The sequence below is a fragment of the Magnolia sinica genome, chromosome 3 (genome assembly GCF_029962835.1).
Source record: "Magnolia sinica isolate HGM2019 chromosome 3, MsV1, whole genome shotgun sequence".
In the NCBI taxonomy this organism is placed as follows: Eukaryota; Viridiplantae; Streptophyta; class Magnoliopsida; order Magnoliales; family Magnoliaceae; genus Magnolia; species Magnolia sinica.
The window spans coordinates 102,047,727-102,191,905 of record NC_080575.1 but is presented as its reverse complement, the minus strand read 5'-3'; the positions used below and the strand labels follow the sequence as shown (position 1 = coordinate 102,191,905).

The 144,179-nt window shown below is 39.2% G+C and overlaps 3 protein-coding genes across 8 annotated transcripts; 1 reads left to right on the top strand and 2 right to left on the bottom strand.

The window, feature by feature from the left end:
- Window positions 1-3,768: 3,768 nt before the first annotated feature.
- LOC131240460 (beta-glucosidase 18-like) lies at window positions 3,769-8,555 on the bottom strand. Its single transcript, XM_058238707.1, has 4 exons — window positions 8,511-8,555; window positions 7,662-7,764; window positions 4,793-4,901; window positions 3,769-4,139 (listed from the first exon to the last, which is right to left on the bottom strand). The coding sequence occupies exons 1-4, from the start codon at window positions 8,514-8,516 to the stop codon at window positions 3,965-3,967; spliced, it is 393 nt and encodes a 130-aa protein (XP_058094690.1). The 5' UTR covers window positions 8,517-8,555; the 3' UTR covers window positions 3,769-3,964.
- A 43,309-nt stretch (window positions 8,556-51,864) lies between these two features.
- On the top strand, window positions 51,865-52,675 carry LOC131239007 (uncharacterized). The gene is made up of 2 exons (XM_058236571.1): window positions 51,865-52,314; window positions 52,388-52,675. Exons 1-2 carry the CDS (start codon window positions 52,165-52,167, stop codon window positions 52,673-52,675), a joined length of 438 nt encoding a protein of 145 aa, XP_058092554.1. The 5' UTR covers window positions 51,865-52,164.
- Window positions 52,676-58,963: 6,288 nt separating this feature from the next.
- Window positions 58,964-118,192, bottom strand: LOC131240456 (beta-glucosidase 18-like). Of its 6 annotated transcripts, none has more exons than XM_058238700.1 (12): window positions 117,990-118,192; window positions 116,016-116,082; window positions 115,837-115,895; window positions 114,443-114,518; window positions 114,015-114,089; window positions 113,541-113,628; window positions 112,739-112,991; window positions 111,005-111,120; window positions 109,964-110,213; window positions 109,014-109,116; window positions 60,205-60,313; window positions 58,964-59,484 (listed from the first exon to the last, which is right to left on the bottom strand). In XM_058238700.1, exons 1-12 carry the CDS (start codon window positions 118,131-118,133, stop codon window positions 59,262-59,264), a joined length of 1,563 nt encoding a protein of 520 aa, XP_058094683.1. In that variant the 5' UTR covers window positions 118,134-118,192; the 3' UTR covers window positions 58,964-59,261. The 6 variants fall into 6 exon arrangements, 5 of the variants coding, with proteins under 5 accessions (XP_058094683.1, XP_058094686.1, XP_058094685.1 ...); XM_058238703.1 differs by lacking the exons at window positions 109,014-109,116; window positions 109,964-110,213; window positions 111,005-111,120; ... (5 more) ...; window positions 116,016-116,082; window positions 117,990-118,192 and adding exons at window positions 61,556-61,658; window positions 61,870-62,116; window positions 62,866-62,981; ... (5 more) ...; window positions 67,847-67,913; window positions 71,979-72,178; XM_058238699.1 differs by lacking the exons at window positions 58,964-59,484; window positions 60,205-60,313 and adding exons at window positions 106,540-106,911; window positions 107,645-107,753 and having other exon boundaries at window positions 117,990-118,186.
- Window positions 118,193-144,179: the final 25,987 nt, after the last annotated feature.

Sequence of the window (144,179 nt, the reverse complement as noted above, 5' to 3'; positions counted from 1 at the left end):
CGGGATTTTACCATCCAATCCCTTCTAATTCGCCTGACCAAACAGGCCCTTAAAGATGTAATTACTAAGGGCCTGTTTGGCCGGGCGGATTGGATGGTAAAATCCTGAGATATATCGGCGTGCCAAACAAACCTGGTGAACTTGTCCTAGGATATAGCAATCCCATGGATTTACAGACCTGGTGAACTTGTCCTGGGATATAGCAATCCCATGGATCTTAAACCAATCCACTGACATCACCATCATTACCTTAAAATCAATCTCATCCCTCCTAATCCCATTCAATCGTGCCTGGGGCGTGTTTTGTTGGACGGATTGGAAAAAAATTGAAAGGTAAAATCCCGGGATATGCCGGGCGTGCCAAACAGACATAGTGAACTTGTCCCGGGATATAGCAATCCCATGGATCTTAAACCAATCCACTGACACCACCATCATTACCTTAAAATCCATCCCATCCCTTCCAATCCGCCCGGCCAAACAGGCCCTAAAGCTTGAACTAAGGATCCGCCCGCTGGATAAGGCCTTGAACTTGTCTGAGCCCATTGTGGGGAGTGATGGCTTGTCCATGACTTCCAGTTATGGATCGACCTTTGAATACATGAATCTAATTAAGAGATTCAACTCCGAATCGACCTTCGGAGTAGAGGATGAAAACAATGGTAGTGAATGGAGATCTGGCCCAACAAGACAATGATCTGACCACAAACTAAAAGGGTAAAATCTATCAAGGGGAAAAGGGGGAATGCCATTAATGAAAGGGTGAAATCTGAAAAACAACCAAACAAAAACGAAAACCTGAGAGAGAATTTTCATACCTATTGAAGATAGAAATCAGGAGATTTGACCACCTAAAGAAAACCAAACGTTTGCTATTATTAATTGTCATTGCTGTGTGCAGAGATAGAAGAGTGGTTGCTGAGAGAGAGAGAGAGAGAGAGAGAGAGAGAGAGAGAGAGAGAGAGAGAGAGAGAGAGAGAAGGAAGTTTGCAGGGGGGTTGCACAGTAGGGGGTGCAGGGCGGAGGTGGGTTGCAGTAGGTAGGAGTTGTGGAGTTTGAGAGAGAGAGAGAGAGAGAGAGAGAGAGGTCAAATGAGCTTAGGGGTTAGGGTTTTTGTTATTTTGGGATATGTTGTCGGCACCCAATTTAGTCGCTTTTTCAAATGACAAAAATCTTTACAGGGGCACTTGTTTAAATCGATCATCGGTAAGCACTAGTGATTCTTATATATGCCGGTGCTAGGCCGCCGGAAAAAATGCGTCGGTAATGCCACATTTTCTTATGGTGTTTATATTTTAAAGATATCGGTTTCACGGTACCATTTCCTAATATTATTGAATGTAATTTGACAATGTGGTACGAATTACTTGTTATGAGTGCGATTTCGAGGGATCCTGGATTGTGGGGCCCACCTAATGTATGTTCCTTGCATCTACGCCATCTGTCTTTTTTGAGAGATCATTTTAGGACATTATCCCAAAAATGAAGCACGCACGAAAGTCAAATGGACCACGCCACAGGAAATAGTGGTGATTGAATACCCACCGTTGAAAATTACTTGGGGGCCGCAAAAGTTTTGTATCAAACTGAGATTTTTGTAGTCCATTCATCCAGGTCTTTGTCACCCGCTTTGGTCAATATTGACCATATTTGGTCGAAATTACCCTCCTTGGTCGAGATCGGCCATATTTGCTTAAAATCACCCGCTTTGGTCGAGATTGACCATCTTTAGTCAAAATTACCCGCATTGGTCCACATTTGCCATATCTGGTCGAAATCACCCACTTGGGTTGAGATTAGCCATATCTGGTCGAAATCACCAACCTTGGTCGAAATTGACCATTTGTAACTGAGAATTTTTGCATTCGACTAAACTTGTGTAAGATTATTGTCTTTCGGCTTGTGCTTCCTCATTTTCATTTAGACTGTAGAATTGACCACAAGAGCAATATGGTTACGGGATGGTGTCTCTGAATGGTCAGTTAGCATAAAAGAGATGTCCTTCCGATCACATCTGTAAAATACTAAGACATCATTCTCATCCGACTATTATTAAGTAACAAGTTAATGCCAAATTACATCTATGGACTCATGAATCGACAAGGTCAATGTGAAATTAAATCTATGAATTCATGAATCGACAAAGTCTTTGCTTATATTCAACAGTCCCTGCTCTGTGATCCAATCATATTTAGATATGATGTATTCTACATTAAGGTAGAGAGAGAAGGAGAGGTTTAGACCATGGTCGTTGCTATATATGCTCTTTTTTTTTTTTTGTCTCTCTTCGTTTCCCTTTATCTCTCCCTCTCAACCAGTATTTGTTTTCCTTTCTCTCAATTTGCTCGTAATCTGGCAATCAACCATTATCTTGACCGTAATTAGCAGCCATTACTTCTCTTCTCTTCTTCCCCTCTTTGTTTTCTTTCTTCTCTCTTTTCGTTATTTTATGTATTCTTTCATTTTCTTTCCTTCTCTTTTTTTCTCTCTTTCTTCTTTCTTTTCTCCTCTCTTTTTGCTGAAATTCTCCAACAATTAACCTAATACCAACCTAGGTAGAGAGCTAACTAGGGCTTAGGTTAAGGGAGTTAACTAGAGTGAGGTTAGTGTAAGGCATGCATTGGCTGAAATGGGAAGTGTGGGGTGAAGTGGCTAACTAGGGGTGAGTAACCATGAGGAGAAGATGCATGGGGTAGTGAGGTGTCATCCACGTAGCATGCATATGAGTGATGTGTCATAAGGAGAGCATAGAGAGTGAGTGGAAGGAGAGAGAGTGAGCGGAGGATACTGTAAGGGTGAGAGTGTAGTGAAGTAAGAGAGAGAATGGGTGGTGGATGTTGTAATGGCCCTTGGGCCCTCGGGTTGGGTGGTGAGAGGAGGCCTGTACCTCCTTTCATTTGGGTTTCTCTTCGTGCACATAAAGTTTCATGATTCTTCGTGCAATTTCACACATGAGCAGGTGTATGCAGGTACGAGCACTTTTGCATGAGGTTAGGACACACATGTGCAAAGGCATGGACACATGTTCGAGGATCTCCGGGACAACAGGGCATACACATACCCCCTTGGAAGGGTCTATAGGAAGGATCGAGGTACGACCACATATGAAGCGTACGCACAGGAAACACATTAGGCACCCGCACGAAGAGTGCGGTCACACATGCACGAATGCTACGACATGCTTGAGAAGGTTTTGGAAAATCAGGGGTATCAGACCAAACTACTTATTATAGTTGTTTTTCAAAATTTATTGATTATTTTCACCTAACCCAACATTGCAGAGTGGCTAACATGGAGTGTGTGTACTGACATGGGTGTGTACTAACAAGCTAACTCAAAAAAAAAAAAAAAAACTCAACATTGCAGAGGGGCCCATATATAATGCGGTCAATCAACTATAATTTTTGGCACTTTTCTTATATGTGGCAATTTAACCCATTTGTGCTGGACCTAAACTGCTCCTCAGGTGGGCTACAGGTGTACCAAATAAATAGAATGCATATAAGACATCTCCCAACGTCCACACTCAACATACATTATGCAGATGTTAGTCTCCTGTCCATATCTGGGTATGATTTCCAAGATATATAGGCATCTCACCCACATGATAAGCAACTCGGATCACGGATAAGTGTCCCAATTGTATTTAACATTCCTCAACACTCATGCAAAATGAGGGATGTATATCACTACTTTGAAAATAATTACATGATCAAAGTGATTCTATTGCATCTTTTAGGCATGTCATGTGACACGCCTACGTGGGGATGAATTAAATATAGAGCGTACATTTATCCATTGAATGCAACATAATACAATGGATTATCATGCACTAATTAATTGAAACACTACCAAACTATTATTTTACACAACATAAATAAAATATCATTTATACGTCACAAACATTTGCGTAGAGACTAGGACGATATACGCCATGATCTTGAATCACCACCATCCATCTGTTTTAGCATCTCGGGTTGTTGAGGAATTGTTTGTACCAATCGGCGGATAGTTTAGGAGTCCTCTCCAATGTATCATAATCCACATGATAAAGTCCGAACCGTAGTGTATACCCATACAACCATTCAAAATTGTCGATTAGAGACCAAACGAAGTAGCCTCTTACATCAGCTCCTTTCCTGTAAACATGATAATAGCATTGTTCCATGTGTTTAAAATGTATAGTTTGTGACACATGCACATATATCTTGTGTTCCAATTATTTATGCATACATGTATTCTTTATAAAATTACATGTATATTTAGAATGACACATCATGTATTTACCAATAGATGTATGGATGTATCCATTATATTAACTCCACCCATATATATGTATGATAATTATTAATCTATATAATTTTAAACCAAAAGTCACCTAAAGCCTGTATATACCTAAACACTAGCCCATCTAAATGAATTAAGTTTCTCGTGTTTCATGAGTAAGTTTAAAAGATGATGGTTTAGTTATTGCAAGCCTACAATTAACACTAATTAGGTAGTCAAATCAAATACAAGCTTTGTTTGGGTGTGGGTTCAACTGAATCGAGGGACAATGCACAAAAGCTCTATTGCAGGGTTGGAAGACAAACTATTTTTGAGAAGTGGCATTGCAATGTGCCTTTAAATCAAAATTCTTCAAATAGGCAATCCATTGATTGGTGTATCTAGAAATGCGCATACCCATACATGCATACATGTAACATTTAGATGTATGTAAGCAAGTACATAACTAGATGCACATGGTGAGAGGAATGCGGTGGTATATTCCTATCTATTTTTAATAAAATACCTCATGGATATGGCTAGGGAAGTCACATAGCTGCGCATGTATTCTACTCTCTCCATGTCATTGAGCAACTCTTTCTTCGAAACACCATTTTTATCATCTTGTGCATACCCTGCAATGATAATACCATTCATGATAAATAAACACCCTCTACTACTCATATCATTTTCTAATATAAGTAAATGTCAAGAAAGCTCCTTCCTAAGAAAAGAAAATTTGATGGAATAATTAATAGACACCCTATATTCATCATTTTCAAAAAAAAAAAAAAAAAAAAAAAAAAAACATGAAAAGTACTCTTCTAAAAAAATCACCATATAATTTATATAACTCCTCATTACTATTATTTTCTATGATAAATACAAAGAAAAAAAAATTCCTCCTAAAAATATTACATAGAGAGAAAGGATGCAATAGCATAATTAGAAATAGCTAAAGGTCCTATTTGGTATTTTTTTAAGGAGCCAAAGAGGTCATGATGATTTAGCATTTTTATTACTAGGAAGTAAGGCTAGACTCATATTACATTTCACCTTTCAGGGGCCTGGCTAGGGCTAAGGCTAGGCAGACTTTTGGCCCTAACTTAGTACCAGTACCCTAAGCCCTGGCTAGGCTAGGGGTGAGCGAGGCCAGGGCCATCCTTATAAGTCAAAGATAAGGTATATATGTGGATGATATGTGAATAATTTATGTATAATTAGTGGGTGGGTGTTTATAAATCGTCATTTTTTATTAAAGAATCAAAGTTTTTTTGTGGCAGACCACTGTCTAGTAAGTTCAATCATTAAGGAAGTGTATGCCCCTCCCAATTATTTACCATATGATTGAAAAAGTGCATCAATATATTGTTCACCATCTAAAATTAGAGCTGGGCATTAGTCCGGATCAGATCGGATTACGTCCAACTCGATCTGATCCGAAATTCCAATGGTTTGATCGGAACTCGATCTGATCCGAGACTGAATTTGGGTCACCAGACTTAAACCGATCCGATGCATGGTCGGCCTGACCCGAACCGAGTCCGACTCGGTTAGGGAAACCGAGTCGGATCAGGTTGGGTATGATTCGGATCGTATGAATTTAATCCAATTGTTTCATGCGTCGTGGTCTACTTCAACCTTTAATATACCGCCTTTTTGTGTTCAAGGCCTAAAATATTATGTCAAAATAGATGAACGGCTTAGATAAAATATATACATTAAGGTGGGCCCCACATGGCTCTGAAAGACTTTCAATCTACCGTATACATGTTTTTACTGGACTTAGACTTTTGACGTGCACTGCACGAAATGGCAGTGGCTTGCTTTTCACGTAAGCACAGCTTCCACATAATGACTTGTACATCGACATTAGCAAGTTCTGTGGGTCTGGTCATGGGGTATGTGTTATATCCAAACCGTCCATCCATTTGACGAGCTTGTCTTAAGGCTATAGACGAAAAATAAGACAGATCTAACTATCAAGAGGACCACACAAATTGTTTAACGGTGAAAATTATTCTCTGCTGCTATTTGTGGTGTAGTCCAGATGATCTTTGGATATTATTATTTTTTTGCATAATTCTCTATAATGATCTATAAAAATATATGAACAACATAGATATAATAAATACATCACTATGGGGCCCATATACCTTTAATCTCCTTTAAACCGTTCATACAACTCGGAGCTTGAGGAATGCCCGGACGCAGTACCTGTACTGGAAACAGACTGGCTACTCCCCTTGTCATCGGCCAATGGTAGGTGGTTGGTGCTCTGTGGGCCCCACCATGATGTATGTGTTTCATCCATGCCCTTCATCTATTTTTATAGATCATTTCATGTTATGAGAAAAAAAAGAGGTATATCGAAATCTCAAGTGGACCACATTATAGGAAACCGTGTTGAATGAACGTTGACCATTAAAAACGTTTCGGAGGCCATAAAAGTTTTTGATCAAGCTGATATTTATTGTTTCCCTTCATCTGGGTCCTTATGACCTAATCAACAGATTAGATGTCAAATAAATAGTACAGTGGGCCTTAGGAGGATTATAATGGTGGATATCCAGTCATTATTGTTTTCTAGTGGTGTGGTCCACCTGAGATTTATATCCCTATCATTTTTTAGTATAAAGCCCTAAAATGATCTGTGAAATGGATGAACGGAATGGATGAAATACATATATCTCTGGATCGGGTGGAATCGGATCGAATCGGATTAGATTACGGATCGGATCAGTCTGGGTAGGTATGGATCCGGACTCGACCCGAGACGCTTTCGGAACTGGACTACCTTACTCGATCCGCACGGTTTGGATCGGGTCAGGATTGCTCAGCTCTATCTAAAATGGGTTCACAATTTAGATAAGTGCCTATATATCATCCATTGCACTGTACTAAGGTGTAAAATTTCTTAAGGCCTGACCCATTGCCACCCGTAATCACCACCATTTTAAAAATGGTGGTATCTCTTCAACCACCCCATGGGACATTTGTATAGAAATTAGAACAAATCCACCAAGCAAATATTGGATTGATTATAACCCAAGATGATACTGAGCAGATGATAAGAACCATTTGATTTTTATGGTCGAATTTTGGTCTACTCACTATTCTTCTCTAACCATTCATTTGATAGCCACCAATTGGATAATTAGGATTGGTCAATCAGTGTGTTTTTTAATGCATCCTCCCTCCAAAACTACCCCACAATAACAGTGGTATCCGGATTGCAGAAATCTGTACCATGTGCGAGATATGAGTCCCTGAACATTTTAGAAAATTTACTTAACTAAAGGAGAATCATATCATGAAAAAAAACAAAATGAAAAATGAAAAACAAAAAACCAAAAACAATAAAAATGAAAAAAATGAAATAAAGAATAGCTTACCATTTTCTGTGATGTACATGGGCATATTGTTGTATCTTTCCTTGAAGTACATTACAATCTTTTCCATGCCCCATGGTGCCACGTAATAATTTGGCACTGCAGTCTACTTAAAATAATCAAAAGACTTAGATATAGTCCTTTTTTCTTACTTTCAAATCAACGACGAGAGAAGCTTAAAGTTCGCCTTCACCAAAATGACTACTTTTTGCCCTTATAACTTAGCCCTGTCCTTGTTGTGACATGGGCAAAATTGTCACTTTAATGAAATGAATAATCTCTTTCTGTCCCTCTAAAATTGTGTGTGTGTGTGTGTGTGTGTGGGGGGGAAATGGTACTATAAGGTCGACCCCATGGAAACTACCCATGAGGTCGAGCTCCATGGGCCCCACTGTGATGTGTGTCAAACATTAACACTGCATTTGATGGGTCCCCTTTTGGTTATGGGATATGCCAAAAATCATCCTATATGGAACTCAGGTGGGCGATACCATCTAAAACCATGCAAAGACATGCTTAAAGTATATAAAAGTAGTTGGTGGGGCCCACTTGAATATTGGATGCCGCTGGAACTTGGTCTGATCCCTCATTCAAGTGGGACACACACAATGGTGGTCTGGATTTGTGAACCACATCTCGGTGAGCCTAATAAATGATTATGAATTTTTTAATGGGAGTGTAATCCCTCTTAACTATTGTATGTGGTGTGGCCCACACAAGTCATAGATTGACTTGATTTTTAAGCCTGTGGCCCACCATAGAATGGTGCATCTAACTGATGAGGTTGATGTTCGACACACATCATGGTGGGGCCCATATATATATGTGTGTGTGTGTGTGTGAGTTCCTCACCGGCATTCCAATCGGTTGACCATCCTTTTCTCCGGTGACTAATATGTCTGTCTTCCGAGCTGCATGTGGAAAACATGCAGTCTTGTACATAGAGAGCTGAATATTGGTTAATTCCAACAAAATGCAATTTATGTTGTAATTTTCTTTGATCATTCGATGAAAATGTCGGTAGTCTTGATCCCAATATCTGGTGCATTAGAGAAGGATAATCTCCATAAATGATAGGATCCAGAAACCTGCAATTTGGGTGCATTAATGGTTTGAAATGAATTAGAAATGTTGGCAAGAATATAACTTTTAATAAAAAATCATGCTATTGAAAGAAATTGCAAGCACAAAAAGAAAATATTACAAACTTCATAGAATATTAAAGGGTGTGTTTGATTGCACCAAATATTATAATATTTTATGATTAATCAGTCTAATTTAGTGAAAATTTTTATGATTTTTGATGAAATTTACTGTAACCAAACAAAATGAGAATTACCAACCATTCACAAAAGCAACAATGCTGGATCATCCGCTGCCAGTGGTCAGCAATCCCGGTGTGCAATAAAATTTAAATCCTGTTTTGAAATGCTTATGGGAGATTGGTGTCCACCAACTTTTGGTATACTCAACATACACAGAAACTAGGATTATCCTAACCCTTTGAATGGAGCCAATTTGTGACAATCCTTCATTGTTTACAGGTCATAAATCACATAGTTAGAATTATTAAATCAAAGCGTTACTCTCAAATTATAAGAAATATAAAGTGAGATTTTTTAACTAGATGTTTCAAAGTGATTATTTAATCTATTTTGTTTTTGGAGTCAATCTACCCATTTTCATGGGTGATTTTCACACCATGACTCGCTCCTAGTTGTATAGATGAATGTATGGTTCAAATTCATAATAGGTCATCCAAGTGCCACTCAAAAGGTTTGAGAACCATATATTAAAAACCTACTATAGTTTTATAATAATAATAATAATAATAATAATAATAATAATATTAAGACTTCAAAATTTACATTTTTTTTTCTCTGAAGCTGTAGATTTTGCTTACCAGGCAAGGTCGAAAGCGAGGGCCCGGTGAACTGCCGAACGATCTTCCGAAATATCTCTAAGTGGTTCATACCAGCCGGCACTTATCACAATCCCGATAGAACCTCCTTGCGTAGCCTTAAATCCACAAAATAAAGTGATAATTATAAAACAATATAAGTTGAAATTAATTTTTAAATCATTATTATTCCTTATTTTACATGAATGCTGTATTTTTTAGACAAAAAACTACTACTCTCCGTGTTGTGTCGGATGCGGATGGGCTAGTGACACTGCCAATAGCATGTGGCTACTGGTCGGTGCTCTATAGGCCCCACCATCATGTATGTGTTTCAAAGACAGCGGCCATCCATTTTTTTCAGATAACTTTAGGAAATGAGTCCAAAAATGAGGTAGATCTAAATCTAAGGTGACCGTATCATAGGAAACAATGTTGATTAAACGGCTACCATTGAAGATCAAGCTGATTTTATTTATTTATTTATTTAATGTCAAATAATCATTACAGTGGACCCTTGGAGGTTTTTAATGATGGACATTTAATCTCTACTGTTTTCCTGTGGTGTTGTCCACCTTAGATTTAGGTCTGCCTCATTTTCGGGATCAAGCCTTAAAATGATCTGTTGGATGGACGGCGTGGATAAATTACATACATCATGATGGGCCCACAGCTCACTAGCCAAATCGCCTCCTGATGTGTCTGTAACCAATGGAAAATGCTAGTGCACCTAGTGCAGAGGAACCTTCCCGTGCACCCATTTGGATATGGACACGTGGGATTCCCGTGTCATTGATCAAGAATGTTTATCGGATCTTACTAACTTTTAATAGGGCATCTCACAAAAAGCACACAAAATGAATCATCCTAACCATCCAACCATAAGATGTGAAAGTGGACGGCTCTGATTATTCATGTAGTAAAGTAAGATGTCCAGGTCAGTGGATCCCACGTTGGACTGCTTGTTCTTCGAAAGCACTACTTTGGTCAAACGAGGATAACGACTAGCCATCCAATCCATGACCTAGAAAATGTATGGCTATGGGAAAAGATTTAACATACGAATGGCTAGAAGCATCGGATGGTCCTGGTTCTTTACCTCTGTACGGGGAAAAGTGGATTGAAATGAACTGATGGTTTGTTTCGATGTATGAACACCTAAGTGTCCACATGCAGCTACATGCATGGGAAGGTCCCTTTGCAGTTAGTATAGTGCAACAACACTCAGCAATTCTGCTTTTATATTTTATATTTTTAATTTTATGACAACGTGGTGTTCTGCTTTTATTTAAGGCGAGAATAATTCTTACGGATACATTCAATCACTTGCAAACCACGTTCATCCAGCAAACTATAAAGAGGGTTTAGTGTGAAGTCATAAGATTTGACTCAAAACCCATTTTTTCTGGGTTGACTGGAGATCTTGGACGGAAGTTTCTTGAAAACTCATCCAATTTTTCGTGAGTTTTGTCAGTATTATTTAGTATTTAAAATATTTAAAAAAGTATAAACATTGTATAAATAATGTCAAGTTGTGCCGACTTGAGTCAAATTCAAGTTTTCTGGAGTTTTGACTGAGTTATGACAAGATAAAAAGTTTCCAAAGTCCAGGTGAAATATGGTTGAGTTGAGCTGACCCCAACAAGTTTAAGTCAAGTGTCTTTAAAATATATATATATATATAATAACCATGAAAAATTGAGTAACAGAGAAAGATTAAGTGGCCAATTTTTTTTTTTTTTTTAAAAAAAAACAAACGAAAGAACTATTGGTTACCTGATATTTTCTCTCATATATCCATCGCAACCTACCAACTGAAGAAGATCATTACAAAGTTGGCTCTTCATTATGTGAAGATTTATTTTTGTCCAAATGACTGGATCTTGTATTAGTGAGAGCATGAGACGAAAATCAATTGTCCAAATTGGAAAACTTCTAAGTACAAGACATAAATGTATTATGAGATAAAACAATTTCAAGTACATGCCAATGTGTTAAGCTATTTTCTATTAGCACCAATGTTCTAAAGAATGTTCAATGTGACATGGTTGGTGAAAGAAATGACTTGGCACTCAATTAAGAAATTGCAACATGAAAAGATAGAGCATCTGGCTGATTCTATTGCATGGAGGAATATCGATGAGAAGTATATGGATTTTTTAATTAAGCTTTGCAATGTTCAATTGGGTTTGACCACATATAGATTTAACCTCTTCAGTGCTTTCAGTATGTCGTATAGTTCATGGCCCATTATGTGTGTGACGTACACCTTAGGTGAGACAAGACATGGGCTTTTGTGGAGGAGTGGTATTATTGGCTACAATTGATACGTGACATGGATAAAGCAGTGTGGCGCTGTTATGTTTGTCAGATTCAAAGGGGCAGTCTCAGAATACGGGCCTCTATACCCCGTTACCTATGCCCGATGGCCTTTAGGAGGACTTACCTATGGACTTCATCCTTGGTCTCCCATGAACATAGTACGCCATGGATTCGGTGTTCGTGGTGGTAGATCGTTTCTCAAATATGGTGCACTTTATCCTACGTAAGAAGACTCTTGATGCAACACATTTGCTGAATCTATTCTTCAAAGAGGTTGTGCGACTATGCGTGGTTTCCAAGACGATTACTTCTGACCGTGACATGAAATTCATTGGCCATTTCTGGCGGACTTTGTGGAATTAGTTTGGTACACAATTTCAGTTCGGCAGTGCCTACCACTCATAGACTGATGGGTAGACTAAAATTGTGAATCACATGTTAGGAAATCTTCTTTGATGTATTTCAGGTAACAAACCAAAGTAGTAAGATTTGGCTTTGTCCAAGTAGAATTTGTATTTAACAACATGGTGAACCGCTCGACAGGGAAGTCCCTATTCTAGATTGTTTATGATTAAGTGCTCCGCCACACACTTGACTTGGTCCTTTTATCTAAACTCTCGTGCATGAGCATTGCAGTAGAACATATGAGACCGAATCATGAGCATTCATGCGAATGTGCAAGCTAAGTTACATGTCTCAAACAATAAGTATAAGGAGAAAACCGACAAGCATCGTCGACAAAAACAGTTTGAGGTAGGCAACTATGTTATGGTCCATCTATGCAGGGAGAGATTGCTAACCATGACTTGTAACATGTTGAAGAACAAGAAAATTGGACCGGTACAGATCCTCCTAAAGATCAACGACAACGCTTACATTGTTGATCTCCTGGATGACATTGAAATCTCACTTACTTTCAACTTTGCGGACCTGACCAAGTATCATGAATTAAAGCGGGACGAGAACTTGAAGTTGAGTTCTTTTAAAGTAGAGAGGACTGATGTAAAGCACATCGCGGACACTTTCATGGCCAAGATGGACGAGATAATGCCTGATTGGAGGCAAAAATTATAAAGACTGTCATAACCCTAAAATAGGCGTATCTCACAAATCGGAATGATTTATTCCACATATCGTATACGATTTTGGGGTAGGAGAAGCTACTTTAGCCAATCAACCTGCTATGCCGGGTTGCCTACGCCGGATTTGTTAGATTCCATCAAATTGACGGTCGAATGTCCTTTTTAATTTTGTAGTTTTAATTTGATCATAACTTTGATCCTTTGAGCTTTAGGAGTTGTGACCAACATGAAAAGGGCTTAGAAAAATTAGGGGAACAACTTTGTCACGCCCCAGACTCGGTGACCGGACTCACATGGAACTCGATAGCCGGTTCCGGCTGCAACAGCCTCCATAGTACCCCATTCTCAATTCCTGGCTCAAGTTCCGATCTTGGGATCCCACAAGGAGGATTTCTATATCATAATTTCGATTTAATCAAGCATACCCAAGATCATAGCAAATAAATCTCAGAAAATAAACAAGGAACACACTATAAAATCCACTAAGAATTTAAACTTTACAGGTACAAGGCTCAAAAGGAAATACATAATACAAAAAGAAGGGAAGGAAAGGTCTGCAACAGTTCCTCATCTCGCGCCAATCCAATCCACAACTCCTCCGCTACTACACTGACCTAGGATCTCCTGCACGCATCAATGGGCATAAGCTTATAGAAATCTTAGAGGGCGATGAATGTGTGTAACAATGGTACTCAGAAGAAGATAGGAGAGAATGCAGAAGGAAACATGAATGATACCAATGCTATAAGCCGTACCAATGTTAAGCTATGAATGCAGTAAGCCATACCAAGACTATGCAATGTAATACATGAGTACTGGACGTCATACCGAGGCGATGCAACATAAGGCTTATACAGTCGATGCCAATGCAATGCGAAGTAATGCCAGTCCTTATATTCAATCCACACATCAAGTACAATTCCATCATAAGGAATCCACCGAGGTCAAGTACACAGCTGGATAACTGCCGCTCTGCAAGACCCGCACAGTCAAACGAGCGTAGGAGACCTTACTACCTGCCTGTGGACAGCCAATCACCAGCGAGGCTCGACGGTAGCAGACCCATTTCACGAGCTTGTTTAAACTCAACCTATCTATGCCCCCTCACTCAGGCGGATAAGGTCAAACCCCATCTCAACAGACCTCACAATAGTAAGAGTCGTGGCTTAATGGTATAAGGCCCTCATGCGCTTATGTTTTCCACTCGGTCTCGGCGTTGAGGCGTCTCCTCAATACCGTGGAAGTTTAGAGGCTTTCACCCAAGGACATCCTATGCGCCCCAAATGCTCAAGGATCATTTCCGATGTCCACACATGACCATCCACAATATCTCTGTGGAGGCTACGACCCTGATGAAGAAAGGACGAAGATCCACATGTTATGCAATGCCAGATGCATGAATCACACAATCAACCATGCATCAATCCCAAGCATCTACCATGCTTAAGAGGGTGAATTCCATCCATCGGGGAGATACCAACATGTCCTATACAATGGAATAACCATGGCCAATCATACCTCAACCAAGCATGCATATGATGCATATGGGAGTGAGCCATGAAGATGAATAAGGATGTCAATGAGGTGAATGAGAAGATGTACTCTCTACCTAACCATGAAGGGTTTAGGACTTAACCAATTTCTCATAAGGAATTCAACCTCTAGTGGGGGCCCATTTTCCTAAGGTAGCCCACAAGACTAAGCATACAAAGCTAGGGCCTAGTAAGGGACTAAGGTGGGCATTTAACCACCCTTAGACACTAATGGGCCTAAAGGGGTCCAAATGGGGACTTTCAACTACCATTTCCCCAAGGCATCTAATCCACAAACCACATAAACATAAGGCCCAAGGCCCATATCCAAACCATATGTACATAGGTTCCACAAAAGGCATAAGGAAGTAGGCCCAATATACCTCTAACAATCAAGGCCCAAGGAGGGGAACCAATGCCCAAAGCCCAAGTCATAAGGGCCATAGAGTCCAAGCATTTAGATGGACTTAGTGGGGCAGCCCATGTATACAAATACATGGCCCAAAATAAGTTTTTTTTTTTTGGTGGAATGAGCCCCATTACATCAGCCCAATAACTAGTCATTTAAGTGGGCATTCAAGGGCCCAAATCCACCTTTTTCTCAGCCCATAAGTCTAGCAAATGGTGGAAAGTCGGCCCATCATTTGGCTAGCCAAGGTGAGACATTCCAGCCCGACCTGTGCCCACTAGGAACCCCGAAAATCTGGTATGCATTGGGTCCCACAAATGGTTATCAAAGGTGGCCGAAAACATGCATTAATTAAGCCCAAATAATTATACTAACGTATAGGTGAGGAACAAGTACCTAATTTAGCAATGTGGTGGGCCCCCAATTCCAATAAAAATTCAGCCATACATTGTGTATTTAAATGGCCATGGCTGAACTTTTAGTCTACCAAATCTTTTGGGCCTATTGAGGCCCAAAAACATGTCAAAATACTTGGGAGTTACCCCCATAGTGTCCATCAATACATCATAGGGCCCCCACCAATTTGGAGATAGGGATTTGTCACTCAGAAAGGTGGGCCTACTACTGGACTGTAAGCCCAGCAGCAACCCCAAAAGGGCAGGGGCGTCTCAGGCCTAGGCGGTCCAAGGTGTGGATGGTCTGGGCCCCATACACATGCAAGAAGGTGGGCTCCCACGTCCCAAGTGGGCCCCACATGGGACATCCACCTAAGGTGGACCCAACCCACATGGGCCCCAAAAATACGGAGGGATGGCGTGGATGAAAGACATGCATCATGGTGGGCCTGGCCAAGGACGCCCAACCCATGGTGGACGTCCACCAGCTGGTCGTCCATCATGGATCGCTGGTCCAGTTAGTTGGTCCCACAAAAATGGCCCCTTGTGGCCTCTGGATCATCACAAGCTGGGCCCCAGAGATATACACAAAAGGCCAAATGGGCTGGGCCCAAGTATCTCCTCAAACACAAAAATACAACAATGTAGAAAAATTTCAGCAATGTTCATGTTGTTGTACCAATTTGGGCTCCCCAATGGAGTGGGTCCAGGGTCTCTAAAAATTTTGAAATTGGGGGCGAAGGTCCCTTATCAAGTCTAGAACAAGGTGGGACCCAGAAAGGTGTCCCGCCATTAGAGAAAATATTTTTTTATTATGGGTTACAACAGCCTGTATTGCTGGAAATTACAGCAGAAATCTGGTTGAACACCGATGTTGGCCCACTCTTTTGGATGCTCAAATGGGGTCAGTTGGGGCTAAAATTTGGTAAGCTTATAGGTGGGACATAAAACTTCAAGAATCACATATTGCATGGTATCAATATTCCCACCAAATAACCAAAAATCAGGCCCCAATATGGCTTAAAATCTGTCCAGACAGCCTGGACAACAACATATGTCTGATAAAAATAAATTACAAACATTATTTAAATGGGGATTTAACCCCAAAAAATTATGGTGTGGTCCACCCAAGTGGGCCCCACAAATATCCAAACCATCCCATCATCCAAATCATCCTTGCATGCATCCCATTTTGGTGATTTTAGGGGCCACATGTCCAAGGGATGGACTATGAAAAATGTCCTTCCTCTATGGATGGTTTAGATCTTTTCGGTCCACAAGGTGGGCCACACACTCATAATCACAAACTTCTAACAAAAAATGAGAAGAAAACGACCACAAGAGAAGGGTCTTCGCCTCAATGAAGCCATTCCCTTCACCACACACATACATAGACATTTCATTACCATAAGATGTATAATCTACATGATCAAGGCTATTTTATTGAGATTTATGGTGGAGATCCAATCTCCACAAAGGATTAAGAGTCTAGATGACCCAAAGATCCCTTATTTAAAGAAGAAAGGAGTATGAAGGGATCCATGAAGAATGGTCCCTTGCATGCATATGCATGTAATGTAGGATAGGCTTCGAGCCATATTCATGGAGTCTCGGGGCCACCATCATCACTCGATGGGTCCCATAAGCTCCATCAATGGAAGGAGAATGAAGAATCAAGAGGAAGAAAAAGAAATCTAAAATTTAAACAATGCAACACACCCACCTATCAAAACAACTCAAAGCTACACCACTAGCATCAAGAAGCTTCAAGGATCATGGTTCAATAGTTGAGATTGGTTGATGATGGGTGGATTAGGAGGTGTTGGGAGGTGAGAGGGCTGAAATTTTTTGAGGGAGGTGGGACGTCCTAGTAAAGGGAGAGGAGAGGGAGAAGTAGAGAGAATGAGAAGAAAGAGAGGGAGGGAGGGAGTTGTAGGGAGGCAATCATTACCTCTCTCTCCTTGGTTAGAGAAACCATGATGGCCTATAGTGACAATAACAAAGTGCTAGGCTTTAGTAGGTCTTAGGGTAGTAAGCTAGTAGGCTTTCTAGCAAACCTACTATAGGATGACATCATCCTTATACAAGCACCTGGGAGAACGTGTGGGGTGGGGTCCACCATCACACATCAAAGGCCTAAATCTAACGTTGCCCATAACTCATGATGTACATGTCGGATTCACGCATGGGATACAGCGTTGGAACTACGGCGCCGATACGGACAAGATGGCAGGTTTCGGGTCGATCTGAGTTGGGCTAATATGACTGAACTCAAGGATGACAGTAAACACTACCTGAAGATTGTGGGCCACCAGGATTTTACTGGTAGGATTGCGTGACTTAAAGAAACGGCGTGCACACTTGGGTTAGGGTCTTACAACTTGGTTACGGTAAATTGAAAACTTACTATTTTTGGCTAAAAACCATGAAATCTAGTAGAATGTGGCCATTTATAAATAGTAAGTTTACTACTTAAAATAAGTCACGTTTTTAGGGAGTTTGAGTTCAGTTTGATTATGAAACTTCTTTCTAGATTTGATATCACTATTTAAAGTATTATAATTTTATTTTATGTATTTATTTATTTTTTATTATTTTTTATCATCAATCAATTTATTTTTTATTTTACTAGAATTTATTCCCTTTATTTCTTCGTGGATTCGAGGAATCTCTATAAGGAGTCTAAAGAACTCCATGGATTTGGAGTAATTATTCCATGAGGAAGATAGTGATCAACCTCATCCTTCCCTATGTCAGATTGTTTTTGCCCAAAACTCAACTTTTCAAGAATTTTCAGATTCTCGGGAATCAAATCTAATCAGGTTCGTGAAGAGGTCTAGGTGTTCGAGTTTGGTCCAATTGGTGAAGAAACAAAGAGCTAGTTCACTGGTTATTTCATTGCTGGTAATGTCGAGCACATATATTCAAGTTTGGTAAGCCAATGAAAGTGGCAAGTTGCATGAAAGTAGATTTGTAGACAGATTAGTGAAGGAGAGTTTGGAAAGATTTTGGGATGATGCAGTTCCGTGGAGTGTGTTGTTGCTTAGGTTGAGACAGATGAGGTTTGGAAGGATGTGAATTTAAAGTGATGGAGATTACATTGAAAGCCTGCATTTGGGAAGTTTATTTCTATTACGCTTCCAGTATCATCGCAACTTATTGTTTAAAGCAAAACAATAAAATGATCAAAGATTGAAGTATCCCATGGGATTCTACTTTTTGGCTATCCACAATCCAATATGAGGCCCATCTTACAAAAGTTTTGGGTAATTGATAGATGACCATAGATCTAAACATTAAAGTCCGGATGTATCCTGTAGCAATATGTGGGATGCATTCTAGCAAACCTCATTGATTAATACAGCTGTGAGTGTTGATGTAGAAATTTGATTAGCCTTCTTTGGACCTTCATGTACCTACACAAGGAATGGACAAAAGGAGACCTTGGTTCATACAGGTGACCCTCCTATGGCTAAGTCAGGTAGGGAATCTAGGTCTGGTCATAAACGGAGTTTTGGACTAAAGATTGTGTGTACCTTTTACTATTAGAGGATCTCCCCTTTATAGGTGAGGGAGGCGATGACGTTACAGTTTCACTAGCTCGTGTCAGGATGAGAACCCAAAAATGAGGCAGATCCAAGACACAAGAGACCCCATGGAAAAGCCTACCATTGAAACTTGATGTTTATATGCCATCTAACCATTCATAAGGAGATTCCCACCAAATGAAGGAAAAACACAAATATCAAGCTGATATAAAACTTACGTGGGCCCAAGAAGGTTCCAATGGTGCGTGTTGAATACCTACTATTTCTCATAGTACAGCACATGTAGGTATTGGATCTGTCTCACTTTTGGGTTCTCATCCTAACATGAGCTACCAAAACTGATTGACAGAGTAGACTGCACAGGGACATTACAGTGGCTCAATCGAGCTTTGGTTATAGGAACTCCTTTTAACAAGTGTTACGAGAAACCCACAACCATTAATACATATATTAAGGTTTTCTAATCTTACATGACGTGTAGAGCCATGTGTGAAAGTGTGAATTATGAAATACATGTGTGGGACATGAGCTTTCCAAACGGTTGGAACTACTACTTAGATCTTCTACGTAAAAAGTTGGACAATTAATTTCACTCAACAGGTGGGGGCCACAAGATATAAAGTAAATTGATGCTTAGTTTTTTCTAACCCTTCATTTGTGTTTATATGTTATGACCCACCCGAGGTGAAAACTTATAAAATATGGATTACATGCATCATCACCATAAACTCTAGACCAGATTTTCCTGACCTAACTTGATTCTGGATCCCATTTCATTCTCGAGTTTGAGTTAGGCTTAGGGTCATCAATTGGCACAACTCGATATTGATGGGTCCTTGTCCCATTTCTTGTATCGGCTTGAAAATTGGATTGGGATTTGCCATTTTGGATCCTATTTAAAAAATAAGTTGGATTTGTTAGAGTTTGTGCAGCTCATCAGATTGTTATTGACATGTGTACATATTTATTCATTGGATTATATTGAAATTTTCTGATGTTTGAGTTTATATTCATGAATGAGATTGTTTTGTGATAATGTATGCACATAGATATTAAGATTAATAATCATGATGAGATTTAGCCAATATTCATCGATTGAAGGCTTGGTCCACTTCTCGCTTGGCGTAGACTATTTTGCAGGTATACACAACAAGAGAGATGCATATTGAAATGCATGTGTATAAGCTCTCATTTATAACATAAGCATGACGAGTTCTCATAGAGATCAACATGATCGGAACTGTACCTAGTCAAATCATGTAAGCCTATATACTGCATATGAGATATATTATTAGTTGATCAGATGAATCCTACATGATGATTTCGTAGGCAATAAATGCTTGATCATTCATGATGTGTGAATTGATCCATATATGCCAGGAGACCACTTAGTACAAGCGACGAATCGATTCCAATCTAGTTGACATGTGAGTATGCTGGTCCAGTAGGTGATTCACGTATCCTTGTTACTATGCTCTACATGGCAAGGTTGGATGTGCATTCTTAAGGCCTTCTGCAAAGATTTGGCTAGGTTAAAAGTATTGTTGAGAAAGCGACCAAGTTAGATCATAGAGCTTGAATAGAGGAATATTGTAGATGATCACATAATGCATATGAGACTACACTACAACAGAAGACGAATTCCCATCTGATAGTCTGTATAAGGGTGCGAAGGAAAGGAAGACTACAACATTGGTATTCTGATATTCATATATGGTATTCATGGCGTCTCAGTTAGGTAAGCCATCCGAACCCTTGATCCCTATGTCTTATGCATAGATAGATCCATGGGCCTATTCCGCATATATGTTAAGTCTAACAGTTGGTAGCAGAGACACTGTGCAAAGGCATGGATGATCAGATTCATCTATTACAGATTCATATAAGCATTAGGGTGTTTTCGAATTTAAATCCCCAAATCCAGTTTATTAGGGATTTTCAAACCCCTGAATTCAGAAATCACATTAGGGATTTCGAATCCCAAATCCAGTATTGCGGATTTCAGCTCTATAACCCCAAATCAGTTAATTAATTAGGGATTCTCGAATCCCTTAATCTAACAATAGAAATTAGGGATCTTGGAGTCGAACCCCAAATCCAGATTTAGCCATTAAGGATTTTCAAATCCTTAATTTCGCACTTCAGATTATTGGGATTCTCGAAACCCTAAATATCATATTGGGGATTGCAGGATTAAACCCCAAATTCAGATTGGTAATTAGGGATTTCGAAATCCAGATCCCCAAATCCAAATCAATTAGGGATTTCGATTCCCAAATCAATAGTTAGAGTTTTCAATCTCTAAATCCAGAAATTGGGATTATAATACCCAAATCAGCATTAAGAATGAAATCCCTTAACTGTGTACCCACCAGAGAAGTTGTCAACATCCCATGCATCACCCATGAGGAAGAAGTCGACAGCTCTCATCTCTGCTCTAGTAGCCTTGTTCCATCATTCATGGAGATTGTGGTTGCCATTAATGGTTACCATTCTTGATCGAACAGAGATGGGTTTACACAAACCCCTACATATCACTGTTACGGTAGCCATTAATGGCGCCTTGGGATGGAGCGATGTTTGTCACCCTCCCTTTGTCAGTTGTGGGCAGTTGCTTTCGTCTTCCATCTCTGAACTTTGGGCAGAGGCCGATCGTGGCTTCAGGTCACCGGTTTCGCGTGAAGGAAGCCACGAGGCTAGGGCGAGCAGCAGCAGCAGCTGATTTTTTAAACAGCTGTAAGAGGCAGGGATTATACCTACCCAATTGATGTTAATGGGTTATTGGACCCGTTTGTTGATTAGTCGAGTCTGCAATACAGGACCTGAACCGGATCATTTTGGATCCAGATTGGTGGGCCCTAATATCATTCTAGGCCCATTTATCCCAGAATTTGGTACACTCGATTGTGTTCTGTCTTATTTTGATCTGGGCCATCTATTAGTTAAATCATGAGCATATAAACTAACTCATTCAAGAGGATACGGACCATCTATTTTGACCTGGGCTGTCTATTAATTTGATCATGAACTTTCATCTATAATGAGACTTTGAGCTTATCTATTCAACCTATGAATAGCCATACATGGATTTACCTGTCAAATTATACAGTCCATGCTATCTACGTATTGTGAGAAAGTCAGAAGCTCGATTTAGTTATGCTCATTTGAACTAGTACAGATCAAATAAGAGTACTGATTCGGCCCTATTATTGGCCTATCACCCATCCTTAAGAGTTGATATGGACCATTGGAATATATGATGTGAAACCTATTCGTATGTTTCACTTTAAGATTCCTTTATTTTCCAAAAGGTCCGTACCAACTAACTTATGAGCGCATCAGATTGATTTTAGATGTAATCCATTGAGAGGCAGGATTATAATTGTAATCTTAAGTCTATATTTGTAGTGTTGAATTCGGTTGTATTAGCCACCATAGTGACCTCAATTGATAAAATTTTTACAAGTATAGACTTGTAACATTGAGATAAGGCGGATTGCATACAGTTGCGTTCACATTTTCATGCATATGGTAACGAAAATATAGATGATTACCGTTTGGCAGTCACGTGAACGGGTGAAGTAATTGGTGCTGGTAATGTAAAGTTGAAAGACTCATCTCACACATAGGTGTTGAGTGTCTCAGATTTATATGATTAACATCACTTAGCTTCATGTTCAAGAGGATCACTAACTTATTATCATTACCTCCCACAGGAGAAATGATGATGATGGAACAGATTCTCACTAGGATGTGATGGTTGAGCCCATCTTCATCTTGGATAATTCAGTTGATGCATCCCTTAGCAATTGAATTGATTAACTTTGCCTGATATTTTTTACATTCATGAATTGCTTTGTGAAATAATGAACTAATGTGAGGATATATGTATCTCTTCTATTTCAATTTCAATTTCAACTAATACACATCAAGTCCTTGCCCTAAATGGGTCTAATTATGCTCAATTGAAGAATGCCATTGAAGTTGTACTGGGTTGTCTTCAATTAGATCTTGCCCTAATAACACCAGAACCGCCAGAACCATCTAATAATGCCACTGAAGCTGAATACAATCAATGGGTCGCATAGTTTAGATCAAATGATACATGCCTAAAAATCATTAAGTATTCGATTTCTGAATTAATGAAGGGCACCATGCCTGATACAAATGAGGCCAAAGTTTTCCTAACCGAAATAGGAAAATAATTCAAGAAATCTGATAAGTCTGAAGTGGGCATTCTTTTGAATAAATTGATTCCCTCATCCTACGACGAAAAAGGCAATATCCATGAATACATTGTAGAACAGATTGAGGTTATTTCTAAGATCTGTTCTCTAGGGCTTGTACTCATTGATGATCAACTTGTTCATTTAATCATGAACAACTTACCTCCTCAATTCAGCATGTTCCTGATAAACTATAACACTCTGAAGGACATGTGGACATTGGATGAACTTATCACTCAGTGAATCCAAGAAAAAGACAGGATCAGGTAGATGGTGAAAGTTCAAAATGTTAATATGGTGATTTCAGGTCAAGGGCATGGGCAAGGGAATAAAGGTAAAAGGAAAAGAAAATAAGGTTTTAATAATATATTCTTTGTTCCTCCATTTGGAAACCATGAGAATCAATCTGAGAATGGATCAAAACGCAAACGGGTTAAAGGCAAATCGTGCTTCTTTTGTAAAAAGGTGAGTCATCTAAAGAAAGACTGCGAAGGGTTTAAGAATTGGCTCATAAAGAAAGGTAATCATTCTATTCTTGTCTGTTTTGAAACTAATCTTACCAATGTATCGGGGGATTTCCGGTGGATAGATTCAGGAACTTCTATTCACATATGCAATTTTATGAAGGAATTACTACAGGCCAGGCCACCAACTGATGCAGAAGGCACAATATACCTAGGCAATGATGTCAAGGTAGACGTGCAGGCAATAGGAGCTATAGGCTTAAGTTGAAGTCTAGTTATTTTTTGGATTTAGTAGATACATTTTGCGTTCTTTCTATAAGACGCAATTTAGTTTTAATTTCCTATTGAGATAAATTGAGATAATCATTTCAATTTGGAAATAATAACTTTAATATTTACTTTAATTCGATTAAAGTTGGGATTGGCTATATGGTAAACAACTTATACCAGTTAGACTTAATTATCTCTCACATCTATGATATTAATACATTGCATAGAAATAAAGTGGGATCTAAGAGAAGGTTAGACTATGAGAATTTCTCCATGTTACGGCACAGGTGGCTATGCCATATATCTCGTGAGAGATTAGACAGGCTTGTGCGAGAAGAAATTTTGCATTCTCTAGACTTATCTGACTATAAGGTATGCATTGATTGTATAAAAGGAAAACAGACTATAACCAGAAAGAAATGTGCAATTAGGAGTGTAGGTCTATTGGAGGTGATACATATAGACAGACATTTATGGACCATTCCCTACAGCATCATTGAGTGAACACAAATATTTATTACCTTTATAGATGACTACTCTAGTTTCGGGTACCTCTACCTTATTACTGAGAAGTCAGATACCCTGGATGCTTTTAAGATCTATAAAGCCGAAGTTGAAAATCAACATGATAAAAGGATTAAAGTTGTCAGATCTGACCGTGGTGGTGAATACTATGACAGATATGACGAATTAGGACGCAATCGAGGGCCATTCGCGAGATACCTGTAGGATTGTGGCATTGTCGCACAGTACACTATGCCTGGTACTCTAGAGCAGAATGGTGTGGCTGAGAGGCGTAATCGCACCCTTATGGATATGGTGTAAAGTATGGTCAGGAATTCGACATTGCTAGAATCTTTGTGGGGTGTTGCGATTAAAATCGCAGTTCATGTACTAAACAGGGTTCCCAGCAAAACGGTAAGCAAAACTCCCTTTGAGTTGTGGAATGGGAGAAAACTAAGTCTCCGATATCTACATGTTTGGGGTTGTCCTACTGAGGCCAAAATTTATAACCCGCATGACAAGAAGCTTGATCTTAAAACCGTAAGTTGTTTCTTCATTGGATACCTAGAAAGATCAAAAGGCTATCGATTTTATGTCCTTCCCACTCTATCAGGATTATTGAGACTGAGAATGCTACATTTATTGAGGACACTGAAAACAGTGAGAGCACGAACATAAGAAATTTTGTATTTGAGGAACAAAGGACTGTGACTCCAGTCATAGTCAATCCAGATCACGTGGATATTAATGATGCAGTCAATTTTGCAGTAAATGCAGAACACCACGTAGAACTTCATATACAAATCACTGATGAGGAAAACCAAGATCAGACCTAACAAGCTGAACCATTGAGAAAATATGAAAGAGAGAGAAGGCCTGTAAATTGAGACGATTACGTCATATACTTCTAGGAGCACGACATTGACATAAGGGTGGAAAAGGATCTTAAATCTTTTACACAAGTCAAATAAAGTTCTGATCCTTCTCGTTGGTTTGATACCATAAAAGATGAGTTGAAATCCATGTGGGACAATAAAGTATGAGAACTTGTAAAGTTACGTACTTACTGGAATAAGGTCGATTGGTTGTAAATGGATATTTAAAACCAAAAGAGACTCCAAGGGTAATGTTGGAAGATATAAAGCCAAACTTGTTGCCAAGGGTTTTAACCAACGTGAGGGCATTGGCTTTAAGGAGAATTTCTCACCAGTATCTAAGAAAGACTCATTCAAGATTATAATGGCTCTTATAGCTCATATGGATTTAGAGTTACATCAAATGAATGTAAAGACTGCATTTCTCAATAGGGATCTGAATGAGAATGTATACATGTTGCAGCCCGAAGTTTTTGTAGCTAATGGCCCAAAAAATTTGGTTTGCAAACTAAAAAAATCCATCTATGGGTTGAAACAAGCATCGCGACAATGGTACCTAAAGTTTCATGAAGTAATTTCCTCATACGGCTTTGTATAAAACACTGCAGATGAATGTATCTACATTAAAATTAGTAGGAGTAAGTTTGTTATGATGATTTTATATGTTGATGACATTCTGTTGGCTAATAGTGATACTAGGATGTTGAGCGACACCAAGAAATTCTTATCTCAAAGATTTGAAATGAAAGAGCTTAGTGAAGCTTCTTATGTCATTGGCATTGAGATTCACCGTGACAAATCACTTGAGCTGCTTAACCTGTCAAAGAGGGCCTATATTACTAGGGTAATCGAAAGGTATATCATGCAAAATTGTGCTTCCGGATAGTCGTCCATTGTGAAGTGTAACGTCTCAAAAAAATCCGCACAAAGGCCCGAGTACCACCTCAGGCAGAAATACACAGGACCAAATCCTTTAGAAATTAGGCAGGAATTAACTAGTGCTAAACTAGCTTATCTGTGAAATTAGCACTAATCACTTTAAATATGATCTGCAAGACCCAAACTGTGCAGAATCATTACCGCTGCATTACCTTAAAACTTAAGATCAATCTCAAGTCCCGGTTGCTCTTGGGAGCGCTTTGAAACTCTGTATCAGACCTCGACCGCACGTCGAAAGTCCGATGACCACGAAACTATACTATTATGACCACCTTATGGACTTGACTACCACCTCAAAAATCAAGTCCTAATTGTATCCAGAAACGCACAACTTAAGCCCGGAGCGAAGTAGGTGAGAGACGCGAATATCTTTAGGAAATGAACTGAGACTTAAGTGAACTGAGTCGTTCACTTGCAGATACAAATATAAGGATTCAGACTGTCAGAATCTAACCCAATTATACCCTCGAATCAGAAAAAATTTCCAACACATGTCAATACACTTGTGGCCCTGATCGAGTACCGATGACCGTTGAACTGAAATTGGTCCGCCACGGTCGATCTGTAAATTCAATTGGACCGAAAACTCACCTTGACCTGGATCTAATGTTAGGAAGCTTAAGTCCGACCACACGTAGCAGAAGGGAAGTCAAAAGTGCTCCGTTGGCATGAAACAGACGCCCTTTGGATATAACCTAAGTATACCTTGGCCCTGGGGCCATTTCCATCAGACATGGGCCTATATAAGGGCCTTAAACCCTCTCTTTTTCATCTCATACGAATTTAGGAAACCTTAGGGGAGAGAAGAGAGAAAAGAGAAGGAAAGAGAGAGGAAGTGAGAGAGTGTACTGGCGTTTGTTCTTGGAATTTACTCTTACCACTCCACACGCTTATCTATCACGTCTGTAGTGATATTCCGGCATTTTTGATAGCGTAATTGGGAAAGAAAACCTAGCCCTAATCTGTTTTAGGGTATCATATAGTGTTAGTGGTGAAATAGCTAACTTATTTCGTACTGTAAGTTGCCGTTGTGCCGCAGACAGACTCGGTATAAAAACTGAGTTCGATACTTGTTTACCAGCGTAAGGTGCGGACTATAAATGTTTAAGTTATGATTTTTAAGGCTTTCAATGTCAGTAATGATTTATGACTGCCTTGATTACTATCACATGTGCTTAAATACGAGGATTTCCATATATTACACATATATGTGAACTATGTTGATTTTAAATGCATTCTATGTGTTTGTTGAAATGTCTGAATGAGTATGGAATTATGATTTGTGTTTGCCATGATTTCTGATTGAAAATACTTGATTGTTGTACATATAGCAACTACTATACAGAAGGATTGCTATAATGTGTGTTATAACTAATACATCACATGTATATAATATGTGTAGTCTAAATGTTTGATAAAATGCCTTAATGAGAAAATGCGTGATGTAATGTACGTAATGAGGGTGTTGAGATAGGATTTTCGATCCCCTCTTACGTAGTTACAGTTTCTTGTGTGAAGCCTATCTTACCACTATGTAATTATAGATGAAATGCTTATCTGTGATAACATGTGTATGATGTGGTTGTTTAGATGCTTAAGTAAGAATTATATTTACACTGGTTGTCACATGCTATTTTGGATTATTATATATGAGTGCAATTGTTTGAAATATGATTGGGGTTGCGATGTAGTCCAGGCAATCGGTAATGGTTTATGATGGGTGGATGAATTGATTTAGCCACGATGGATACGTTCAATGAATTCAAGTCATACATTATTTGTCGACAGTGGTTAAGCCACGTGGAATGCTTACGCACTCCATGTCGATCAAGTCAACGTGCGCTCGTACCAGTCGAGCTCGTCAAGTAACCCGATTGACTCGATGTATGTTCACCATGTATGGACGCTACTGCTTAAATCTAAGGTACCAACTCACCAGTGGAAATCCCTTTAATCTTGGTACCTTGATCCGCTAAGACTCATGAGCCGGGTATGGTGGTATGGGACACCGTGGTCAAGCTGTCGGCCGACGCTGGGGTGACGAGCCTCCCCGTAGTGACCAGTGAGCAACCCAAACTTGTGAGCCGAATACGGTAATATGGGACACTGTATTCGAGCTGTCGGCCTACGTCTAGGTGACGAGCCATTCATAGTGACCTCAAGCATACTCTAAGGCTGCGCTGAGGTGACGAGCCTCGCCGTAGTAAACAAGAGTATAAACCAGGCATGCATCGAGGTGATGAGCCCTTTTTAGCGACCTGTAACTGCAACATCGTATGAGACTAGCTAGGACTAACGACCCTAAAATGGATCATCGTTTAAGAAATAATATAAGAGAGGTACCTTAGTTTCCCAATCCTGCTGTATGAATAAATCTAAGTAAGCAACCTAGCTAATCACGTGCATGCACTGCATTACGTGTGCCTTTGGCGTAGCAGGTCAAGCACTGAAGAAGTGTTTCATGCCGCGATCGTGAGATGAAGTTGTTGAGGGAGCGCAGGCGAGGGCATGCATCATTATTTCATATCATTTTTACATTAACAAGAATACTTAGGACCTGATTGTTGTATTGCGTTATCATTACTGCTTGACTGAATTGATAACATGTTAACCTTTACTTTATTGTTCCACCGAGTTGATCACTCACTTCTATGTTACGGGATGGTGTTTAAATACCAATCAGACCCTGTTGTAGTTTCAGATGATGGCATAGCCTGCGAGGTGGATCCGGACTTTGAGGATGACGAGGAGGCATTGTCATATATGCAGTATTCAGGCGGGTTTTTATAGACCATTCTGATCGATGATGCTTCAGGGCTTATACTTATAGTGGAACATCACTTTTTTTTTGACATTTTGTATTTCGAAACAATATGTGTAACTATTTGACCTGGCAATGCGTTCATACTTTGGGGACCCACAATGATTTATATATTTTATACACTGATCACAGTCTTCCGCTTGTGTAAATTCAACTGTCCCTGGAGTATGATTTGCTGTTTTAGCTTAATTTCATTCATGTTTTATGCACTAATATGGACAACATCAAATCATTATTATCTATATTGCATAAGTGATGCGTTGGAACTCAGGAGTTAGGTACTTGCTTGACCTACGATTTTCAGGGCGTTACAAGTTGGTATCAAAGTATGATTTAGATTAAACTGGACCTGGGTTATGGTCACACGACGTACGCTGACGCATTTCGACGTAGAATGGTGTGAGAAAGCGTAAAGACAAGCATAGGATTCCCAGTTTTGCCAACTGGTGAAATTAACCGATATCGATCACTGAGATCAGGTCCGTACCCCTCCGTGATCGCTTGAGACGACCCTGGATCACTCCTGGACCGTCAAACGACGGGTTTAGACCACGATTTACCCATCACAGCCTTTAAAAATTGATAAATGCAAATATACATCAGCAAGGAACCCTAAATGACCCGAAACGACTCAAAAGGGAGTCGGGGGCCAAACGGGGCATCTCCAGGGGAACCCAGGATGAGACCCGCATGTTTTTAGGACCCAGGGGGCAGGAAGACCTTGCCCCACCGGTAACTCCTCGCCGGAATGTCCATAGGTCGGCGAGGACCTCGCCAGTTCTGCGAGGCCTCGCCGCCTGGAAGGGCTTGGCCGGTGCAGGCCATGCGGGCCAACGCCCCTAGGGCGTTATGTGGCCCACTGTTTTGGGTTGGGGTGTTTTCAAACACCCCCATAGCTGCCCCTCTTCATATTCCACCCCTCCTAGCTCTCCTTTTCTCATAAAAATCCAAAAATCTTCACTCAAATCGCCCCTCCAAGTGCTTCTCCTTCCATTTTCGTGCACCACTCACGCCACCCTTTCAAACCTCTCCCTCATAGCTGTTCACCTCCTTCATCTCCTATCATTTGAGCATCCAAACCCCACTTTATGTCTCAAATCCTGAAAAACCTAATAAACCATTCCATTTTCCTAATTCCTTTCATTTTCCATGGCCTTGTTCGAGCTTGTTACGGCCATATTCTCGATTCCCACCATCCTTTCTATCATGGGAAAGAAAAGGGCTCCTATGGATAAAGTCGGGCCTAGTCGCCCTACTCGTTCAAGGAGGCAGAGGGCCGCCACCGCAAGTTCAAGTGTCGATCGGGAGATAAGGACGAAGCAGGATCTCGATCCCCAGGCTCCCCTCGAGAGGACCCTACTGGTGGATGTGTCTTATGGAAGATTCCAGGGCCGTAGGGTTCTTTTTGAAGCCCACGTGGATGAGAAATTCTTTGGAGAATATCTGTTGATGGACCGCCTGGTCGGGGCCGAGTGGGGTCCCGTATTTGAGGGCGAGTACCGCGTAAATGTCGGCACTGTCCAAGCCTTCTATGCCTACATTCGAAAGCCTATGTTGGAGCCCTTGCAAGTGAAGATCCCAATAGGTAGAGATCGGGAGGCCACAATTGATGTTGGGTTCATAGCTCGGCTTATAAAAATGCCGCTTGGCGAGGTCCATGCAAGTGAGAAGAATCTAAAGAGTGCATGTGAGAGGGATCACCGCACTTGTTTCCTTTGTGGCCGACTGGTTCATTGGCAACCAAACGATAGTCTCCTGGCATCTAATATGACAAATGACTTTCGCCTACTTCACCACATTTTCACGTTTAGCGTCTACCCCAGGTGGAGCAATTGTAGCAAGTGCATGCGCCTAATGGTAGATTTCCTATACCAAGTAGGACAGGGGAAGAAGTTGTGCGTGCCTACATATGTTCTACGATAGATCGTTCTTACAGCACGCTCTACTAAGATGTCTGATTCGCTCACATTCGGCCAACTCATATACAAGATTGCATGCGAGTTTGGCTACAGACTTGGGGCGAAAATGCCGGTGCCAATTCATTACATCAACAAAACTACTCTCAATCAGATGAAAATTGGGCCACGACAGCGACAAGCCCGACTTGATCAGAGTGAGGATGAGACGGCTAGTGAGGAGTACGGAAGAGGAGGAAAGCAGAGAAGAGATAAAGGAGGAACAAGAAGAAGAAGAGGAGGCTTAGGATACGGATGAGAGCTCCCCTCCTACGGCATTGGAGCATGACACTGATCGGGCTGCTAGAGAAGCCCGTTTAGCTTGACTTGAGGAAGGCCAGGCTGCCCTGCGGCAAGAGATTATTGATACCTGGGCCCTCGTAAAACACAAGTTTAAGAAGATGACTTGCACCTTGAAAGCTATCCTGTGCTGCCTGCAGGATAAGGGTGCCCCTCCTCCGTCGCCAGACTCAGATGTCTAGTCATCCATGCCATCGCCCTATAGTTTATTTTTGTTGCTATTTTAGGATGTCTGTGTTTTAATGTTGATGGGCCTAGTAGTGTAGTAGGTAGAAAGTATGTTTGTGTTTGGTAGTTTGAGCTTAGCATAACCGCATGCGTTCCTGTCATAATTCATGTTGAACTTTATTCCATGTATTGTGACAGATTTTGTTAAATAAAATGCATGTCGTTTCTTTTACTATGAGGTGCGTTGAATGCTTAAAGAATTGGGTATTGCTATGCTACATCTGACACGAGTTGCGCCCTATGTTATATTAGGGAAGGCCACCTAAGGCCACGCGGATTATGGCACGTAATACACTTGGCGAGTCGTTTGACGGGGCACCTCCCATAAGCGATAGCCATACAGACTCCAGTTCATGCCCGTCTCCCTCTGACACTATGCCGGATTCTCAGCCGGCCACTGGCCCCACTAATGGGCCGACACCTGTGGCACCATCTGCGGCACCACCCACTGCACCATCGGTTCTAGAGAAGAACTGTGCGTCGACTTCGACGCCATACATGCCCCAGTCTGCTCCTACTGATAGACTGGAGTAGATGATGTTCTTGATGCAGCAGCAGCAGTAGCATCAATAGCAGTAGCAGTTCTTGACCTTCATGGCTGGTATCTTTGCCCGGAGTATGGGTGTGGCTCACCTTCATCACTTATGCACCCTGTTGGGAACACGAGTGCTAGCGGCACATTCGAGCGATTCCAACGCTTGCGGCCTCCTACCTTTGCGGGTACTCACCAACCCGAGGAGACCGAGTATTGCATTGACCGCATCTCTAAGATGTTAAAGTCACTGCACTGAAGCAGAGCAGGTGGAGTTGGTCACCTTTATGATCGAGAAGGAGGTCAACCTTTGGTGGGACTATCCTTCGGATTGGTACCATCGGATATGTATGGACGTGGGTAGACTTTGAGACCCGCTTCCACAAGAAATATTATCCCCTCACTTATCACCATGCGAAGGAGAGTGAGTTCCTTCACCTCCGACAGGGAGGGATGACGGTGGCAGAGTATGAGAACAGATTCACGGAGCTGAACAGGTACACTCCGTTGATACTAGTCGATGAGCCGATGCGCATGCGGTGATTTTCTGAGGGTCTGCGATCTAAGATCCACTTGAAGATGTGCTGCGCTAGCATACCCGACTATGCTGAGCTAGTGAGCATGTCTATAAGAACAGAGCAGGACGAGGACAGGCAGTCCCGTATGCGAGTATCGATGGCTCCCAGGCCGCGACTAGATCTTTCGAGCAGACCGTTCCTCTGCAAGAGGCCACGCGCAGACTATCCGCCAAGGTTGATGGCTTCACCTGCCCCAGTGAGGCGACCTGATGTGTGGTGTGCCTACTGCAAGAGGCCTGACCACACAGAGGTGAACTTCTTCACAAGGATGAGAGATAGTGGCTTCTCACCACCTCAGAGGATCAACCGCCAGCTTCCTCAGGCCATATCAGCACTACCTCTATGGTCAGTACTAGCACATCTATCCTTTCAGCCGCCTACACCTTGATTCAAGCTGCCTTAACGGCCTATGGCACCGCAACCGAACCGTTCTCAGCAGGCTCGTATGCACTCACTTACAGCTGAGGCATCAGAGACAGCACCTACAACACCTAAGGCTTTGATGTTACGGCACATATCTAAGATACTCTAGTCTTCTTATTAGTGGACACCGGGTCCACTGTCTCTATCATATTGTGCACAGCAGTCAAGCGGCTGGGGTTAGAAACTAGTCCTATGGTTGGGGTGAGAATCCTTAATACCATAGGGACTTTCTCGGACGCTACCAGGATCTGTAAGAGGTGTTCGATAGATGCAGGGAGCGGGACAGTGCTCATCAACTTGATTGTCACCCCATAACATCATTATGACATCATTCTCGGTATGGATTGGCTCACAGAGATGAAGGTAGAGATCGACTGTGATACTAAAGTGGTAACAGGCTGTGGACCAGAAGGCATGACCTTTATATTCCCAATACAGGTCAGTTGGCCTTATCACATTGGTTGTTACGCTTCCATGCTGGAGGATGTTCATAGTCCAACACTTGAGGACACTCCTGTGGTCCAAGAATTCTCAGATGTGTTTAGGAAGATACTTGGACTACCCCCTCAGTACGAAATCAATTTTACTATCGATCTAGTGTCTAGTACCACACCTGTATCTCTTCCGACCTATCGCATGGTCCCGTGTGAGATGGAGGAGCTGAGGAAATAGATCGATGATCTGTTGGATGCAGGCTTTATACGACCCAGCGTGTTTCCATGAGGAGCACACATGTTGTTCGTAAAGAAGAAGGATGGATCTCTGCGGTTATGTATTGAATATCGCAGATTAAACCAAGTGATGGTAAAGAACAAGTATCCTTTGTCCAGGATAGATGACTTATTTGATCAGTTGAAGGGGGTAAAGTATTTCTCGAAGATTGACTTGCAATCGGGGTATCACCAGTTGCGCGTCAGGGATGAGGACATGCAGAAGACGGCCTTCAGGACCAGCTTTGGACACTATGAGCTTCTCGTGATGTCGTTCGCCCTTACGAACGCACCGGCCTTGTTCATGGACCTGATGAACAGGGTATTTCGGCAGTTTTTATTCCAATTCGTCATCGTGTTTATTGATGACATCCTGATATACTCTAAGAGTCGGGAAGAGCATAAGGAACACCTGCGAGTAGTCTTGGATACTCTGAAGAAGAACCAGTTGTTCACACAGTACAAAAAGTGCGACTTCTGGAAAGAGGAAGTGAAGTTTCTGGGACATGTGGTGTCTAAGGAAGGGATAGCTGTGGACCTTACCAAGGTAGCCGCAGTTCAGGACTGGGAGCAGCCGGTTCGGTTTCTAAGGTGAGAAGTTTTCTTGTGCTGGCAGGTTATTATCGATGATTCAGTCGGGACTTCTCCAAGATAGCCAGACCTTTATCTCAGTTGACTCAGAAGGATCTTAAGTTGTCCTTGAATGAAAAGGCAGAGATAACTTTTCAGGAGTTGAAAGACAAGTTGACGTCCGCCCTTGTGCCAGTATTGCTAGAGCAAGGGGTCAAGTATACGATATACACGGACGCGTCTCGCGTTGGTTTGGGCTTTGTTTTGATACAGAAGGACAGGATTATTGCCTACCTATCGCGACAGTTGAGGAAACACGAGGAAAACTACCCTACGCACGACCTGGAGTTAGCGACCGTCATCTTTGCTTTGAAGATTTGGAGACATTACCTCTATGGAGAGGAGTTCGAGCTCTTTTGTGACCACAAGAGCCTCACATACATATTCACTCAGCTGGACCTGAATAAGAGGCAGTGGCGATGGATGGAAACCTTGAAGGACTTCAAGTTCGAGGTTTCCTACCATTCGGGCAAGGTTAACCTTGTGGCTGACGTGTTGAGCCGTAAGAAGACTATAGAGTTTGCGGCTCCGCTAATGGTGGAAGAATGGGGTATGGTAAAGTTCGTGCGAGACTTCGAGCAGAAGCTTATTATAGAGGAGTCGTTCGAGAGTGTTGCGCACGTTCATGTGTGGCCACTTATTGATGATAGGATCATTGAGGCCTGGAAGGGCGATGGACGATTGTCTGAGCTTCGAGAGCAGGCTAGTGGCGATAAGGATGCTTAGTGGAGAGTTGGTACGGATGGGAGCTTACATTATCATGGCTGCCTATGCGTCCCAAATCTTCACGATCTGAGGCGAGAAGTTCTCGAGGCTGCGCATAATTCGAAGATGGCGATGCACCCTGGAAGTACGAAGATGTATCGCGATATAAAGAGATTATACTGGTGGGACAACATGAAGGCCCACATAGCGGATTACGTGTCCCGTTGTCTCACATGCCAGCAGGTCAAGGCAGAGCATCACCGACCTCCTGGACTTCTTCAGCCCATGCCCATAACTGAATAGAAGTGGGATTTCATCTCTATGGACTTTATCTCGTGACTACCGAAGACAAGGAAGGGTTATGATTCCATATGGATGATTGTAGATCGGTTGACGAAATCGAATCACTTCCTCTCGATTAAAGTTTCGAACTCAGTAGACGAGTTGGCTAAACTGTACATCAGGGAGATTGTGCGTCTGCATGGAGTTCCCTTAGAGATTGTGTCGGACCAAGACACACGATTCACATCTATCTTCTGGACTCGCATCTAGGAAGTAATGGGTGTGAAACTGAAATTCAGCATCGCGTTCCACCCACAAACTGATGGGCAGACGGAATGAGTGAATCGAATTTTGAAAGATATGCTGCAAGCTTGCGTGCTGAATTTTAAGGTCAGTTGGGACGACTGTCTCCTGTATGCAGAGTTTGTTTATAACAACAGTTTTTAGGCGAGTATTGGCATGGCTTCCTATAAGGCCCTGTATGGGCGCCCGTGTAGAGCGCCGCATTGTTGGGCAGAGGTTGGCGAGAAGAGCTTGATTGGCCCAGAGTTAGTTCAGGCGACCTCAGAGAAGATCGACATTATTAGGCGCCGACTTCTTGCAGTACAGAGCAGATAAGAGATACGCCAATACGAGGCGGCGGCAGCTAGAGTTCGAGATTAGGGACCATGTGTTCTTTAAAGTTTCCCCCATGAAGGGAGTCCTTCGGTTTGGCAAGAAGGGGAAGCTCACGCCTAGATTCATTGGCCCATTTCAGATACTTGATCGAGTGGGGGCGGTAGCGTATCGCCTTGCTTTGCCCACTCCACTCGTAGGCGTGCTCAACGTATTTCATGTATCTATGCTTAAGAAATACTTTCCCAATCCTTCCCACATTATCAGATGGGAGCAGGCACAGTTGACCGAAGACGCTACTTATGTATTGCGACCGACGCGTGTCCTGGACAGGAAGGAACAGGTGTTGCGTAGCAAGGTTATCCCACTTGTGAAAGTGCTGTGGACGCACCACACTGAAAAAGAGGCTACTTGGGAAACAGAAGCCGAGGTTCGAAAAAACTACTCTCAGATTCTCGAGGAGTACGAAAATGTACTAATTTTGAGGATAAAATTTTTCTTTAAGGGGAGTAGATCGTAACGTCACAAAAAAATCCATACAAAGGCCCGAGTACCACCTCAGGTAGAAATCACATAGGACCAAATCCTTTAGAAATTAGGCGGGAATTAACTGGTACTAAACTAGCTTATCTATGAAATTAGTACTAATCACTTTAAATATGATCTGAAAAACCCAAACCGTGCAGAATCATTACCACCGCATTACCTTAAAACATAAGATCAATCTCAAGTCCCGGTTGCTCTTGGGAGCGCTTCGAAACTCCGTATCGGACCTGGACCGCATGTCGAAAGTCCGATGACCACGAAACTATACCGTTGTGACCACCTTGTTGGACTTGACTACCACCTCGAAAATCAAGTCCTAATTGTATCCAGAAACGCACAACTTAAGCCTGGAGCGAAGTGGGTGAGAGACGAATATATTTAGGAAATGAATTGAGACTTAAGTGAACTGAGTCGTTCACTTGCAGGTCCAAATATAAGGATTAAGACCGTCAGAATCTGACCTAATTATACCCTCAGATCAGGAAAAATTTCCAACACATGTTAGTACACTTGTAGCCCTGATCGAGTACCGGTGACCGTTGAATGAAAATTGGTCTGCCAGGGTCAATCTGTAAATTTAATCGGACCGAAAACTCAGCGTGACTTAGATCCAATGGCAGGGAGCTTAAGTCTGACCGCACGCAGAAGAAGGGCCACCAGAAGTGCTTCGTTGGGCTAAAACAGACGCCTTTTGGATATAACCTAAGTATACCTTGGCCCTGGGGCCATTTCCATCAGACCTGGGCCTATATAAGAGCCTTAAACCCTCTCTTTCTCATCTCATACGAATTTGGGAAACCCTAGGGGAGAAAAGAGAGAAAAGAGAAGGAAAGGGAGAGGAAGTGAGAGAGTGTACTGGCGTTTGTTCTTGGGATTTACTCCTACCACTCCACACACTTATCTATCGCGTCTGTAGCGATATTCTGGTGTTTCCTATAGCTTACTTGGGTAAGAAAACCTAACCCTAATCTGTTTTAGGGTATCATATAGTGTTAGTGGTGAAATAGCTAACCTATTTCGTACTATAGGTTGCCGTTGTGCCGTAGACAAAGACTCGATATACAAACCGAGTTCGATACTTGTTTACCAGCGTAAGATGCGGACTATAAATGTTTAGATTATGGTTTTCAAGGCTTTCAATGTCAGTAATGATTTATGACTGCCTGGATTACTATCGCATGTGCTTAGATACGAGGGTTTCCGTATATTACACATATATGTGAAATATGGTGATTTTAAATGCATTCTATGTGTTTGTTGAAACGTCTGAATGAGTATGGAATTATGATTTGTGCTTGCTCTGATTTTTTATTGGGAATACTTGATTGTTGTACATATGGCAACTCCTATATGGAAGGATTGCTATAATGTGTGTTATAACTAATATATCACATGTATGTAATATGTGTAGTCTAAATGTTTGATAAAATGACTTAATGAGAAAATGCATGATGTAATATACCTAATGAGGGTGTTGAGATAGGATTTTCGATCCCCTCTTACGTAGTTACAGTTTCCTGTGTGAAGCCTATCTAACTACTATGTGATTATAGATGAAATGCTTATGTGTGATAACATGTGTATGGTGTTGTTGTTTAAATGCTTAAGTAAAAATTATATTTACACTGATTGTCACATGCTGGTTTGCATTATTATATATGAGTGTGATTGTTTGGAATGTGAGTGGGGCTACGATGTAATCCAGGCAATCGGTAATGGTTTACGATAGGTAACTGAATTGATTTAGCCACGATGGATATGTTCGACGAGTCGTACATCATTTTTCGACAGTGGTTAGGCTACGCGGAATGCTTACGCACTTCATGTCGATCAAGTCAACATGCGCTTGTACCAGTCGAGCTCGTAAGTAACCCGATTGACCCGATATATATTCACCATGTATGGACACTATTGCTTCAATCTAAGATACCAAACTCACCAGTGGAAACCCCTTTAACCTTGGTACCTCAATTTACTAAGACTCATGAGCTGGGCATGGTGGTATGAGACACCGTGGTCGAGCTGTCGACCTATGCTGAGGTGACGAGTCTCCCCGTAGTGACCAGTGAGCAACCCAAACTCGTGAGCTGAACACGGTGGTATGAGACACTATATTCAAGCTGTTGGCCTACCTCTAGGCGGCGAACCATTCGTAGTGACCTCGAGCATACTCTAAGACTGCGTTGAGGTGATGAGCCTCACTGTAGTAAACAAGAGTATAAACCAAGCATACATCTAGGTGACAAGCCCTTTGTAGCGACCTGTAACTGTAACATCGTATGAGACTAGCTAGGACTAACGACCCTAGAATGGATCATCGTTTGGGAAATGATATAAGGGAGGTACCTTAACTTTTTAATCCTGCTGTATGAATAATCCTAAGTAAGCAACCTGACTAATCACGTGCATGCACCGCATTATGTGTGCCTTTGGCGTAGCAGGTCAAGCACTGAGGAAGTGTTTCATGTCACGATCGTGAGATGAAGTCGCTGAGGGAGCACAGCTGAGGGCATGCATCATTATTTCATATCATTCTTGCATTAACAAGAGTACTTAGGACCTAATTGTTATATTGGTTATCATTACTACTTGACTGAATTGATAATATGTTAACCTTTGCTTTATTGTTCTACTGAGTTGATCACTCACTCCCACGTTACGGGATGGTGTTTAAACACTAACCAGACCCTGTTGTAGTTTCAGATGATGGCACAGCCTGCAAGACGGAGCTGGACTTTCAGGATGACAAGGAGGCATTTCATATATGCAATATTCAAGTGGGTTTCTATAGACTGTTCTGATCGACAGGGCTTCAGGGCTTATACTTGTAGTGGAACATCACTTTTTTTTGACATTTTGTATTTTGAAATAATACTTGTAACTATTTGACCTGGCAATGCGTTCATACTTTGGGGACCTACAATGATTTATATATTTTATACACTGATTACAGTCTTCTGCTTGCCTAAATTCAACTGTCCCTGGAGTATGATTTGCTGTTTTAGCTTAATCTCATTCATGTTTTATACACTAACATAGATAGCATCAAATCATCATTATCTATGTTGCATAAGTGATGCGTTGGAACTCGGGAGTTGTGTACCTGTTTGACCCTCGATTTTCAGGGCGTTACATGAAGGGAGACAAATTTGGCCTATTTCAGTGTCTAAAAAATGATTTGGAAAAGAATAGAATGAAAGAATTTCAGTACGCATCAGTAGTAGGGAGCATCATGTATGCTCAAGTCTGTATGTGACCGAACATTACCTTTGTCACTGGAATATTGGGAAGATACATATCTAATCTAGGAATGAAATATTGGATAGCTGCAAAGAAAGTATTACAGTATCTAAACAGAGCGAAAGACTTCGGACACATATACAGAAGATCTGATCAGTTGGAGTTAATCAGATATTCGGATGCAGACTTTGCAGGCTGCGTTGATACTAAAAAGTCTACCTCAGGATACATCTACATGATAGTTGAAGGAGCTGTATTGTGGAAAAGAGTGAAACAATCTACCATAGCCTCATCTAATATGGAAGCTAAATTTATTGTATGCCACGAGGCATCTAATCAGGCACTATGGTTACAAAGTTTCTTCTCAGGTTTAAGGTTACTGAAGCATATCCCAAAGCCCTTGATAATATTTTGCGATAATTTAGCTACTATTTCCTTCTCTGGTAACAACAAGCATTTGTCAAGGTCAAGGCATATTGACGTCAAATACCATGTTGTAAAGGAAAGAGTTCAGAATCATCAAGTGTTTGTGGAATTCATCGGCACTAAGCAGATGATTGCAGATCCTCTCACTAAAGAGCTCTCTATCAAGCTATTTCAGGCACTACGCTAATGTGGCCATTTTGCGACGTATTTTTGCAACGGACTTTGTCCGTCGCAAAAATCTCTTGGTTTAACGACGGATTTAATCCGTCGCTAACGAAAAAAGTCCGTCGCTAAGTTTGTCTTTCTCGAATATCCGTAGGCCTAACGTCGCGAAATTTAGCGACGGACCAAAATCCGTCACTAAAATCCGATTTACGACGAATTTTTTGTCGATCGTAACTAGGCGACGGATGAAATCCGTCGCAAATTTTGATTTGGCGATGGAAAATGAACAGTTGCAAATTCCCGCCGAAATTAGCAAATGGCGGGCTTTTCAGTTGATTTTGCGACGGATCAGGTCCGTCGTAAAAGGACTTTTGCCTAAACATTAATTTTTTTTTCATTTTCTTTAGAATATGGTGGAAAATTAAGTTTTTTGTAGTCTAATAATTGTTTTTTAATATAATTTCAGTGGTTTAATTGTACATATTTGTATCTAAGATTATTTTTTAACAATTGATTGAATGCAAAAAGAAAATTTATTTATTTTTATATCAAATGAGTGGAATTTTTATTTTTATTTTTTAATTTAAAACTAATATTTAAATGATTTGTAATATCACATGAAAAAGAATATTGAGAAGTTTAAAAAATTTAACAATGTTTGAGAAAAAAATTAGATTTTGAAAAAATAAAAATCGTGATTTAATAAAAATATATTGTGGGAACAAAAAAGAATATTTAATAAAGTTGATAAATTTGAAAAAAAAAATAACATTTGATTTTGAGAAAAAATAATATCCTGAAAAAGAAAATTAAAAATATTTTAAAAAATGTGAAAATTTTCACAATGTTGAAAAATGAAAATATTTTTAAAAAGAAAATGAGAGTTTGAAATTTGAAAAAAAAATAAATAAATTGTGAAGTTCAATTAAAATTAACAATTTCGAATAAAATGCTTTTAAAAAAAATGGAGAAGTGAAAAAGAATTGAAAATTTTTAGAATAAAACGATATTAAAAAATCGATACTTTATCAAAAAACAAACATTTTGAAACGAAAAATAAATAAGTTGAAAAATTTTGTGATTTTGAAAAATAATTAAAAATGTTCAAAATTCGAAATTAAAAGAAAAAGTTATTTATAAAAACACTAAGATTTTGAAAAATATATATATATTTTTTAAAAATTGAAAAGTTGAAAACAACATGATGCTTTTAAAGAAAAAAATTGGCATTTTGGAAATTTTGGGGAAAAAATTAAAAATTGTGAAAATTTAAGATATTTTGAAAATAAAAATTCAGAATTTGTATTTTAATTTATTTTTTTGAAATATTTTATATTAAAAATGATATTTTGTTAAAAGTTTTCAAAGAAAAATTAAGAGTAAAAAAATATACATTTTGAAAAAAAATTGTAATTTTTGAATGGAAATTGATATTTATCTCTGAAAAAAAATATTTTTTTAATAAATTATTAGGCACATCCACTAATTGAACATTTAACCATTTTTGGACAATCGAATTAGTCCAGATTGAAGAGTAAATAACTTCATATGTTTAAATCAAATTTCACTCAAATTGTTGATCAATCTTGTATTCCCAATACCTTTCTCACATGTAGCTAGCCTGATTGAGGCGAGTAACTAGTCAAATTGTGGATATTGATCAATAAAATAGAGTGAATGGACTATACATATAAAATGGGCTAAATGTTATTGTCAAAATTGTGACCAGAACCTACGAATTGATGTAGATAAGTTTTGTGGGCCCCATCATGATGTGTGTCGAACATCAACACCATGCATTTAATGTGTCCCCTTTAGGTTATGAGATATCTCAAAAATCATCCGTAAACGAAACTCAGGTGGACCATACCATCTAAAACCACGTCAAGACATCATAAAAAATATAAAAGCACTTGGTGGGGCCCACATGAGTTTTGGATGCGACTAAAACTTGGTCTGACTCCTCATCCAAGTGGGACACACATAATGAGTGGGTTGGATATGTGAATCACATTAAGGCAAGCCTAATATATGATTATGAATGTTTTAAGGAAACCCCTCTACATTTAGGTGAATTAGTCATTACCTTTACCAAAGTAAACTTTGTGGGGTCCACCGTTATTTATTTATTTTATCCATTCCGTTTATCCATGTTAACAAATAATTTGAGGTCTAAAGAACAAAAAGGAAGCATATCCAAAGCTCAAGTGAACCACACCACAGGAAATAGTGTGATTGAACCTCTACCATTGAAAAATTCTTGGAGGCCATAGAAGTTTTGGATCAAGCTGATGTTTGTGTTTTCTCTTCATTCATATATATTTGATATTATGAATAGGTTGGATGGCAAATAAATTAACGTTAACGTTACTGTGGGCCCAAGGAAGGTATCAATGGTGGAAATCATTATTCCACATTGTTTCGTGTGGCATGGTCCACTTGAGCTTTGGATTTACCGAAAATTTGGGATCAACCCACACCGTTCATCCATTTTTCGAGATCATTTCAGAGAATTATTCCAAAAATGAATCATTTCCAAAGATTAAATGAACCACACCACAAATACTAGCATGGATGGGAACGGATTGGCTACTCCCCTGCCACCCACCCGTTGGCTAGTATTACGTGCTATGTGGGCCCCACCATGATGTATGTATTTCATCCATTATGTTCATCCATTTTTACCGATCATTTTAGGGCTTGATCAAAAAAATGATAGGGATATAAACCTAAGGTGGACCACATCATAGGAAAACAATATTGATTGGATATCCAACAGTCACATTTCAATAGGAAATGACCATTAATCAAATGGCTACGAATCGATTTATGGGATGTACCTAATTCTTACTGGATCTGATATTTTGGATGGTTAAGATTAAGTGAAGGTATGAAACGTGCGTGTGAGAATGTGTACGTGTATATAATCAACGTCCCCTAACAGAGCACGGTTGGTCAGGCAACCACATCACCTTCCCATTCTTTAAATTTGAAATTCCATGACAACTCGCATGAGAAGAGAGTGAAGAAATGAATCGCTGTATAAATGATGATATACCTACATATTATTAGATCTGACCCATTAATCAGATTTTTTTAGATCAATTTAATTCTATATTCTATATATCCTATCCATTAATTTATTATATAATGAAAAATTACAGGAACACAATCACCAATGGTATATATTCGATGTACACGCGAATAGTAAGTGATTTGTTATCGGATTATTTCTGTGAAATGGAATGTCTATATTTTTTTCACCTGATTCATGGTCGAGACTTGCACTGTGAATGTATGTGGTTAATCCACACCGTCCATCCTTTTTTCCCACTAATTTTAGGGGTTGATCCAAAATGTTAAGTCAATCCAAAGCTCTAGAGTACCATACCACAGGAAATAGTGTGGAATAATGATTTACACCGTTGAAAACTTCCTAGGACCCACAGTGATGTTTATTTGTCATCCAACCTGTTCTTAAGATCACAAATACATAGATGAAGAGAAAAAACAAACATCAGCTTGATCCAAAACTTCTGTGACCTCCATTAATTTTTCAATGGTAGAGGTTCAAAAAAACTGTTTCCCATGGTGTGGTCCACTTGAGGTTTAGATATTCTTCCATTTTGGTATCAAGACTTAAAATTATCTGTTAAAATGCATTAACGGAGTGGATAAAATAAATAAATAACGGTGGACCCCACATGGTTTACTCAGTACGCATGGTACTGAGTTACTCAGAATGCAATCTGCCTAAAGCGACTCCCCTTTTCTCTCTCCCTCTCATTCACTCCGTCTCTTCCTCTCCCAGCGCCGGCCGCAGACATCTCTCCCACCTCTTTCTTCCTGTCGATCTCTTCACCAACACAGGTAATGCTCTCTCTCTCTGGTAACAGTGAAGTGTTAACTGATGGTGGGTGTGTACTGACGATGGGTGTGTGCTGACAGTGGAGTGTGTGATGGTGGGGTCCATGAGACCCATCCACGCCGTCCACCCTTTTAGATGGGCCACACCATAGAGTATGTGTTTTATCCAACCGTCCACCACCCTAGACGGTGGGACCCACATCCGTGTGGGGCCCTGTTTATCCACGCCCAGATCCATAGCTCAGTGGTAGGCTGGTTGAAAGGTACCTCGTTTTAACGCTGTGGCATGCGTGCCTTGTACAGTGGCTAACACAAAGGTGTGGACTGAGGGTGGGGTCCATGAGACCCACCCACGTCATCCATCCACTTTAGTGGGCCACACCACCGTGCATGTGTTTTATCCAAACCGTCCACCGTCCACACCCCACGTGTGAGGCCCTCCTTGATGTATGTGACTGTCCAGGCCGTCCAGGGCCTGGACGTCAGCATGCACATATATGTTATATATTTTATATTTATATATTATATATATTATATATTATATATTTTATATTATATATATATAAGATCGTGGGCCCTACGTGGGACCCACCCACCAAACAAAATAGGTGATGTTGTGCTGGTGGGCCCCAGAGGGAAGCGGTGGAACGACCGTGTTATGCTGCCCGGCTACCAACCCTTTCTTGATATAGTCTTTTACTACGAAAACAAAGTGCCCACAGCAAAACTTTTGCTGTTGTTGATCAATGATATTGATCGTCGATCGACTTGAAATGAAGGTGATCTGGAGTGGGCTGTTAATTGCACTTGACATTCTATCCTACCTAACAATTAGAATTGCCTTTTTTTTTTCCTTTTATTTATTTATTTATTTATATATAGATGACCATCCAGGTCTGGTGGACCCTTTGTGTGACAACGTGAACTACCTGAACCACTTGTTACAAAAATCTCATGTTATGAAACTTCTAACGTGAACCTGTTGAAATGTGACGCGTGTTCATATAGGTCACATGGCGGGCGGAAAAATCAATTTGAAGATTTACATAGATGAGATGATGGCCCACCACGTGATGAACACATGACACATTTTGACTATTCCACCTCACAAACAGTTTGGATTGCCAAAAACCAAAATGGCTGCAGTGTCATGGCATGTCGGTGTGTGATCTAGACGGTCCACACGAGAAGAGTACGACTATGTGGATGGATGACCTGGCCCAATAATCATGTTAATCAGATGGGCTGAAATTTTCCAAGTAAAAGTACAACTAATTAGAAAAGCTTGGCTGAAGTTTTCTAAGCAATTCCTTCTTTCTAAATTCATTGCCCACTTCCTGAGTGGACTAGATTTGTTTCTTAGGTGAGAACATCAACATGGCCAGACCCACTAGGTAGATGGATGGCCTGGTCATTGCACCTGTTTGCTATGGTGTTGTGCTGGGTTTACGATATACCACCTTGGACATGCGGATAGTCATAGCAAAGCTCTCTTGAATGCTCCTTATTAAAGGCCCACTGGCTTTTATTAAACGCTGATGCAGGGATGGCCGTGATGAAGTCTAGCGCCATCTTCTTTGAGGGATAACTATTCTGAATGAAAGAGAAGCTAGCTTTTCGGCTTTTGATCTCAGCAGTGCTGATGCCTTGCAAATGTGATCAAGGCACACGTGTGCAATATCAGACCCACTCGTCATTTGATCCAAGTAGTGCTGATGCCTGTTGTACAATATAAATGAAGGCAAAGAGCAAATTGACATGTTTTGGCTGCTTTTGGATGCATGTAATCTACACAATAAGGAAAGCCTGGTCAGCTTTCTGATCTTACACACGAGTGAGGCGAGTTCAACCAGCAATAATTGCAGTGTTTTACTGCTTGAGCCGTGTGCCTGCCTCGGCTGCTACATGACCATGATAGATGCTGAAAACGGACCAGTTGATCCTGCCTTGGCTGCTACATGATAGATTATTTGTGGTTCCAAACTAGGGTCCAAGTTTACTCTGACAAGTCATGTGTAACTCAGATGAGTCGTCAATCCATGTCATTTGGAACAAATGGCTAAACTGTTCTTGGACAGTTACCATCCATGAGAAAATTTTAGTCACTCGAATCTTTTCTAATTTTTATTATATATAATGTGATTAGCTTTTCTTGGCCAGTTACCATCCAAAGAAAAATTTTAGTCACTTGAATCTTTTCTAATTTATGCTATATAGAAAAATCAAAAGCAGAAGTTTATCGATGTCATGCATTGTTGGAGAAACTACAGGTGGTAACTGGTCGATAGATGCATGTAGATGCTTCTTGTGTAGTTTTTGCAGTTTAGGCATCCATTTTGGTTTGTTTTGAATCTTATTTTGGGTTTTGGATTTTGTTGGTTTTTGTTAGATTGATTCGGATTTTCAGATTTTGGTCATGTCTACTTTCATGTATGGGACTAACTAGATTACACCCATCTGTTAGAAAATAATATCCCCATCACCATGCTTAATAAAAAGAAAGGAGGATAAACCTGTTACACTTGTATTGAGCATTTTCTTTTTGTTACTACTGGTGAAATGAGGATTCAATGTTATTCAATTTCATGCTCTGAGTTTTGTTTATCTGTTTATGTATGGAGAACAGGTGGTGCTGGTATCTGGTGAGACTGGTTGCAGGAAAACAACTCAGGTTACCAGTTCTTTTGCTTTGATTCTACATTTAGAAATGAGTTGTATTTTGAATTATGTTCATTTAGATTACAAATTTTGATGTGATTGTATATAGATTAAGACAATCAATTACCCATTTAAGGGTTTTTATGTGGCCAGGCATAGATACAGTGTGCTCCTTGGTGCATAAAAATCCTTAAATTGTCCCTGTTTGGACAGTTCAATGCCGGATAGAATGTAATGCTTTCATTTTAGCAATTCAAATGCACTTGCCTTTTCTATGCATCATCTCTCTCTCTCTGGATATGTTTCTTGCATTTATTTCCATTGTCAAATATCCTCACTTTGTGTTGATACCTGACGTGGGAATCAAATACAAGATCAATATATCTGGAGAGATATGGGGAGATGCTGCAGGAATTTTGGTGTAGGTATTTAAATTTGAAAATGAAAGCGTTACAATCTATTTGGTCTTGGATGGGCAACTGATTTAGTCAGTTAGATAGACATACTCATTCGTAATCTAACTTAAACACATCATGTATATGTTACCAGACATGGCTTCCATGACACCATGCAAGAACTGGATGCGGGCAGGAAGGTTAACTGTTGAATACATGGAAGGTGTTGTAACATTTCTAAAGTACGTGAAACAAAATTCAAATGGGGAAGACTGGCACAGCTGTCCTTGTGCCAAGTGTTGTAATATACGTGGGAAGATGACATTAGAAACCATTTCCAAACACTTGGTTTTTAGTGGCATAGATCAAACATACACGACGTGGTTTCTCCATGGGGAACAACGTCTTGAAACAGGTGCAAGTACATTTGTCGATAATCGTAATGAAGATGTGTTGCCCAGAATGGTCGATTTGGTGAATGATGCTTTCGGTCGTTTTCAACCCATTGAGTTAGATGCATGTATAGATGAGGTTAATAATGGAGATGATATTGAAGCTCATGATGAATTAGGCGATAAGGCTCGGTATAGGAAGTTAATGGAGGATGCAAAACAACCCCTATATCCATCTTGTAAACCGGAGGATACAAAGTTGTCTGTGATAGTGGAGTTGCTAAGTATGAAAGCTAGGTTTCGTTGGTCAGACAATAGCTTTACAGAGTTATTAAACTTGCTCAAGAAAATTTTGCCCAACGAGAACTCTTTGCCAGATAGTACTTATAATGCAAAGAGGTTGATCAGTTCATTGGGTATGAATTATGAGACAATACATGCATGCCCTAACGATTGTATTTTGTACTGGAAGGACCATGTTGATAAGCAGTGTTGTCCAAAATGTGGAGCAAGCAGATGGAAATTTAATAGTGTTGTAAGGTCAACCCCCCCACATGTACCTTGTAAGGTGCTAAGGTACTTCCCATTAACGCCGAGGTTAAAAAGACTCTACACTATACCAGAGATTGCAGAGAATATGATATGGCATTCAAAGTCGGCTCAAGATGATATTTGCATGCGTCATCCAGTGGATTCGTCTATGTGGAATATTGTAGATGAAAAGTATGCTGATTTTGCTGCGGAGCCACGTAACGTTCGTTTAGGACTTGCAACGGATGGATTCAATCCTTTTGGGAATATGAGCAATTCATATAGTTGCTGGCCTATTATGATTGTTACGTATAATCTCCCGCCTCATTTATGCATGCGGAAGGAGTTTACCATGTTAACACTTTTGATCCCTGGAAAAAAAGGTCCAGGACATGACATTGACATTTACTTGCAACCGTTGATTGCAGAGTTGCTTGAATTGTGGGAAGGATCTGTGACATATGACTCGCACAGTAAGAATATGTTCACAATGAGGGCAATTTTACTATGGGCAATACATGATTTTCCAGCATATGGACATCTTTCTGGTTGTAGGACAGGAGGAAAGTACGCATGCCCTATTTGTAGTGAGGAGACAGAATCGGTTTGGCTTGAACATGGAAAGAAGTTTGCATATATGGGACATAGAAGATTCCTGCCATTAGGTCATGACTTTAGGACTGATAGAACCAGATTCAATGGGAAAGAGGAAAAAAGAAAGGCTCCGAAGCGTATGAAAGGTTCAGATGTACTACGTAAAATGAATAATATTGAAACCGTTTTCGAAAAGCAAGTGGGAAAGACTAAGAAAAAGTCTAAGAATGACCCGAACAACATTACTGCCTGGACAAAGAGATCAATCCTTTTTGACTTGCCATACTGGGAGCATTTGCCCATTCGTCACAATCTGGATGTGATGCATGTTGAGAAAAATGTCACTGAGAACCTCATTGCAACAATCATGGATACAAAAGATAAGACTAAGGATGGTTTACAAGCCCGTCAGGATCTTCAGGCTATGAAGATAAGAAAGTCTATGTGGCCTGAAGAAAGAAACGGCAGGTTATTCTTACCCAAAGCTCCTTTCACGTTGTCCACATCTGAAAGAAACATGTTTTGTCTGACACTGAGCAATTTGAAAGTCCCAAGAGGATATTGTGCAAACTGGACACATCGTGTCAATTTAGAGGATTGTCAGCTAAAGGCCCTCAAGTCACATGATTATCACATTGTGATGCAACAATTGCTACCAGTTTTGTTGATGCACTCGTTTTTAGGAAAGAAGAAGACATTGCGCACTGCCATTTGTGAAATGTCAAGATTCTTCAACGTCATATGTTCAAAAGTTATTAATCGTGAAGAGCTTCAAAATATGAAAAAAAAATAGTAGAAATATTATGTGTATTCGAAAAATATTTTTCCCCATCTTTTTTTGTTCCTATGACACACCTAGTGGTGCACTTAGCAGAGAAAGCACAACTTTGTGGACCTGTCAGATATCGTTGGATGTATCCTTTTGAGAGGTAACATTAATTATCAGAATTTATCAACTTTTTTTTTCATTTTTTTTTAAAATTTATATCCATATCTAATTTTAATGTGTATAGGATGATGAGAACATACAAAAAGTATGTGACAAATCAAACTTATCCAGAGGGTTGTATTGTTGAACGTTACATACTGGAAGAGTCCATGATGTACTGCATGGACTACATGCCTAATAAGATGTTAGGAAGCCATAAGAGAGTGAAAAAGATATTCTATGATGAGGGTGATGATAATGCCGATAATTTCCAAATCGATAAAAAAGAAAAAAGTTTTCTTACTAATGTGTAATATCAACAAGCACGCAGATGGGTATTACAACATCACGCTGAAAATGCTCAATGGCTGGGGTAAGTTGACAAAAGTCTATGTTTCTATCCTTGATGTTTTTAAATTGTACCATGTAAAGTAAAAAGTTCAATTCATATATTATATTATATGTGAATTGTAGGAAGTACAATGAATACATTCATGGCCAAACACGTAAGGGACAAAACAGGAGGGGCAATCCGTCAGTACAAAAAGAAGTAGACTACAATGCTTGGTTAAGGGAACAATTAGAGAATGAAGAAATGTCACAATTTAAGAGAATCGCTACTAGTCCTAGCTACGATGCCACATCATACAGTACATACTCAGTAAATGGATATATTTTTTGCACATCAGACTCTGAAAAAAACTTGACAACACAAAACAGCGGAGTCTCTATGAAAGCCTTAACTATGTTCAGGGCGAGTGCCAGGGATAAGAACTTGGTAGAACAGGAAGCCACCTACTATGGTATCATTAGACAAATTCTTGAATTAAACTACTTCACCTTTAAGATAACATTGTTCTACTGTGATTGGGTGCATATCGAAGATACTTCAAATGGATGTTATGTAGATCTTGAAACAAATCTGATATTTGTTAACCTGAGAAGGTTTAGAAGGAATATCAAGGAAGAGGATGAGCCATTTATACATGCATCTCAGGCAGATCAAGTCTTCTATTGCAAGGATCCGACAAGAGATGACTGGTATGTTGTATTAGATGTTCCGAAGCGACTAACAAAAGATGCATATGCATTTGAGGATTCGCTAGTGTTTGAGGCTAGGTTGACTGCAGGTTCCTCGAGCCCTTCCTTACTAGATGATCTGTATGACCCAACTAGTGAAGATATACAAGAAGGGTCATATATAGAAATTGTATCAAGTAACCCACGTATTCAGAAGCGAAAAAGAAACTGATCAAGTTCAATATCAGGTTGAAATAAATTTAACTACTTTTACTGTATTAGATTATTTTTCTTTTCATTTTTTCTAAATTCAGTAAAAACTTATGCATGTGTATAGTGTCATCTCTTTATTATATATAGCAACATATTAAATGACTAATAATCTTAATTTTTTTAAAAAAATTATGTCGTATGTAGGGCCTTCTAGTTCTACCCCAGGAAGCACCACAAAGATAAAAGTTTTAATTAGTCCAGTTGGAGAGATTACTGGAGATAACAAAAATCAATTCACCCCATTTCTAGAAAATGTGGTCAGGACTCATTGTCCAATTGCATACAAAGACTGGCGGCTTGTGCCAGATACCATCAAGGATAATGTTTGGTCAACTGTTTTGGTAAGCATTTAAATACATGAGTTTTACTTTCTAATATTTATAATATAATTGTTGTTGACTAATTGCCTTTTTTAATGAAATATGTAGGCTAAATATGATGTTGACGACAGTGACAGCTGTAAAACTGCCATAATTAAGCGTGCTAATGATATGTGGAAGGATTGGAAGAACCGATTACGAGGAACTGTCCTGGATATGTATGATAATGATGGAGACAGGAAAAAAAATTGCCCTAATAGCATAAAGCTAGAAGATTGGGCCAAATTCGTTGATTACGAATCTACAGAAGAGGCAAAGTCTCGTCGTGGAAAGGGAAAGGAATCCAGAAGCGAAATGAAGTTCCCTCACACGACTAGGCGATGGGGATCTGCTAGGACGGCAGAGTTGATTGTAAGTTTTTAATATAACTTTAATTTCTTTTAATCCAATTTAAGAATACAGAATAATTAACATGATTTCTCATTGTAAATTACAGCAACAAAAAAATCCAGATACTCAAATCACAAGAACTGAATTGTTTCTGGCAACTCATACTAGATCCGATGGGTCTCTCTCTTCACAGGAGCTGAGCATCATAACGGAAAAAATAAAAGACATAGTTGCCAATGACCCGGCTTGTATACATAATGATTTAAATCACGACCCGGTTGCACAGGTTTTTCATTCATTCTCTTCACTTTGACATACTTAGCTTTCTGAACATTTTTTGTTACTAATATACATGCATTACTAATAATGGTTGATTATCATTTAGGTTTGTGGTCTTGATAAAAGAGGACGTGTAGGGGGTTGGGTCATATTGCAAAAACTACCATTATTGCTTCAACCCCTTACATTAATGAAATTAGAGAAGGAAAGGGCGAAATTGCTGAGGTTAAAGCATCGATGATTGTATTAAAAGAGCAAATGGAAAACAAGATCAACGAGTGCAAGGACATGATATTGACCATTGGAGAACGTTTGCTTGAAGTTCAGAATCAAATAAATACTCCAGTTCAACCAATGCAATGCTCTCCAGGCACTGCTGGTTCTCAGGTATTTTAACAATAAAAGAATAATGTACAGTTACTATTTTATCCATGAAAATAATAAAAATTATTTCTTGTAGGTGTTTTTTCGATCTGGCGATACCTCAAGTCATCGTGATGAGTCAGCTCCACCTCCACCTTCACTTCTACGGGTGGAACAAATCTGTCATTTGACAGATATTTGTAGTCGAGTTGTTGCACGTGGGCGTCTGATTAGAGATAATGCAGGCATCCCTTCAGATTTCATCAAAGTTATATTGGATGTCGTTGAAGTTCCCAGTGCGAATGTGTTTGGTGACATTGAGAAGACGTTAGCCGATTGCAACGTGGGTGTTCTCATTTGGCCTAGAGTGCTGACGAAAACATAGATATTAAAGGAGTTTACTTAAAACTTTTCCTAAGTCAAGAATATATTTTTGTAATTTGGTCAGGACATGGATTGTGTTTGAGGTTATTTTGGATATTATTTGACTAAATCTTTATCTTGAATTATTTAGTAGTTTTGCTTGACTAATCTAGTGATTTGTTTCAGCTTTTCATCTTCTTATGCGTGACAGAAGGTACACATATTTCTATTATGATTTATTTTAATTTTTTCTTTGCTTATGCGTAAAATGTTCTGATTTAAATATTAAGAACTACGTAGTGGCTTGATCCCAATCTTCCAAACATTGGGTACGTAGGCAGCCGTTCATACTAGACCGTATCGGTGCAGCCACAATTTTTTTTTCCCTTCTCGTAGTGTGGATGCATTTTCATCAGGACTACTTGGCAATAAGAGCGAGGTGGATGTAAGTTCTCGAAACCTTTAATTAATCTCAAATCATTTATATCTTTATCGCTTCATTTATATGCTGTCGTTAGGGTCAACTTGTAACTCCTTAGAACCCGCTCTGCCGTAAGACATTACGGTGCATAACGGTTCCCAGCAGGTTAAGTTGCAAATTATTATTAAGAGTTGGTTCGATATATTTTATTTTTTGTAAATGTTGTTAATAGTTTGATGGATGATGAATGTATTTGTGAATGTAAATGAAAAAAAAAAAAAACTTATTATATATATGTATATGTTATCAATGGAGGATGCCTTGCTTAGGGGGACATGAAATTTTGTAGCTTATGGTATGGTGCCCCAATATTGGTTGTATGTTACTAGTATGTAGTAGATAATACTAGGATCAATAGTAAACATTTTGTTTTGAGTGAAAGACCGAGTAAAAGAACTTGGAAGATGTACTTTTTATGCCTTTCAGCTTCAAATTGGATACCTTTTGGATAAACCAAACATCCATTCACCATTAGTTTTCCAACTTCAGATTCATACTTTGGAATTCAGATTTAACAAATACCAACCTGGCATGTTTTGGTAGGAAATGAATAGATAGTTTAATGTTTATTTTTTCTTCTTTTAATGTGATTTGTGTGATGGACGGTTGCAAGTGTTCGGTTTATGTGATTGAATTTTCTATTTTTTTCCTTATTTTTTCATTCCAAAGTTATCTGGGATTTTTTTTAGTCTAATATCATCCCTTGCACTTGCATTAAGCACTTCTGTGGGCATTTTTAAGTTTTGTATCTTTTACAGCATACATGGCTAACTCCAATGGTGATGGTTATGGCAAAACTGAAGATGTTAATGCAATTGACAATCATGGTTTTTTTTTTTCCCCAACTTGACAGTCATTGAAATCAACTGATTCAGGTGAGATTTTACAAGGACATTGGTAATGAACTACACATGCATTGGATTCTTTTCTTTAGTTTGATCTCCAAATTCTTGCATTTTACTACTAACAGTATTTGTTTTAGTTGCAATGCATGTTTGGGGATCTATTTATCTTTTGTTCTTTTCCATTACACCTAGAGCTCTTCCCTAGCTCTGGAATTGTTTGCCTCTCTATTTATTCATTGGTTGCTAGGATCTTTGGCATGAATCTCTCATATACATGGAATCTAAACCATGGATATCTATTTAAATGGGTACATTTTCTCGTCTCTTTTTTTCCCTTTCAAATAGACAATATGTGCTTGACCAAACACATGATATTTTCGTATACAAATCAAGTTTCTTCATGTGGTCCCAAACAGTCAACATGCATGTGGGACCAGCCTGAATTATGGGTTAGGGCATCTATACATATAGGGTTCATCTGATGCATGGATTGTGCTGATTTTTGTACAAGGTGCTCCTCATGGTAGGCCCACCTTTTGGACAAGTTGGATGTTGCATGCATGACAGGTTAGAAGTTGTCCACTGGGTGGACAATAACCTATGGTCCAACTTAGCTGAACTTGATGCATTATCCCTACTCATAAAAGAGTTCGAATTGTTGGGAAATAGGAATTTCCCAGTTCCTACACTTACCTTTGGTCATGTCGTTAGACACTAGTGCATTAAATGCAGATTGCCTTGCACTGTTGTGTATTGATTCCAACATCTAAAGATCCTTTCAAACTGTATTGTGCTCTCCCAGTGAATGCTATGAAGTTAAGAAATGCTCTTACCTGAACCTCTAATGGCTAGGATGAATTCTAATCTTTTATTTTGTTAATTGGTTTCAGTTGATTAAACTCTTCACATTTCATGGATTTGAGCTGGTTATTTGTAATATATGAAGGGTTGACTAAACTATTCTTTTCTTGGATTGAATCTGGCTGTTTGTAATATATGTAGGAAGGGCTCAAAAGAAGGTTGAACAAGAGCAGATACTAAGTAGCCAATTCAAGGCAAGGCATAGCCAACAGTTGAAGTTCCGGGTAATTTCTTTTGTACGGGTCCTAGTTTAAGAGGGGGAAATGTTTAGTTAGTAGGGTAAGTCAATTTTTGTTGGAGTGGGCCACTTGGGTCATTTCCTCTTTTATTGAATTGAGTTGTTACCAATTTTGTGAATAGGATTCTTATCAAATAGTAGTGTGAATTATTTTTTGAATGACTATCAGGTGCAAGATTAAAAAAATAATAATAATAATTTATCAATATTTTGTTGTATTTACAGATATTTTAGCGACGGACCAAATCCGTCGCTAATTTGTGAACATTAACAACCAACAGCGGATTTGAGGTCCGTCGCTTACTCATATTAGCGACGGACCTTATCCGTCGCTAATTTCCGACCGTTGAACGTCGACGACGGATTTGAGGTCCGTCGCTTATTCATATTAGCGACGGATCTTATCCGTCGCTATTTTCTGACCGTTGAAAATCGACGACGGATTTGAGGTCCGTCGCTTACTCATATTAGCGACGGATCTTATCCGTCGCTATTTTCTGACCGTTGAAAATCGACGACGGATTTGAGGTCCGTCGCTTACTCATATTAGCGACGGATCTTATCCGTCGCTAATATTTTTAGTAACGACTGATTTTTTGAATTTTACCGACGGATTTTTTATTTCTACGACGGATCTTATCCGTCGCTATGAAACGACGGACGTTATCCGTCGCAGATTAAACGACGGATTTTATCCGTTAATAAAAAATGACCCAATAAACAGCGACGGATCCAGCGACGGTCGAAATCCGTCGTTTATTTGGTTTTACGATGGATTTGGTCCGTCGTAAATTGGCAATTTTGGCGTAGTAAGGAGCACGTGACATCTATGGGAGTCATTAATCCCACAGATGTTTTTAGTTAGTGGGACTTGAGCATACTTTAATTTTCACAGACATTTAGATATCTCATTTTATATAGTTTGTTTTTTTGGATGATTTTGATATAAAAATTTATTTCTGCTTCTCTATATATATGCGTAAATTTTAAGTAGAACTACAGTCGTGTCTCGTTGGAGACATGTAAAAGCTTCAGGACCTCTTAAAGATAGACACATATCATCACATTAAAGTGTGTAATCCTTATACTACATTTCCTAGTTCTTGATCTATGTCGTTAAGATTGAAAGTACTTATGATTGCGCTTAGCCTCACTTCGCCTAAATTAAATGTTATGACAACTACTGCATTTCGATACCGACAGTCTTGATGGACCAGATTGAATAACATTGCTCATATTGTCTAACTATTTCATTGGTTAACCATTTGGATGTTTTCTTAAAATCATTTGGATATTTTCTTAAAATCAAAACTTGTTTTCAACGTTATTCTATATGACAATCATTGACATTGCTCAATGAGGCCTAAGTGGGAGAATGTAAGAACTCTATGTGATAGGCTTTACTGATTAACGGTTCAGATTGTCCTTCAGTTGGACTATGTGATTAAAGTACACCAGTGGGCCCCACTTCAGCTGATCCACTACGCATTAGTACATATTGGGGTAGAATGCTATAAGCCTTGCGCAGGGCTACTTGAGTAAAATTAGGACACAGAGATGTGGATCGTGGGAGAGAGAGTTGTGATGGGTTTCAAACTCTCTCTCCACAGACTCTATCTATGAAACTGCTGGGTCCTCAATCCTACACTACAACAGAAGACGAATTCCCATCTGATAGTCTATATAAGGGTGCGAAGGAAAGGAAGACTACAACATTGGTATTTTGATATTTTTATCTAGTACTCATGGCATCTCAGTTAGGTAAGCCATTTGAACCCTTGATCCCCATGTCCTATGCACAGATAGATCTGTGGGCCTATTCTGCATAGATGTTAAGTCCCACAGTTAGATCACAGAGATTGAATAGAGGAAGATTGTAGATGATCACATAATGCATATGAGACTTGTATGAGGCACCAGATCAAATGAATGGGCGGATTTTATTGCGAACTTTTTTATTGAGAAATATTGATATATTTATTATATGAATATTTTCAATGGGGTTTAATTGATTAAGTTAACCATAAAATTTGTTTGATTTCAAAAGTAGACAAGTGTGCATTGCGATTGGAGCATTGGGATTTGTGCACATGCACATTTGGAATCAAACATGCTCAATCAAGTATGAACAAACCAATGGGCTATGATAAGCAGTTGGAAATTGTGATGAACTGTTTATAGTCTACTTCTAGATTTGGTACAATGTCATCCCCTATGGATGATGATAGTCTCGGAAGTCTCATACCAGATCTATTTGATTAGGTGTAGTTGGGATTTCCTTATTAGGAGAGCATGGTAATTCTATACACCTTGTTACTGGAGTTAGTTTTTAATTCAGACATATATATATATATATATATATATATATATATAGAGAGAGAGAGAGAGAGAGAGAGAGAGAGAGAGAGAGAGAGAGAGAGAGATTTATGAATATAGGTGAAGGTTTTGGTTTGAGACACCTCTTCTTATCTCCTCTTAAACCCTAGCCTTGGAGAATTCCCATCTCTCAAAATCCTAGTCCGCCAAATCTAAATAGCTCATAGTGTACATGGTGTTTTCTTTCTTTTGGTTGAGAATCAACATCTCCAATGAGCTTTACTTCATCTCCAATGGGCTCTTTGTGCTTGTTCTTGTGCAATGAAGAAGATACTTGTGGTTGCCCATTCTAGGTAATGTCATTCAACAAAATTTTAAATTGTTGGATTTTACGTTGCTTCCACTAATAAGGTCCGTCACCTTGTCTCACTTGAAATCAACTGGCAGACTTTTTTTTCTTTTTTTCTTTTTTTGGGTTAGCTTGTTAGTACACACACTCCATGTTAGCCGCTGCCAACCCACCCCCCCCCCCCCCCCAATAGGGATCGATACCAAGACCTCAAGTGTTGAAACGAGGTATCTCCACTCAGTCTGCCAGTTGAGATATGGATCTGGGTGTTAGCCAGTTGAAATGAAATCAATTGGCAGACTGAGTGGAGATACCACGTTTCAACACTTGAGGTCTTGGTATCGATTCCTAGCGGGGGTCGCTAACATGGAGTGTGTGTACTGACATGGGTGTGTACTGACCAGCTAACTCAAAAAAAAAAAAAAAAAAAGAAAAGAAAAGAAAAAGGTCCAATTATTTTGGATAGTAATATTATATACAAAACATATTTTAAAATTTCTAGCAATAAATTGAGGTTTTCTAAGCTTCACACACACACACACACACAAGAGACCTCGTTTACACCACGTGTCAAAGTGGCACCATGTAACTTAAAACCAATGATCAAAGGCCCAATGGGAACCGGGAACATGATTGGATCTGGGTCGAGGTCGCAACAAGAGTTGTCTTGGCAAGACCCCAACCCCGATCAGCTTGGGTCTGGAAATCTAGGAGCCAACGGAACATGACTTGTTGACTGCCCTACTTAGGCTTAGATCCGTGTATTCTCTTGGTTATCCAAGTGCAATCTAATACTGATATGATACATCGTATGTAAATCCAATGACTTGGCCTTGCTACTAAACCACTTATTGCCAATGCTTAAATTATTATTCTTACCTAAACTCACCATTGGTGGGACCCGTGGTGTGGTCAATCAACCGCAATTTTCAGTGCTCGCTTCTCACACGTGGCAATGTAACCTATTTTAGCTAGACCCAAACTACTCATTAGGTGGGCCACAAGTGTACCAAATAAATGAAATGGCTAAGAGAAATTGCCCAATGTCCACAATGAACATATTATATAGATATGGGCCACCTGATGTTCATCTTGGCCTGATTTTCAAGACAAGTATCTCACCCACATGATGAGCGTCTTATCACATGCAAGTGTGCTAGTTGTATTTAGCATTCCTCAACACATGCAAAAGTAGAGATGGATAACACAACTTAGGCAAATAATCAACAATCAAAGTAATTCTATTACATCCTTTTAGGCATGTCATGTGACAGGCCTACATAGAGATGAATTGAATACAGTATAGAGCATACACTTATCCACTAAATACAACATAACATGGTAGACTACCATGTACTAATTAGTCCAAGCAATACCAAAATATTATTTTACACAACATAAATAAAATATCATATATACTTTGTGCACATTTGCATAGAGATTACGGTACATGCCATGATCTCCAATCACCACCACCAATCTGTTTTAGTATATACAGCGTAGACATTTGCATAGAGACTAGGACGGTACACGCCATGATCTCCACTGACCACCACCAATCTGTTTTAGCATCTTGGGGCTGCTGAGGAATTGTTTGTACCATTGGGCGGATAGTTTTGGAGTTCTCTCCAATGTATTGTAGTCCACATGATAAAGCCCAAATCGTAGCGTATACCCATTCAACCATTCAAAATTGTCAATTAGAGACCATATGAAGTAGCCTCTCACATCAGCTCCTTTCCTGTAAGCAAGACATGGATGCATATAAAATTTATAGTCTATGCTGCACATGTATCTTGTGTTCTAATTAATTGTACATACATGTATTCTCTATAAAATTACAGGTATATTCGTAATGACACATACACGTATCCATCGAAAGACGTATGAATGTATCCATTATATTAATTCCATCCATGCAATAATTATTAATCTATGCGAGCTTATACCAAAAGTCACCTAAAGCCTATCTATACCCAAACCTTGGCCCATTTGGAATGCACTGAAATATTCTCTTTTTATTATTTCTCTTTGAATTCATTGTGTTTCTTGAGTTGGGTTAAAATTTGATAATCTATCTTCTTGGTAGTACAAACCTATGATAGGCACTAATTGTTATTCAGACCAAATACAAACTTTTTAAGAGTTTGGGTTTGGTTGAATTTGGGGAACAATACACAAGGTCTCTATCGTACCATTGGAAGATGTAAACAGTCTTTGAGAAGCAGCATTGCAACGTGCCCCTGAGACAAAATTCTCATGGTACGCCATTCATTGAATGGTGAATTTAGACATGCACATACCCATGCAAACATACATGTAACATGTATATGTATGTGAGCACATGCATTCTTAACTAGATGTACATGGTGAGAAGAATATGGTGCTATATTCCTGGTAAATTGAAGGTAGGTATGTAGAAAAAAGATGTTATTGTTTCAATCTGTTACTAATAAAATACCTGATGGCTGCAGCAAGGGAAGTCAGATAGCTACGTAGGTAGTCTACTCTCACCATGTCATTGAGCAGCTCTTTCTTAGAAGTGCCATTTTTACCATCTTGTGCATATCCTACAATGACAATACCATTCATGATAAATAGACACCCTTTATTAGTCAGCTTCTAATATAAATGAACTACAAGAAAGCTCCTTCCCAAGAAAAGAAAAGGTTGATGAAATAACATAGACAGTCATCAATTTCTAAGAAAAATAAATTGCACGAAGGCTCTTTAAAAAAAAAAATCATGAAATAATTTATAAACTCCCATAATCATGGTGTGCCGTAAAGGCCGTTACGTAAAGGTAACGGTGGCAACAGTTACACGTTATAGGGTCGTAAAGGTCGTAACGGCCGTTACGAATAAAATGACCTGTAAAGGCTGTTACACGCCCCGTAACAGCCCGTTACATCCCCCGTAAAGGTTGTAATGGCCCCATAACGGCCTGTTACAGGGCCGATACAGGTTTTTTGGGTTTTTTTTCAATAGAAGAGAGAGAGAGAGAGAGAGAGAGAGAGAGAGAGAGAGAGAGAGACTGTAACAACCGTTACGGGGACTGTAATGGCCATTACAACCCGTATCATAAAGGTAACAATGGTGGCCGTTGCGGCCACCATTACCGTTATGGAATACCTTGCCCATAATTGATGATTTTCTATGATAAATACGAGTTCTTCCTAAAAACTTTAGGCAGAGAGAAGGGGTGTAATAGCATAACCAGAAATAGCTGAATGTCCTTAAAGCCTTGTTTGTAGAAGCTAACAAAGAAAAACAGCTAGGCTCATATGACATTTCACCTTGGGGTGGCAATAGGCTGGGCTAGAGCCAGGCCGAGGTTGGCCCTAGCCTAGCTTTAGAGCCCCAAGCCCTAGCCCTAGCCCTAGAGGGCCTGGCCGTGCTAGGGCTGTGCCAGGCTGATTCAGGGCCAGCCCTATAAGTTAAATGTATGCTTCATTAACAATTTGTGTACATTGGTGAGTGTATGTTTATGAACCACGATGCTTTTTCAAAGAACTAAAATTTCTCTGTCACACCTCTGTCAAATAAGATCAATGATCAACGAAGTATATGCCCCACTTTTATCCACAATATGCAGGGATTTGCAAAGGTGCATTAGTATTTGTTCATCGTCTAAAGTGGGTTCACAATTTGGACAGTTAGTGATTTTTTCATGCATCCTCCATGCATTTCTAGCCCACAATTTGGGTGGTCTGGATTGCGAAACTGTGCCATGCGTGTCACCAAACATTTTGAAAAATAAAGTGAACTAAGGCCGGATTGTGTCTTAATAAATAAATAAATAAATCACTTGCCATTTTCTGTGATATACATGGGCGTATTGTTGTATCTTTCCTTGATGTACATTACCATCTTTTCCAAACCCGATGGTACCACGTAGAAAGCTGGCATTGGAGTCTACATAAAATCATCAAGAGATTTAGATACTCGTCTTTTCTAACTTTCAAATCAACAGTGATAGAAGCCTAATGTTCACCTTCTCCAAAATGACTACTTTTTGCCCTTATGACTAACCCCTGTCCTTATTATCACATGGGCAAAATTGTCCCTTTAAAGAAGTGAATACTCTTTCATTAACATTCTATATTATATATTGTATTTTTCTCACCGGCGGTCCAATTGGTTGACCATCTTTTTCTCCAGTGAGTACTGAGTATGTTTCTCCTTCCTGATCTGTGTTGCATGGAAAAAACATGCAGTCTTGCACATAGAGAGTTGAATAATGATTAATTCCAATAAAATCCAATTTATTTTGTAATTTTCTTCGATCATTCGATGAAAATGTCGGCAATCTTGATCCCAATATCTGGCGCATTTCAGGTGGATAATCTCCGTACATTATAGGATCCAAAAACCTGCAATTTTGGTGCATTAACGATTTCTGATGGATTAGAAATGTTCACAAGAGTATAACTTCTAATAAAATTATCATTTTATCAAAAGGAATTGATAGCACATAAGGAAAATATTACAAATTTATGAATTTGAAGGGTGCATTTGGTCGCACCAAATATCATAATATTTCACAATATTTCATGATTAATGAGTCTAAATTGGTGCACACTTTCATGACTGCAACCAAACAAACCCAAAATGAGAATTTATTTTTATTTTTTTTGTTAGCTTGTTAGCACACCCACTGTCAGTTCACACATCACTGTTAGCCACCCCCACTAGGGAATCAATACCAAGACCTCAGTGTTGAAACGAGGTATCTTTCACTCAGTCTACCACTTGAGCTATGGATCTGGGTGTAAAATGAGAATTATCTATGCAATTCACACAAACAACAATGCCTGATCATCCAATGCCAGGAGTCAGCAATCCCGATGTGCTATAAGATTCAAATCCCATTTTGAAATGTGTGTGGGAGATTGGTTTCCACCAACTCTTGGTATACTCAGTGCATCCAGAAACTAGGTGATCAGATGATCCTAGCCCTTTGAATGGGGCCAATTTGTTCCAACTGTCGGTTCTTTATGAGCCATAAATCCCATATATATATATATATATATATATATATGGCGTTCATAAAAATAAAAATAAAAATATTAAGACTTCAAAATTCACAATTTTTTTCTCTGAAGTTGTAGATTTTGTTTACCAGCCATTGGCGAAAGCGAGGGCCCGCCAAGCTGCCGAACGATCTGCCGGAGTATCTCTAAGAGGTTCATACCAGTGGGCCCACGACACGAGCCCGATGAAACCTCCTTGTTTAGCCTTAAATCCACAAAAAATGCGTGTTAATTATAAAATAGTAAAGATGAATTTTCTTTTTAAATCATTATAATTCCTTTTTTTACATGAATGCTCGAGTATTTTCAGACTAAAAATTACAACTCTCCTTGTTATGTCATTGACCAATGGAAAATGCTCGGTGCACCCAGTGCATGGGAACCTTCCTGTGCACCCATTTGGATTTTTGACAGGTGGGAGCGATGTCATTGATCGAGAATGTCTATCAGGTCTTACCAACCATTAATATGGCACCTTGCAAAAACCACACCAGTCAAATCATCCTAACCATCCGATCAATAGGATGTGAAAATGGACGGCCGCGATCATTTGTATAGGAAAGCGAGATGTCCAATCCAGTCAATCCCACCTTGGACTGCTTGTTCTTCTGAAAAACCACTTTGGTCAGATGACAATAACCACTAACCATCCAATCTATGGCCTAGAAAATGTATCGTTATATAAAAAGGCTTAACATACAAATGGCTTGAATCATTTGATGGGCCTGGTTCTATATCTCTAGCCTGAGAAAAGTGTGTTCAAATGAATTGATGCATGAATACCCACATGTCGATTTCCAACCATGTGCATGCCAAGGTTCTGGTGCACTTAGTTTAGTGCAACAACACTCAACAATTCTGCTTATAACCAAACATAACACTACCATTACATATTTTGCATGTTTTCAAAACATTAAAACCTGATTCGCCTCAAAACCCAGTTGGTACGAATCAGAAGTCTCCTGAAAATTCATCTGAGTTTTTGTGAGTTTTGTCAGTAGCATTTTGCATTTAAAAAAGTATAAACATTATATAAATAATGTCAAGTTGTGCTGAGTCAAGTCGTGTTCGAGTTTTCTTGAGTTTTGACCTAGTAATGACAAGATCAAAATTTTCCCGACTCCAGGTGAAATATGGTTGAGTCAAGTTGACCCGGCAAGTTTAAGTCAACATCTTTTTTTCTTTTTTCTTTTTTGTAACTATGATTTCTTGCTCCTCTTGATCCACAGGAAAACCCTAGTAAAGAAGAAAGCTCAAGTGACCATAAATTTCATACCAGAAAACTATAGTTCACCTGAATTACTAAAAAAAGAAGGATTGGATACCTGATATTTTCTCCTGTAAATATCAGTCGCAGTGGCATGGCACAATATGACATTATGACCTGCAATGTATGGCTCTATTGCAGAGTCGCCTGCTGTGCAATTGCCAAATGGTTTGGAACAACGGCCAGGAGGGTATGTGCCGGTGAGGTAACCAAATTTCACTAAGGGGTTTGGCTCATTGAAACTGGCCCAGTATTTTACTCTATCCCCAAAATACTTGAAGCATACTTCAGCGAAATATCCGTAATCTTCTCTGCAGAAGTAGTTATTAAAAACATAAAATCAGGATACCACACCATGTAATAGTAAACCACCGTGCACCCAGATCGCACCATGCTGCAGACATGGTGTGCCTTAATACTATGCCACCATTGTAGCTTTGGCACCAATAGAGGTGGCAATGGGTTGGGTTAGCCCATTGACCAGTTAGCCTGACTCAGTTTTGAATCGGGTTTGGGCCAAGCTAAATGGGTAATGGGTTGGCCTTGGGCTAGCAAAATGTGGCCCAATTAACTAAATCACATGGTTAAAAGACTCAGTGACTCAGCCACTTATTCGGTCCTGAGTCAAGTCGGGACTCGCTGAGCTGGGGTTGCAACCCAAGTGGGGGGAGGGGGAAGTCATGGTATCGAACCAGATGAAGTCTAACCAAGTATGAGTCGCATCAGACTCGTCCGAGGCTTAAAATTCATGGGAAATGGGCCATGCTTGGGTTGAACCCTATCAGACCCAACCCTAACAGCCCATGTGTTTTTTCAATAGGCTTAGACGGATGACCTGACCCAATTTGGCCCAAAATCTGGTAACAAACTAATAGAAGATTAGTATATACACAAAGATATGATGTTTACACTGAATGCATGTATCCACTAATTGGGCCTTTTACCCTATATTCGCTTCTTGCACATGAGTTGGGTCATGCCAGATTAGGTCAGGTCAGTCAAGCCTGATCCATTATTATTAAATGAGATGTGTAAGGTTTGATGAATTTTAAGTGGGCCAGGTTTGGCTACAAGGTAATGGATCATGGGTTGCGTTTGGACCAGAGTCCTTGGCCTGTTTAGTCATTGGGTCAGGCTTGGACTGAGACTGAACCCGTCCCATTGCCCCCACTAGGCACCAACTGCAGCAATGATAACTGTATAATGGGAGAAGATGATGGTGTGGGAAGAAAACTTACTGTATTTTAAAATTTAACCATGCCCCGTATCGGTCTTCGAGTTCTTGAGGAACATCATAATGGTTCAGTGTAACGAATGGTTGGATCCCTGTTAACATATCAAAGATGAAAATAATGAATTAAAATCATTACATGTGTGTGTGTGTGTGGATATAAGATAGAAATGGAGAGTGTCTGCTAATCCCTATCGTACAGCATGCGCGATGAACATCTATACCATCCATGTAGAGCCCAAAGTGTCCTTTAGTTGGCCCAGAATTCTGGCCAGTTCACTCATCAGATGAGCCGAAGATATGGAAAACCTTGTTTTAGCTGTCCATTTCTTTTATGCACTCTAGTCCTGATGAGTTGACTGACCTGAAATCTGTGCCAGGGCAACTACACTGCATGTCCCACCCAGTGTTTTAAATAGCGGTAGCATGATGCGTAGCGCTCAGCCCTCTATAGCGTGTAGCGTAAATACGTAGCGTGTAGCGTAAGCTACACGATACTTCTATTTTTTTAATTTAAAAGTAGGTTAAATATAATAAATAGTGAAAAAAAAAAGAAAAAAATTATAAAAATGCCTGAAAGATGATTCATTTTATCAATTCTAAGCATGTTCAAAAAAGTTATTAGTTATCATTTATCAAAAGCCAATCCACATATATAAGCCAAGTCAAATAATTATCACATCAACAACTTTCTAAGCAAACCACTTTAATTTATAATGTCTAATTGAAAAGAAATAAAAATCCCATAGGTTAAAAGTATCAAGTATAATATAAGTGTCACATTCCTCAACATTAAAAACAAAGAAAATGTGAAAAAAAATAATAAAAAAATAAAATAGTAAAAATATACATTGTAGCTTACGCTACGGACGCTACGCGCTACGTAGCTGTAGCGTACGCTACGACCCCTATAGCGTACATTTACGCTATTTGGAATGCTAGGTAGCGCTACGGCCACGCTACGCTACGTAGCGTACGCTACGGGCGCTATTTGAAACACTGGTCCCACCTAATTGACAGATCACATATTGCACACATATGATAGGCGGCCAGCATGTAGATGGGCTGCACAAGCAGGTAGGATTAGCAAATATGTATGAGTGGCATATGGGTGGTGGATGTTGTGCAGTAAAAAAACAGAAGGATGTTGTCACCTTTGAGCAAGAGAGCATCAATGAGGTTGTTGTAAAATTCAATTCCTACCTTATTAATCTCACCAAATCTTCCTCCTGTTGTTCATTAATAGATATTAAAATGAGGATTACGTCTCTATTATAACATGAACATGGCAAGTGGGTAGAACATCCAACCCGTTCCAAAGGAGGGCCCCAGTATAAAGAACATTTAGTTAAAAAATTAGGCTAATATGCTTTTTGGATGTGGTACACTGAAGAAAACAGTGGATAAAACAGCTCATTTGGTTCAATCTACAATTTGGCGCGCCTGATTAGTGGATTCGCCTGATTTTAGCATGATGTGATCTTCATGGTGGGGTCGACCTGCTGGATGGGTTGGATGTCTCCCACATTTATCTAACAGTAAAATTAGAGAGATGTAAGTAAAACTCACTTGGGAGGATTCTAGACCAGGAAATGGAAAATCTGTAGGAATTCACTCCAAGGGAATGCATCAACTCAACGTCTTCCTGTTCATGTTCAACAAGTTATCTATGTGTTAGCCCCTGTTTTTTATTTTATTTTATTTATTTATTTATTTTTAATTTTTATAACAGCTATATGGGCTGGAATGGGCTTGCATCTACGATAAAGAACAACTCGGCTGAGCCCATCTGACCATGGAAATATCGGTGGGGTTGAGCATCTGGCTTGGCCCGACCATGTATGGAGGGTGCTTGAAATCTCATAGATTTTAAAATCCTGACCATTCAAATATTTAGTCTATTTTCTTCTGATGGATGCGTCCATCTCCATATTTTTTTCTCAGCCACCTAAGGCCACTGATCCAAAGGTTAGGATCTCCCAACATGTGAGATTTTTCAGGCATCCCATATCCATGGTGGGGGCATATCAGGACAATGGTTTAGATTACCAAACCAAGGACAGCATATGCATGTATATTCCTTTGGATGTGAATGGACCGGGCCTGCATGAAGTGAAATCAAGAGTTTTGGCTGTACCATACCAAAGGGCCTGGGCCAACAGTTCAAAGGCTAGGCCATCTCATAAATAGGATGGGCGATTTTTTTTTTCTCTTTATGAGAAATCTCCACCGTTAGATTATCATTGTAACGTGTGTAACAAATAAAATCAAGGAGTGAAAATTGCTTATAAAATTAGCAACTCATTCAAAGGGTCAGATCTTCTGATATTAATGGAATCTACTAAGCTTGTTGGATTTTTCTTGATTTAAAAAAAAAAATAAAAAAAATTATATACCATGTAGCGATGGTAATGGTCATCAGCAACATCTGCATTGCTTCCATCCTTGATTTTTCCTGAATATAGAACACCAAAATTCAAAGAAATTTTAATTTGAAAATGTATTTTACCATACCTAAAATAACCCAAATAAGAGGGGATTTTAAGGGGAAAAAAAAAAAAAAAAAACCAACCTGGCGTGTGAGTGAAAACATCCCAATTGTTTAGACTTTTGTTACCTTCTAAGTAGGCTCCTTCAATCTACCAAACAAAATATTTAAAAAAAAAAAAAAAAAAAATCAATTAAAATCAGTGCTGCACGCTACCATGTGGTTGTTTAGGGCAAAAGTGGGCCAGGCTGGGTTGGGTTGGGTTGGGTTGGATCCGGAGTGGACAAGGCCTGCTTTGGGTTAGACTTGTGCAGTTAGAGGGCCCGTGGGCTGGACCCCAGCATGATTTGGTGACCCAGTGGCTAGTTGGGTAGGCCTCATCCTGACATGATGGCAACCCGGCCCCACTAATTTAATCCTGTTAGGTTGGGTAGGGCCCAGGTTGCTGGGATAAGCCTAAGCACATATATTTAGCTCTTGGGCTGGGTCAACCCATCATTCTCAGAAAGTGCATGTGGCAGATGTGCACCAAGAGTGCACCTTTTGTTGTTGCACACATGCATATATACACCAAATATTTCCCTAAATTTTGTAAAGAGGATGGACCAACTGTACGGACTTTGATGTAAGACGGGTAGAGGATGAGGGACCCAGATTTCGTGTGAAAGTCTTTCCCAGGAAGTTCTTGCACTGGAAACTTAAGTGGGGCCAACTGTGATGGTTGTGAGAAATCCACCCTGTCCATCCGAATTTTGAGCTCATTTTAGGACATGGGGCCAAAAATGATCCAGATCCAAGACTCAAGTGGGCTGAAAACGAGAGGATTGAACGTCCACATTTGAAATATTCGTGCAGCCCTAGAAGTTTTGAATGAGTCTAATATGTGTTTTCAGTTCTTCCAATAGGAATTGCGTCATGAACAGTATGGATGGCATGTAAACATCACTGTCGACCCCAGGGAGGTTTCAATGGTAGGAATTTCCCTACCCACCTTTTCCTTTAGTGCGGCCCACGCAAGTCTTCCATCCTGCTCACTTTTTGTATGAAGTCCTAAAATGAGCTCACAAAACGGATGGACAGGGTAGATTTGTCACAAACATCACGTTGGGCCCCACCTAGCTTTCCAGCGCAGGCGAATTCGCATCCAAGGTTAAGTGAACGGAGGGCTAGGATCACCAATTGGACTGGAGGTGCCCCGATTGGGCCAAAAAGCCCTTGTAAAATGCCTATTTACCGATGGCACTTTACCTTTTGATCCTTTGCTTGCCACAAGCATCAAGCAGTAAAATCCTATTTTCCTGCATCGTTATGATAATGTGACTCACTTAGATTGCAACAACGAGGATTTTCCTGATGGTGGCAAGCAGAGGATCCGGATTCTTCCCCAAAATGCCACCTCACCAGAACTAACCTTGTTTGTACCATTTTCTATCATCACCATTATCCAAATGGAAATACTTAGGATTCAGGCACTGGTTAGCCAATCTATTGAGTATGCTCCGACTCGAGCTCTTGAAAGATTGATTAAATTCCAAGATTGAGGGCCCACCTATTGCCCTCAAGCTGGGATAGACAACTTCGGAGCCTTCAGGTAGTGATCAATTTCAAGATCGATAGGCCCACCTTCTTCCCCCAATTCCCAAAAAGCTACGATTGATAGCTTCGGACCTTGGAATTAACCAATTCTAAGATTGATGGGCCCACCTGCTAGTCAATTCCCAAATGTTTGGATTGACAACTTTAGAACTTTTAGGGCTTGTTTGGATGCCTGTAAGTTCTTTTAAGTTGTAAGTGACTTACCTGTAAGTCACTTACAAGTGAAAGTTACTTACAGGTAACCTGTTTGGATGTAAGTTGTAAGTCACTTACAGGTAAGTTAGTTTTTCTATTTGGATAACCTGTAAGTTACTTACAGGTAGAAAGTTGTATATTCACATCAAGCAGAGTTTAGATTAGAAAATTGTTCTAAAATGTTATAATCATATAAAAAAACGTGGGATTAAATATGTTATTTTGTTAAGCCCATCAAGATGAATATTTGAGATAATTATTAAGCTAAACCAATCATCAAGTGGGCTATAAAAGTGAGCCCACGAATTCAAAATATCTATAATATGGAGTAATAACTCAATTTAAACATTGAGAATAAACTTCTTCGGTGAAAAACTCGGCAACACAAACAAGGTGGGCCTAAAATCCCTGATAGAGAAATGGTTGGGTGGAGTGGATATATGACACATCATCAAGGTGGGCCCACGGCAAGGGTAACACTCGCTACTGTTGTGTTACCAATAATGTAATCAGACTGCGTACTGAGTTGCTGCTTTACTTTTATTACACAAAGTAAATTCAGTTGAGCCTACTGTAAATGTATACGGTTTATCCAATCAGTCCATCTATTTTTTTCATCTACATGCAAAGGTCGAGCCATAAAATTAAGCATATCCAAAGCTCAAGTGGACCATACCACACGAAACAGTGGAAATACTGATTTAGACTGTTGAAACCTTTCTAGCGCCCATAGTGATCTTTATTTGTCATCCAACATGTTCATGAGATCACAAACACCTGGATGAGGGGAAAAAAATCAGCTTGATCCATAACTTATGTGGCCCCCAGAATTTTCAACGGTATACACTCAATTCACACTATTTCCTATGGTGTGGTCCACTTGTTCTTTGGATATAGCTAATTTTTAAGATCAAGACTTAAAATCAAGTATTATAATGGATGGACAGTGTGGATCAAATACATATATCATGGTGGATCCCACAGAGTTTACGCATTAGTCAGCCATCAATCCCTTCCTGCGGAATACTCAGCCGCACACAAGTTGGCGAGAGTTCTCTTGATAACTTTTTGAGAACTCATCATACGTGACTTGAGTAGAAAATCGGAACGGTCCACGTGATGTAGAACCCGATGATACCCTATGACCCAACTTTTACTTTGATCTAAAACATTGGTGGCCCATGACAAAAGAAAATATTTTCCTACCTTGATTTGCATCTCTCTTTTATATGGCCCACAAGAGTTTTAAATTAGGGTGAAAATTGGTCCCTAAGGGCGTGTTTGGCCAAACCGATCCCATGGGATTAGGAGGGATGGAATGGAATTTAAGGTAATGATGGTGGTGTCAGTGTTTCTCCCCTGATCCCATGGGTTTGGGATAGCCCATGGGATACACAGCAGAGTGTTTGGATGGTCACAAATGGATGGGTTTGCATCTCCACTGCTTCTAGTGGTGTGCCCCACTCACTGATGGATATCTGCCTCAAAATAGGTTTATGGCTAAATAAAGGCTGGTGAAAATGATGGAGGGAGTGGATATCTCATTGATATTTTGGTGGGCCCCACATAGCGATAAAAACATGCATCTCGGGATTAGCAGAATCTGGGCGGCATTTACGAGGGCGCAGTGGATGAAATACATCCCTGCCATCCCAAAAAGCAGACGGGATGGGAAGGCCCAGGATAACCCTCCTAATTCCACCTAATTCCATCCCTCTTGACTGTCCAAACAGGCCCTAATGTTTCGTGGGATGCTGCATCACATGGACCGTTCGGATTAGAGGTCCAAGACACGTGTGAAAAAATGCGCACACGCGCTGGTGCGTATAAGTTAGCGTGCCTTATTGAGTAACGTACTACCGTTTTCAAAAGAGAAAAAAAGGGTTGACGAAACCCTACAGTTCTAGGAGGGGAAGAGACGGAAGGCGGTAATTGCAGAGAGAGATTGCAGAGACGAAGAGAGATTGCAGAGAGGGAGGGAGAGAGATTGCAGAGAGAGAGGAGGAGAGAGCTTGGGATGGAGAGGCGAAACCTTCAATCCCCATTGGTGCGTTTCTCCCTCTTCCACTCTTTTTAAAAATCCGACCGTTAGCCTGTAAGTGACTTACAGGGAAGTGACTTCTCACCCCCACCCCCCCGCAGTTTTTTGGTAGATTTTCCTGCAAGTGACTTACAGGTTGTAAGTTACTTACAGGTGATTTTTCTCCCCCAAACACCTCCTGTAAGTGACTTCCCTGTAAGTTACTTCCCACTTACCCAACTTACAGCCATCCAAACAGGCCCTTAAAAATTGATTAATTCTAAGATCAATGGAGCTCAAGTACTTCCCCCAATTCCCAAAAAACCATCTGAATGGAGATGAAAGAATTCACGAAATCTTGGCATTACAAATGAAAAGCTAAAAGATTGATTGCATGCTTTGTACCTGATAAGATGAAGTTGCAGTTCCAAAGAGGAAATCTTCATGAAATTGAGTCCGATCAACGACGCAGCTGATCAATGGAAAGAGATGAAGAAGCAATGCTGCAAATGCAAAGGACATCCTCAGCTTCAATGCTTTTATTACCATAATAGCCTTAAAAAACTTCTATATTACTGCTCTTGTTTGTATCAGGTGGTGAAGGATCGGACAGGTGGGGATTTTATAGTGAAAAAGGGGGAAGCGGATTGGCTGGTGTACCACACACCAGCTATATTGCTGATGTATTGACGTCAGCAAGTTTCGTGGGTCCCCTCATGAGGTATGTATTATATCCAAACCGTCCATCAATTTTTGGAGATCGTCCTAGGTCTTGAGAGGAAAAATAAGACAGATCTAACAATCAGGTGGACCACACTGAAAAAAAGTAGTGGGGATTGAACTTCTGCCATTGAAACCCTTTCGGGATTCACAGAAGTTTTAGATCAATATGAAATTTGTTTTTCCTCTTCGTACAGGTCTTTGTGACCTTACGAATAGATTAGATGGAAAACAAACGTTATAGTGGTCCCTATGAAATTTTTAACCGTGAAGATCATTATCTCCGCTGCTATTTGTGGTGTGGTCTACTTGATCTTTGGATATGATTTATTTTTTGTATAGTACTCCAAAATGATCTCTAAAAATGAATGAACGGTATGGATATAATAAATATATCTTTTTGGGATCCACGTAACTTTGATATCATTTGAACCGTTCGTACAACTCGGAAGCTCAAGGAGCGTCAACCGCTCGTCTTCGCAGGACACGCACATACATCAGTTGTATATCAGCTGTGTGGTACACCAGCCAATCCGTTTCCGAAAAAGGGGAGGCGGATTGCGTACTGAGTAAACTCTGTGGGGTCCACTAAGATTTATATATTTTATCCAATCCGTCCATACATTTTACCACATTATTTTAGGGCCTTATGCCAAATCTAAAGCATATAAAAAGTTAAAATGGACCACACCACAGGAAAAAGTATGAATTGAATGTCCACCGTTGAAAATTTCTTGGGGCTATAGAAGTTTTGGATCAAGCTTATATTTTTATTTTCCATTCATCCATGTTTGTGTTATCTTATGAGAAGGTTGGATGACAAACAAACATCACTGTGGGGCCTAGCAAGGTTTCAATGGTGGAAAACATTATTTCCACTGTTTCTTGTGGTATGGTCCACTTGAGCTTTGGATAAGATTTAATTTTGGGCTGAACCCCTAAAATGACCTGAAATAACGGATGGACGGTGTAAACCACATACGTTTACTGTGGGCCCAACAGAGTTTACTCGGTATGTTTAAGAGCGTACTGAGAACTCAGTACGCAATCGTATTTCCGAAAAAGGGAACCAGATTAGGTGCGGCACTAGCGTAACCCGAGACAGTGCCCAATCTTACTGAGGGGCCAACCTTGATGTAGATATTTTATATCTACCCTGTCCATCCATTTTAAAATATTATTTTAGTGCATAAAAAATTAAATCAGATATAAATATCAAGTGGACCGTGCTATAGGAAAGAGCGGTGATTGAACGGTCCACCGTTAAAAACTTACTAAGGTCCATCATAATATTTTTGTAATTCTTATTTATCATCCAACCTGCTGATAAGGTTAAATAAACCACAAATATCAGCTAGGTCCAAAACTTTTGTGGCCCATCATAATTTGTTAATGGTCGAACACCACTGTTTTCCTATGTTATGCTCCACATGAGGTTTAGATATCCTTCATTTTTTAGATCATTCCGTAAAGTGATATATGAAAACAGATGGACGGTATGGATATTCAATAAATACATTGAGGTGGGTCCCAAAGTAAGGGTCGCACCATCTTCAGTGAGTTCGGGTTCGCACCTAATATCCTACCGCAAAAAAGAGAAAATGACCACTGTAGACAAAACCTTTTACCCAGCGGTTTTTATGAAAGAATACAAACTTAAGTGACCAACTTAGACTAGCACGTGCGGACAGCGACTTTGAGGACGAAACTACCCCTCCTTTTCACTGCGAAGACGAGCGCTGACGCTCCTCCAACTGACAGTTGTACGAACGGCTTAAAAGAGATCAAAGTTACATGGCCCCACAGCTATGTATTTATTATATCCACAACGTTCATCCATATTTCGAGATCATTTCGGAGCACTATCCAAAAAAAGGAAAATCATATCCAATGATCAACTGGGCCACACCACACAGAGCAGCGGAAAATTGATTTTCATCGTTAAAACTTTTGTAGGGCCCACCATAACATTTATTTTCCACCCAATCTATTTATAAGGCCACAAAGACCTGGATGAAGAGGACAAACGATTTTCGTAATGATCCAAAACTTGTGGGGCCCCTAAAAGGGTTTCAATGGTAGACGTTCAAGTAGAATGGTAATGGTGTGTGGACTGGGATACGGATATAGCTACGGTTATAATCCGTAGCTATACCAGTAAGTTGGCATTCCTCCACAAGTTGCTGTCCCTGTCGGCGATTAATCGTGAATCTCGCGATTCCACCCCCCGATCTATGGCTACGGATTATAACCGTAGCTATTACCGTAGCTACAGCTGTATCCCAACACGGCGATTAATCGTGAACCTTGCGATTCCACCCCCGATCTATGGCTACGGACTATAACCATAGGTATAGCCTTATCCCAACACACTTTCTTTCTTTTTTTTCTTTTTTTTTTCTTTTTTTTTTTTTTTTTACATGGAGAATTTTATTCTACCTACATTTTTTTTCTAACACATATTTATATAAATATGTAAATATAAGCATATAAAAAAAATCTCTTTTTTTTCATTTCTTTCTTTATTCATATAATAAGAATATTTTCTAAACCAAAATTAGTTACTGACGTACCATATATAATTTTAGGGCTGAAAGTTAGGCGGGTTCAACCCGACCAACCTGTGACCGACCCTACATTGGGTTGGGCTTGGTCAAGATGTATCTAGTTTGGTCTTGGGGTTGGGCTATACAAACAGCAACTCAATAAAACTTGGGTTGGGCTTGGATTGAAGTCTTGGGAATTGCCAGGAAATGCATGGAAATGACCGTGAAATGAAATGGAATCGCTAGGATTGACCGTGAAATGCATGGAAATGACCATGAAGTGAAAGGAAATGACCGTGAAATGCATGGAAATGACCATGAAGTGAAAGGAAATGACCGTGAAATGCATGAAAATGACCGTAAAATGAAACGGAATCGCCGGGATTGATCGTGAAATGCATGGAAATGACTGTGAAATGAAACGAAATCGCGGGATTGACCGTGAAATGCATGGAAATGACCGTGAAATGAAACGAAATCGCCGGGATTGCCCGTGAAATACATGGAAATGACCGTGAAGTGAAGGAAATTGACCGTGAAATGCATGGAAATGACCATGAATCAAAACGGAATCGCCAGGATTGACCGTGAAATGCATGGAAATGACCGTGAAGTGAAGGAAATTGACCGTGAAATGCATGGAAATGACCGTGAATCAAAACGGAATTGCCAGGATTGACCGTGAAATGAAATGGAATCGTCGGGATTGATCGTGAAATGCATGGAAATGATCGTGAAGTGAAGGGAAATGACCATGAAATGCATGGAAATGACCGTGAAATGAAACGGAATCACCAGGATTGACCATGAAATGTATGGAAATGACCGTGAAATGAAACGGAATCGCCGGGATTAACCATGAAATGCATGGAAATGACCAAAAAGTGGACTTTCGATACAATCGAAAATGACCAAAAACATCATGACAATAGTGGCAAAAGGAAAACAAAAATTAGAATTTCAATCTAAACATGAAATTGAGCGGCAAACATGGAAATAAGCAAGATAAATTGAAAATTGAGGACAAACTAGAAATGAGGGGCCAAATCGAAATGAGCGGCCAAATCAAATTGAGCGAACAAACCAAATCGAAAGGACAAACTAGAAATCGAAAGGTGCCAAACCGAAAATGAGGACAAACCGAAAATGAGGGGGCCAAATCGAAAATGAGCAGACAAACGAAAATTGAGCGGCAAACATGGAAATGAGCAGACAAACTAGAATTTCAATGGGCCAAACTGGATGAGCGGGCAAAAATGGAAATGAGCGGGACAACCGAAAATTGAGCGACAAATGAATTGAGCCACCAAAGAAATTTGATCGGGACAAATGAAAATGAGCAGACAAACTGAAATTGAGCGGGCCAAACAAAAACGGGACAAACCGGAAAATGAGCGGGCAATAGAAATTGAGTGGGATAAACAAAATTGAGCGAGACAAACTAAAATTTGAGCAGGGTAAACTACAAATTAAGCGGACAAACTAAAAATTGAGTGGGGCAAATTGCAAATTGAGCGGCCAAACTGGAAATTGAACGAGACAAAGAAAAATGAGTGGGCCATCCACCTCCAGAGCCATCAAACCTGAACAATGAGAGAAGACTTCGTGCCATGAGCGGGACCACAAACAGTGAGATCCAACCCTCGACCCAAAACCCTAGATATTGAAACCCTTTTTTCACAATTGCTAATAAAATATGTCTATTGTAGAGATCCTTACGCCCTGCGTCGAACTCCTACTTCGAAACCGCCGACAAGTTTGAACCCTATGTTACCGTTTTATCGGCCCCTGAGGGCCCAGATAATGATCATGGGTTGCGATCTATGCTTAAGAACTTGTTGTGCTATTTATTTGAAATGATTTTCAAATGATATGTTTTATGAAATGCATTGTAGTCCATGTGTTCGATGAAATGCCTGATTCATTCTTGCTCATTTCTGCTCACTAATGCCTATAGTTCCTATTTTACATGCTATGTGTTCACTCAATCATTTATGCAATCCAAGTTGCTCAATCTAGAAGCTGGTATTTGAAATTGCAAAACTATTGTCATAGATTTGTAAACGATGGAACATGCCAATCCATTCGTATCAGCTTCTTTCCTGAAAAATGCCCCCTTTAAGTTTCCTTACCTAGACTGGCAACAAATTTTCCATGAATATAGATTTGTAAACGATGAAATTTTTTCAAGAAAATCTTGCTGAAAGACAATCATGGGAAACAAGTTTTCATTTCTTATTGTTTTCAAGATATGGAGTTTCTCAAAAAACTCCATTTTCTTCAAAAATAAAAAATAAAAAATCTACAAATCCAAACAGTCCTTAAAGTAGGCTTGAGGAGATTGCTCAATTCATTGATAGCCAGTCAAATCAAATAAAAGAGTTTGAAGCAGAGAGAGAGAGAGAGAGAGAGAGAGAGAGAGAGAGAAGCTGATACGATTGCATGAAGATGAGAAGACTGAGCTGAAGTGGAGGTATTTGGAAGAAGAGGTGGAACTGAAGAAGGAATTTGATGCTAAGCTGACCCAACTGATGGGCAAGTGACTATTGTAAATAGGTCCAATCTTTATCTTTTTTCTATCAAATTTTGATTTTTGTTTCAGCTTTTTCTTAATCGTCTGTTTGCAAACCATCAGTTAAGAAAATAGTTGGTCAGTAAAAAGATGCAAAAGCAGTCCATGGTTTGGTGAGCTAGGCTATTGATCTGAGCCAGCTACGGATGTGCTAGCTGCATATAGATCATTAAGAAAATGCAGCAACAATATTAAATCTCCCATTTTTTTTGTTCTTATTAGTTTTGTCCAGAAATTGATCGATTTCACTTTTAGCACAATATTGAACTTGATATGTAATGGGCCTTGGTTCTTGAATGCTCTCTAGGTTAAATGAGTTCAAGTCATGAGACAAATTCATTCATGTTTGTGGGCTTGTTTTCTTTGTTCAGGCTAGTATATATGAGGAGGAGAAGAATCTCATAGAATGAATCAGTTTGATAATGCACTAACCTTTGCTCTATCATTTGGTAGTGCTTATTTCCTTTGCTTCTATTATAAATTTTGTTTATTCTTTTTATCATTACACTGATTGTTTCAAAGATTTTATTTGGAATGGAGCTTCGATATGAGGAACATTGTGTGATGTAGGTTGTAGGAATGAAACTATAATAGTTATCAGTTGCATCTAGTTTATCTAAACTACTGGTTGCATCGTGGTCATATAATCTTGGTGAGGTTTGGTAGTTTTCAAAGGCAGTTCTTAGTTTTGAAGGAATGGTCATGCAAATCAGCGGGCAATCTGAGAGTTGGCTGTACATGTATCTATCTCCTGGTAGAACTAGCAAGCCATTTTAAAATACAAACTTTCAGAAATGACTGATCATAAATCTCTCTCTACAATGACTAATTTACCATTTCACTCTCATTTGGGCTCTGAAATCATCTTTATTAATGTTGTGGGATCCCGTTCAATCTGACTGGATTACAAAAAGTTAAATAAACTGAATCTTGTATGTTTTAAGTATTGTAACAATGAGTTCCACTTTTATTGAAGTGTTTATTTATAAATGAGACTCACCTACCTTGTTGGAGTCTCACCGGTCTGAAACACCATATTGTTTCTCCCTAGTCACTTCTCATAACATCAACTAAATTTTTTTGTCCATGTTGTCGTTGTTCAAGCTCTTTCCATACAGATGCCAAAGTGACACAAAACCCATTTTCACTAAATTCAACCAACTAATAAAAAATTCTTGATCATGTCTCTCACTCACTTCTAATGATACTCTGTTTTCAAAGAATTTCTTATTCCTTTCCTTCCAGATCTACCAGATTATGTCAAATGAAAGCATCCTCAAAATTCTCCCTACTTGATTAAACAACAATTTCATCCTCCCACCTACGACCAAGGCCACTTTTTTGGAAAACCCAACAAATTAAAAAGCGTTTGAAGAAGTTCCATATCCCTAGGCATTCCACAAACAAGATATAGGTGATTGAATGATTATTCTATTTCTCTACACAAGTGGCACATTTCTTGCTTGCTGAAGTCATATCATCTTTGCTGAAATCTCATACTCTAGAAGATCCTAGCCTTTTTTTGCTGTTGTGGCCTGAAAATATCTTTGGAGGCTTCCTGTCTCTTCATGGCAACCTACAATGTAATAATGACATTAAGTAAACATGAATTAGAAAACATTGGTTTAATGAGAGTAATTCAGCCTCCAGACAAATTGAATATTTTTTTTAAAAGACAAATTCATTACCAAAAGGTCTTTGCATTCAAATACGCACATTCATTTGTTGCCTGCTGGTCACATGTAGGACTGTCAATGAGCCAGGCCCAGGCCAAGCGAAAACAAATTTTTAGTCTGAAAATTTATTTCATAGCATGTTTGGATGAATGTCCTTTCGGAAAATTTGTTTGTGGGAACACTGTTTGGAGCATTAATTCAGTTTACATAAGAGGAATTTAATGTTTTCCTTGCATTTAGTTTTCATCCTTTTTCATTTTATTCCACCTACACATAGTTATAATCAATATGTATATATAAGCATATAAACAAAATTTTATCTCTTTTTCTCCATTTCTTTCTTTAACCATATAACAAGAATATCTTATAAACCAAAATTAGTTACTTGACGTATCATATAGGATTTTATGGCCGAAAGTTGGGTGGGACAAACTAGAAATTGAGCGGGCCAAACGAAAATGAGGGGACAAAGAAAATGAGCGGACAAACGGAAATTAAGCGGGCCAAAGAAAATTGAGGGGATAAACTAGAAATTGAGCGGGACAAACCGAAATTGAGCGAGCAAACATGGAAATGAGTGAGACAAACTGGAAATTCACGGTCAAACAGAAATTGAGCGGGCCCCGGGCAAAAGAAATTAAGCGAAAACGAAATAGCGACAAGGGAAAAATCGGAAACCGGGAAAGCGAAAAAATTGAGGGAAACGAAAAATGAGGGGCCAAATGAAATTACCAAATGAACTAGAAAATGAGTGGGACAAACTAGAAAATGAGGGAGGCAACTTAGAATAAGGCAAGCTCAAAATTGAGCGAGACAAACCGAAATTGAGCGGGCAAACATGGAAATGAGCGGACAAACCGAAAATTGAGCGGGCCATCCACCTCCAACAGACCTGAACAATGCATGGAAATTACCATGAAAAGATACGACATCGTCGAATTGACCGTGAAATGCATGGTAATGAGTGAAGTAAAGACATCATTCACAACAATATACAGCTCCTACAAAATTAACATCAAACCTAAGACAGCTCGGATTGAAAGGCCAACTCGAGGCGAGTAAAGTTGAGTTCAAGCCGAGTTCGACCATGGTGTATTGCAACTCGACTCGACTCGAACTCGACTTGACTCAGCATGGACGAGTCAAGCCGAGCTTGGCCCACCTCGACACGAGTCGAACTCGACTTAATCCATCCATCATGAAGGAAAGAAAATTTAATAAGAGGTCCCAACTTAATGACTCTAAAAACCCACTCAGCTACTTCTTCTATGTACAACCGCATGGGCTTGGATATGTGTATGGTTGCATGAAACCCTCCCATACTCTATGGTTTTTTGCATAAACCCAACAATAAGGCTACCAGTTCTGGATATGTGGGACCAAGTCCAATCATTGGAATTTGGTTGGATATGTGGGCCTCAAATTAGACCTTAAATCATGTCCTGAGTCTACCACTAGCCAGCCATGGGACCAAGTCCTTCATTACATAGACAACATTCTAATGGTTATGTTGCTGAAACTGCTTAGTAGGAAATCTTCATCCTTCCCTATTGTCATTTCAGGGCTTTTTCCTAAAAATATGAGGGATATAAATCTTAGATGTACCACAATACAGGAAAACAATAGTGATTGGATATCCATCATTTAAATCCTCCTGAGGCCAATTGTACTGTTTATCTGAAATCCAATCTGTTTATTACATCATAAAGACCCAGATGAAGGCTAAAAACAAAGATCAGCTTGATCCAATACTTTTATGGCCACCAAAAGGTTTTTATTAGTCGATGTTCATTAAACATTGTTTCCTATAATGTGGTCCAATTGAGATCAGGATATACCACATTTTTTTGTATAATATCATAAATTGATATATAAAAAAAGACGGACAGCATGGTTGAAACACATACATCATGATGGGGCCCACAGAGCACCGAACACCAGCCATTAGCTGGTGGTAGGGGGAGTAGTCAATCCATTTCATGTAGAATATCAACGCCGTCAATCTGTTTTTCTATCTAATTAAGGGGTTGAGCCCCAAATTGAAGCATATCAAAATATCAAATGAATCATACCACGGGAAATAGCGGGCATAATGATTTTATCGTTTGCCCCACTGATTTCATGTTTCCCCACTCAATTTCATGTTTGCCCCATTGATTTTATAGTTTGCCCCGCTGATTTCATGTTTCCCCCACTCAATTTCATATTTCCCCCGCTGATTTTTCAGTTTATCCCGCTCAATTTCATGTTTGCCCCGCTCAATTTCATGCTTGCCCCGCTCATTTTCGTGTTTGCCTCGCTCAATTTCATGTTTGCCCTGCTCAATTTCATGTTTGCCCTGCTCAATTTCATGCCTGCCCTGCTCATTTCCTAGGTTGCCCCGCTCAATTTCATGGTTGCGCCGCTCATTTCCTAGTTTGTCCCACTCAATTTCATGGTTGCTCCGCTCATTTCCTAGTTTGCCCCGCTCATTTCCTAGTTTGCCTCATTCAATTTTATGTTTGCCCTGCTCATTTTCATTTGTCGCTCATTTTCCGGTTTGTCGCTCATTTTCATTAGGCTAGTTTGCCCGCTTAATTTGCGGTTTGGCTCTTGAATTTCATTTGGCCCGCTCAATTTCTAGATTGGCCCGCTCATTTCCTAGTTTGGCCCTCTGTTTCCGCAGTTTGGCCCACTCATTTTGAATGGCGTTGGTCTAGAAAATTTGTATATTAACCATTCTTCTTGAGTTACTGTCCAATGTTGTTATGATATTTTTGCAGATGTACTGCTTGATGATCTTCTAATCGCAGAAAATTCACCTCTTCAGTCTGAAGTTAATTCTCCCATCTTCAGTTTCGATAGAACTCCAACTATGGCAAGTTCCAAGCTTAACCAGTCAAAGCTTAACCATGTGAGTGTTGTGTATCTTGAAAAGCAAATCAATCGAACTGTGCTAGCCATACAATCAGTGGCCTGAAAAGGGGATTGCTAGCTCAAACAAGCAACATTCGATGGGCAAAACCTACAACAATGGTCCAAAGTTGCCAATCACTATGATTTTTGTCCTATTGCCTGTCCATATAATGGTCACTAGATCAACACTCCCAACCACATCCATGTGTGGTGTGGATGGCATTTCACACAATGTCTGCGAAGCATGGATCATACACTTTTTTGCTTGTTTCATAGTTACTTCCATCTTTTTCATGTTAACAAAGCTACAATCACCTTTCTATCAGCACTGACTTTCTATACTGGCCCTTGACAATTGATCCCACATAATGGACAGTACAGATTATCTGACATTGCAGCCATGTGGGCCCCATCCCTGGTGGCCAAGCAACATACTCCCAATTGCAGCTGAAATACATCTGTCTTTCTTTTCTTTTCTTTTATTTTTTCATTTTTTTCATTGACTCACTGTGAAGATGAAGTTATAACCACGTCTAAGAACATCAGCAAGGAAGATAGTTCTCCTCCACATCATTTTAATAAAATCACCCAACATGTATAACTTCTCTCCAGTGATCTACCATGTCTGTAACAAGTTTGTAGCAATGCAGGCGTAAGGGATTACACCGATCAAAGGATGTCTGGTCGACAGCGACGAGGAGGAGGTGACCAAGCAAGAACTCGGTATTTACGCCTAAGCGAAAGCTCTTAATGAGAATATTGGCTCCGTGGCCTTCTCCTCGCCGTATGCTCTTTTTATGACAGCAATTATTAGAGTCCTGTTGCTCATAGAAGCCCCCCTCTATAGCCGCTGTTTCATCCATTTTAACAGATAATTGTATGGCTTGATGCCAAAAATGAGATATATCCAATTCTCAAGTGGACCTCACCACGGGAAATAGTGTGAATTGAAATTATACTGTTGAAAATTTCTTGGGGGCCACAGATGTTTTGGATCAAGCTGATAATTGTTTTTTACCTTCATCCATCTCTGTGTAATCTTATGAATAGGTTGGATGACAAATAAAAATCACTGTCGGCCCTAGCAAGGTTTCAACAGTGGAAGTCATTAGTCCCATTGTTTCTTATAGTGTGGTCCACTTGAGCTTTGGGAATACTTTTATTTTAGACTCAAGCACTGAAATTATCTTGAAAAACGGATGGACGGCGTGGATAACCCACATACATTCATACTTAGGCCCAACTGAGTTTACTCAGTACGATAAAAGCTTACTGAGTAACTCAGTACACAATCCTATTTCCCCCCATGGTCACCAAAGTGGGGCCCACCGTGATTGATCGCTGATCGAGGCAGCGATTTGGGGCGGAATCGCCGGATCCAGGATTGATCCCCGAATGGGACAGGGAGTGGGGGCGAAATCGCGAGATCCGGGATTGATCCCCGAATGGGACAGGGAGTGGGGGCGGAATCGCGGGATCCGCGATTAATCCCCGAATGGGACAGGGAATGGGGGCGGAATCGCTGGATCCGCGATTAATCGCCGATCAAGCCACCCCCCATTTAAGTTAGTACATGAGTGGGGCGTCTCACTACTTCACTCACTCACTCAAATCTCTCCTTTTCCTCACTACTCTCACCCTCTTTGCTTCCCTCAACCCTCTCAAATCGGAATCCCCAGGCCTTCATCCATTTCACCTTTCATCTCATTATCCCTTACATCATTCCCACTTCAACATCTATCGTATCTTCTTCTTTCACCCTCTTTTCATTTCGAATCCCTAAACCCTACAAATTTTGAAATCCTCACATCCCCAACTCCTACAAAAATTCTGAAATCTTTAAATCCCCAAATCCTACTACTTTCGAAATCTTCCAATCCCCAAATCCTACCGACTTCGAAATCCTCAAGTCCCCAAATCGTCAAATCGCGGTGGAATCCCTCTATCCAAGCTTCAACCCTTGCATCATTCACCTTTGAGTTTGTAAGAAAATGACCCTTCTTGGAGCTATCGCCTCATTCTTCTCCTCTTCGTTGATCATTTCCCTCATGGGAAAGAGGAGGGCAGCACCCGAGGAGGCGGGGCCGAGCCGGGTTAGGCGGTGGAATCGCGGGATCTACGATTGATCCCCGAATGGGACAGCGAGTTGGGGCGGAATCGCAGGATTCGCGATTGATCGCCGAATCTATGGCTACGGATTATAACCGTAGCTATAGTCGTATTCCTGTTTTGACATGTAAAATTTTATTCTACCTACAAATTTTCTCTAACACGTATTTTATATAAATATGTGTATATATATAAGCATATTAAAAAAAATTTACGGTTATACTTTGTCTCATTTCTTTCTTTATTCATATAGCAAGAATACATTCTAAACCAAAATTAGTGAAGGGAAATGACAGTGAAATGAGGGTGAAGTGAAGGAAATTGACCATGAATCAACACGGAATCGCCGGGATTGACCGTGAAATGCATGGAAATGATCGTGAATCAACACGGAATTGCCAGGAATGACCGTGAAGTGAAGCGAATTTAACAGGAATTGAGCGGGCCAAACTGAAAATTAAGCAGGCCAAACTGGAAAATGAGCGGGCCAAACTAGAAATTGAGCGAACTAAACATTAAGCGGGCCAAACTGGCCTAACTTGAAAATGAGCGGGCCAAACTAGAAAATGAGCGGGACAAACTGGAAATGATCGTGAATCAACACGGAATTGCCGGGAATGACCGTGAAGTGAAGCGAATTTAGTGGGAATTGAGCGGGCCAAACTGGAAATTAAGCAGGACAAACTGGAAAATGAGCGGGCCAAATTAGAAATTGAGCGAACCAAACTGAAAATTAAGCCGGTTGAGCGGACCAAATAGGAAAATGAGCAGGCCAAACTGGAAAATGAGCGGGCCAAACTGGAAAATGAGCGGGCCAAATTGGCCTAACTGGAAAATGAGCGGGACAAATTGGCCTAACTGGAAAATAAGCGGGACAAACCAGAAAATAAGCGGGACAAACCAGAAAATGAGCGGGACAAGCTAGAAAATGAGCGGGCCAAACTAGAAATTGAGCGAGCCAAACTGAAAATTAAGCGGGCCAAACTGGCCTAATTGGAAAATGAGCGGGACAAATTGGAAAATGAGTGGGACAAATTGGAAAATGAGCGGGCCAATTTGGTATTGAATTTGTCTTTTAAAAAAAACATTCAATTTGTCTAGAGGCTGAATTACTCTCATCAAACCAGTGTTTTCTAATTGTCATGTTTACTTAATGTCATTATTACATTGTTGGGTGCCATGAAGAGACAGGAAGCCTCCAAAGATATTTTCAGGCCACAACAGCAAAAAAAGGCTAGGATCTTCCAGAGTCTGAATGATTTCAGCAAAGATGATATGACCTCAGCAAGCAAGAAATGTGCCACTTGTGTAGAGAAATAGAAAAATCATTCTATCACCTATATCTTGTTTGTAGAATGCCTAGGGATATGGAACTTCTTCAAACGCTTTTTAATTTGTTGGGTTCTCCAGAAAAGTGGCCTTGGTCGTAGGTGGGTGAATGAAATTGTTGTTTAATCAAGTAGGGCGAATTTTGAGGATGCTTTCATTTGACATAATCTGGTGGATCTAGAAGGAAAGGAATAAGAAATTCTTTGAAAATAGAGTATCATTAGAAGTGAGTGAGAGACATTATCAAGAATTTTTTATCAGTTGGTTAAAATTAGTGAAAATGAGTTTTGTGTCACTTTGGCATCTGTATGGAAAGAGCTTGAACAGCGACAACACGGAACAAAAAAATTTAGTTGGTGTTATGAGAAGTGACTAGGGAGAAACAATATGGTGTTTCGGGACGGGTGAGACTCCAACAAGGCAGGTGAGTCTCATTTATTTTTTGGGCTTGTTAAAGTGGAAAGAGATGTAGAAAATGCAGATCAAATTTCATTGTCAGCAAAACTAAAAAAGTTGGTATAAGGTCCGTGCTGATATTTTTATCACGTTTCGAGGGAAGCTAGTGTGGTCACTGATCATTTCCATGCACTTCACGGTCATTTCCACAAAATTTCACGGTCATTTCCATGTATTTCACGGTCAATTCCAGTGATTCCATTTCATTTCACGGTCAATTCCCTTCACTTCACCATCATTTCCATGCATTTTTTTCTAAACAAACAAACTAAAGTATAGGACTACTCCATTACAAGTCGTCGAGTGGGACCCACCTGAGGTATGTATTCTATCCAGGCTGTCCGACAATGGGGCCTGACATGCTAAGGGCCTCAGCTTCCACCTCCAAGATCCTATCGAACATTTGCTTGTCTGGGCTCGACTGCATCCACTTCTCTTCTGAGAGGAGACTCGCGTAGTAGGTGATGACGTCATCATAGATGCAGGCTTTATCTATCCATCTTATTAATGGAGAATTGGTAATACATTAAAGCAGAGATAGCAAAGCTAGAAAACCAAGAAAAAACAATGAAATTATTTGAAAACAAAAAAGAAAAAGAAAATCATAGATGCTGAGTCTATTGACATGGTTAACTTGCTTATTTCAAGTCCTTGTTACACGGTGCCATGATTTTGTGCTTTGAAATTTTTGTTCAGATTGAGACTCGATACTCCTAGCGCAGTTGGTAGAGAATGAGATGAACAAGAGATTGGTAAACTTCAATGCTGTAGGTTCATTATCTTTATCCCTAATATTCTGGTAGACTGACATATTAGTGGATCTGTTCAGAAAGAAGGTACTTACAAAGGAAAGAAATTCAATGCCATCTGCCACTTCTTTGGCTATCAGGCCCGGGGTTCTTTACCATTGAAGTTTGACTGTGAATATGCCTATGTATGTTCTAAAAAACAACAGCTTTCTTTCCTTTTCGAGTTATGTTGATGATCTGTGCATGATTAAGAATCAAATCTGTGCAGGTTCTTGGGCACATCTACTATCACATTCTAGCTACTGGTTTGAATGGATACATGGCAACTGTGACCAACCTGAAAAATCCCGTGAACAAGTGGCGATGTGGTGCTGCTCCAATTATAGTATGTTCTCTGTTCTATTTAATTAGATCAAAATGCTCGTTAGTTCTGATTCCTACAAGGAAATGTCAGAGATTGTTCCCAGTAGCAAAAATGGAGAAATTGGAAGTTTCATACAAAAATGAAATCAGCTTACCTTTTACCTCAACACGAAAAAAGGGATCTTCAGTGCTGCCTTCTAATTCTTCGTGGTGTTTTCTCATAAAAAGAAAATTTCGTTCTTTAATTTATAAGTATTGTTTTCTCATAAAGACAAACTCTCTCTCTCTCTCTCTCTCTCTCTCTCTCTCTCTCTCTCTCTCTAATTTATTCATTTTTTCGCTAGCCCGATACACCAACTGATACTGACATTCAGAGCCATGGGTGTGCATAATGCCATCACCATTTACCCATCGATATATTTGGCATACGTGTAAGCCAATTTAGACCATTCCAAATCATGACCTCCATTCTGAATGGACTAAAGCTGAAAATCACACTAAATGGATGTCAGACCACTGTGATGTCAGAAAGGCTTCTCATTAGTCAAGGTAGGACTCTTAAGTCCTAACTGCAGTCTATGAGTATTGATACCTAAGGGAAATGAATGATCATAAAAGATACGGTAGCTTAAGAGCTCTTTCCTCAAATGTTATCTGCAGCAAAGCAACATGTTGTCTTCTTAATGATATTCTAATAGTAAAATACATTGTTTTTGCTCGATTAGTCTTCATTCCTTTCTGACCAATAGAAAGATGTGCAGATCTTAGCTATTGTACATAATCCTTGCTGCCTTGAGCTGATTAGGGTTTTGGTAGAGGACGCTGAGATAACATTTATATAAATATGTATATATAAGCATATGCAAAAAAAAAAAAATTATCACTTTTTTTTTAAATTTCTTTCTTTATTCATATAACAAGAATATCTTCTAAACCAAAATTAGTTACTTAACATACCGTATATGATTATAGGGCTAGAAGTTGGGCGGGCTCAACCCGACCAACCTGTGGCTGACCCAACATTGGGTTGGGCTTGGGCAGGATGTATCGAGTTTGGTCTTGGGGTTGGGCCATACAAACACCAACCTGATAAAACTTGGGTTGAGCTCGGATTGAGGTCTTGGGTTGCCTGACCCAACACAAACTCAATTAATATATAAGTTTCTTATAAATTAATTATAATTGAGTGCAGATCATCTGTGTTGAAGGCAAAGGAAATTCCAATGCCTCCCCTCAAGCTAACAAGATATGCGGGATTTCCCTCTCCCAAATAAATTGCTTGATAGAAAATACAACTTGTAATGGAGTAGTCCTATACTTCAGTTTGTTTGTTTAGAAAAAAATGCATGGAAATGATGGTGAAGTGAAGGGAATTGACCGTGAAATGCATGGAAATGACCGTGAAGTGAAGGGAAATGACCGTGAAGTGCATTGAAATGGCCGTGAATCAACACGGAATCGACGGGATTGACCGTGAAATGCATGGAAATGACTATGAAGTGGAGCAAATTGACCGTGCAATGCATGGAAATGACTGTGAAGTGGAGCAAATTGACTGTGAAATGCGTGGAAATGACCATGAAGTGAAGGGAATTCACCATGAAATGCATGGAAATGATCGTGAATCAACACGGAATCGCCGGGAATGACCGTGAAATGCATGGAAATGACCGTGAAGTGAAGCGAATTGACCGGGAATTGAGCGGGCCAAACTGGAAATTGAGCTGGCCAGATTGGAAATTAAGCAGGATAAACTCGAAAATGAGCGGGCCAAACTGAAAATTGAGCGGGACAAACTGAAAAATGAGCGGGCCAAACAAGAAAATGAGCGGGCCAAATTGGAAATTGAGCGGGACAAACTGGATATTGAGCGGGCCAAACTAGGAAACGAGCGGTTCAAACTGGATATTGAGCGGGGCAAACGAGGAAATGAGTGGGCCAAACTGGAAATTGAGTGGGATTGGATGTTCATTAAAAGCTCCTATTTTCTGTGTAAGTAGAAAAGCTTTGAAGGAAAGGAGAGACTAGTGGGGTTAGATGTCCAACCCTACTGTGTTTATCAAACAAGATATGTAATTTACATAAAATACACCTAAGTAAAGTTGGTTTTATTTCCTCATGATATCTTGAAAAGTGGGGTGCTCAATCTCTTTATCATGGATTCCTATGAAAAGTTAGTTTTATTTCCTCAAGATATCTGAAAATTGCAAAAAGCACTAATCAAAAGAGTCTAGAGCTAGATATCTTGTGGCAATTGCCATGAAACTTGATTGACTTTCTGGAAACCTTAATCTATTTCTGGTAAGCTTATCTTATGTTTTTTGTTGTTGGAAGATCATGAAAGTATATAATTCCTAAAATTCCTCAATCGTTACTGCTGGTCCATATCACTATCAGATGAGCATTCCAAGCATGTAAACGCGAAGCCTATTCATTATTGCAGATAGTGGTTGAGACAGGTCTTATTGGAAGACAAGCCAGTGGGTCTGTTACCATAACTGATCGGGAAACTTGAAGTTGCTATGTTTTCTTTATGTATGCATGGTTTATTTTCCCTTGTAAGAAATAAATTCTTTCATATGCATATTACTCCTTTTAGTTGGGGATTTATTTTAGTGCTCAACTAGTAGTCCTTGGAATATTCATTTGAGCGGGACAAACGGAAATTTAGCGGGCCAAAGAAATTGAGCGGGCTAAACGGAAAATGAGCGGACAAGAAAATGATTGGAAATTGAGCGGGTAAACATGGAAATGAGCGGGACAAACGAAATTGAGCGAGACAAACAGAAATTGAGTTGGCCAAATTGGGAATTGAGTGGGCCAAACCGAAAATTGAGCAAGCCAAACTGAAATTGAGGGGGCCAAAATTGAGCGGGCCAAATTGGAAATTGCGGGCAAACGTGGAAATGAGTGGGACAAACTTTGGGCCAAATTGAAAATTTAGCGGACCAAACTTGAAATTAAGCCCAAACCGGAAATTGAGTGGGATAAATGAAATTGAGCGGGACAATGAATGAATTTCGGTGGGCCAATTTGAAAATTGAGTGGAACAAACTGGAAATTAAGCGGGCCAAACCGAAATTGTGGAAGTTGCAACTTGCTCACTGTCAAATTGCCCTGGGTATACTTCTAAATTCAAATCAGCCATTTGAAACCAGTGAGGTACTAACAACAACTAAGTTGCGGTGCTGAGTTGTAGTCAATGGGTAACAGGCAGTGCAGTAAGGTGATTGTCCTGGTATGCTTCCCATATCCACCAATTCATCCTTTTTCTTGTTACACTTTTATTTTTTCTTATATAGGTGTAGATTCTACCAAAGAAAGCAGCTGCTTTACGGGTCATTTATATCTCAAATTATCATGCCTTAATCTTTTGTAACTTTTCCTCGGTACTGTCATGTGGTTGATTGAAATGTTCTTTTGCCATTTTCCCACATATGTTGGCTTCACTTGACTTTCTTAATCAAATGTACCTTTTCTTTTGTGTTTCTTTTCTTTTCCGCTCAATTTTTTTGTTTTCTGATATTCCTCTTAATTTCCTTTGTTCCATTGTCATCTTTGTATCATCGTGTAATTGTCCAGCCTTAGTTTAATGCTCCGGTGCTCCTTTGTTTTACACAATAGATTTGAACAGGGCTCCTTATGCTTGTGTCAAATACTCAGCCTATCATATCAGTGCCAATATATTACAACATAAGAAATTAAGTGAGGCAGCATAAGAAATTTAGTACGACAAACTGAAAATGAGCGAGGTTACTTAGAAATTGAGCAAGACAACCAAAACATTATTGCATGAGAGAAAATATATTACAACATATATCATACAAAACACTAAATAAATTACAAAGTATGCTACACATCAGGTATGGGAAACTTGCACGTCCGACGATTATGTCCGGATTGTTTGCATCGACCGCACTTTAATATTTTTTATTCTTCTCCACGTGAGGGAATTCTTAACTTTTTTAGTCTTCCAGATGGCCTCTTCTGTCCCGGGGGTTTAATTTTCGCACAGTACTCCTTGAAGCCATCAGTAATCTCCCATTCGCTCATATCACGTACTGGGTACACCGATTCGTTATATGTGCTCAAGTAATTTTGCACTGTGTAGAATGGGGAGCAGTACGAGTAATGAGGAAGATTGTAATTTATACATGAGGACAGGGCATGCAAACAAGGGTATCCCTTCATGTCAAACTCACGACATGTACATGAAAGCGAGCTGAGCTTGACTGTATCATTATAATTTCCCACGACGTGGTACTCATCTCGAGAAATCGAATGACAGCGAACATCTCGCGCCTTCTGTATAAGATCCTTCAACTGTTGCTCCGCCCATGGTGTCAACGGACCGACAAATGAGGCTGCAGATTCTCTTCTCTTGTAAAATGATTCTTGTATCTTACATCTTACAGCCTCTATCAATTTGGTAACAGGGTATTCCCGCGCTTCTTTGAAGAGGGCGTTAACACACTCAGATATATTTGTGGTGACCAAGTTAAATCTTTTACCTGTAAAGTGAGACGATGCCCATCTTTTGTAGCCGATTTCTGTCAGCCATGCATGTACTTGGGGGTTGGCCATTTCAATATCATGCATTAATTTTTCAAATTCAACCCTCCTGCAAGTCTTAACTGCCCGCCAGTAGTATATCTCCAACGACTTGTCTTTAAAGGTGTCCACCAATTTTCTATAAATATGGTACGCACAATACCCATGAATTGCATGTGGGAATACTTGGGGAACCTCTTTCATTAAACCTTTATGTCGATCGGAAATAATCACAAGACCCTCCAGATACCCTAACGCATCGTTAAGGTAGGTAAGGAACCAATTCCAACTCATGCTGTTCTCCGATTCCCCGATGCCAAACGCAATTGGAAATATACGATTGTCCCCATCTAAGGCCGTGGCGATGAATAGAACACCCTTGTATTTACCCTTTAAGTGTGTCCCATCAATGGCTAATACCCTCCGCATAGAATTCTGAAAACTTCGAACGCATTGTCCGAGCGCTACAAAACACCTCTCAAACCTCCAAGTCTCTTGGTTAACGAGCACGGCAGTCACCGTCCCTGGGTTGACCATCCTCAACTCATGCAAATATAGGGGGAGTTGATTGTAAGAGTCTTCGTAAGACCCCATCACCTGTTTAATTGCAAGCTCCTTAGCTTTCCATGCCTTCCTATAACTGATAAGAATATTATATTTCTCTTGCACAGCGAAGATAATATCACGTGGCCTCAAACCTAACCGTTGCTCAATGCGGCTAACAATCAGATCACATGCTAACTTACTGCTTGCTTGCCGGTGATCACTCTTCATCCACGACATGCCGCACGTGTGTTCTGACATATAATTTCGTATCTTGAATATTCCGGTATCATTCAACCGACTTGCGTCAACCCTCCAGTTGCATTTATCTTTAAAGCACACCACGCTAAATCTGCTGGAATTTGAGTACAGTACCTTATACTGGAATTTATTGCGAATTGCAAATTGGCTTAGAACATACTGGCATCGACTCTTGTCCTTAAATGTTTGTCCAACAGCTATATCGATCGGTGCACCCAACGAATCTGTATATTCTAGCAGTGCTGCATTGGTGAATGCAGCATCATCAAATGGCACGGGAACTTGACGAGTGATGAAGTTTCCGCTTTTAGCAAGGTCTGAAAGCGGAGTATCGCTTACACGTACAGCTCGGGTGGTAGATGATGATGGCAGATCTGCTGTTGTTGCTAAAGGCGGTGCCATATACTCATAAGTAAGGTTAAGGTCACGTGCCCAGCTGACTTGGCTACTCACAAAGTTTGACGTTTGAGGCGGCTCGGGCAGTTGATCGTTGCTCACTACCACTTGTAATGGAGATGCCCTGTATTCAAATTCCACACCATGCTCCTCAGGCAAGCTATCTATGTGTGTTGTCCAATTAATGTGTTGCGTTGTCTCGATGACTAAGGGAATGAATTTATCCGAATGCTCCAACTGTGTTGCCAGGAACTCTCGCACGTCATCGTCGTCCTCAATTACGGTTGGAGGGATTGATTCATTTATGCAAGGATACATTACTTTCATCCTAATATCATAATCTGTTGGTTGACTCTTAATAATCCTGTAAATTCTAGATAGAAGCTCCTCATACGTAGTCTCGACACATAGTGAAAAAGTTTTTGAATCCCCACTAGTGTACGAGTATCGCTTGTCCTCATATTCAATCTTCCCGCCATAACAGCAGATGATTCTCGTAGTAGACATTATCTGAAAACCGATACAATGACATTATATTAGTGAATCATTAAGCAATGGAAGCTTGCCATAAGACAAAACTCGATTAAATAATAGAGGAGCGAGTACTCACGTTCCATAATAGATGACGATGATACATAGCTTAAGGAAATAAAATGTAAACAATGCGTTAATTTTTTTTTAAATAAACAAGAAGAGCTTATATGGATTACAAATTCAGAGATAAGAATGATTTCATGTGGTGCTTGTTAAATTCAGTGATGCTATCTATCATGGGATATCCATATAGTCTTCTATTTTAATAAGGGACAATTCTATGATGACCTAGTACACTTTCAAAAAAAAATATACAAACTTAACATTTCTACATGAGGATTTGGGTTCAAAATATGTTAAACTTATATATATTTTCAAAGATAGTCTCAACAACCAGAGTCTAGGGTTGAAATTTCACCTAAAATTTCACTATTAATTATTTCTAATTGTTAAAGCACACGAGAGATGTTGTTTCTGATCAACGAGATGTATTTGGGGATTCGAAATACAAAATCCTAATCTCAATATGCTCCATTTAGTGCTGGAATTTTTTCCTCAAACCTTTATACATTTGCTTCTAGTTAGTGCTAATTGCTAAAAGTTATGAGAAATATCATCTCTAACTTATGAGATTTCTTATTGAATTTTCATTGTTAACTCCTAGTGCGGGTTTTAAGTGTAGGGAGTGCTTAAATTGGATCTAATGTACAATGTAATGGGTAAGGAACTGCTTACAATGCCTAAACTCATTTCACCTACTGTCTACTGAGTGCCTTCGCAATGTCATTTCAACTAAGGAAAATTATGGTAAATTCAAATCCTAAGTTACTAAAAAGTTCAATGAAGGTCAAGTTCAAGGAACATTCTTGTTTAGTCTAATATACATCACAACAGATTGTTTGTTCTCCCATAATTCCTAAGTTTAGTTCTAAGTTCAAACAATCATTCTAGAAGTTTTTAGTCGGGACCTACGTTTTGTTCCTAGGTTTCATGGTTATGCAATCAATTTCCTAGAGAACTTAAAATATTGAGTCTCTATCTTCTCAAATGTCATAATTCCAAAGTGATTCCAACCAAGTTTGAATGGCTATTCTAATGATTTTAAGGGAACCTAAGTTTCATTTCTACGTTCAAACAACTAAATCTGAAATTTCCTAAGGTCCTAAACTTTTACGTCCCTAGGTTCGCAATTTTACTTCTTCTGAGGGAATTCTATATAGGTTCAATTAGCTATTCTAGTAACTGGAGCAGCATGTGGCTTACATTGAGCACCCGGTAAAGCTCATATGTCATGGGTGGATGTTATACATCATGGCATCATGGTACCCACGTACATCCCTTAAATTTTGTCCAGATTGCTCTTTAAATTGTACATATTATCAAATCATTATATTAAACATCAACACATGAATTTAAGATGGATTCTTATAATTCCTCTAAGCTCAAATGACAGCCCACAAATGTGTCATATCAATCTCAAGTATGGTTAAGCAATTTGGAATATTTAAAAGTTCATTCAATATTCAACAAATATTCCACATTGTATGGTGTATAAGACAAAATAAAATGTAATTTGACGGTTCATGTCATATCTACTAGAAATATACCTATATTTAAGCAATTACAAATGTACCATAAGGGGATAGAAGGCTAAATTCTCTACACATGGTTAGTTAGAATTAGAGTAATAAGAATTTAAGCATTACATCATATACATTAATACTAAATATCAAGCACTTGATAAATTTGAGCGAGGTTCGGAAAATATGGAATAAACCTCAACTAGAATTAAGCGCGGCAAACATGGAAATGATTAAGACAAACATGAAAATTCAGCGACGCAATATATAAATTGAACGAGGCAAACTAGAAATTCAACGAGGCAACCTATAAATTGAACGAGGCAAACTAGATATTCAATGAAGGAAAAGCGAAAGTTCAGCGAGACAGGCTAGAAATTGGGCAAGGCAAACTACAAATTGAACGAGGGAAAAATGAAATCGATCGAGGGAAGTTCGAATTCGAGCGACATAAAATAAATAATTGAGCAAGGGAAGCCTGGAAATTTAGCTACGCAACCTAGATTTTGAACAAGGCAAACAAGAAATTCAGCAAGGGAAAAGGGAAAATTGAGCAAGGTAAAGTATATATTGAGCGAGGCAAACAAGAAATTCAGCAAGGGAAGAGGGAAAATTGAGCAAAAATTGAGCATGGCAAACTAAAAATTGAGCGTGGCAAACTAGAAATTAAGCAACGCAAACATGAACTTGAGTGAGACAAGAATGAAATTCATTGAGGCAAACATGAAATTTATCAATACAAACATTAAATTGAGCGAGCCTAGCATGAGATCGAGTTGGCAAACATTAACTTGAGCAATTCTACCATGAAATTGAGTTAGGCGAACATTGAATTGAGCGAGCCTACCATGAAATTGAGTTGGGCAAACATTGAATTGAGCGAGCCTACCATGAAATTGAGTTGGGCAAACATTAAATTAAGCTGGGCAAACATGAAATTGAGCGACTCTAAAATGAAATTGAGTGAGCCCTAAAATGGAATTAAACAAGTTTCACATGAATTTGAACGATCAACGCATAAAATTGACTAAGCCTAACAAATGAAATTATAAGAGCCTGACATGAAATTCACCGAACTTCACATAAAATTCGATGAGTAGTCGATCAATTGTCGTTGACTTCCACTCGTCTCAATTTTTGTGAGTTCTTTCTTCAAATTAAAGTGTGCAATGGCTAAGTTTGACCAAGCACCTTTGCTGAATTACAAGCTGAATTTCCACAGGTACCTAGTTAATCGTTGTTCAATAATACAAATGAAAGAATCTATAAACCACACTAGGGTATTTTTTTTTTTTTTTAATATCTGTACCTCCCGCAACCGTAGCCTCGCTCAATGCAAGTTGAGGACGAATGCTTTCAAATGAGGGATTAATTTGTACCTTTCTGAAGATCGAAGGTGCAACCACTTTGAAGGATTCTACGTAACCCTCACCAAGATAGAAAATGCCAAATGTAGAATGATAATATGGAGATGATAAAGTTCGAATTTTAGTAAGGGAAATGATAAGTAAAACGGCCGTGCGTCGGTTTTTCGTTGCAATGGAACGTAGGGATGTGTACCGAGAAAAAGCGCATGTGTTTTATGTGTTTTCTGTTAAAGGGAGAGGATAAGCAACGGCCGTAAAAAGGAGGGGTAGTTTCGTCCTCAAAGTCGCTGTCCGCACGTGCTAGTCTAACTTGGTCACTTAAGTTTGTATTCTTTCATAAAAACCGCTGGGTAAAAGGTTTTGTCTACAGTGGTCATTTTCTCCGCAAAAAAGCATTTGAAAATTCAAATTGTGGGGTCTCCGTCTTCACGCTCAATTAAAATGTGGCTAGGCATGTTTTGGATGAGCACGGCTTCGGATGATCCAGGGATTAACCGGGGTGGGTGGATCCCTGACTATGGGACCCACATTAACATATTTTCCTTACATCCATTACGTTTATCCGTTTTTACAGGCTATTTTAGTGGACAACCCAAAACCTAAATCAGATCAAATCTTAGGTGGGCCACACTACAAGAAACGGTGTTGATTGAATACCCAACGTTAAAACTTCCTGGGGCCAATTGAATGTCTATTTTCCATCCCGGGCCCGCCTGTTTTGGATAAGAAAAAGTCGGTGGCATGTCAATGTCACATCAGCTTTCTTTCTTTTTTTTTTTTTAATCCTGTATTTTTCCATTGAAGGGTGTATGTATGTAAAGGAGCGGATTAGGTACGGCCCTGAGATTGGGGCCCGCCTTGATAAATGTATTGTATATCCACGACGTCCATCCGTTTTTTAGATCATTTTAACGTGTGCACTTAAAAATAAAGTAGATCTAAATCTCAGATGGGCCAAGCCGCATGAAACAGTGGTGTTTAACCATTGAAAACTTCTTATGGGCCGCATATGTTTTGGATCAAGATCATTTTTGTTTTTTCCTTCGTCCATGTCTGTGTGGCCTTATCAACAGCTTGGATGGAACCTAAACATTAAGGTGGACCATAGGAAGTTTGTAACGGTGAGCGTTCAATCATCACTGTTTCATGTAGCATGGTTTGTTTAAAAAAAATTTCAATTTGTACGAATGCCCTACAATGAACTGTTCAAACAAATGGAAGGCATGGATATACAACACATGCATCAAAGTTGGCCCCACAGCCAAGTCTGCACCATGTTGGGTGAGGCAAGAGCCGCACCTAATCCATTCCTCGTAATTCATCATACTTGTCTCTCAAAGTCCGCACACAAAAGACGTGTGAACAGAGCAGCCGATCGCGACCGATTTGGCTTACCCGTTAGGTTGGCCAATGGGCTGGCCTTGGGCATGCTGTGAATGTCCTGATCAATGTTTTCGTATGGGGTCCAAGCATCTTGAACATTGATAATTGATTTCATTTCTTAAGAAGTTTATTTTTATGTGCATGTATGGCCCACTTCATCAATAGATAGATTAGGAACATTTAAGCGGGAAATAAAGATTTATCAATTTTTAGGCAAGGCCAATTCAGGCTGAGTTAGGCCTAGCCCGGCCAAGATTTTCCACGCTAGAGCTTAGGCAGCTCGAGGCTTATGACCTTAGGGCCTGTTTGGCCGGGCAGATTGGATAGGATTGGAAGGGATTGAAAGATGAATCCTAGGATTGGCCAGGCGTGCCTAACAGACACGGGATCTGATCCCGGAATATAGCAATCCCATAAATCTTAAGACAATCCACTGACATCACTATCATTACCTTTAAATCCCATCCAATCCACCCTAATTCCTTCAAAATTGCCTGGGATGTGTTTGGTTCGAGAGATTGAAAGGGATTGGAAGGTTTAATCTTGGGATTGGCTGGGCGTGCCAAACATACCCGATATAGCAATCCCATAGATCTTGCACCAATCCACTGGCGCTATCATTACCTTGAAATCCATGCAATCCACTCTAATACCATCCAATATGCCCGGCCAAACAGGCCCTTAAAGTGTTGGGTAAGGTCCAGGCCTAACTTGTTACATCCCAAGCTTTGCCCATGGTTAGGGCAGGGCAACGATACGTGGAGAGTAGAACAGGTAGAGTTTTGCATCACTTTCAATCTTCAAACACACACATGGCTTATTCGTACTAAAATCCAAACCGTCCAAATCTCTGAAAATCTGCTAATATAGCATAATTAATAAATTATACTGAAAAGATAATATTGACTATTATTTTCCCTTTAAATTTGGATCAATTACTATTATACTTCTAACCCTTTGAGTGGTAGATACGAATAGATGGTTACCATTGATTTGATCATAGTGATTTTAGATATATGCTCCATCTAAATGGGGCCCACAATTTGGATGGTTTAGATATATGTTCCATAACTTGTTATGCTTGGGTTATGGGATTGGACTGTATGTTCCATTTTTTAATTCTCACGAGTGGTGCCCATGGTTGAGTGATCTAAAATGTTGAAATGATGGGGATGACGGTGACTGGCAACCAAACACATAAAGAAATAGATTTAGATAGGGAGATCTAACCATATGACATTTGGGTGGTTTATATCTCAACCGTTTCATTGTTGGACACTTTTTGGACGGTTGAGGATTTTTCTATCAAGATATTTTTTGGCACATGGACAGTACATAGTGGGTCATAAAATATCAACAGCTTGGATCAGATGACCAATAGGACCCAACAGCACAAGCTGATTTCTACACTCGAGCACTGTACGGTAGGTCGTTTATTTATAGAATCCAAGTATTATCAAGCCATTAATTTAAACGGGTGCAATTTTTTTTTGGGTACGGCTATTTCAAGATGCGGCCCACTGGACGAACTATATGTCAACGCTTTGATATCTACCAAATGGAACTAGCCTCCTTCATTGCTCTGTTGAACCCATTGCTTAAATCTATCACCAATGCCATTTGCCTACACCCTACTGCATCAGCCGACTGGACCATCCACCGCACCCATCCACATCGGGCACCACCTCTAGCACTGGCCGTACACCTGATCTCCCAACCCCATCGAAACCTCCAATTACCATAGACACCCCATCGCCGCAACCACCTAAAACCCTCTCCATCATCATCCCATGTTCGCCTAAACCCCGTTGAAACAGCAGGAAACCATTGAAACCCGATTGTTGAACTCACCTTATTGACAGTTATGGAATAATTGTACAAATCAAGCCCCCATATCAAGCACAACCGTGTACAACTCATAGTACATTCTATATGTAGCACCATTTTAGTTGTAGAAATATAGCACCGTGATTATTATGTAAACATACGCTATTAATAAAAAATAAAAAAGCAGACGAGAATATTTTTCTTCTTCTATTTTGCTTATCATGATATTAGAGCATCTTGTTCTTCGGGATCTCTAACGTTTCTGTTTCCATGGTTGAACCAAGCTAAACCCCATCCCAACTCATCAATGATCTCACTTCACCATTTTTGCTAACCGCTACCGACAACCCTGGAGGAACCTTGGTTCTAGAACTTCTCATCAGCGATAATTACCCCTCATGGCGACGTTCCATGCGTATGACTCTCAATGCCAAAAATAAACTTATTTTCGTTGATGGCACTTTAACAAAACCTGCAATGCGTTCATAGCTACACTATGGGAGAAGTGTTGAAACATGGTTCTTTTTTAGTTACTGATCAATTCCATTGACAAATCTCTAAGGCAAAGTTTGATCTATTGTCAAAATCCTTTTGAAGTATGGAAAGACTTATACCACCGATTCTCTCAAAGCAATCACTCGTGGTTATATCACCTCAAGCATGATCTCGTCAATCTACATCAAGATTCCATGACTATTACAGCCTACTACAACACCACCAAGGGACTTTGGGATGAATTACACACTCTACAGGATCCTAATCTTGCACATGCAATACTCGAGAAAATGCTTCAGCAAAGGAAAACACGGAACATTTATTCCAATTTCTCATGGGATAAATGATTCCTTTAACAATATCAGGAGCCAAATTCTAGCTATGGATCCCCTACCCTCCATTGCCAAAGCATATGCTATTGTTCATCAAGAGGAGACACAGCACCACCTTCATCTACCGCTCCTACCCACACCTGACAACACAGCCATGACTGTTTCTCGCTCTTCCAATCAAGTCCACAACAGAGCACGAAATGGCAAGAAGTGTATTAAATGCGGAAAAGAAGGCCACCTTGTTGAGAGCTGCTATGAGATTATTGGATACCCAGCCCATTGGAATACCTCCAAGCTTAAGCAGAAGTCTGCTGCAGCAACTGCTCCAACCGTCTTAGCCAATGCAGTATCTTGAGCATCCTCTCCTTCCATTGCAAGTGTAATCCTTGGCCTCTCCACTGAGCAATATCGACAATTGATGGGTCTTTTTCAGCCAAGCCGTGTGGATGATTTTTCTGGTACCTCTAGCCTTTTATCATTCACTGGTTCTATGCCCTCCCTGCCTTAGGTCATTGACATGGGTGCTTCAGCGCATGTGGCCTCTATGAATTTTTTGTGTCATTCTACCCATGTCATGACCCACTCGCAGTCCCTCACTTTACCCACAGGGGTCATAGCTCAAGTCACTCACATAGGTAATCTTGTTTTATCTCCTTCCTTTCAGTTCGCTAATGTGTTATTTGTCCCTGGTTTTCAATACAATCTTATTTCTATTAGCAAGCTTACTAAAGTTGTCTCTTGCCTTATTTTTTTCACTTCATCTCTTTGCATTTTTCAGGACCAACACACGAGGAAGCTGATTGGAATGGGTGAGGAATGTGAAGGTTTATATCAGCTTCGAGCCCCGGGCCCCATTGCTCTTCACACCGACTTTACCGCCCACCCGTTATGACATTTTCGTTTAGGTCATCCTTCACTTCCTTGTACCCTGAAAGATCTCTCTGATTTGAATAAATATGCTCATTGTGATATTTATATTCATACTAAAAATACTCGTTTACCTTTTCCATTAGTTGAGAATAAAAGTGCTAATCCTTTTGATCGTATTTACTGTGATATATGGGATGACTATGCCTTCTCATTCTGGTGCACATTATTTTCTTACTATTGTAGACAATTATTCTCATGTTACTTGGGTTTATTTCATGAAATTTAAATTAGACACTTTTTCTTTGCTCACAGTTTTTTTCATGATAAAAATCCAATTCTATTTTGAAATAAAATGAATTCGCATCGATAATGGTCAGGAATTTTTAGCTCATTGCCTACAAAACTTTTTTTCTGATCATAGTGTACTTCATGAGCATACTTGTGTTGAAACTCCTCAACAAAATGGTGTTGCCAAGAGAAAACACCGTCACCTCATAAACGTTGCTCATTGTTTACATTTTCAAGCTTGTTTACCTATCTCTTTTTGGGGTGAATACATCCTAACTGCTACGTATTTGATTAATCGTACCCCGTTGGTCTTTCTACATCATAAAACTCCATATGAACTTCTTTTTCATACAGCCCCCACTTATGCACATCTTCGTGTTTTTGGTTGTCTATGCTATGCACATGCTTTGAACATTCATCGTGATAAATTTTCACCACGTGCCTCCCCTTGCATTTTCCTTGGTTATTCTCTTAGCCACTTCACCTATCATGTATATAGCATAGAAACCAAAAAAATTTTTCCTTCACGAGTTGTTCGGTTTGTTGAGACTATCTTTCCTTATGCTGACCTTAAAGCTTATAACCTCACGGACACCCCACCCATTGTCCCTACTGTCTCTATCGACCCCACCCATATCTTTCCTGCACTTCCTCTTCAAGAGTATCTTCCTAACCCCACAAATCAACCCACTAATAACCCTTCTCTTGAACCCGTTGAACCCAACCTTCCCATTGCCTCCTCTCGACCACACCACCAGATCATTCGTCCTTCCTACCTTCAAGACTATATCTGCTCAGACCTCCTGGAGCCTTCACGTTCCACTCCCAATCCATAGACTTTCTTAGGTATGGTTCATTCTTTACCTAATTTTCTCTCTTATCATTTTTTTAGTCATAACTGCTTTGCTTTTCTCACCTCTATTCCCAAAAATGTTCATGACCCTCACCTTTATTTTCAAGCTATTCTTGTTCCTCACTGACGGGCTGATATGACTGATAAAATCAAAGCCCTGGAAGCCAACCATACCTGGACTCTCGAACCCCTTCTTCCCAACAAAAAACTCATTGGTTGTAAGTAGGTTTACAAAACCAAACTCGGGGCTGATGGATCCATCGAAGGTCACAAAGCTCGGTTGGTTGTCAAGGGTTACACCCAGGTAGAAGATTTGGATCATCATGATACTTTTGCTCCAATTGCTCAACTTGTTGCACTTTGCTGTCTTCTTGCTATAGCTGCAGCTAAAAGTTGGTTTTTACACCAATTGGATGTTCACAATGCCTTCCTTCATGGTGATCTTGATGAAGAAGTATACATGCATTCACCTCCTGATTATTGCCCTCAGGAGGAGAAGCGTTTCTGTCACTTGCACAAATCCTTATATGGTCTTAAACAATCTTCTAACCAATGATACTCCAAATTGTCTCATGTTCTTACCTTGATAGGTTTTTATCAATCTAATGTTGATCATAGTCTCTTCACTAAGACTACAGGCACTGTGTTCACTGCCATCCTGATCTATGTTGATGACATTTTTATTACTGGTAACGACCTACAGACCATCACTGCTCTTAAGAACCACTTAGCTACTGCATTCAAGATAAAAAACCTAGGGAATCTGAAATATTTTCTTGGCATTGAAATAGCATGGTCACCTGCTAGAATTTTTTTCAACCAACGCAAATACATTCTGGACATTCTCTCTGATGCTAGTCAACTTGGTTCTCGCCCTACTTACTTTCCTATGGAGCAACATCTTAAACTCAATGACACTGATGGTACCCCTCTTGTTGATCCAGCCTCTTACCACCGCTTGGTTGGTCGTCTCATCTACCTGACCATTTCACGTTTAGATATTACTTATACAGTCAATCTTTTGAGCCAGTTTATGCATGCTCCTCGTGAGCCCCATCAGCAAGTTGCCTTCCGATTACTTCGGTATTTGAAGACTACTCTCGGTTATGACTTATTTTTCTCTCCAGCCCGTAGTTTCTAATTATCTGCCTATTGTGACTCTGACTGGGCCAGTTGCCCTATGACTCGCTAATCCACCACTGGCTTTGTTGTCAAACTTGGCGATAGCCTCATCTCTTGGCATACCAAGAAGCAATCCACTATCTCTCACTCTTATGCTGAAGCTGAATATCGTGCCATGGCCAACACCTCATGTAAGATTAAATGGCTACGATCTATTTTTTGTGATCTCACAATCTCTCATTCTCACCCTGCACTATTTCACTGCAACAATCAAGTTGCCATTCACATTGCATGTAACACGGTTTTCCATGAACGCGCCAAACATATAGAGATTGATTGCCACTTGGTGCGTGAGCATATTCGTGCTGGTCTTCTTACTCCCACTTATTCACCCACTTCCCAACAACAAGCTGATCTTTTCATAAAACCTTTGGGTTGCGAATTATTTGTCTTCTTCAAATCTAAGTTGGGCATTACAGATCTTCATGCTCCAACTTGAGGGGGAGTATTGACATTTATGGAATAATTGCAGAAATCAAGCCCCATATCAAGCACAACCATGTACAGCTCATAGTACATTCCATATGTAGTACTATTTTAGTTGTACAAATATAGCATCGTGATTGTTATATAAACATACACTATCAATAGAAAATAAAAAAGTAGATGAGAATATTTTTCTCATTTTACGTTTCTTATCACATCCAAACCCTCGCCAAAATGCACACACCCACTATGCAAAGCCAAACCCATCTAGCGCACTAACCCCATCATCTTTCACACACAGACAAAACTATCTTCAATCCATTCATACAAATCCAGCCAGCTCTGGCCCTGCTGCCATCACGATCGTTGACAACCTGCTCTAGCCATCGTCGTTGGCACTGGTGCCCTCGATCTCATTTGTTACTAGGCCATCTAATGCCCTTATCCATGAGGGCTTCTTTGGAAGATGTGGCCCTCTTACCTATCGTACGTTGTAAGCCCATATCTCTATGAGCCCAATTCACGTGTGGGTCATAAGTATTTCCAGCGTGGTGGGGTCCATTGGTTATTTGACCATTGCTTTTGTCACTGGACCTTCATTTATTTTTAGGTATTGGTACAAGAGGAGAGACAAATTCACCCACTTGTTTCAACCCATTTTGATTATTTGGTGCTCCTTGGGTGCATCAATTTCATCACCCTCCATGCACATTTAGATCCAATGCGCTCTTCGTTCATCACCACCATTCATCAGCCTCATTGGCCTTGATCAATCATACTTGCCATATACCTTCGACGATATAGCTCCGTGGAATCAGGAATTTTGACAAAATGTATTTTCTTTTCTTCTTGTTTTTTGTGTGGAATCAGGAATTTTGACAAAATGTATTTTCTTTTCTTCTTGTTTTTTGTGTCGGCCATGTTGGATCGGACCTATGTTTGAGTCAGGCATATGGATCAGATCTCCTTACCCATGGTTGTTATGGTGGCACCTGTTTTTGTTTCTGTTAACGATTGTGGTTATGGGCCTATGACCCACTTACTTAGTCTTGGGATGTATTAGGAATATAGTTTTTATAAAAAGGTATTTTTGACATTTTTTGTTTTATTTACTTAAGGGCACTTTTGTAATTTCATTCATTTATAAATTAATATATGAGAACATGTCTCGGACTATTTGGGCCTGTTTGGCCGGGCGGATTGGAAGAGATTGGAAGGGATGGGATGGATTTTAAGGTAATGATGGTGGTGTCAGTGGATTGGTTTAAGATCCTTAGGATTGCTATATCCCGGGACAAGTTCACTGTGTCTGTTTGGCACGCCCGGCATATCTTGGGATTTTACCTTCCAATTCCTTCCAATCCGTCCAACCAAACACGCCCTAGGCACGATTGAACGGGATTAGGAGGGATGGGATGGATTTTAAGGTAATGATGGTGATGCCAGTGGATTGGTTTAAGATCCATGGGATTGCTATATCCTCGTAGGGGTGAGTTACCATGAGAAGAAGATGCATGGGGTAGTAAGGTGTCATCCACGTAGGATGCATATGAGTGATGTGTCATAAGGAGAGCATAGAGAGTGAGTGGAAGGAGAGGGAGAGTGATCGGAGGATGTTGTAAGGGTGAGAGTGTAGTGAAGTAAGAGAGAGAATGGGTGGGGGATGTTGCAATGGCCCTTGGGCCCTTGGGTTGGGTTTGGGTCCAAGCCCACTAGGGTTGAGAGGAGGCCTAAACCTCCTTTCATTTGGGTTTCTCTTCATGCAAATGAATGTTCATGATTCTTCGTGCAGTTTCACACACGAGCAGGTGCAGGGTTTGATCCTACACGTACAAGGGGTCATTCTCTCATTTACGGGGGTACGAGCACATATGCATGAGGTTAGGACACACATGTGCAAAGGCATGGACACATGTTCGAGGATCTCCGGGACAACAGGGCATACACACACCCCCTTGGAAGGGTCTATAGAAAGGATCGAGGTACGACCACATATGAAGCGTACGCACGGGAAACAAATTAGGCACTCGCACAAAGGGTGCGGTCGCCAATGCACGATTGCTACGACATGCTTGAGAAGGTTTTGGAAAATCAGGGGTATCAGACCAAACTACTTATTGTAGTTGTTTTTCAAAATTTGTTGATTATTTTCACCTAACACAACATTGCAGAGTGGCTAACATGGAGTGTGTCTGCTGACATAGGTGTGTACTAACAAGCTAACTCAAAAAAAAAAAAAAAAAAAAAAAAATACTCAACGTTGCAGAGGGGCCCATATATAATGCGGTCAATCAACTATAATTTTTGGCACTTTTCTTATATGTGTTAATTTAACCTATTTGTGGTGGACCTAAACTGATCCTCAGGTGGGCTACAGGTGTACCAAATAAATAGAATGCATATATATAAGACATCTCCCAATGTCCACACTCAACATACATTATGCAGATGTGAGTCTATCTGGGTGTGATTTCCAAGATATATAGGCATCTCGCCCACATGATAAGCAACTCGGATCACGAATATGTGTGCCAATTGTATTTAACATTCCTCAACACTCATGCAAAATGAGGGATGTATATCACTACTTAGAAAACAATTATATGATCAAAGTGATTCTATTACATCTTTTAGGCATGTCATGTGACACGCCTACATGGGGATGAATTAAATATAGAGCGTACATTTATCCATTGAATACAACATAATACAATGGATTATCATGCACTAATTAATTGAAACACTACCTAACCATTATGTTACACAACATAAATAAAATATCATTTATACGTCACAAACATTTGCGTAGAGACTATGATGATAAACGCCATGATCTTGAATCACCACCACCCATCTGTTTTAGCATCTTTGGGTTGCTGAGAAATTGTCTGTACCATTCGGCGGATAGTTTAGGAGTTCTCTCCAACGTATCATAGTCCACATGATAAAGTCCAAACCGTTTTGTATACCCATTCATCCATTCAAAATTGTCCATTAGAGACCATACGAAGTAACCTCTCACATCAGCTCCTTTCCTGTAAGCATGATAATAGCATTATGTGTTTAAAATGTATAGTTCATGACACATATATTTTGTATTCCAATTAACTATGCATACATGTATTCTCTATACAATTAGGTGTATATTTAGAATGACATATCATGTATTTACTAATAGATGTACGGATGTATCCATTATATTAATTCCATATGTGTGTGTGTGTGTGTGTGTGTGTGTGTGTGTGCATGCGTGTGTGCGTGCGTGCGTGTGTGATAATTATTAATCTATTTAACTTTAAACCAAAAGTCACCTAAAGCCTATATATACCTAAACACTAGCCCATTTAAATGAATTGAGTTTCTCGTGTTTCATGAGTAAGTTTAAAAGACGATGGTTTAGTTAGATCAAACCTACAATTAACATTAATTAGGTAGTTAAATCAAATACAAGGTTTATATGGGTCTGGGTTCAACTAAATCGAGGGACAATACACAAAAGCTCTATTGCAGGGTTGGAAGACAAACTATTTTTGAGAAGTAGCATTGCAATGTACCTTTAAACCAAAATTCTTCAAATAGGCAATCCATTGATTGGTGTATCTAGAAATGCACATACCCATACATGCATACATGAAACATGTAGATGTATGTAAGCACATACATAACTAGATGTGGTGAGAGGAATGTGGTGGTATATTCCTAATAAATTCAAAGCATGCATGTAAAAACATATGATATTGTTCCTATCTATTTTTTTTTAAAAAATACCTCATGGATATGGCTAGGGAAGTCACATAGCTGCGCATGTATTCTACTCTCTCCATGTCATTGAGCAACTCTTTCTTGGAAACACCATTTTTATCATCTTGTGCATACCCTGCAATGATAATACCATTCATGATAAATAAACACCCTCTACTACTCGTATCATTTTCTAATATAAGTAAATTCAAGAAAGCTCCCTCTTAAGAAAAGAAAATTTGATGAAATAATTAATAGATACCCTATAATATTCATCATTTAAAAAAAAATTTACATGAAAACTCTTCTAAAAAATCATCAAATAATTTATAAAACTCCTCATTACTATCATTTTTTTTTTTTAATGATAGATACAAAAAAATTCATCGTAAAAAGATTAGGTAGAGAGAGAGGGTGAAAGGGTGCAATAACATAATAAAAAATAGTTAAAGGTCCTCTTTGCTATTTCTTTTTAAGGAGCCAAAGAGGTTTTTTATTACTAGGAAGTAAGGCTAGACTCATATTACATTTCACCTTTCAGTGGCAATGGGCTTGGCTATGGCTATGGCTAGGGCTAGGGCTAGGGCTAGGCAGAGGTTGGCCCTAACTTAGCACTGGTGCCCTGAGCCTTGGCAGGCTAGGGATGGGCGAAGCTAGGGCCATCCTTATAAGTCAAAGATAAGGTGTATATGTCGATGATATGTTAATAACTTATGTCTAATTAGTGGGTGTGTGTTTATAAATCATCATGTTTTATTAAAGAATCGTAGTTTTTTTGTGGCACACCGCTGTCTAGTAAGATCAATCATTAAGAAAGTGTATGCTCCACCCAATTATTTACCATATGATTGAAAAAGTGCATCAATATATGGTTCACCATCAATATATCATCCATTGCACTCTACTAAGGTATAAAAGTTCTTAAGGCCCAACCCATTGCCACCCGTAATCACCACCATTTTAAAAATGGTAGTGTCTCTTCGACCACCCCACGGGGCATTTGTATAGAAATTAGAACAATCAATCCATCCAGCAGATATTGAATTGAGTGTAACCCAAAGATGATACTGAGCAAATGATAAGAACCATCTGATTTTCATGGTCGAATTTTGGTCCACTCACTGTTCTTCTCTGACCATTCATTTGATAGCCACCAATTGAATGACTAGGATTGCTCAATCATTGTGTTTTTACAGCATCCTCCCTCCAAAACTACCCCACAATTATAGTGGTCTCTAGATTGTAGAAATCTGTGCCATGTGCGAGATATGAGTCACTGAACATTTTGGAAAATATAGTTAATAATTGGGGAATCATATTATGGAATAAAAAAAAAAAAAAAACCAAAAAACCAAAAACAATATAAAAGGCAAAAAAGAAAAAAAGAATCACTTACCATTTTCTGTGATGTACATAGGCGTATTGTTGTATCTTTCCTTGAAGTACATTACAATCTTTTCCAAGCCCCATGGTACCACGTAATAATTTGGCATTGCAGTCTACGCAAAATAATTAAAAGAATTAGATAGTCCTTTTTTCTTACTTTCAAATCAACGGTGATAGAAGCTTAAAGTTGGCCTTCACCAAAATGACTACCTTTTGCCCTTATGACTTAGCCTTGTCCTTGTTATCACATGGGCAAAATTGTCACTTTAATGAAATGAATACTCTCTCTCTCTCTCTCTCTCTCTCTCTCTCTCTCTACACAAGTGTGTGTGTGGGAAATGGCACTACAAGGTCAACCCCATGGGAACTACCCAAGAGGTCGAGTTGCATGGGCCCCACCGTAATGTGTGTCAAACATCAACACCATCGTGCATTTGATGGGTCCTCTTTAGGTTATGGGATATGCCAAAAATCAACCCTTTATGGAGCTGAGGTGGGCCATACCATCTAAAACCATGTAAAGACATGCTCAAAACATATAAAAGTACTTGGTTGGGCCCACTTGAGTTTTGGATGTGACAGGAACTTGGTCGGACTGCTCATCCAAGTGGGACACACAAAATGGATGGTCAAGATTTGTGAACCACATCTCGGTGAGCCCAATAAATGATTATGAATTTTTTAATGGGAGTGTAACCCCTCTTAACTATTGTATGTGGTGTGGCCCACCCAAGTCATGGATTGACTTGACTTTTAAGCCCGTGGCCCACCGTAGAATGGTGCATCTGACTGATGAGGTTGATGTTCGACACACATCACGGTGGGGCCCACACAGATCAACCTCATAGTACCATTTCATATATATATATATATATATATATATATATATATATATATATATATATATATATATATATATATATATATCTGTGTGTGTATTTTTTTTTTTTTTTTCCTCACCGGCATTCCAATCAGTTGACCATCCTTTTCTCCGGTGACTAATATGTTTGTGTCTTCTCTAGGTGCATCCGAGTTGCATGTGGAAAACATGCAGTCTTGTACATAGATAGCTGAATAATGGTTAATTCCAATAAAATCCAATTTATGTTGTAATTTTCTTTGATCATTCGGTGAAAATGTCGGTAGTCTTGATCCCAATATCTGGCGCATTTCAGAAGGGTAATCTCCATAAATTATAGGATCCAGAAACCTGCAATTTGTGTGCATTAATGGTTTCAGATGAATTAGAAATGTTTGCAAGAATATAACTTTTAATAAAAATATCAAGCTATTGAAAGAAATTGCAAGCACAAAAAGAAAATATTACAAACTTCATAAAATATTAAAGCGTGTGTTTGGTTGCACCAAATATTATAATATTTCATGATTAATCAGTCTAATTTAGTGTAAAATTTTATAATATTTCATGAAATTTACTGCAACCAAACAAAATGAGAATTATCAGCCATTCACAAGAGCAACAATGCCAGATCATCCGCTGCCAGTGGTCAGCAATCCCATTGTGCTATAAGATCTAAATCCCGTTTTGAAATGCTCATGGGAGATTGGTGTCCACCAACTTTTGGTATACTCAACATGCACAGAAACTAGGATTATCCTAACCCTGTGAATGGAGCCAGGCCATAAATTACATGGTTAGAATTATTAAATCAAACTGTTACTTTCAAATTATAAGAAATATAAAGTGAGATTGTTCTACTAAATGTTTCATGATGATTATTTAATCTATTTTGTTTCTGGGTTCAATCTAGACAGCCCATTTTCACCCTTGATTTTCACACCATTACTTGCTCCTAGTTGTATAGATGAATGTATGGTTCATGTTCACAATAGGTCATTCCAAGTGCCACTTAAAAGGTTTGGGACCCATATATTAAAAACCCCCCTATAATTTTTTATAATAATAATAATAATAATAATAATATTAAGACTTAAAAATTCACATTTTTTTTTTTCTTTGAAGCTGTAGATTTTGCTTACCAGGCAAGGTCGAAAGCTAGGGCCCGCTGAACTGCCGAACGATCTTCTGGAATATCTCTAAGTGGTTCATACCAACCAGCACTTATCACGATCCCGATAGAACCTCCTTGTGTAGCCTTAAATCCACAAAATAGACGTGATAATTATAAAACAATATAAGGTGAGGTTATTTTTTAAATCATTATTATTCCTTATTTTACATGAATGCTCTGTTTTTTAGACAAAAAACTACTCTCCTCGTTGCGTCGGATGCCGATGGGCTAGTGACGCTGCCAATAGCAAGTGGCTACTAGACTGTGCTCCGTAAGCCCCACCATGATGTGTGTGTTTCAAACACAGTCCATCCATTTTTCCAGATAGCTTTATGAAATGAGTCCAAAAATGAGGTAGATCTAAATCTCAAGTTGACCACATTGTAGGAAACAATGTTGATTGAACGGCCACCATTGAAGATCAAGTTGGTGCATGTTTTTTTTTTTTTTTCCTTTTTTGGATGTCAAATAAACATTACAGTGGACTCTTGGAGGTTTTTAGTGATGGACATTCAATTGCTACTGTTTTCCTGTGGTGTTGTCCACCTTAGACTTAGGTCTGCCTCATTTTGGGGATCAAGCTTTAAAATAATCTGAAAAAATAGATGGACGGTGTGGATAAATCACATACATCATGATGGGTCCCACAGTTCACTAGCCAAACCGCCTCATGTTATGTCTGCAACCAACGGAAAATGCTCCAGTGCACCCAGTGCAGAGGATCCTTCCCCTCCACCCATTTGGATCTGGACACGAGGGATGCCCGTGTCATTGATCGAGAATGTTTATCGGGTCTTACTAACTCTTACTAGGGCACCTCACAAAAATCACACAAATTGAATCATCCTAACCATCCAATCAATAGGATGTGAAAATGGACGGCTCTTATTATTCATATAGTAAAGTAAGATGTCCAAATCAGTGGATCCCACCTTGGACGGCTCGTTCTTCTAAAGCACCACTTTGGTCAGACGAGGATAACAACTAGCCATCCAATCCATGACCTAGAAAATGTATGGCCATGAAAAAAGGTTTAAGAATGGCTAGAAGCATCGGATGGTCCTGGTTCTTTACCTCTGTGCTGAGAAAAGTGGGTTAGGGATATATATATATATATATAATTATTATTATTATTATTATTATTAGTTTGTTAGTACACTCCACTGTCAGTTTACACTTCACTGTTAGCCACCCTAGTAGGGAATTGATACCACAGCCGAAGTATCTTTCACTCTGTCTACCACATGAGCTATGGATCATGGTGTTGGGTTAGGGAAATCACCTGCAAACCATATGCATCCGGTAAACTAAGGAGAGGGTTCATGGAGAAGTCACCCAATTTGACTCAAAACCCAATCGATCTGGGTCGACTCAAGATCTTGGACGGAAGTTTCCTGAAAGCTCATCTGATTTTTAGTGAGTTCTCTCAGTAATATTTAGTATTTAAAAAATATAAACATTGTATAAATAATGTGAAGTTGGGCTGAGTTGAGTCAAATACAAGTTTTCATGAATTTTGACCGAGTCCAGGTGAGATATGGTTGAGTCGAGCTGACCCGAGCAAGTTTAAGTCAATGTCTCATAAAAAAAAAAAAAAAAACCTTTAACCATGATTTCTTACTTCTCTTTAATAACCATGAAAAACAAAATAATTAAAATAAAAAAAATAATTTAAAAAAAATACAAAACAACTATTGGTTACCTGATATTTTCTCCTGTATATATCGAACGCAGTGGCATGGGCCAATATGACATTATGGGCTACAATGTATGGCTCTATTGTAGAGTTGCCTGCCGCGCAATTGCCATACGGTTGGGAACAACGGTTGGGAGGGCAACCCCCAGTAAGGTAACCAGATTTCGCCATGACATTTGGCTCATTGAAGGTGGTCCAGTACTTTACTCTATCCCCAAAAGACTTAAAGCATACTTCCGCCAAATATCCAAAATCTTCTCTGCAAAAATAGTTAGTGAAAACAAAATCAAGAGACCACATCATTTAATAGTAAACCACTGTGCACCCTCAGACCGCACCATGCTGCAGAAATGGTGTACCTTAATACTATGCCACCATGGGTCGAGTGAACCCATGGGTTAACTAGCTTGATCCATTTTTGAACCAGGTTCAGCCCAAACTAAATGAGTAGCTGGTTGACCCTTGACTAGAAAATGTGGCTCAATTAAGTAAATGCCATGGTAAAAAAAACTCTGCGCCTTGGACCCACTCATTCGGTCCTGAATCAAGCCAGACTGGGTGAGGTAAGTCGAACCAGATCCATTAGTATTAAATGGGAAGAATCAGGCCTGATGAATTTTTAATGGGTCAGGCTGGATTACATGATAATGAGCCATGGGTCTGTACATAGCCCATTTGGCAAATGGGTCAGGCTTATGCTGAAACTGACCTGACCCGACCCGACCCAGCGCAACCCAACCCGTACCTAACCTGTCCCATAACCATGCAACGGATGATAGTGTGGGGCAGCAAAAGGAAGAAAACTTACTGCATTTGAGAACTTAACCATGAACCATATCGGTCTTCGAGTTCTTGAGGAAGATCATAATGGTTTAATGAAACGAAAGGTTGGATCCCTATTCACATATCAAAGATGAAAATAATTAATTAAAATCATTACACACACGTGTGTGTTTGGATATAAGAGAAATTGAGAGTGTTTGCTAATCCCTATTGTACGGCACGGACGATGAACATGTATACTTGGGCCCAGAATTCTGGCTAGTCCACTCATCAGATGAGCCAAAGTCCTTATATGCACTCTAGTCCTTCTGATGAGTTGACCAGCCTGAAATCTGGGCCAGGGAACCTATACTGCATGGCCCACCTGATTGACAAATCAGACATTGCACACGTATGGTAGGCTGCCAGCATGTAGATGGGTTGTACAGGCAGGTAGGATTAGCAAATATGCATGTTTGGTGGATGTTGTAGTGTTCAGAACAAAAGTATGTTGTGTTACCTTTGAGCAAGAGAGCATCAATGATGTTGTTGTAAAATTCAATTCCTGCCCCATTAATCTCTCCAAACCTTCCTTCTGTTGTTGATTAACAGATATTAAAATGAAGATTAAGTCTCTATTAAAATATGAGGTCTCACACACACCTAAATGTCTGAGGTAAAACACCAACACGTTCTAAAGGTTGGACCCACCATAAAGAACATGTATGCAGAAAATTAGGTTAATCCACTAGTCATATGGGCCACACCAAAGGATACAATAGAGAACCGTTCATTTGGTCCAAACTATAATGTGGCGCGCTCGATGAGTGGATTCACGTGATTTTAGTACTGTGTGATCTTCTTGGTGGGGTCAACCTTCTGGATGGGTTAGATGTGGCACACACATTTACCTAACAGTAAATTTCCAAAGATGTAAGTAAAACTCACTTGGGAGGATCCTCGCCCAGGATATGGAAAATCGGTAGGAATTCACTCCAAGGGAATGCATCAGCTCAATGTCTTCCTGTTCATGGTCAACAACTTGTATATGTGTTAGCCCATTTTGTCTTTTTTATTTTGTCTTTTTTATTTTTATTTTAAATACTTTTTCTTATTGTTTTTATTATATTTTATTATTTTATTTTTTATGGCTGATAGCTGTATGGGGCTGAAATGGGCTTTCAGCCCATCTGAACGTTGTAACATTGGTCGGCAAACGGATTGCGTGGTGTGCCAGACCTCGGTGGTTTTAATGTCACCACGTCACCAAGCTCTGTGTGTCCCACCATGATGTATGTGTAATATCCACACCGTCCATCCATTTTACAAGATGATTTTAGGGTGTTTCCCAAAAATGAGTCAGTTATCCAAAGTTCAAGTGGACCACACCACAGAAAGAAGTGTAGATTTAATGTATACCGTCAAGAACTTCTTGGGGGCCACAGAAGTTTTGGATCAATCTGATATATATATATATATATATATATATATATATATATATATATAGATATATATATATATATATATATATATATATATATATATATTCTCTTCATCCACGTCTGTGTAACCTCATGAACAGGTTGGATGACAAATAAACATCATCGTGGTCCCTAGGAAGGTTTCAACGGTGGGTATCATTTTCCCCCCTGTCCACTTGAGTTTCGAATCTGTCTCATGTTTAGGCTCATGACTTAAAAACGATCTTGCCAAATGGATGGATGATGGGAAAGGCTCCCACCGGCAATCCGCATCCAACTCACGGCTCCGCCGCAGAAAGAGGGTGTTTGAAATCTCTTTGATTTTAAGATCCTAACCCTTCAATTTTTAGCCTTTCTCCTCCTGATGGATGTGGACCATCTTCATATTTTCTCTCAGCAACCTAAGGCCACTGATCTAAGGGTTAGGATCTTTCAAGATGAGAGATTTTTCAGGTATCCCATATCCCTGGTGGGGGCCACATCAGGAAAATGGTATGGATGACCAAACCAAGGACAACATATGCATGCATGTAGTAAAATCAAGATTGTTAGTTGGCCCAGACCAACGGGCCCGGTCTGACAATTCAAAGTCAAGGGCCATGTCATGAATCGGAAGAGATCGTTTGTTTTTTTCCTAGGCCACATCATGAATAGGATGGTGGGTTTTTCTTTTCTTTTTTTATTCTTAAGTACTAATCTATTCCGTTAGATTCTAATACACAAATTAAATAAGGAGTGTAAATTGCGTATAACATTGGCTTCCCATCCGACTGTCTAATCTTCCAATATCAAAGAAATCTGCCAAACCCATTAGAATTTTCTTGATTAAAAAAAAGAAAAAAAGAAAAAAAAAATATATACCATATAACGATGGTAATGGTCATCAGCAACATCTCCATTGCTTCCATCCGTAACTTTTCCTGAATATAGAACACGAAATTTCAATGAAATTTTAATTTTAAAATTGTGTTTTACTATACTTAAAAAACTTAATTAAGAGAGAAAGGAAGGGCCAAAAAAAAAAAAAAAAAAAAACCAACCTGGTATGTGAGAGAAAACATCCCAATTGCTTAGACCTTTGTTGCCTTCTAAGTAACCCCCTTCAACCTACCAAATTGCAAAATATAAACAAGGCAATAGAAATCAGTGCTGCAGGCTCCCATGTGATTGTTTGGGTGAAAGTGGGCGAGGCCGGGTTGCGTCCAGACCCGATGAGGCCCACCTTAGGTTGGACTTGTGCAGGCAAAGGGCCCATGAGATGGGCCTCATCATGATTTGGAGGCCCAGTAGCTAATTGGGCAGGCCTCATCCTGACATGATGGCAACCTGGCCCCACTTATTTAATCATGTTAGGTTGGGTAGGGCCCAGATTAATGGGATATATATATATATATAGGTCTTGGGCATGCGAGACGTGTCACCTTCTCTTGCTGCACACTTGCATACACCGTAATCCCCCAAACTTTGTACTAGTTATTTGCAAAGAGAATCAACCGCGTACGGTTAATGGAGGGCCAGGATCGCATAAATTGGAATGGATGGTCCCAATGAGAAAAAAATAGCCAAAACGTACAATAACTTCCAACTTGCACAATTTTAATTGCATACGACGTCTTTTTACTAATTTTCACTATTTCAGAAAGGGGTTTGAAGTTAAATTAGGATTCTGTTTGCTTTTTGGCTTATATAAACATACCAAATACGTTATGATCAGTAAGGTCACTGAATAATACTAATCATATTTTTTGTTTAAGAACTTTTCTTTCCCCGTGGATTTAAGGGCAACCCTTGAAAAGAAAATGATGATTTCTTCTCTTTTATCCACACTTTCACTAGGTTATTGGGTATTAGAGCTACTAGAATTGGGCATTGAGTCGAGTCGGATCGAGTTAGGGTTGACCCGACTCGATCCGGTTTTGAAATAGGCCTAACGCAAACTCGACTCGACTCGGTACCAAGTCTAGTATGCCTAAACCGATCCGAATCCGGGTATAGCCTTGACTAATCCAGACCGAGTCCAACCCGGTAAATAGTACTGAGTCAGTTCGAGTTGGCACCGATTTGGAGAGAGAGAGAGAGAGAGAGAGAGAGAGAGAGAGAGAGAGAGAGAGAGAGAGAGAGGAGGGTGGTGATGGTGGTGGGTGGCTGTTAGGCTTCGAAGAGGAGGTTGGGAGGGAGTAAAGATGAGAGAGAGGGAAAGAGGGTGGTGATGGTGGTGGGTGGTTGCCGGGCTTGGAAGAGGAGGAGGAGGATGAAGGAGGAAGAGAGAGTTTGGGGTCGGGTTGGGTGCGGCATATAGGGTTAGAGATACTTAAAAAATAGGGTTTATATATATATATATATATATATATATATACTCGAATCTGAGTCATCGAGTTGAGTCTAATTGGATCGAGTTTCGAGTTGAGTTCGACTCGGTTTAAGTTCGGATAGGGCGAAGCCTACTCAATTCAGACCAACTCACCCATTCGGTTCGGATCGAGTCAGGTCCAAACGAGTCGGACAAGTTGAGTTAGTCGAGTAGAGTCGTTCCGTGCCAACTGTAAGAGCTACTACAACACATTAACACTTTTCCTTGTGGTGGAAGGTCTTTTCAGCTCATTTCAACACTTGAGGTCTTGGTATCAATCCTTAGTGGAGGTGACTCTAATTTAATGCATTAAATGGCTTAAAAACCTTGTATAACAATGAGAAGTGAAAGCGATTGCAAAATGCACTTAAAAGAAGGCTATTTTCTTATGGAATGATGATTGCACTCCATATTATGAAATTTCGTGGTGGCTCACCGATATCGGTATTTATACAATCTATTCTCCAAAATTCCTCCTCCCCAACATTATTGTTGGTTGTACCATTTTCTACCCCTACCATTTCCCATGGAAAATTCTATTTGGTAATGTAAATACCCAAGCTAGCTAGCCTATCCCACCATCCGAACGGACGTGAAAGAATCAATGAAATGTTGGCACTGCAACGTAAAAGTTAATTAAAAGCAGTGATTGCATGCTTTGTACCTGATAAGATGAAGTTGCAGTTCCGAAGAGGAAATCTTGAGGAAATTGGCTTCGATCAACGACGCAGCTTATCAATGGAAAGAGATGAAGAAGCACTGCTACAAATGCAAATGCCATCCTCAGCTTCAATACTTTTATTACCATAATACCCGTAAAAAACTTCTATATCACTGCTCTTGTTTGGATATTGTACTGAAGGATCGGTTAGGTGGGGTTTTTATAGAGAAAACCAGCATTAAAAATTCAAATTGAATCATCTTAATTTTCACGTAAAAGAAAACGTCACACGCGATTAGAATATGTCAGGTCATGTGTCGGAAAACATGAAGTCGGTGCATCTGACCAAAAAAATGCCACTTCTGCTTTCTTTATCTATATTTATCCAATTGAGTTTCAAGTCAATTGTAACACGTCTCTCAAAAACCACGCGAATGTGATATTTAGGTTCCCTGGCCTAAAGAGCCCATGCATGTATTTTCAGTCTGGGCTTAGGCCAAAGTCATTTTAGCCAGACCGGGCTGAACTTTACTTTCGGTGTACATGTCTTAAATCCTACGAATTTGCCATTCCAATCCTTAATTGGCAACTCATGCATCTTGAACTTAGATCGTTGGTTTCATTCCTCTAGGTATTAATTTCTTTGTGCATAAGTAGCCTACTTGATCAACGGATATATTAGGAACATTCAAGTAAGAAACACGGATTTATCAATTCAGGTTGGGTCAGGCCTGCCCCTGCTTTTTTTTTTTTGGACTTGAGCTTTTGGCCGTGCTCGGACCTTGGACCTTATGTGTTGGGTAGGTCTAGGGCTAACCTTTTCCATCCCAAACGCAGCCCATTGTGGTCCCTAAATATTAGCTTAAATTGCTTAAATACAGTTAGGGCGCAACCTTTTCAGGCTGCAGAAAGTTTTGGATCAAGTTGATATTTGTGTTTTCCTTTCATCTAGGTATGTGTGACCTTATCAACAGGTTAGATGATAAATGGACATCGTGGTGGGACTTAGGGAGTTTTCAACAGTGGGCGTCACTAGATGACAAATGGATATCATGGTGGGCCCTAGGAAGTTTTCAACAGTGGGAGTCATTATCCCTAGTGTTTCTATGGTGTAGTCCACTTGTGCTTTGTATCAGTCTCATGTCAGGGCTCATGTCCTAAAATGACCTGGCAAAACGGATAGATGACATGGACAAAACACAAGAATCATTCGGGGCCCACTTCGATGTATGCATTTTGTATGCCCTAAAATGAGCTGGCTAAATGGATATAATTGACGTTGACAAAACACAAACATCATTTGGAGACCACTGTGATGTATGCGTTTTGTCCATCCCAGTCGTCCATTTTACCAGCTTATTTTAGGGCATGAGCTAAAAAATGAGGCAAGCCAATACTTTAGCGGACCACACCATACGAAACAGTGGGAGTAGAATCACTCTCCTTGAAAACTTTCTAGACGCAATAGAAGTTTTGGATAAAACTGAGATATGTGTTTTCCTTTCACTGATGAGTAGGTTGGATGGAAAATAAACATCAAGCATGGACTTTAGGAAGTTCTTAACTATGGGCGTCACAATCCCCACCTTTTCCTGTGGTGTAGTTCACTTGAGCTTTGGATCTTACTCATTTTGGCCTCCGGCCTCAAAATGAGCTGGCAAAATAGATGGACGGCATGCATAAAACACATACATCATGGTGGGCTCCACTAGGGTCACTTTGGCAATCCACGTGGGCGGCATCGTGGGAAGGGGGTCAAATAGAGTCCCATGTTAGTTTTGCACCACTTAAAAATTGTCTGTGACTCTCAAACAGAAATCCAAACCGTCTAAATCTCTGACCTTCTGCGAATGGAGTGTAGCCAACAAATTACACTGTGAAGACAACATTAACCCCTGATTTTCTTTTTAAATTTCTACCAATCACTATTTTACTTCTAACCCTCCATCTGGTAGCCATGAATGGATGGCTACCATTGATTGATCATGGCGATTTTAGATATATGCATGATCATGGTGATTTTAGATATATGCTTCATCCACAATCGTACCCACATTTTGGATTGTTTAGATATATGTTTCCGTAAATTGCCATGCTTGAGTTGTGAGATTGGATTGTGAGATCTAGCTATATATTATATCTAGGTAGCTATCTCAACCGTTTCTTTGTTCGGTGGCTTTTAGCATATGAACATTAAACGTGTGTATTTTTTAGCCTCTGGACATTAAACAATAAACCTGTGTATCTTTTTTAGTGTGGCTATTTCCCTGTGGGGCCTACCGGACGATCAATGATTCAATCCACCAAACACCACTAGCCGAATGTTTTAAACAGACCAATTACCATTCTCTAGTATTATTAAACAGACCAATTCATCACAAATGTTTGAACGTCCGTGAATTCTCATAAGTTGAACTGTGTGGGGCCCACCATGATGGTTATGGACCATCTATGATGTCGGTGGGAATTCTAAAAACGCTACGTTGTGGAAAACATTGTCTTGTATAATTTCATTGAGGATTACATGCATATATGGAGAATGAGAGATTTCTGTAAGAGATCTGTAGGAGATGTACAGCTTAAAATAAAAATGAAAATAATATAAATCTAAACTAAGAATAAGATAATCTAATATACTTTAACAATATGGTTTTTTACCTGAAATCTTATGGGAGCATATGATATAAATCTAAACTAAGAATAAGATAATCTAATATACTTTAACAACTTTGACTCTTCGTATTTATCAAAACATTCCTTAAACTGTATGGATGGAGAATGAAATGGCTAAATTACCTTGATGGGGAGAATTGGAAGAACCGTATATGTTGGCACTCATTTATTGTGTTTCCAAAAATTCAATCCAATCTAATATACTTTGCCAAATTTATTATGCTTTCAATGTCACAATTAACTGGCATGACTTCGTGTTGAAGCCAAAGTTAATTTATCATTCATCTCAACTAAACACCTTCTTTGAACGCTTCTTTCACCGTCATATACTTAGTTTCGGTTATGGAAAGTACTACTACAGACCGAAGCTTTGACATCTGGTTGATCACTTTACTCACTAACATAAATGAGTAACTCAGGAAGTTGACATTCTATTGTCTATATTGCCCATGTAATATGAATCCACATAGCTTACTAAATTATTTTCTGATTTTTTAAATGTCAAGATGTAGTCCTACGTACTTCGAATATATCAAAATAGCTATTTCACTACTTCCAAATGTTGCTTGTTGGGGTTAGACATATATATTAATAATACCCATAACATGTGAAATATCCAATCTTGTACAGAGAATGACATACATCAAGCTGCCAAGCACGTTCGAATAAGGCACATAAGACATAACCTGCTTTTCTTCATCTATTTTATTACATTGTTCAGAAGAAAATCTAAAATAAGACGCGTAGGGAATGCTAATTAGCTTTGCTTTGTCCATCCCATATTTCACCAATACCTTCTCAAGGTATTCAACCTGAAATAATCATAGTTTGCTCATCTTCTTGTCTTTGTGTATGTTAATGTTAAGAATTATCTTTGCAACTTATAAAATTTTCTTATCAAATGTCTATGATAACTGAGCCTTCAGTATATCGATTTCAAACATGCTATAACTGATGATAAGCATTTCATCAACATATAATATTAAGATAATGAACTTCCCATCATTCAGTGTTTTATAATAGAAATAATGATCATACTTACTCCTGGTAAACCTTTGATTTACCATGAAAGAATCAAATTTCTTTTACCACTGCTTAGGTGACTGTTTTAGGCTATACAATGACCTTTTCAACTTATAAACCCTTGGTGGATTCCTTCTCATAGGTGGCTGTTCCACCTACTCTTTTACCTTTATCTGCGTCTCAATATCAAGCTGAGTTTCATCTCTATCTATTTGAATGTTTACAACCGACTTTTCCACTTCCTTGAGCTTATCTTTAAAGAAGAATGATCCTTTGTTGAATTTGACATCGCGACTAAGGATAATTTTCTGTGTGACTTGGTCATATAGCATATACCTATTCACACCATTACCACAACTGACAAAAATATACTTTTTATTAATTTGGTCTAACTTATCTCTCTCAACTAATGGTACATGAGAGTAAGCATCGCAACAAAATACATGTAGCCTTGGGTAGTAAACTTGCTGACCACTCCGTACTTCTTATAAAATTTTACAATCTATAGCCATATAAGGGGATTAATTCACCAAGGAACAAGGCTTGTTAACGGTGTCATTCCATATTCCATTATCCAATCCATCATTACTCCTCACGCATCGGGCCATCTCCAAGAGAGTCTGATTTATCCACTTAGTCATACCATTTTGCTATGGTGTGTAGTGCACAGTGTTGTGCCTCATGATCCCTTTATACTTATAAAATCAAATGAATTCCATACTGTTATTTATCTTCGAACCTTTTTAGAATAGTCACCACTGAACATAACAAATTATAACGACCCTCTATCAGAAACTACAGGTAATGACCCTCATACATTAAAATGCACATAATCCAGAACCCCCTTACGAACATATTTTTAAACTTAAAAGACAATCTTAATTGTTTACCATATACACAATGCTCATATATACAAAATTAATACTTTTAAAAATTGGAATCAAACAACGGGTCAGAAAGTACCTTCATGCCCCACTCGCTCATATGACCTAAGCATGTATGTTACATATATACATGCATACGTGGAATCTGTTACAGACACTATAGCTTCACCCGATGAAGTACTCCTGATCAACTTGTAAAGGTCACCATTCCTCTATGCCTTCTTTGAAACCTTAAGGACGCGATCGAACCAAGTGAAATTGCACCCTAATGCTTCAAGTGCTTTAGAGATATCCAACTCTTCCCTAACTTAGTAATGTGTCTCACATCGGTTAAGATATGCTCCATGCCATCAAGCATCTTGATGCGCACCAATCCAACACCAATCACTTTACATAATTTATCATTGCCCATAAATACCTGGCCATCATCGCACTCATTGTAACTAATGAACCCTATGAGGGGTTATGAAATATGAAGCCCTCATATTCAAAATTCATTCACCGTCAAAGTACCTAAATTTTGATGTGATTAGCATGTTACTACCATTCGCCTCCTCACTGGATTCTGCAGTGTTGACCTCTTTAGAAGAATTCTTTGATTTTTCCTTCGTCGACTTAGGATTCTGACAATCCTTCTTCATGTGCCCTGTTATGTTACAATTCTAGCGTTTCATCTTTCCTTTGCCCTTCTCATTGCCCTTGGATTTGGATCTTGATTGCGAAGATTCACTATCCGACTCAGAATTTCTTCCCCTCATAACTATTGAATCTGTAGAAGCACCGACGTCATCGCTTTTCTTTCTCATCACCTTCGATTAAAGTGTAAAGATAACAGTATCAATGCTAATAGTTGTCCTACTGGTGCACAAAGAGTATTTGAATAACTCATATGATTCTAGAAGAGAATTCAACAGAATACATGTTTGATATTCATCTTTCATCGTCTCATCCATATTCAATAATTTAAAACAATTTTATTAAAGTTACTAATGTGGGCTTCAACATCAACTCCTTTCATCATCTTCCGATTGAACAACTCTAGCTCTAGATACAAGTGATTCTTAAGAGACTTATTCACATATATGTTCTCTAGTTTCACTTATATATCCGTTGCAATTTTCTCTCTCATAATATTATAAATGACCTCATACGTTAGATACAACTGGATTGAGATATTAGTATTTTTATCTAACTTATTTTAATTTTCTTCTTTTATAGTTTCTAATAGCTTTCCAAGGAGTGCATCTTCCAATCCTTGTTGAGTACGATGCCATTCATCTTAACTTTCTATAGTTTAAAATTATTTTTACTGGAATACTTTTATATATCGAACTTCATGTCCATTGTTATCTCTAAAACCACTTGTTGGGACTTGTGATGCACATAGAGTAGAATCAAACAAACTAATCACAAACGCACAAGCAAACTCAAACAGAGAGCAATTCGAATTTTACGTGAAAAAACCATTGGGAGAAAAAAACCATGGTAGAAAGTGAAAAATAATGCATTATGAGAGCAATATCATAAGAGATAAATGATATTACTGATTGGATTACTTCTATACATCGAACTTCATGTTAAATGCCATTGATATCTTACTTTTCTACCTTGTTTTCAGTCGCATGTCCTAAAATTAGATCGTATGGAATAATTGGAACGAGCGGATTTCTCACAAACATGACGGTGGACCTTTCCTAACTTACGAGCATAGAACTTCATGCGAAAGGCTTTCCCAAAAATCCCGTCTATAGAGGGCATAGAGAATTCGTGCACGAATTGGGTACTACCCGCACCAGGACCTAGCTAGAGACGGACGGTCCTATCAGGGATTTTGTGGGCCCACCATTATATATGTGTTTTATCCAAGCCGTTCATACATTTTAAAAGAGGAGTGGATTGCCTATGACTCCACCGTTGAAACCTTCCTAGGGCCCATCGGTGTCATTAGTTTCCATCCAAACCAGCTCATAAGGTTACATACGGGAGTGGATTGCCTGTGACCCTTCCCGTGGCTGTGTGGGGTCCGCAGAGAGGTACGTGATAAATCCACTCGGTCTATCTGTTTTGAAAGACCACAATAGGACATGATTCTAAAAATCATTCAGATCCAAAACTCAAGTGGCCGAAACAATGGGAACAACAATGTCCACCATTGAAACTAGGTGGGCCACACCAACAAAACAGTAAGAACAACAATGTCCACCATTGAAACCTTCCTAGAACTTACCATGACGTTTATATGTCATTTAAAACCTTTCATAGAATTATTACTACTTATATAAACAGTTGGAACAAATATCATCCTGATACAAAACTTCTGTCACCGCCAAGTGTTCAATCTCCATTATTTCATCTCGTATGGCCCACATGAGTTTTGGATCTGCCTAATTTTTAAAATCCTACTCAATTGTTGTCTTTGAAAATAGATGAATGGAGTGAATTTGTCACGGACATCTCTATGGACCCCACACAACCCTAAGAACAGAGATATCTCCGTGGTCGGGTCATAGGCAATCCGCTCCCGTAACATAGACCTTCCAAACATATGATAGGTTAAAATGGATGGACGGTGTTAATAAACCCATAGCCCTTCACAGACCCAACCTGTTTCGAGCTGGGGACGTTAGCTAGGAAAAAAAATTAAAAATTAAAACTAAGGTTATATTCTATTTTCACATTGGATTGCCCTGCTTCTCTCCGCGGACTTGGATTGCCTTGTGTAAAATGTAGCAACAGGTGTGTTGACGTTGCAAACTTCTGTGGTGATCATGATGTATATGTTATATCCACACCATTTATTCATTTTGTAAGATTATCGTATGAACTTGCAAAAGAGGTAGATCCAAAGCTCGGGTAGACTAAACCACTAAAAGGAGCAGGAAAATGATGCCACCACTGAAACCTTCTAGGGCTCACCATGATGTTTATTTGCCATTCAACTTGTTTATAAGGTCATATGGACTTCCATGAAGGGAAAAGACAGATTTGGGCTTGATCCAAAACTTTTGTTTTGTCTTGAAAAATTTTCAATTGTAAGGGCGTAATTCCTAGTGCTTTCTTTGGTGTTGTCCGCTTGGTTTTGGATATTGTTCAAATTTTAGTCTCATGCCTTAAAATTAGTTTTAAAAAAATGAATGAACAATACACACACACACACACACACACACACACACACACACACTATAGTGGGCTCCACAAAGTCTTTACACCACGTAGCCACATGGTGGTGTTGGGTTCACCACGCCACAGGGATGAACCAATGCCTAGCCATAATTTTTAACAGAAGTTGCATTACAAGTAGAGACATGAGACTACATGTGTTAACAAATGGTCGTATTCATTCCAACTTGTGTGATTGGAATGGTGTCGGGGGTGCCAGTGTAATGCTCAACTTGAGTTTGATTAAATGCTAGTGATCTCAAGCGTTAAATCAACTGTAGAATCAGACCTATGAAGGTTGACCTTACTATTCAACTACCAATGTACATTGATTAAGTAGTTTAAAAGGAGAGGGTTACGGTGCTTCTAAATGGGATATCTTCTTCTTCTTCTTCTTCTTTTTTTTAAGGGTCTCCTTGTTCTTACTCCATTAGTAGACTATAAGGAGTTTCAACACCTGGTTGAGGGTTTGAGTACCCATAGGTGGTGAAATCTCATAACGGCGTGAGTGTGTGGTGGTGTGTGTGCGTGTGTAAAAAAAAAAAAAGAAAAAAAGAAAAGAAAAAAAAAGTACTTTTCTTTTAAAGGTAATTGTGGGCCTCAAGTTTCTCAATAATGTAGTAATAGATTAAAAGAATTAAAAATAAATGAAGATGATCAATTTTATTAATTTATAATGATGATCAGTACGATAATAGAGAACATATAAATAAGTAGAGAAAAATAAAAGGAAAAAACGTATGATTATGTGTATGTACAAACAATCAATGTCGATAGTCAATAGGATGTGACCAGTGTGACACTCAAAGTATGATCTATGCTGATCGGGGATTCCATGACAGTAATTGTGGATATTTATACTACTCCCAGGAGTGCTGTAGACACCTGATAGCAGCAATCTACATTATGCTAAACTCCCACCTTTTTGTCCGGGTTGTGGGACAAAATTAGAGGAACTAAAGTTGAAATTAAGAAGTTGCATGACCTAATTTTACATGATATAAAATGTGAGCCTCATCCATGGTTTAGGTGGACCATGTGATTGAAAATAATGTACATGGTGATGCTTGCCCTCCAAATTGTTTCCCTCTATGTGACCCACCTGAATCATGGATTGACCTGATTCTAGGGTCCTAGGCCTAAATGTTTTTGTGGAATTCCATGGGTGGAGTGGATTTCTTATAATCTTTAGGGTGAGTCGTGCAAAATATCAATGTTGTACGTATCTCCTGCTTGTTTCCGTTAGTGTGGCCTTTTGAATGACAGGTTAGCCTGATTTTCGTGTTGAAGTCAAGTTCTATGAACTTCACCATGATGTATATGTTATATCCAAACCATCCATCCATTTGGCGAGATGAATTTAGTGCATGAGGGAGATTTGAATCTAAACTGGACCACACTACATAAAGCAGTGGGGATTGAATGCCTACCCTTGAAAATTTCTTGGGGCCATGGAAGTTTTGGATCAAGTGGATATATTTTTTCCCTTGGTCTGTGTGACTTTGTGAACATGTTAGATGGCAAATAAACATCATGGTGGGCCCTAAGAAGGTTTCAACAGCGGGCATCATTGTCCCCATTGCTTTCTGCGGTGTGGTCCACTCGAGCTTTGGATATGCCTCATTTTTAGAATCATGCTCTAAATTATCTCGCCAAATGGATGGACGGTGTTGATACAACACATACATCATAGTGCAGCCGACAAAACTTGGTGAAGTAAACATGGTGTGTGGCACACCATGCAATCCAACGGCGTCCTAAAAGGTCTCAATAGGCCAGGCTTGGGCCTGAAAAATCAAATTTTTGAATAGGCCTGGCCCGATGGTCCTTCCAAAACAGTTAAAAATCTGGACGGAGACGTACATCAAGCCTGGCTCCTTTACAGCACTAGGTGTCCTCCTTGCCACTTATCGAAGAGGTCTAGCTTTTTGCAAATTAAGAAAGAAAAATGATGGGAGACACACACAAGCCCACCATAATGTGAATATGAAATCCACCAGTAGTTGTATAATCCTACATTAGGACAAAGATTTTTTTTTTTTTTTTTATAAAAGAAAAGTAAAAAAGAAAAAGAAATAATCAAACCAACATGTCATTCAGACGGGCCATTTCAAAAGAAATAGTTGACGGACATGTACAATATTATTTTTTTTTACGGGCCCACCATAAAGGTGATAAGAAATCCACTTTAATAATTAAATTCTACAAAAACATTTAGGCCTAGGGCCTAAGAATCAGGAAAAATCATACAGATGCTTCAGATAGGGAGAAACATTTTGAAGGGTGGACATCGCCATGTACATTACTTACAATCGTATGGTCGACTTAAATGATGGATATGGTGCTCGTTGTTTTTTTATATCTTGGCCTAAATTGGGTCATGCAACTAGTAGTCAGAGATTGAATTTTCCCAAACACAAGAAATTAAGTTTAACATAGCTTTTTTATTTTCTAAAACACAATTTCTTTCCACACGAGAAACACAACGTTACCTACCATATGAATTTAGAATTTTTAAGCATGATTTTACAATTTTATTGTGGTGGGACACACCTGACTTTTGGATCTTCCCAATTTTTCAGATGTGCGGTGAAACATGAATGTTTTACAATGTTTCACGTGTGGACAACTGTTTGCCGAGGGTTGCTGACGCTTATTCCACACCATCTAGAAGTGGTGAGTGGGGATCTGTATAGGTAACTCAAAATAAAGATTTGAAATTCAGATTTTGAAATGCTGCTAGATTTCGCCACATCTTTAAATGGTTCCACACTCCTTGCATTTTGGGACTCGTTGTAATCGACTGTCCAAGATCCGAACAGCTCCTACGGTGGGCCTCGCAAAGACATGGACATGCACAGTCATACCGTGTGGACGACTGGAGGAAAGCAGAGGATCACACCAATGTTTGAACCATGTTCCAAGTTAGTGCTGTTATGATCAATTAAAATGGCCAGATTTGGGGCCGTGGCTCATCCATGGTGGGCCCCACCATAGAACCACTCCAGATGTTGTCCACGTCTGCTACATTTGCTCGTGGGAATCGTGTGAATATTAACCGTGCACGGATAGTATTCTTCCTTTTTCAACATCGTACGGACCTTCGAGTTCGTTTTGCCTCTGTCGCGATGTTGGATCCAGCGTGTGACACCAGCCACTCGGGCCCACACTCTGCTATATTCCATTGATCTGAACCGTCCATGTTATCATCACTAATACAAAAAGCTATTCTTCTGTTATCAATCTTAAGTAATGATCCCAATCTTTGATTTTAGAGTTGAATGAGAGCCATTTTTTTTTTCATTATTCTAAAATCATCTGCAGATTTAAACAGTTACGACGGTTCAGCGTTGTGGTTTGTATGGTATAGAGTCCGAAATATGGACGTTCGGATCATCAGATCACTCAGTATGTAGGCCACAGTGGCTGGCGACATACGCTAGATCCTGAATCATGATGGAGGCCGAATGAACACGTGAAACCTTTGGGACGGTCGAGAGAGATTGATGCGTGAAAGCCGACGCGTTAAGGATCGCAGGTTTTACTCGGTCGTGGGAGGTTCTTGTTTTTTCACCCGTGGAGTATCTGTTTTTCTTACCTGTAATTATCTTCCGAGTGCACAGTGTCTGTGTTGCTGAGAAAATTTTTAAAAATAAAAAATAAGGGCGTATTCATATTTCCACGTTCGATTGCCCCGCTTTTCTTTCTTCCGACTCGGATTGCGCAGTGAAGAAAATAGCAACGGGCGTGTTGACGTGGCAAACTTATGTGGGCCCCATCATGATGATTTATGTGTTATATATCTACATATTTCACCCATTTTGCAAGATCATATCAGAAAATAAGCCCGCCCCAAAAAAAAAAGAGAGATCCAAATATCTAGTGAACTACACTGAAAGCTATGGGGAGAATAACACCCCATTCAAACCTTGTCCCAGGGGCACCATGATGTTTACTTGCCGTCCAACCTGTTCATAAGTTCAGGAAGACATGGATGATGGGAAAATACAAATATGACGCAGGGATGAACGTGATAAGGATAACTACTCCGAATCCACGGAGCTTCTCTGGACTCCTCACAGAGACTTCTCGAATCCACGAGGAAAGAAAGCAGAAAATAGAAATAAATTCTAATAAATTCAAAATTGATTAATTGATGATTAAAAACGAGTTTACAACCCTTTAAATAGGGCTACCAAGCAATGGGAAAGAAATTAGAATCAAACTACAACTCAAACTCTTAGAATCCGCAACTTACTATAAATAGTAAACTTACTATTTATAGACGGTCGTGATGTCTACTAGTGCGCAAGGTTTTCGGCCAAAAATAGTAAGTGTCCTATTTGGCTTCACCAAACCGTTCTCCTAATTATTCTAAGCTCTTTTCACGTTGGGCGCAACTCCTAAAGCCCGACGGATGAAGAGTTATAATCAAACTAAAACTTACTATTTATAGTAAAAACGAAATTAAAACAGGGAAACGACCGTCAATCCAGGGGTTTTTTGCAATTCCAGGCTGCGTAACCCGGCATAGCAGGGTTGGTTGGCTTCAGTAGCTCGTTCTACCCCAAAATCATATATTTTACGTCAGATAACTCATTCCGGATTGCAAGATACGCCCGATTTAAGGTTCGATGGTCTGGATCACTTCTGTCGTCGACCGGGCCTTTTCTGATCCATCTTGGCCATGTAATTGTCCGCAACCCGCTCTACATCAGTCTCCTCCACTTCAAAAGAACTCGTCCTCGAGTTTTTGTCATGCTCTGGTTCATGATACTCGGTCAGGTCCGCGACATTGAAAGTTTGTGAGATGGCCATGTCATCTGGAAGATCAACAATATAAGCGTTATCATTAATCTTTCGGATGATTGGGACGGGTCCAATCTTTTTATTTTTCAACTTGTTGTACGTCCCAGTCGGAAATCTCTCTTTGCGCAGATGGACCATAACGCGGTCGCCCACCTCGAACACTTTTTGTCGCCAATGCTTGTCTGCTTGTTCCTTGTACTTCTCGTTCGAGGCATGTAGCTTGGTCTGTACTTCTGCATGGATGCCCATGATCTTATCTGCCATATGTTCTGCTGCAATGCTCGTGCCCGGGTGCTTGGGTAAAGGGACCAAGTCAAGTGTGTGGCGAGGCACTCGTCCGTAGATAATCTGGAACGGTGATCTCCCTGTCGAGCGGTTCACCATGTTGTTGAATGCAAACTCTGCTTGAGACAAGGACAAATCCCACTGCTTCGGTTTTTCTCCTGAAATACAGCGAAGGAGGTTTCCCAATGTGCGATTCACAACTTTGATATTGCTGGAATAATATCTGCTCATAATCACTGGGGAGAAATCGTGATCGAAGAAGACGTCTCATCCTTGGCCATGATGAGATGGGTGCCTTGTTCTGGCGGGCTCGTGAGAGTTGTAATTGTTCCCACCATGCAGAAGCACCAGATTTTAATTTAAACGCTACCAATTTTACCCTTTTATGATCTGGCACGTCCATGTAATCAAAATATCTCTCTACTTCGGCTAGCCAATCGAGAAAATCTTCTATACGTAATAAACCGTTAAAACTAGGAAGTTCAGCCTTACCTCGATAGTCTCTTTCAGCACGATCTAGATGATCACCTCCATGGATTGGTCGTCGAGCAAAACCCTCATTAAGGTCCTTGTCGCTAGAACTTGAATCATCTGGTGTAGCCCTACGGTTTGCCACTGGTAGTGCTCTACGAAAATCGGGGTTGTGTCGTACAGCAACCATGGGTGGTGGAGCCACCATGGGTGGTGGAGCACCGCCTAGGGCTCGGGGCGGAACTAGCGCATCCGCAAGACGGTCGAGAGTTGCTTGCATCCCTTGCATGGTCAACTGACTCTCCCGGTGGAAAGCTTCCATTCTTTCCGAAAGATAACGAATCCCTGGATCACCGTTCACAGGATTTTGATTCATACCTTCGTTGTTTGCCATCGGCCCGAGGGAAATCCTCGCTCTGATACCAATTGACGCAGGGATGAACGTGATAAGGATAACTACTCCGAATCCACGGAGCTTCTCTGGACTCCTCACAGAGACTTCTCGAATCCACGAGGAAAGAAAGCAGAAAATAGAAATAAATTCTAATAAATTCAAAATTGATTAATTGATGATTAAAAACGAGTTTACAACCCTTTAAATAAGGCTACCAAGCAATGGGAAAGAAATTAGAATCAAACTACAACTCAAACTCTTAGAATCCGCAACTTACTATAAATAGTAAACTTACTTTTTATAGACGGTCGTGATGTCTACTAGTGCGCAAGGTTTTCGGCCAAAAATAGTAAGTGTCCTATTTGGCTTCACCAAACCGTTCTCCTAATTATTCTAAGCTCTTTTCACGTTGGGCGCAACTCCTAAAGCCCGACGGATAAGAGTTATAATCAAACTAAAACTTACTATTTATAGTAAAAACGAAATTAAAACAGGGAAACGACCGTCAATCCAGGGGTTTTTCACAATTTTGGGCTGCGCAACCCGGCGTAGCGGGGTTGGTTGGCTTCAGTAGCTCGTTCTACCCCAAAATCATATATTTTACGTCAGATAACTCATTCCGGATTGCAAGATACGCCCGATTTAAGGTTCGATGGTCTGGATCACTTCTGTCGTCGACTGCGCCTTTTCTGATCCATCTTGGCCATGTAATTGTCCGCAACCCGCTCTACATCAAAATATCAGTTTGATCCAAAACTTCTTTGGCCATAAGAAGTTTACAATCGTACGTGTTTAAGGTGTGGTCCACTTGGGCTTTCGATATCCTTCAATTTTTTGTTTCACACTCTAAAATAAGATGGAAAAACGGCACACTACAGTGAGCCCAATAGAGTCTTTACACCATGTGGTGTTGGGTTCACCATGCAATTTGCTTATGTCAAAACCATGCAGATGAACCGCCGCTATCCACAGCTTTCAGTAGGTACCAAAATCGCACATTTGCGACGGACCAGATTCGTCGCAAAATTTCATTGACGGATGGGAGCCGTCGCAATATTTCGACGAATCCTACCTTTTGTAAAAAAAAATTTAAAAATCTATCTCTGATCTTCGGAGAAGTGACGGACCTTAAATCCGTCATAAATTAGCGACGGATTTGGTTCGTCGCTAAAATTTGTGCAAAAAAAAAAAACAACAACGGTATATTTGGGTTTTTTTTTTAAAAAAAATCTGTTACACCTAATAGTCGTCCAAAAAAAATTCACACAATTGTTTAATAAAGAATTCTATTCATGAAATTCAAAAGATTGGATTGAATATGAATATGAAACGACTAAATATCATTTTGGGTGTGTTTGGATGCTCGATTGGCCTAAATAGCAAACTGAACTATATACTTAGTAAATAGCCAAAATTGGGTCAACTAAACAAATGATCGTTATAATTATGTCCCATCAATTAAAATACGAATCTAAGACACTTATTCTCAATATTTTTACAAACATCCAAATGAAACATAACACAATTGAAATAAAAGAGAAATGGTAAAGATGATAGACTTATACGTTGCTTCCATTGATGTTACATCGTGAATGCTAGTATGATAGTCCTCCTGAACATTAAGAGACATTGCATTAGTTTTATATAAATACATGATAAAGTGATAAATGCAATCCCAAGATTTGAGTCATTTACTTGGCTTTTTGCCATAAATTCCATGAAGATATCAGTCATAAACATTGAATTACCATTGACCTGATCAAAAGTATGTAGTATTAAACAATTTGTGACTGAAACTGGAGCATCATTAAATAAAACTCCTGAAAAGCAAAGAGAAAACTCCTAAAGTTACAACCAAGGACAAGAAAATAATTGAGATTTTTTTTTTTTTTTTTTTTTTTTTTGTATGTTATCAAGGGACTCCCTCAAGTTCAAAGAATATGCTCAAATCTAGTAACTATACTTACTAGCTCCGTATCACCATGATCGTTTTTTTCGGCTTCTTAATGTTATGATTAAAAGTCCAAATGACAGGACCAAAGCAAAAATCCAGTGGGCAAATCTCCATGAAGGTATGAAGAATTTCGATTTTCTCGTTTGGGTATGCCAAACTCATCCAATGTCATCGGGTTTGTTGGTCCACGTCATTTTCGATGACTCAAGCTAACAAGATACACCGAATTTCTCTCCTAAATAGATTGCTTGATACACAATACGACTTTTAAAGGAGTAGTTGTCCTATATTTTAGCTTGTTTGTTTAGAAAAAATATTCTTTACGATAAATAACTACATATATAATTAATAAAATTATATGTATAAAAAATAAAACTTGCATTGAAAATATAATAGACTAATGTAATAATGAAAATATTAGCATATATCTACCCGACCAACCCAGCCAACCCGACCGAACCCGCTTGGGTTGGACTTGGGTTGAGAATTCCCAACCCGAGGTTGGGTTGGGTTAGGGTTGAAGAATAGGAACCTTGGGTTGGGCTAGGGTTGAGTACCAACCCGATGCAACCTAACCCGCCAGACTTTCAGCCCTAGTAGCAACGACAATCAGACCCAGTCACTTTGGGAGAACGGGGGCAAAACCCAATGTTACTTTTATTTATTTATTTATTTATTATTATTAATTTCGTGCACGAGCACCGTGCGTCTTATTTTGGCCAATTCGCCTCTCAAGTATGGCAACCTGAGACGTGTGTAAGATCTAAGCTAGTCATCAGGTGGATCCCATTATACGAATGGTGGAGATTCCATGGTGTTGTTATGGGTAAAAATGAATTGGTCAGAGAGATGAGGTCGACTCGGATATCTATAGTTGTTGCATGGTTGGCCTTGTCCGCCAGAAGATGAAGTACCTCCGCTTCCTTCAAAAGAGGACGAGCACAAAGCCCTCTCATGGTCCCATCCATTTCTGAGCTCTTGTTGAACTCCTATTGAGATCCTTTGAGGGTCATCTGAGTTGTGATCTTGTACGTGGGGTTGTGCTGCTTGGAACTTACAAGGGAGTCTCTACATCATACGATAAGACGAAGAGGATGGTCATTCTTGTCACCTTCAAGACACCACTAAGGTCCGGAAAGAAACCAACTCAGCTCTGCTGCTCAGACATTTGGCCACGACCTAAGAATTCAACAAAAGGTTGAAGATATATTGAAAGAAGAACTAACCATATCCTATAAAGCACCTAGCTTGGGAAGGTTGTCGTCAAAATGGCCATAAGTTTAATTCCTGTGGTCGGTCCGGATGGTCGACCTCGGCTATTAGCCTCATATGTTTTCAGAGCTCGACCACTTAATCTTATCATCATCGAAGATCTCGAGAAATTGTTGAGAAACGACTGTTAAGAGCATGCCTATGATTCAGGGAGTGCTTCTCTCCATTTAATAAAATCCTAGCCTATAAATAGAGGGCCAATCTATAGTGAAAGGTACTATAACACCCCGTACTTTTCAGTACTCGTGTGTTACTATATAATCAAATTTAAAATAAATGCAAGTCTAGCTTAAGCAAATGATCACTTGCATTTCTGTCTAAATCCAACTAGTGACCGCAATACCAACCATTAGACCTCGAGATATGGCAGACCTTTATCAAACACAAATAGATATAAATTATTTGTTAATGACCTAATCATAGGATCGCATGATGAGCTATATGAACAATTAAACTGTACGTAGCCAACTTCAGGACATGAGCCAACAAATCCACACGTTAGGAGTTGTCTTCGTTCACAAAGTAAGTCAATCAAACCATCCATCCTATGTCCTAAGGCCCAGATCAACAGATCCATCGGTCATCTAACTTTAAAAACTCTCACAGGTATACATCACTTAATCATTTTGATTAGGCCACTTGATTACTAAACTTTCCAATGATTTTCACCTAAACTAGGCCGAAAACCCTAGGAATCATCACTGATCACATTTTGCAATGATCTAACTGTCAGATCTTCGTAAATTGTAAAATGACCTATGTATTTAGAAAATATGGCTCAATTACAAAATTAAAATAATCTAATCTTTCTTATCAAGCCCTACAGGCGACTGATTGAGTAAATAAATGGCATTAATCAAGATGCAAACCACAATAAACAACTTAAAACAATAATAATAATAATGATATTAAAAGGATTTAAAACAAATAGTTCATATTATAAGTGTGTATTAGGCCATATGATTCATAATCCAACCACTAAATTCTAGCTTAAATAGTCCCTTGGACCCTTTCAACCGTTGATGTTCAATCTCGGGAGGATCTGACCATCGGATCGTCATAAGAGATACTTAAAAATCATTGTTCAATTGGTATGGCCCACCGGAACTTTGGACCCACCTGATATTTGATCAAGGGCTTTAATTTTTCCTTCCAAGTGGAATGGACGGAGTGGATTTATCACAAACGTCAATGTGTACCCCAATTAATGGGGTGCGTGTGCACGAATGGTGCATACCCGCTGTGCACCGGACGTGCCAACCCAGTCAAAGCGGGCTGACCTGCAACTTCTCAAAAAAGAGAGCATATCTCTCTCCCTTCAGTTGCGACAGTGGACGGACGGACATCTGTTTCGGCGATAAATGGCCCATCTACACTTACCATATGGACGATCCAGACCGTCTATCAGCTTCAGGGAGTGGGGATGACTAAAAATTGACTGCTACAACACGTTTTCCCATACGTATGGACACACGAAACTCGCTGCAAAACGACCCTACAAACCCATGTTTCCGAAAACGGAAACTGTCTCATTGCCAGCTTGGCAATCTGCGTGAGAGGAGGGATTCTCCATCCTGACCGTCCATCATGGAGTGATCCTAGCCCTTCAAAGCTAGGTTTGTATAAAAGAAAGAGAATGGGTGAGGGCATTGGACGTTTCCTTCCAAGTTCGAACCCACCAACCCCATCTCCTCAAAGCTTCGACGAAGCTTATCTGCAAGCTTCCTAGGGTCCATAAGGACCGTTTTCAAACGTTGTATTGGAGGAAGGAGAGGTGGCTTTCAAGACGCCATTAATGGCAGCCATCATCTTCTCCGCCGTTCTACCGCGCCAGGTCGATATAGTTCGACCCTGGGTACACTCGGGCTCGCACCTGGACGTCTCTGAGAAGGAAAAGGGAAGAAAGGAGTGAGGAAGATGGAGAAAGAGAGAAGGCAGAGAATGGGAGGGAGTGCGCTGTTCCGAGTCCCAATCGAGTCAGACTGAGTTTGCAGAGCACGGCTTGCTCGAGTCGATTAGAGTCAGGGGCTCTGTGAGAGGAAGCAGGTAAGGCAGAGGGGAGGGCGAGCGCTGCTGTATTGGGTCCATGCATTCATCCCGAGGCCACAACAGGACGTCCGACTCACTGGACGAGCGACTGTCGGGGCCTGCCCGTTCACAGCAGGGTCAGCCTTCTGAGTCGCTGAGTCGAACCTCGACCCAGCTCTGCCCAACTTTCAACAGGAGCGGTCGTTGAGAAAATCAGCTACTGCCGTTGATTTTCCCCAGATCGTGATGGACGGTTCAACATCCGTCCTTAACGATGCTGGTCTTGCTGTTCAACTGGCTATAGACCCTGGCTGCAGGCGAGTCGCAGTATCGACATTGATGTCCATTATAACAAGGGTTCTATCGTTTAGATAGTGTCCTCAGAATCTCCCTTCACGTGAATCATGGCTCGTGGGGTCCGTCTCATCCACAGGCAGGTTGCATAAACGAGCTAGGCGATGGTAAAGACTTTGGTTTTAAGCTGAATATGCCTTTGCCAAATGGAATTGGTGACCGGGGATATGAATTAATACACGATGACAGAATTGGTTGCCCCGGCCATACCGAAGTTCGACCCACCAAGTCAAATCGTCGAGTCAAGCTACCGGGTCGACTAATGTGAGTCAACTCTCTCTTCCCATATTAGATTATCCTGCATTACCATGAATATAATAATTATTAAGCATGAATAGCCATCAGTACACTGTTTACGCTAATATTAGTTATTGTAAATGAAACTACTATTAATGATACTAGTATGGCATCCATCACTAGAAAAATATTACCATTAATAATAAATTTTATTATTTTGTTACCATTGTAATATTTATTATTACTATAGTCACAAATATTAATTATATCATTAATGTTAAATGGTAACTAACCATATTATTACATTGTGTTTAAACTACACATACATTATAGTTCAACTCCTAGAACTAATTAAATCCTAAAAGTCTAGCTTAGACCTAAACTCTAGGATAAAATCCTAGGCCTAAGTAACCTAAACCTTAAACCTTAGGTCAATACTTTAAACATAAATAGTGAGTTGAGTTGGGATTTAATGATACAATTTCATAATTCTTGGTAGACCATAGTGTCTATTATCATGACTAGATTATTATCGTTAGAAAATACTATCATTTTCCTTATGGGATTAGTATAATACTTGTTAATATAATTATTAGTATTAGTCCTTATTATATTATCATTAGTAAATATTTTATTATTATTACTTGTATTATTTAAGAGATTATTAGTCATTATAAGAATATTAGATAATGTCAGTACATCTAGATATGAACCTATGAACTATCATTATTAATATTGATGGATTAATACTCCTATTATGAATATTATTCGATGTATTGTACAATAATAATAATAATAATAATAATAATTATTATTATTATTATTATTATTATTAATTTAGGATTCAAATCATGGAATCTAAGTTAAAAAGACTAAACCCTAGGGTGAAAATCCCAATTATACATCAAACCTTAAGAATAATTAATTCAAACTTTAGGTCATGATCTTAAACCTTAGGTAGTGTGTAGAAATTGGATCTAATTATACTAGTTCAGGATTTGTGGTAGGATTAAATTCTAAGGGCGCAAGCACTTAGCAACACCAGAAGGTGATTCGGTTCATCAGGTGATGACTTTTCCCCTTGAGCTTTTCATCTCTAAATTAGATCAAGAATAGCTTTTAAATTGATTAAGAATAATACCTTAGAACTCGATTAATTATATGATTAGCTTACTTGGATATATGTTTGAGAATTGATCATGAATATCAAATGCATATGATAGACCTTGATTTATTTAATAATTCTTGTATTGTATTTACACTTATGCTGAAGTAGTATTTCACTAGAATGGTATCCTAGTTCGATACTTGATCCTTATGCTATTTGGATATGCTATTATACTGCTTGCAAGACACATGTGAATCAAAATCTCTCTAGTTTATGAGGTGAACCTCTATTTAAGAAAGAGAGTCCGTACTCAGGGTGTAATAAGATTGATTGTGCTAGAAATAAACCCTCAACATGGAGGTTATGCTAGTGACAATTTATTCATGGGACTTACCATCTCTGGGGTGAATCCACCTATTTGATTTTGGGATGAACCGTTTGACGTTTTTATCACCGTTGCTTATTCGTGTTTAAGGCAGGCCTATCGACTCCTTTTAATCGTTGTATTTTAGTATCTTTGATATTCATTTCCACTCAATATACGATAGTAGTTTCTCATACATTGAGAATTGATTAGTCATATGTTGATGGGTTCTATACACACCCTAAGGCGATAGACTCATGGACCGGGGATGGTGGTCATAGGACATTATGTCCGAGCTATCAACCTACACTGGTGATAAGCCCTCGTAGTGACCTTGAGCTTATTTAAACCGACTGATTGTAATTTGACTAATAATGGCTCGGCTAATCGTGCATACATGGCATAGACCCTTGTCTATCGATTTACGTACGTGATGTATGATGGGTAGCCAATATGCGGTACGTGATGTACACATGTGATGTGCTTCGCTATTGGCCAGCCTTTGCATGGGTGACGAGCCCAACTTCCGAACGGATGAGCATCCCCAAGTCGATGATGCATACATGCATATAATAAGACTACATTTATTATGTTTTGGTTACGTGGACGTTTTCATGTTATACTTGTCTAAGGCGGTAGTGTGTAATCTTGAGGAGAATTCACACTGAGTTGGTCACTCATCCATCAAATATATAACCGTACAGGTAGCACATGTGGCTTAAGTGATTTTTAGGTTTAGACTGATGAGGAGCCAGGTACAAGTACCAGGGATGCACGGCTGTATTGCTAAGAGAAGTTGCACGGTCTTGTGGCTTATATTTATATGCTTTCTATTATTTTTCATGTATTAAATCATGTAAATCTTTTACTTGCTAATTTCAGATACATTGGTTTGTATAAGTTATTATGGGCAACCTCTTGTATATTCTAAATGTAAGTGTAAATTTTCCTTTATGTTGATTCGTCCATTCTACGCTAAATTGCTAACTTTGAAAGATATATATATATATATATATATGGAAATTGACTCTTTATAGGTTAACACTCAGGTTTTTGGAAAACGGGTCTTATACTTAAGTCCTAAAAATACAGGGTGTTACAAGTACGCACCAGTAAACCCTCAACTCTAGTACTGGACTTAGATCGCTTGATTCTAACTTAGGCATCGGAGGGTCCCCCTGCTACAATCAAGGTCTCCTTTATTTTCTTCATGTGCAGGTATCCAGAGGTCCAGCGAGGGTTAACCAGATTTTAGCATCAATAGCTAATATTACAAACAAAATCTAATTAAAGTTCAGAATAACATAATGGATGAAATTGAAGAACTGGGCATTGTTCTAATGAATAAAAAATGACATTACAAACACAATCCAAAATCCAAACTTCAAAATTTTTAAATTTCGATGGAATCCATGAATTAGAATTATTCAAAATGATTGTTATTGCCATTGTAAAAAAAAATAAAAATCCTAACTTCAAAATAACGGAATGGATGAAATTGAAGAACTAGATATTGTTCTATTAATGAAGAAAAACTGTCATAACTAAATAGAGAAAGAAAAGAAATGCAAACTTCAAAATTTAAAATTTTGAATAAATTGATGAAATGGGTATTCTTTAAATTGATTACTGCCGCCATTAAAAACAAAATCCAAAGTTTAGAATAACATAACAGATGAAATTGAAAAACTGGACATTGTTCTAATGAATAAAAAATTGCCATACAAAATCCATACTTCAAAATATTTAAATATCCATGAAATTGATGAACTGGGCATTCTTCAAATTGATTGTTCCAAATCTCAGGTGGGCCATACTAATCAAAACAGTGACGAATAACCATTAAAAACCTTTTGTAGGCCACAAAAGTTTTGGATCAATTTGATCTTTGTAATTTCCGTTCATCTAGATCTTTTTTCACATTATCAGCGGGTTGGATTGCAAATAAATAATACTAAAATAGTGGGTTTTTATGATAACGAGTGGAGACACAAATTTGCTACTGAAGTGATGTGTTCAAGTTTTATGGGTCCCACCATGATGTTTGTGTTGTATCCACACCGTTCATCCATTTGGAGAGATTTTAGGGCATGAGCCAAAGAATGAAGTGGATCCAAAGCTCAAGTGGACCCCACCACATAAAACAGTGGGGACAGTGACACCCACCGTTGAAGCCTTCCTGGTGCCCACCATGATGTTTATTTCAAAATACAAAATCTCAAATTTTTTCAAACTTTTTAATTTTATTCAAACTTCTCAATTTGTTTTTTTTTTTTTTGAAAATGGCAATATTTTTTTTCTTAATTTCAAACTTTGATTTGACTAGTCACTTGCCATGATCGGGTTTCAGATGAGAAATATATTGGGTGGACAAGATTGATCCACAATATGATGGGCCAAATCTTGTGATCCAACGGTAAGATTTGAGTGAAATGTAATTTAAATATATGAAGTTATTCACTCTTTAATCTGGATCGATTAGATTGTCCAAAATCAGTCTAGATCTAGACAAACTAATAATGCTCATTTAAAAAGTGTTTTGGATGGATCTTATTTGTTTCAGCTCATATTGAGCCCATTTTTGTTCTCTATCCTAATTAGCACGTTCCGAACATATCTAACTGTTCAAATCAACCTTAGGATGGCCTGATAATACTTGGGCTATCATTTTTTCACAAGTGAATCATTGTGGGCATAAGCGGTTAGAGGTTCAATTAGTGGATGTCCCTAGTAATTTAGTAAAAAATCTCATTTTTTTTTTTTCACAAATAAATCTCAATTTCTTTTTAAAAATCTCATTTGTTTTTTCAAAATGTCCATTTTTTTAATCTTTTTTTTTTTTTTCAAAACTTTTAACAAAATCTCATAATTGTTATCAAAATTTTCAAAATTTTTATTTCAAAAATACAAATTCTGATTTTTTTTCAAAATCTCTATTTTTTTCCCAAAATCTATTTTTTATTCAAACTAAACAATTTATTCAAACTTATCAAAATTTTCAAGATGTCATCTTTTTTTTTTCTTTTTTTTTCAAAAGCAGCATTTTGTTTTCAACTTTTCAATTTTCTTTTTCAAAATGATATATATATTTTTTTTTGTCAAAATCTCGAAGTTTTTTTAAATCACTTTTTTTTTTTTTTTTTTCAAAATCTCAATTTTCTTGAACATTTTCAATTTTTTTTAATTTTTTAACTTTTGAATTTTCCTTTTGAAATTGTCAGTTTTTTGTCAAAATCTCGAATTTTTAATCTCATTTTATCTTCAAAATTTCTATTCTTCCAAGCTTCTCCATTTTCTTTTTTAAAATTTTTTTTCGAACTTCTCAAAATTTTTTCAAAACAAAGAAATCTCAATATTTTTTTAAAAAAATATATTTTTTCAAATTTGTCAAAAATTTCACAATTTTTTTTAATATTTCAATTTTCTTTTTCAAAATCTTTTTTTTTTTTTCAAAATTATCAACTTTATTCAATTTTCTTATTTTTTTTTTCAAAATATAGATTTTTATTAAATCATAACTTTTTTTTTAATTCAAAATTTCTATTTTTCTCAAACATTGTTAATTGATTTTAAAAAAAATAAAAATTTCTCCACAAATTTTTTTTTTTTTCAAAATCATAATTTTTTTTTAACCTTCTCAATTTCCTTTTTCAAAATGTCAATTGTATATCAAAATCTTGATTTCTTTTAATCTCAAAATTTTTTTTTTTCAAACTTCATTTCCTAAAATCTTGATTTTTAATAAAATACAGAGGATGTAGAGTGGGATTTTTCATGTGATATTGCAAATCATTTAAATATCAGTTTTAAAGAAAAAAATTAATAATAATTTCCACTCAATTGATATAAAAACAAAACAAAAAAAAAAAAAATCGTTACATTCATTCAATTGATATAAAAAAAAAAAAATCTTAGATACAATTAAATACAATTAAAACACAGATTCTATTAAAAAAATACTTATTAGATTACAATAAAACATAACTTTCCACCATATTCTTTAAAAAAAAAAAAAAAAAAACATGTGGTGGGGAAAAAGTCAATTTATGATGGATCATGGTCCATCGCAAATGCAAATAAAATCCGTTGCTAAATGTTTACGCTGGGTTTTTTGGGCAGTATTTATGCGACGGACCAAAATCTGTCGCAAAATCTTAATTTGCGATGGATTAAATCCGTCGCAAATCTCATTTCAACGACGGATTTTGGTCCGTTGCTAAATCCAACCACTTCTAACCACCATAATAACGACGGACTGAAGTCCAGTTTTAAACCAATCATTTTTTGCGACGGACGAAATCCATCGCAAAATGCATTGCAAAAATACAATTTTGGGGTTGTTCGAGTGCTCTTGGAGCAACTTACTATGCACACTTGCATTTGAACCCTTGGACATTTTGATTGGGTGATAGGAACCATTGGATGATTTAATTTATGTACAAGTAATCCTTGATTTTTATAGCCATCCTTCCAATTCGTGGATTGGATGGTTACAATTGTGTGATAGATAATTGGTCCACAAAGGCTGATAGAAATAGATGGCTCAAATTGTTGATTGGCCCTTTTTTAAAAAAAAAAAAAAAATTTTTACAATGATCCTGTTGCATCACAGGTTAGCCTGATATATATATATATATATATATATATATATATATATATATATATATATATATATATATATATATATATATATATATATATATATATAGGGAAAAGGTACTATGCGCTCGACTTCATGAGTCCGTCCCATGAGGTCGAGCTACGTGGGCCCCACCATGATGCGTTTCGAACATCTACCCCATCAGTCAAATGCAGCATTCCATCGTTGGCCTAGGTCTCAAAAATCAAGTCAATCCGTGACTTGTGTGGGCCACACCACATACAGAAATGGGGAGGGGCCGTGCACCATTAAAACATTCATAATCATTTTTTGGGCCCACCGAGATATGGTTTGTAAATCCAGCCCATCCATTATGTGTGTCCCACTTGGATGAGGGTTCAGACCAAGTTTCAGCAGCATTTAAAACTCAGGCGGGCCCCACCAAGTGCTTTTATATGTTTTAACGGTGTCTTCACATGATTTTAGATGGTATGGACCACCTGAGTTCCGTATATGGCTGATTTTTGGGATATCCCATAATTTAGAGGGGACCCATTAAATGCACGATGTTGATGGTC

Excerpts from the sequence above, each read along its gene's own strand:
- LOC131240460 (XM_058238707.1), bottom strand. Across the intron at positions 4,902-7,661 it reads CATGTACATCACAGAAAATG|GGTATGCACAAGATGATAAA; the intron begins GTAAGCTATTCT and ends TTATCATTGCAG. Across the intron at positions 4,140-4,792 it reads TCCCTAGCCATATCCATGAG|GAAAGGAGCTGATGTAAGAG; the intron begins GTATTTTATTAA and ends TCATGTTTACAG.
- LOC131239007 (XM_058236571.1), top strand. The coding sequence starts at position 52,165 with ATGATTGTATTAAAAGAGCAAATGGAAAACAAGATCAACGAGTGCAAG. Across the intron at positions 52,315-52,387 it reads CAGGCACTGCTGGTTCTCAG|GTGTTTTTTCGATCTGGCGA; the intron begins GTATTTTAACAA and ends TATTTCTTGTAG.
- LOC131240456 (XM_058238700.1), bottom strand. The coding sequence starts at position 118,133 with ATGGTAATAAAAGTATTGAAGCTGAGGATGGCATTTGCATTTGTAGCA. Across the intron at positions 114,519-115,836 it reads ACCATTACCATCGTTATATG|GAAGACATTGAGCTGATGCA; the intron begins GTATATATTTTT and ends GACCATGAACAG. Across the intron at positions 60,314-109,013 it reads TATGTACATCACAGAAAATG|GATATGCACAAGATGGTAAA; the intron begins GTAAGTGATTCT and ends TTGTCATTGTAG.